We start from the raw sequence: 144,179 nt of genomic DNA on the forward strand, positions 1-144,179 counted from the left end.
GCTTTTTCCAAGTATAAGTTAACATTTATCCTTTGGTTCTCATGGCTTGAACCCTAACTTTAGAGATGGCCCAAATGTTAACTTTGAAGAGATCCAAATAGCCAGACAGGAGCAGTGCTTATGTGAGCACAGTGCCTTTTGGACACCCCTGCCTGTACAAGTCTCAGCCCTCTCTAGCCTTAATTTTAACCTGGAGGCCATTTTCATAGCCATAGATCATAAAGTTGTCACAGGTCGTGCTGCCTGATCCTGCTGGTTGATCCTTCTCTAGCCCTAGTCCCAATTTGGCCCAGCATCCTCTTGCACCACCTGTTGTGCATGTATACATCATATATATAGGTACAGGATTAAGTATATAAATTCACACGCATACTACATATGTCTGTATAGGTGTATACACATTGTATAAAAATACAAACCAGTATACACACAAAATATATTAATATATACATATATAAAAATATATATGATTAGTTATGCCAGTAACAAATACCACTGTTAAATTACGATCTTAAAAAAACAGGTGATACCTGCCTATGTCAATGTTAATTTCTGCTATATCCGTGGCTCAAACACATAAACCCCTCCTAACCCCACCACCCAAAATGGTCTCATAGTAGTCCTTCCTGGTATGATAATCTGTGCAGGTTTCTCCTGCACACTAGAATTCTGACAAGAGGAAAAAAATTATATGTGCAAGGGCTCCTGACAGGTTGGGTTAAGTTTTGTTTTTACAATCAGCAAATCTGATGTGATTTTGAAAGTAACTGAAATGTTCATTATGTATCAAGGACATAGAAAGGCTCTTTAACTGGTGCCCTGGATAGCTTGAAATTGTACTGGCGCCTTCCTGCCTGCTTCAGTATCTTAAAATAGGCATGAATCACAAGTAAATTGCCCAGTCTAATCAAATTCTACCTGAATATATGTTACATAGAGTTGCAGAAGATGTGCCATATCTTGAAAAATGGAAATATTTCAAGGTCTAATCAGATCACTATAAGTGGAAAAGCAGTGATCACTAATGCCAAATGAAATGATATTGTGGAAAGTACAGAATGGGTTATTAGATAAGGGTCTAGTGATCACTAGTATAAATTATTGATCACTACTTCGAAATTCCACTGTATGACTGACATCTCCCCTAGTGTTTCTAAGCATGGGTCAATTGTTATGTGACTAACATCCCCTAACCTTATACTTTCAAAGTACATGCCAAGTTTTCTAAGAAAGAATCAGTGTGATAGATAAAGCCTGATTCATCACTGTTTAACTCCAGTTTTGCTAATGTTATTGAGCTCAATGGCAAATAAGAAGGGTTAGTGCATAAAGCTATAATGACTATTAATATAAATGAGAGATAACTATCTTAAATTCCAGTATGACTGTTCCTAAGCTACAAGATCAAGCTGAGGGTGATGACTGCAGAAGAAGAAGATGGAGAAAGAGCAATGTGATTTCAAAGAACATCTGTAGTCAGAATCTGAGAGACCAGACTCCTTAAGGGAGTCTAAATCTTCTTTCACTGTCATAGGTACCCCGAGAGCTAAAACAGGAGGGTAAAAGGTGTGCATGTCTCTGTTGGTCTGTAGGGAAGACAGGGATAAGAAACGAGGATATTAGCAACAGGGCTGAGAAATCCCCTTGTTATAAAGTAGTACTTCCTTCCTATTTCTTGGAAGGCTTTCAGAGACAACCAAGAAAGATACAGTTTACCCAGAGCAGGGAAAAACCCAGAGCACCCAATTCCCAGATATTTGGAAATACAGAATCCAAGCCCAGAAGCCAGTGGAGGTTTACCAGTGCCACAGAAATAAGTACTGACAGCGCTGAGCAGATACATAAAAGGAAGAGAAAACCACAGACTGACTCACAACGTATGGATCACTGGACTGATTTGCCTTCAGAGAATCACTGAAAAGCTGTATGTTTCACTTACACTGCAATTTATACTTCATGCTGCCTACTCTTCTGAGCCAGGTGCACACTCCAGGTTTTTGGCTCACTTAACACTTTACTTTCCTGTGATTTTGAAAACTCTCCTCCTGACTAGTCTATCGTATTTCTCTGAAACATTAAAAAAGAATAAATCCAGATTTCTTATGCAGCAACTTTGGTCTCCCTCTGGGGTCTCTCTCTGGGGTCTCTCTTGACCATTTTTGTATGGAAACCAGAAAGGTAATGGAAAGGAATATGGGCAAAAAGAGAAGAAAAGCCAGTTGCTCTGAACAGCTTAGTTTCTGTCAAAACTAAGAAGGTCAAGTACCGTGAACAGCACAAAGGATGCCTTTTGGTTTTCATACAGAAGCGTACTCCTCAGATTTCCAGCTCAATTTTCAAACAAAAAAGCTTTCAATAGAACTGTAAGATTTGGAGTTGATTTTCTGCTGAACACCATGGAGTATATGTCATGCATATTATTTAGGTCAAAATTATAATTTTCAGTTGAGTCCTTCGTCTGAATGTTCATATCTGTTATATTTGATTTGGGATTTTTGGAGTGAAACAAAAATTGGTATTGAAAGAGGAGTTATTGCACACCAACAGCACACATTTTTCACAATATTTTTGGCAAAACAAGTTGCTCTATCAGTTGAAATCAACAACACTGGTCTAGGAACTTCCTAGCAATTCAGATTTGATAGGAAGGAAATCAATAGAGCTGTTGAAATTAATAGTGCCATTTTAAAGAATATGACCTCTTAACTAACCAACATTTAAATAATCACTCCTGGGCTCAATATAAAATTTCCATGGCTTTAAACAGTATTTTGAGCAAATCCTTATTCATTAGCAGGTCAGATTTGTTAGATACGGTTTATTGATTTCCAAATCAAGGAAGGATGGTTTTGAAAATGCAGCAGGGACTATTTATTAAAAGCTCTAGCTTAAATTCACAGAAGAGCTAACCGAAATAGCTAGAGATAAAACCTCTAGTATATAAAACATTCAGATCAGTAAGGAAGGGCAGCAGTTTTGCAAGTACATTATGCTTCTCTGCACCCAGCTGATCTTCCTACTACATGAGCAAGAGTCCTGCTATGTAGCAGGAAGTCAGAAGGAATATATGAGAACATATCTACAGATGCAGCCAAGAATGCTTTTAAAATTCTTTAAAATCAAGAGCAAAGAATTAAACCTGTGGCAATCTAATTGATCACATGAAAAGAAATAACAAGGTCAAGAAAAATACACAGTGAAGTGTATAATTCAGAACAGTTTATCACCACTCAAAAGTAAACAGATTTATATTTATTATTTTTCTCTTAAAATTCTTTTGCAATATCAGTTCTAGATCAATGCAAAGAGCCTTACTCCATTTTTAAATGAATTTCCTGTTGTGTTCACATTCTCAGCAATCCAGTTTTTCCGGCACAAATGTGGAAATGAATTTCAAGTAAGTATATACAGAAATGGGATTTTCAATTCATCCATGCAAATAGTCACCCTGGGAGAGTGTGTATGGTCATTCAATCCAGAAATAGAAATTGTATCATCATGTGAGTTTCCAACCAGCTACAACTAAGCAACACAATATAAACTTTGGCTGTTTGCATATCAACTACTCACAGAAAATGGTTTATGATTAATGCCTTCAGGCAATAAATATTGAAAAATGGCAAACAGAGTCCACTCAAAGAAACAAGGAAACCTGACCTGAACATAGCTATTTCAGAGAACACAAAAAACCATGCAGTTATATAAATTATTGACTTCAGATTATTTCTGTGGGGGAGACAATTTGTTTCCATTTCAGCTATGGTGATTCCAAGTGCAAAATTAATTCTTTCCAGTTATCCAAAAAATAAAACCAAGTAGCTTTGTCATTACTGACTGTTCGTTTACTTATTAAACCATACATGGGAATGTTTTGCAGTACTTAGCCACAGCATAAGAAACTATACAGAAGCAATGGAGCATAAATTTCCAGACATACATAAATGCTAAGTGATATATTGTCTTTAAGGTATATGTTGCCTGTTCTTTTGCATTTGATCTTCATTTCAAAAATTTTTTTCATGCGTATCTACTCTACTGTAACACAATAATATTATGCAATTTTTTCATGTGTTTCTTTAAATTTTACAGTAAGAATAAAACTACAGTCTATATTGACTCTAAGAAGACTGTCTGTACTGCCTTTCAGGAAGTCAGGCCATACAGACATATTATCAGCAGGTTATTTTCTGCTGTTTGAGGGTAGCAGCCACATTGTGGGATCTTTTTTTTCTTTTTATTCAGACATTTGGAATTGTTTGTTTCTTTTGGTAATGAGTCAGTGTTCCTAACTCATAAGTGCTTGAAATTTTCTTATTTCAGAAAAATGACAGAATAACATGAAAGATGCTGTCACTTACTGCATTTTTCTGCAACCTCTGTGACATATCTCAAGTAAAGTAAAGAAATAGAACATTTGTTTTTCCCCCATCACCGGGAAGAAGACTGCAGTGGATTCAAACAGTTTTAACTCTTTAGTATCTGACAGCAGAAGCGATGCAAACAGCTGAGTGCTAAGAAAAGAAGTGTGGGATGATGAGTCACGAAGGTGGAAAGAACAAGTCAGAGATCCACGACCCTCTCTGCAATGAAGGGGTAAGGGAGAGGGACTAACAACCTCCCAGACTTGAAAGAGATGTCCAGAGTGCTTGGGAAGGACGGACTGTTGGACCCAGCCCAAACTCTTGTGCTCTGTATGAACACAGCAGGACAGCTCTCTAAACTGATTAAACAGGATTTTCTTTTTAACAAATAAACTCCAGGAAAAAATGGCCCCTGTCTCAGCACTAACCTAAAGACATGTCTTTTAGTTCCTCTAAAAGCCCTAGCTACAGGATCACAGAGCTTCAGCTTAGTTGCTTATTACCACAAGCACTCCTTCAATGAATATAAAACTGGCTTAACAAGCTTCAAGTCAACAAAGCTGGGACTGCAATGGCTAATACCTACTGTCTCCTCTCAGAAGTGAGTGACACAATAGCAGTGATCGTTTGTGACTGACTGAGCATGAATGTTATTTTCCTCAATGTGGCCTAATCTACCCTGTCAGAGTCGCAGGGGGTAAGCTAACATCAGTGGGAACTCTTCAGTTAAATCCTTGTGAATCATTCTTTAAATATCCCCCAATATGTCATCTTTTAGAAAGGCAATTGCGCTGCATAACAACACCCTCTGAAGCTCTGGCGTCTCATTGCCAGAGGAGAAACACAGTTTCAAAATATCAGGGCATGTAGGAGTAATGCAGCCCATCCCTGTTAAGGAAATCCCTTCTAAGTGGAATGAGGTGCAGGCAGGAATTTCTAAAGATAAACAGGACATGTTAATAGCAAGAGATCCTACCTTGTCACTGGTGCCTTAGCTGCTGCTGAAGCTACTAATACTGATGTCTTTACTCAGAAAAAGTTTCCAGAATCATCCACAGTGTCTAGATTTGGCCCACAGACTGAGGAAGAAAACATTTGAGGATTTCAGGCCCAGGTCTATTCAGTCAGAGAGGCCTAGCAGACTTTCTGCTGCTCTGCTTTCATTCTTAGGATTTCTATTAGGAAAGCAAAGGAAACCTCAGCTGGCAAAAATTAAGATACATGTGGTCTGAGGTATGCTAAAACCTGATTTACCTTTCGATTTTTTAAAACTTTACCTTTGAATTTTTATGCCCTTTTTCCTTGCAAACTCACTGCATGACCCCACATGTGTCATGCCTAGTGCTCTAATTAGAGTTACAGCAATCACAACCACTCCCGGCTCTCATCCTTTCCCACAATTCACCTTGTGATATGAATTAAGAACAGAAGAGTTATGAAATCTTAGTCCAGATTTTATTTCTCTTCTTCGCGTGTAGCATATGTGTCCAACTATCCGCTTGCAGTAACATACTGCATTATTTTCTGTCCACTGTTGTATGCTCTACCCTCCAAGGTGAGTCCAGGCACTGCAAACCCTGATATAGATCTCTTTAGCTTTCTATGTTTGTCACTTCTTGGAGGATTTTTGTTAACCAGTATTATTCCCTTATTACTCTTTTGCCACAGAGAAAACTTTAAGTTCAAGAAGCTGCTAAGTAATTTCTTCTCCTTTCCAAAGCCTTATTATTCACACAAAAATTCGTTGCTACTTTCCTGTAAGTAGATTTGTATTCAAGAATACTTAATACCTCATTTTAAAGAGGACATATTATTTAAAGAGGACATTATAAAGAGGACATAGAAATAAATTATTCTTTCCCCATTACAACTGTTCTTTCCACACTCTTATTCTGTCTCTCTTTTTCTATGAAGTAAGGAAAACAACATTTTTTTTAACAAAATTTAATTTTACAGGAAGGATTAAGGATATATGAAGTAAATTAAGATTAGATAACTTTGCCTTTTTTCTCTACCTATTTGCCGCATCTTTTTCATCAGTTTTCCTGAAATTCCCATCAGCTTCTCCCATTCCAAGCTCTACACACTTTTTTTCTTTGTAAATATCCTGTGAATACAGACTTTAATTATTAGACAGTATTCCCTAAGGTTGGATTTTATCGAGGGCTCTCTCAGGCCCTCTGGAACTCTTCAGCTTTAAGTGAAGCTGAGTAATACTGGTGGAATGAAAACTAGGAGAGCAGATTTCTTGAAGTGTCTCTGACCCTGTTATATACTGCAGAAGAGCATACTCAGGTTAGTACCAAGTAGAGCAGCATGGAGATTATCTCCCCTCTTTTACGGCAGAGTCACCAGTATGGGTTTCACGAAGTTCAGCCTCTCTGGACAGCTTAGATGTGGAAAGGTAAAAATATTTTCACTTGAAAATGTGAAACATAGGATGTTGAAATTTGGATACAAGCATGCCCACTGTCATAAATAGAAAACATATAGAAAGGAAAGGACTTAAGACTCCTGTAGGGGACCATTCACTTGCCTGAAACTTTAGCTCACCATGCAATGTTTGCTCATGTTATAAACAACTATTCCCTAATAGACAATTTAGAGTTTCACTTCATTTGCTTTAGTATTCAGTACTGTTTTGTACTTTGTGTTTCACATATTATCTTTGCACTATATAGACCAAATACAATCATCTTCAGACTGAAAGAGAAAACATGACACCTTTAAGTAAAGGGCTGAGAAGCTTTTTGGTGAAAAACAGCTTGTGCGGTGCTCTGAGCGCAACAGAGCCTGGAAGGACATCGTTGAAACACCACCTCTGTTTCCCTTCCTCAGCTGAGAAGCCCATGCTTGAAGACTGACAACAGTGCAACCTTTTTCTGCATTGCCTTGCAATGCTTATTGCCTGGATGCCATCTGAGGAGCAAGGGTGAACAGCAGCTAAGAAATGAGGCAAAGCAGTCTCCAGAAATAACACAGGTAGTCAAACTGTTGTACTTTCCATTCATCAGCACTGCAAACATTTATCCTTTTTAATTCTACTTCTGTAGCACTGCATCCCTTCAGAAGGGAAACACTGCTTTTAGGTGGGGATAGCCTACCTTCTTCATACTTCCAAGGAAGTGTAATTATTTCACTCATCTTCCAGGCTGAAATCCACTCTTTCTTTTATTACCCCAAACACTTTCTGAGATCCCAAATAAGATATTTCTTCAGTGCAAACAACCTCTGCCCTCCAGGCCAGCACAGGATTTCTTAGATAAACAGCTCCATATATGCTAATAAAGATGCCTGCTTGGAAGTAGGGTTATAAAACTCAGGACCTCCCCTAGCCGCTTTTTTCCACCATAAAACAAAACAAAACAAAAAACAAAAACAAACAAACAAAAAAAACAGGTCAAAACATGCCCCTGGGGCTTCAAGAAAGGCTTATGTTACCAAAGAGAAACTCCATGACAGCACAAAACCCTTCATGTTATTGCACAGGGAAGGTTAAGCTGTGTGTCCTGGTTTGGCCTAAACCAGGCCAATTTTCCTTTCAGTGATTTTTAGTATATGTGCTGCCGAAGTGTGTTAAAAGTGATGGATGCAAAGTAAAGCCTAAAAGAGTGCAGAATCCATTTTGGCTTTTGCAGACACAGGTTGCTTTCAGGTGCAGCACAATGTAATTCCTCTTACTAATTGACTAATTTATGCATGACAGAAAACAGTCGATTATGCCTTACAGGAACTTTTGTCAAGCCCTTCTCCTGCTTTCCTCTCTCACATTATCAGGTGAGATCTTTCAGTGTGGCTGGACCCTTGTCGAAAAAGGAGAAAAGATGCCACAGTGGTGTCTCAGACTAACAGAGGGTGGGTTTAGTGTTAAGAATACTTCTATGACTCTGGAGCACCTAAGTTACACTTGTGCATTTTGGGGTCTTACCTCAATGTTCTTCTCACATGTGTTCATCATAATTGCCAGTATCAAGAAGGCAAGACAGAGCTGTAACACCCAAGATTTTTCCTTTATCTGAGATAGCCTTTTCTCTTTGAAATCCCTTTCTTTTCTCTTGGAGCACCAAAAAATGGTAGCTGGGGGGAGAGATACAAGGATCTAAGGCCCATCCATTTTTAGGGGTGCTCAGTTGGTTTGGATTGGAAGTCTATTTATAAGTGCCTATGCATTAAAGTTGTTAACACCTTGTACAGTGTTTCTTTAAAACAGACAAGAGCATCTTTTCCCTGCTACTACTCATGACTGCATAGTGTGGCAAACTAAATAGCAAATCTTCCAATACTATACTCTTAGTTACTCTGATTCTCAGCTGAAAAGTCAACCATCAGTTGAAAGAGCAGACACTCCCACTGAAAAGATGCAACAGTAAAGTATGTCGGGAAACAGGGAGGAAGGTGGGGGTGGGGCTGTTTATGGGACATATGTGAACCAAATGCCCAGACAAGCCTAGCCCACACAAAAAAAAAAAAAACACAACTGTTCGGGTTTTCTCCTAGCGACTAAGACATGAAGCTAACCAGGAAAAATTATCATCAGATTTTTCTCAGGACAGATGGATATAACACTATTAAAAATAAAAGAAAAAATAAATTAAAAAATAGGAATAGCTGGCTCATTATATGCCAGTTGGGATGTCTGGTTATATTACCCCACACTTAGTCTGTTATATACTTTTACAGTACTTACCATGAAAATGAAACCACAGGGTTTGATATTTTTTCTTTTCAGCATTTAAGAATGACATGGCAAAGGCATGAAAGAAATCTCATTCCAAATACAAACCCTCTGCAAATTCACTAGTTTGCCGGTCGTTTGCAGACTTCCCTTTGAGAGCAATAGATCCTTGGTAACCAGATCAGAAACCCTCCCACCCGGTCAGCTTAGCATTTGTTCCTGTTTAGGGGAGCGCCCAAGGAGTCTGTCTGGCAGGATGCCCTGGAGCCATGGTACTGCTTAGCACCAAGGTTTTAAAAGTAGTTTTGTGGACAGAAGATGAATCAGACAGAAACAGTGTCACAGAACAGCAGGTGAGTAACCTTGAATTGCATGCATTTAGCCCTCTAAGGATAGCTAAGCAAAGTACAAAAGAAGAGCTTATGTGCTCAAACATTTCTGCTTTTTCAACAGTATGAGTTGTTCTTACAGAAAACAGTGCCTCTTTCCACAAACCTGGCTGATGAACAGGAGAAGTCTGCTTCAACTGAATCAGCAAAAAGGAAGAAGGCAAAAGGAATGAAAAACAAAACCAAACCAAACCTCAGCAACCATACTGCAAAGGCTTTTGTTAGTTTAGTAGATTGCCTATTTTAGTTTTGGTTTTAATGTGCACAGGTAATTTTCTGGTTCATATTAAGAAGTAGGAAACAAGTTTCATTGTCAACAAACAGCCACCTCCAACCAGGATGTGACAGCATCTTGAAATTAGACTCGCTCTTGGTGCAAAATAAGTTTAGCAGAAGGAAGCAATTTTCTTGCATCTTTGTCATTATGGAGTTTTTTTGCAGTATATTGACAACAAAGTGACCATTTAGACTTATTCCACCCATCTGGAATTTAGATGATGCTTAAATGGTTATTTTTGCTTACACAAGCTCTTGAAATATTGTCTTTGGTGTTTGTGGGCCTGATTATCAAAAGAGCCAAGCAGATTTTGAAAATCTGGTCACCACATTTTACTTGGAGGCAGAAAGAGATTGATTGTGTGACTAAAAACATCTGTCACTTTTTTTTTTTAATTGATACCAAACAGTCATCATCACTAAGTACTGTACCTCAGACCTTTGGCATCAAGCCGCTGACCTCTCTAGCTTTTGAAATAAGCAATGAATCTGTTGTTTTCTAACATTATGTCAACAGCCTTCAGAAGGAGAACAGCTTGTAGGTATTGTCCACCTATATGGCATTTATGTCGACTGAAACTCCTAAAATTCTGATACATGCCCTTTGGACAATGAAAATTGAGAACCATGTGCACAAACAAGTGGGTCACAGCCAAGCCCCCTCTTTGAAAATATCCCTGGGTACCAAAATCCCATTGAGCCCTCAGGTAGGACTGCCTATGTCTGTTGGTAGCTGCACATGCTTTAGAAAATACTGGCCTCAGTGAGTATAGCCACTCCACTTTTCTTCGGCTTTCATGCACACATACGAAGGTATGAGCCTCACTAGAGACCTACATGTTTTCATTTTGCAACAGAACATACTCTCTCTCCACTTCACCAGAACAGTTCTTTCTCACAGCAGCTTTGCTCCCCAGTACAGGATAGAAGAAATCTGTTTTATCAACAGCAAACTTTCCCACCCCAAGAGTGAGCTACTCTCCTCAGGTACTGGTGAGGCCACTGGGCTGCATCATCAGGAAATAGCTGCCTCATGAGAGGACTGCTGAACAGTCTGGATCAACCTTGGGGTGGACCTGGAGGCAGCAGTGATATTAAGAAACAGAGAGGACAACAGTACCTGGAGACCATAGCATCATGTTGCAGTAACAAACTGTTCTTGCAAGCAATTAGCTTCCAGCCGAGACTAATGCTAGGACTGTGAGACAATAACTGAAATAATAGAGAATAAATATACATGTAAATATACATGTTCCCATGTGGTGAGAAGAAACCAGTTTGCCAAAGAGCACAGAATATCACTCAGCTCCAATGACTCCTGAGAGTTCAAAGTTCATCTGATATGAAACATTTGCGATTAAAAGCAGGATGAACTGAGCTCATCTTCAGGTACAAAGACTGCTAAGATAGGAAACATGGTTATACAGGGAAGCTATCTTTTATTGATTATACAAGGAAGCTTAGGGTCTGATTCCAGGTAAAATAAATTGGGATTAAGACCTCACAAATATTGTGCAAATAGTAAAAAAATATATACTGTTCAATAGGTAAACAAAGAATGCTTTTACAGTGAAACATCTTTATTACAATAGGTATATTAGAGTGGACTTGTGCTGAGATGCCTGTTGGGCATTACAGAAATGAGTAGGTAATGGCAATATTGATTACAGAGCAAGTGCATCTCCTCATAGCATAGATCCTTATGGCGTAAAACTAAAGTAGTAGATTAACAGTAGACCTTGTCTTCTATTTCATAGCCTTCACTATGATTGCAGCAGGAAACAGACACAGGTTGGCTCACCAGAGCACTAAAACTTGCTCTTGTTTTGTAAGAAAATATGCCACCACCCTGCTTCACAAAATGAACTTAATTCACTGCACCTTTGTATAGGACAGCATCAATGGGGTTTACCAGTCACAGGGAAACTGTTGGATAATAAAGAATTGTTATCATACTGATGTACTGCTTGTTTGCCCCTGCAGTAACAAAGGTGATTTTCACCATAAAGGCTGCTAGCTCTACTTTGTGTCAACTGCTGGGATCCTTGGGAGTCTCATCCAGTTGTAAATGCCTCTAACTATCAGTTCTTCTTGAGAAAGGTTTGCTGCTTAAGAACTATTTTTATTGAAAAAATATGGTGGATGACATGCACATTCATGGGAATACAATACAACCCCCTCCCCATCATAATTCATTAGGGTCAATTACCATTCTTGACATAAAACATGCATGTTATCATCACTACGATCTTGAAATGTATGCTAACCCATGGGACTACAGCAAATCATTTCTTAAAGAAATAATACAGCATAGTTTGTATGGTACAAACCTTTTAATAGAATTATAACCTAGTCCGTCTGTATTTTAGCACAGTGTTTATGTTACTCCGTAATCCTGGAGTGTGACTTTCTGTGTCATGTATTAAATATTTACTTTTGACTTATTGGGCTCTCAATCTAATTTAAAACACCTTTTGAGTCCACTTATCCTCTAATATAAAACAATATTATTTGCTAGGGAAAAGCATTCCATATTCCCAGGAGGATCTTAACAGCTGCCTGGCTTAAATCCAAAATCAAAATGAACAACAAATATAAAAATAATTTTTTCAGTGACCATTTTATTTCTGAGGGGGCTAGTGTCATAGGGGGCATTATCTAGCATAGCAAAAAATCTTCTTGTATTGAGTTACACACAAAATCTCAGCTGCATGTTCTTTACATTATGCAAGAGAGTGACTATATCCTTCATTCGACACCTAAGTCACTAATTTACCCAGACCTTCTCAGCATGAAGAAACTTTCATTCCAAAGTACTTCAAAGTTGTCAAGGAATAATCTGTCTCAAAAAGAGTATTTGAAAAGCATTTAAACAAATAATAGAGAAACCTTTATTAATTCAGGCAAACCTTTCCCTAATAATTTTTCCCACCTCTCAGACATGGCAGATGGGCTTGAACTGCATCTGCAGACATAGGGGAAGCAGAGCATATTTCTATGAATATTAGAGTGCTTATTTTAATATGACTATGGAACCAGCTGAGCACACTTACATACACATTAGGGAATGACTAACAGAATTGATTACTTGGTCCTGCCAAGCACTTAAAAAAACACGACTAATGATTTTGAACCTAGCATTTGAATGAACCTGCAACTTCAACAAACACTGAAGAGATGACAAAGGAAAGTTGTGGTGAACTGTCTTTTCCCAACTTTTTCATCCATGTCTTGCTCTGCCTTTCCGGCACAATGTTAATAGTCAAACAAAATTTATGAAAAGCTCACAAAGTAATTCTGACTTACAAGACAACTGTCATCAGAGACTTATTTCTTCATCGCTTGGCCTCAAGAAAGACGATAACCTGTTCTATAATTCATAAGAATAGAAGAGCAGTCTGCTAGGTGAAATGTCCATCCAGCTCAGTGTCTTCTGTTTGCAAATGGCCAAGTGATACGTCTGCTTTCTTGAACTTCCCATTCCTCCCCAATACCCTTACAAACACACTCCAGTTACCTCCTTTCCCCCGATAAGAGTCTTCAGCCATTTTATAGGAGCTGTTTCATGCCTTTGATAGCCTTAGCCTGAAACCTTCACATCTCATTTATTATTATACCTTTCTTGAGATGATGGGACCAGAACTATACAGCCTATGTGAGATGCTGTCACATCTTGAATTTTTACATAAGAGTGTCTTTGATTGATTGTGTTTTCCTTTTTTTCCTTTGTAATTTTTAACCTTTTCTTTTTCTGATACTGAGTAATGAGCTGAAGTTTGTGAGAATCTACCAGCCAAAAGTTTTTTGGCGTGATAAAGACTATTTTGATGCTTGTAATTCCCATTCACATAATTTGATATTTATTTAGATTTAAGTTTATTTGTTGATTTTTTTCATTTTTTCTTGTTCTTTTGTACATTTCATTTTTTTCTTTCGTCTTTCTGAAGGCCTTCTGCCCCATGTTTGCAGAAGTATTGAATATTATCAAATATCTGTCATTACAGTGTATGACCGGTCTTTCTGGATCTTTCATTAATCTGTGTGTAACTTCTCACACAGATCCCTGGGGCACACACCGGTGACTTGCAATGAGAAAACTGATTGTTATTTTGTTGTATATTTTTTTTTTGTTTCCAGTCTTTAACCAGATACTGATCTTTTTGAGGACCCTTCCTCTTACACCATGTCAGCTTGCTTCTTTAAGAACCTTTGGTGAGAAAGTACTTAAAGAACCTAGCTAAATTATATTAACCAGATATTCCTTCATCTTCATGCTTGGTGATTCCTGGGATATCAGCTAGGACAATCTTTTGTTCTCATCATTGTTAATTCCTTAAAAGAACTCTACTGGTTTTGTGAGGAATGGTCTCCATTCACACTAGCAATGTCAATTGTCCCTTGATAAAACTACATTTATCAATTTTCTAGCAATTCTGTTCTATAATACAGTCTTATCAGTCTGCCTAGTATGAACATCAGGCTCAAGACAATGTTCAAGACAGCATGTTAATTGTTCATTCATTTCATTCTTAAGCTGTTTTAGAACCCTTGGGTAAATAGCACCAGGTCCTGATGACATATGACAGTTTATTTTGTCCAGCTTGTTCTATAATATCTTCTGCTGACCCTTCATTTTAAGACAGATCACCGAGTGCTTCTCCCATAAAGATTATGGAATGGAAACCTTCCTAAGTTTAGTCATGGTGTACACAAAGACAAAAAATACTATTTGGTTTTCCTGATATAGTCTCATCTTCTCCGAGTGTTTCTTTATTCCAATAGATGAGGCCCTACAGATTCTCTGGCAGGTTTCCTGCTACTGATGTGTTTGAAAAAGGATTTATTGTTAGCTTGTGTGCATTTTCCAAGTGTTTTCTAAAAATGTTATCTATTTTGGACTGCCTTTTTGTCTTACATACAAGAGTTTGTGTTTTTTTCTGTTTTGTTCTTTTTCATTTGAGCACAGCTTGACCCTCTCAAGGTCATTCTCTTACTTCTGGTAGCCTGCCACCCCCTGCTATATAGCTTTCTTTAGCTTCTACCTGAAATCTTTTAACAGGCAGTGTCTTCTGCAAGCCACCAGTGTTATATCTTCAAAATTTCTCCATCATCTGCAAATATTTTCTCCTTGTAACTGCTCCTTTTAATTTACTTCCAGTAATATTCCTCATTTGCAAGCTTTTCTCCTTTTTATAACTAAGCATTACAGCAATTAATTTCTTGGCCTCATGTGTGCTGTATCTATGGACATACCATGTTATGTCATAGCTCTGACATGTCATGCAGCGTGTAGTCATTACATAGCCCTTTAGTCTTTATTTAATTATGTCCTGTTAGGCTTACTGTTTAGTGGAAAAAAGACTTTCCTACAAACAACCCACAGAAATAAAAACCTGTCTAAACAAAAATGGAAATCAGTATATTACTTTTCTGTGGTCACAAAGAATGTGAGCAGCTATGACCAGATCCTGACACAAAATAGTCTTCATCAAAGATCAGGCTGTCTCTACATACAATCTCAGTTGCCTAGTTATTAGGAGAAGAGATTTTGAAAGGTTGTGGATGGAAGAAGTCACTGAGCTCCCTTGCCATTATAACTGAGAAATGAGATCTGGGAAACAGCAGTTTTCTGAGAAGAGAAGGCAGGGAGGTGCAGAACTAGTGCAGCTCTCTGAAATATGAAAAAGAGAGAGGGTGGTGTAGAGAAATCAACAAGCTCTGAAAAGGAAATGCTGTATATGAAATTACCAAAATATATTTCTGGTAAAAAAAATAGGATTCATATCAGCATGGGGCAAGGAAGGTAACACAGTGGCAAACCTGAGAAGTGGGTACACATTGCAATGGGAAACCCCTGGGGCTTGGATGACTGAGGAGGAAAAGCAAAAGTAATACTGACTCTGCTTTGGGAGATCACGATAACTCCAGGACCTGCCCATGTGGAAAAGGCATGAGTGCTTCATACACACAGATAGTCCGACATATGTTTTTTATATATAACATATGGTATGTGTGTGGACTGTAATTAAAGGGAACTGCTCTTATGAGTCAATATATGATCTCACATAAGTTCAATATGTAAAACATATGCTATTTAGGTATATATAGCACTTGTATATAGTTTACATACATTTTTGTGATGCATCGTGGGCAAGCATAATAAAAGGCATTTGAATGACTGTGGATGCAAGAGGAAGGGATTTTTAAGCCAGGAGAAGACAATATCCTGATGGAATATACAATAGTGAGAATGACGGAAAAGGCAGAAAAATCAGTGAAATGGATTAAAGATAGCAAAACCACAGGGTGAGAGAAGGAGGAGGAGAAGAGATGCTCCTGTTTCCTAGCTTGGAGTACAAAAAGCGTATAGTGAGAAAAGGCATCTTATAGAAGAATTTGTTATGACAGATGGAAGAGAAGTATAAAGCAAATAGAAAAAAATACAGGCACAAGAAAATAAATTTTAAAAAATCAGTAACAGAAAACAAAAAAAAAAGAAAACAGTGAGAATTAAAGAAAAATAAATGTTAAAAACAGGGAAGTAAAAGAAAAAGAAATACTGAAAATAAAAACACAATAAGCAAGAAACAAGCAGTACAGAAAAAGAAACAAAAAGCCCTTGATTATTTTGTTGATAGCAATTAAAAACATTAATACAGCTTGAAAAATAAAGTATCATTTTCTGTGTATTAACAAAGTAATATTAGACATTTTTTCTAAGCCTTTGTCCCATCATGCCTCTGCCGGATGTTGAGATTATACATCATTAGGATCCATTCGAATGAAAGGCACTATGTAAATTTAAACTTATTAGCATAGTAATTGTGACATTTTCACAAATGCATCGTGATTCACTCTAATTTATTTGTTATTTGAAATGATTTGCCAACTAATTTCTATAATTCTTGGTCTGCAGCTCATTCATAGTTCATTGTGAAGAACTGAAATTCATAATCCAAGCTATTTTTGTTGAAGAAGTAATCACATGGTGATTTTTTTGTTTGCTGATTGGAGAGCTGTGACTCTTAGAATATGCATTTTTGTCCATATATCTTCTTGATTACCAATTTAAAATCTGTTTGTAGCTAACAGTCTATATTTTTCATATAAAACCCTGTGCTCTAGAAAACACTCTTGCCAGGAAACTTGTTTGTAGGAGTGGATATTGATGGAAAATGAGTAAAATAGTTATATCTACAAAGTCAATGAAATTCATTTAAAATTTCAAATGAATGTTCACAGTATGTTTCTTCTAGCATTTGCCAGCTCTGAAAATAATCATGGCCTAGGTTACACCCAGAAACATGTGTGTGCATCATATTTAAGCCAGATTTAAAATTCTCACTAATTTATGTGTGAAAAATTGAGTTGCTAACACTTCTAATGAGCTTGTTTTACAAAAGAGCAACATACTATTGTTCTTCTAAAGAGAATAAATTGATAGTCAATAGGCCCTAGAACATCAGCAGCAAATGTAGTTGGATCTGTGATTGTGAGTCTTTTTCTAAAATGTTGATTTGTTTGGATAAATTCAAGGTTTGATATGAAATGACTCATTAAACCTGAATTCTCAGTATTCCCCAAGCAATTTCTTTATTCTTAGAGAAATGTTGTGTCAAATACTGGCATGAAAAGATTGCTCCTAATTTCATCTCACTTAGAAATATTGTGTGCATTTAAACTTGTTTTGAAGAACTGTCTTTCGATCATACAGATCTTAATTTGAACCTATAATCAATCTCTAGTTCCTATAATGGCACTAGTTCGCATGGCACTCTGCCACATCAACTTACGTTTCACCTAGAGGGAGATGAATCACAGCATGGGTAGAGTAAAATGCATCCAGATGCAGACTTAGCTGGGATTTCTTAATTATGTTCGTGTCATGAATTACTGGTGCTGTACATCACATGTCAACTTTTTGGTCCCCATAGCCATGGTCTCATGTTCATTTGAAGATACAGGCTCTTTTAATACACTTTCTTAATACTTTCTGTCAATTAGTGCAGTTTTTGTTGGGCAGAGAGTTTTTGTATAGTCAAAGACCTGAGATATACACAGATTTTGCTGAGAATTTGAAATTAAACTGAAGCTACCAGCAACCATTAACAATTGTTTATTTAAGCAAACTATCCACACTACTTTTTGCAGTAGTGTCAATCTCTGTCCCCTCAAAACTATAGGATAAAGTGCCAGGCTTTCTGGAAGCAGAATCCTGTGCTTTCCAAAGGCGAGGCACAATAGGTTTAAGTTTGCTCCAAGAATAATGAAGACAGGATAATTTCTAATTCCATTATTTCATTTTATGTTAACTTAATGCTTGTAAAAAGTGATAGAACTACTGTCTATGGGAATTAGTTACTGTCTTCATCTGCTGTAAAGTTAGAGCAGCAGCAAGAGGAGTTTCTAACACTTTCCCTGAAAAATGCCTCAATCCTCATTTTGAAGATCAACAAGAAAAATCATTCGTTTACTCTTCTGGTTCTCTGTTAGATTCCTAACAAGTGGTATCTGTCACGATTTTATGTAGGTAACACATTGTGAGCTTGGATACACAGCCAGTCAATCCAGATGTGTAAGATGATGTTTAGATTAGTGAACAGATGTGCTAGACAGCCATACTATAGAAGTGCAGGATATTATTGTATTGCCTGTCTATTCTGTAGCACACATAAATGTTTTTCTATTGTTCCCTGCACATTAGGGAATTACATTCCACTGGAAAGATAATCAACTGACCAAGCAAGTAAAATCATGCAAAATACACTGTATACTGGATGTTCAAAACCAAAATTATTAAAATAAGAAAGGGTTAAAGCTGTGAATGTAATTATATTCTGTTTAAATTAGTGACATTAACTCTCTGTCCTGGTTTGGCCTAAACCAGGCCGATTTTCCTTTCAGTGATTTTTATTTTCAGCTAAGTCTCCTCTAAGTAACTGCACTTTCTGAAACTAACTGCATGTTTGCAGACAGTGTCTGCTTCCAGGACTGATAACGCTCGAAGTTTGTAGTTATCGCTGAGGCACCGGTAGGGATGTTGTGCAGTAAGGCTCTTGCTGTACTTATTCTTAGAGAAACCAAGGTCACTGCTAAATTCCTCACTGCTTATGAGTGAAGAGCTGAAGGGGGGTTGCAGCTGCAGTGGGGAGCAGACAGGGCAGGTGACCCAAAATTGACCAACGAGGGTATTCCATCCCACACACGTCATTCTCGGTATAAAGGGGGGGGATCACGAGGGTCTCGCTCCTTTCTGCTATGGCCGGTGTCCAAGGAGGACTCCGTCTGTTTTCCTGCTGCCCCCGATCCCGATCCGTGCGTCCCTGAATACAGCTCTCGACCGTCGCTAGGCCCAGCCTGGGCCTTCCCGGAGCATGCCCTGCAGTGCCGGTGGTGACGTGGCTGACTTCAGGGGAGCTCAATCTTGGTTTTGTATATATATTTGTATATATTTGATTATCTCTATTATTATTATTATATTCTTTTTCATTATTATAGTTTATTAAAACTGTTTTAACTTTCCAACCCGGAAGTCTCTCTCCCTTTTCCCTTTCCCTTTCCCTTTGGGGGGAGGGGGGGGATAACAGAGGGCATCTGCCACAGGTTTAATAGCTGGCCCAGCTTTAAAACCGTGACACTCTCACTGAAAATGGAAGTTGTAATGAGACATCTTAAACAACAACTACTTAATTTGTGATGAGAATAGGACTGAACTTGGAGGTGTATGAAAAATAACAATTTTTTTCTGCTAAAAGTGTTTTCAGTTTTTAGCTCTGATTATAGTCTTCTAGGAGTATAAATTGAGCAGTTTGAAATACTTAGGGGTTCTCCATAGAACATCAATAAACTTCAATAAACTTCAGCTAAATTTCAAGAAAATCAAACTGTGTTTTGAGCAAACTTGATTCAAGTTATGGAAACCATTAAAATCATATATCCTAAAACTATTCTAGTCATTAAACATTACAAAAATACTCTTGCCAGTTTGATTCCTTTTTAAGAATGGGGTACTCTTCAATTTTACATAGAAGTAAAACTCTGTAAGTGAAACAAAACCAGAAACAAAATTATTGACGTGAAGGCAATCTCTTGAATCTCATAAAGTCCTATCAGCATCTCTGAAATCAAACATGATATTCAGAGAGAAGAAGAAACAGCACAGTTGTAGTTTACTGCTACAAAAGCTTTTCTTATTGCTTTCCTTTCAAAGCTATCACTTGTTCTAAGATATTTAATTGGGTAGATATAAAAAATGTTGAACACTATCATAGAACTCAACATGGTACTTAAGCATATATATTTAGACCTTCACATCTGTTTCTAAACCCCCACACACTCTTAGATGCAAAGAGAATTTAAAATCCAGTAGAAAACCTTGAGTGTCAGCTCATGTGACTAATTCAAAACACATTCAAAATAGATAGAGTGGGCAGAGCTAAGTATCTAAATACACGCAAAAAAGTGTAAGGAAAAATATGTGGGCAACTTCCACTTGTGGTGGACAATACTATTTTCAAAGACTATGCTTGCTATACAGTAAACTACTTATTATATTACAAATTAAACTAATCAGGTTTTATGTAGAAGAAACTATCAAATACGACATTAAGAAAGTACCATCTTACAAAGGGAACACTGAAGTAAGGAACAGGGTTATTACTCCTGTTTCAAACAGGAGTATACTTCTTTGTGTGTAATGTGCATTTTATTAAATGACAATGTAAAATATTAAAATGTATTTATTAAAGAAATAGATTATAATATTTCCTCATGATAAGAAAATGACATCACATCACTGACAATCTGGTTGCACTGAGGGAAAAAAGTATCTTTGCAACTTAGATAATTCTCTATACAAGTGAGTAGTGAGCCGTTTCTTTTTTTTTACTCTATCACCTGAAACACTTTTCTTTGCCACTAAGGCAAGGAAAAGGCTTTTGAAAGATCAGTGTCACAGCATGTTCCTGTCCTTTTTCAACCACGGTGGTCCTGAGGCTCTCTGTTTAAAGATCTGCTGGGATCATTTGTATCATGAGATTTGGTAGCAATTCAGGTGAGTATCATCTCAGTCACACAATAATGGGCAGTCCAACAAATAATTCAGTATTTGTGCAAGGCACTCTAGGCACCAAATTACAGGACTGAGAGTATTAGACATTTGAATGAGCCGATTGGCTGAACGTTGCTAAGTGCTCTTTAATAAGTGCTCTCTTTATTCTTCTGGTGTGAAAGGCTGGGCTACAAAGCTGATGGGCTTTGTAGGTGGGAGCAGGCAATTAAAGTCTTTTTCACAAATGCAAACCCCTGTAAACTGAACATATTCTTCAGTGGGGTATTTTGTTTATTGAATTTTATTTTAGTTGCTTTGAACTTTAACTTTGGTGTTAAATTGTTTTCTTCTGCTTTTATTGGTGTAATTTGTATGCAGACCTCCCACACACATCTAATACAATATACTTCACGTTGCACTGTGCTTTTCTATTCTTTTAGGCAAAGTTTTCATTCAGACTTGTGGCTTTATCCAGGTTCCTCTCAATTTCAGTGCTCCTGAAATGTCAGCTAACAGCACTAAGGGGGAGCATCCTTCCACTTGGAGGCAGTAGGCATGCAGCATCATCTCATGGGCTCACCCCTGCATCTCCCTCACTAGTCTACCACATTTCCAGGTGGCACCTATTTCTTTGCAGAGCATCCCAAACATGGGCAATTTGGTCACTGCCTTTGATCCCACCAAGTATCTACCAGGGCTGAGAAAAGTTTGCAGACATATTTCAGCTGATCAACACTCAGCCCAGGTACAAAATTCTTCTACTCAAATGTAGGTAGCTGCCACGAAGATACCTGCACCTGAGCTAGTCATCCTGGATTCTCTTTATAACTAATAGAGAAGGTAAAGTAACTTTGAGGTTCATCAGATCTACCTGAAGTGTTCACATTAGGATAAGTTAAACTTTATGCTGGAAATGCCTAAGAGGCATAAAAGAGAAAGAAGTTTGAGAAGGATGGAAGAACCATTGAGAAAGTTTTCCTGGCAGAGGGAGACTTTTCAACTGTCAGCATGTGAGAAAGTGGAAATCTGGCAACAAAGGAAGGAAATGTGAGAGGAAAGAAGGATCCCCAGTACAGGCTGGGGATTGACCTGCTGGAAAGCAGCTCTGCGGAGAAAGACCTGGGAGTTCTGGTGGACAAGTAGTTCACCATGAGCCAACAATGTGCCCTTGTGGCCAAGAAGGCCAATGGTATCCTGGGGTGCATTAGGAAGAGTCTGCCCTGCAGGTTGAGGGAGGCTATCCTCCCCCTCTACACTGTGCTCATGAGGACACACCTTGAGTACTATGTCCAGTTCTGGGCCCCCCAGTTCAAGAAAGACAAGGAACTACTGGAGAGAGTCCAGCGGAGGGCTACAAAGATGATCAGAGGACTGGAGCATCTCTCTTACGAGGAGAGGCTGAGGGAGCTGGGTCTGTTTAGTCTGGAGAAGAGAAGACTGAGGGGGGATCTTATCAATGCTTACAAGTACCTTAGGGGCAGGTGTGAAGGGGATGGGGCCAGACTCTTCTCAGTGGTGCCCAGTGACAAGACAAGGGGCAACGGGCACAAACTGAAACATGGGAAATTCCATCTCAATAGGAGGAAAAACTTCTTTACTTTGAGGGTGACAGAGCACTGGAACAGGCTGCCCAGGGAGGTTGTGGAGTCTCCTCTGGAGATATTCAAAACCCGCCTGGATGTGACCCTGTGCAATATGCTCTAGGGGAATCTGGTTTGGCAGGGGTTGGACTAGATGATCTCCAGAGGTCCCTTCCAACACTAACCATTCTGTGATTCTGTGATTCTGTGAAATCTACTGTTCAAAGGAGGCTAGTGAAAATATATGAAGGTGTATAACACACTGAAATTCCTGGACTCCGGAATGACCCCAAATGTTCAAGTATATTAAGAAAACTGATGTGTTGCCCTGTTTTGTCTAGTTCTTTTTCTTTCTGGATTTTTCTTTTCACTAACTAAAATGCAGGTGGCTCTGCAAAGCTAGTAGGTCTGATGGTTTTCACCATCAAATGTCACAGAAGCAATGAGCTGCAAGCCAGAGCTGTGACAGGATGAACCTTCAGGGAAGTTTTCCTGGGAACTTCGAGATACCAGCTAGTCTTGGAGAGCTGAAGCCCTGAATTCCCATTTCTACAAGCTGGGAAAACAGTCTTTGTCTAGAAAGTGTGCAAAAGAGGCCATGAAAAACACTGATCTTGGAATTTCCTGGGAAGATAAAGGCATATGAACCCAGAAAAGAAGGTTCAAACCCAGTGCCTAAAACTACCAAGTATTTAGCTGAAGCGCTTGGCCAGAATTTACTTTGAACAGTGTTTGATCTTGTGCCAAAGTAACCCTCATTCTCCTACAAGCCCTCCTTCACAAATTTAAATTTGTAGAAGAGGATTTAGATTATGTCAGTAGAGCATTTAAAAAATAAACCAACATGATTTGATAAGTAAAACTAACATTTCACTAACAGTACCATTTCACTAACAGTACCATTGCATTCTTCTGCCTTGAAAAGTTTATTCTAAATCTAACAGGCCAGAGCTCAAACATAGTGACCCACCCAGCCAATAAGAGAGAATTTTGCTGAGTGGAACAAAGTATTTAGCTGTCTATGGGGAAAAAAAAATAGGTGAAGGAAAGGAAACTAAGAAATGTTTTTGCACCTCAAGGAAACAGTCTGCAATTGTAGGCATAATGAAAGTCTAGAATTACGTTTTCCTTAGGGAGTAAGAGAAATCTCATTATTTTAATAATCTGAATTGGGCAATACGCTCTAGGTAACAATCTCACCATTGCAGAAAAATGGACAAAATGACCTTATGCTGTTGTTAATATCTAATTTACATGACACTAAGAGCCAGACATTTGGTCAATGTGAATTTACATAGCTCCAGAGAACTCAATGGACCCTTGAAGATCCACAGGCAAAGAAGTTCCTTCCTATGTACAGCAATTGGAGACTTATTAATTATGGAACAAGTGTTTACATCCCCACTTCAATGGAATACCATCCTATTTCTTTTGCAGCTCTTGAGCTCTTCGTTGTGAAGGTATTTGAAGTTGGCCTTAGATCGATTCTGAAGTTCTAACAATTTTTTTCAGATACCATAATTCAGTTCTTGAATTCTCAGTCTATAATGAATCGGAATGCATGCTCTTGACACACTGGAACTACAGGATTATATATGTAAATAAGTATTCAGGATCTTAACTCCTGTGTCAAAATATACAAAATGCAAGTGCTAGATTAAGAGCATGTGTGAATACCATCACAGAAGATGATTACACATTTTCCTTCCAATACTTCTTTTTATCTGTATTTAACATTTAGCAATAGTAACATGCATTAAATGATTCTGAGCCTTTGCAGGTGCAATTAAATGAATAAACACAAAAAGAATGGAGAACATTTACATCTCTAGCAACAACATAAATATTTACCTTTCAGATATTGAGCAAATGTATATTTGTGTTGATCAGTACACTTAATGTTTTTTTCTAATGTTGCAAAGTTAGCAAGCAACCGCAAAAACAATCTTAGTCAAAATCTTAGCTAATGTGTAATTTTCACAAACTAAGACAAAAACAACAGCCTCAGAGGAATTTAGCAAAAGGATTCTGTGATTCTGTGATTTCTTAAAAAAAAAAACATAATTAAATTTTAGACAGGGGAAAAGAAAGAAAGTATGTGTGTGAAGGGAGATTTTTGTTCCAGGCAGATTCCTATAGCAAGTTTAAGGGCTTAAATTAGCCATGATATTATAGAAAGAGAAGTAGAGAGGTAGAATGTAAAAGTCCAGAGCTGCATTTAGCACCAAAGCAGAAGAATTGCTTAAAAGGCAAGGAAGTAACCCTCATACAATTCAATTAACCCTAATATTCCATTTAAAAAACAAAAAACTATTAGTTCTTAGCACTCCCTTATCTGAAAATATTAATTGCAACTGTAAATAGTTATCAGCTGATCATTAAGGCTGAAAGTTTGTTAATGATTTCTCCTAAGAATCAAAGGTTAGTCACGTTTCCCTCACGCCAGGCAGTACTGTCTTTTACTGGGGAAGAGCCTTTGGTTAGCAGCAGCTACTTCTAAGCCTCTGGCTTCAGGGAGTTCCCTGGCTCTGAGCTATCTGATCTTCCAAAACTTGCCCTGCTGAAAAGCCATGGTACCCTTCAAACCTTTCAAACAAGCACGTGCCAGCATGGTGCAAAGGCTGAGTTGATTAATGCTTGTAAGGGCTTACAAACATTGAATGTTTACATTTAGTAAAATACATAAAGAGCTATCTAGGGCCTCGAAGCCAAAAGACCCTCCGAGTCCCAGCTTGCTTAGACAGTTGTTATACTTCCAAGGCCCAATTTTGCAAGGCTGCCCATGCAAACTGGTGACACTTGTAAGCAGATTTTGCATGAATAAATGTTGCTCATCTTGGAAACAAGTAATTTATGTTTCCAGGAGAAGGGATGAGAGAGATGCAATATTTAAGTGGCTGTTGACGTCATCACATTCTAATTCTTTTAACTGTGCAATATATTTTCCTACATGATTTGCTTGATTGATTTGAGGTATTTTATTTCAAATTCTTTCAATACAATTATTTTTGACACTATGTTATCCTTGACTTTTAGCCACTCCAGAGCAAAGGACTTTTGAACAATTTTTTTTTTTTTGTGGCTTTGCCTAGAATATCACCAACTTTATGGGAAATGGACTATGACTTTCTGTAGCTAAATCCATCTCCATATGATCACGACTTGTGTCAAAAGCCTCTTAAAATGAAAAGCATTATAATGTGTTTTAATTTGACGCTGAAAAAGTCTCATCAGTTTCCTTCCTGAAGAAAAGATGTATTTCTTTGCCTTGTTTTCAGAAAAAAAAGACTTAAAACCACAGATATAAAATAATTATAAATGCATATATTTCAAATCTTACATCGATTTACCACAGCAGAAAAACTGCAGAGTATATCTGCATAAGATAGATTCAAGTCATGTTGCTCAAAGCACATCTAGAAAGTGTTTGTATAATATGATGGTGACAGCAGAACTTGGTTAAAGCAATGTCTGTAGGTGTGATTAATTAAACCCAAGTGTCAAATTGGTTCCACAATGATCGCCTGCCCGTGTGGCATTTGCCACATGGCTAGTGTGGGAAACGGGGAGCTTTGTACCAGGCCTGAACACCACATGACACAGATACTAATTGTCCAGAAACTAGTTCCCCCTTTTTATCCCTTTGCTCAAGTCAACCGCAACTAGAAGGCAGTTCTGACAATACATAAGGCTAAAAGGGGGACCCAGGGTCTGACAGATCCAGCCTTCAGTAACTGAACATCATTGCTGCTTGCACGATTTGGCCTCGTATTTGTTTGAAGCAATTGTTCCTCATATATAGACAGTCCTGCTGAATACAAAGGCCAGAGCTATACTGTGGGGTTTGGGAGTGCTCTGTTGTGAGTGAAAGGGGGTGAATATCAGCCCTTTCCTCTTTCTTATCACAAGTCCAGGTTTCCATGCAAGGAAACCTTAGTCCAAGCAGGAAGGAAGCTATGGTACACTTTAGTGCATCCATGTTGAGGTAACAGGGGGACCAAAATTTCAGCACTGCATAGGACATCTATTGCACAATATAAACACACCTGACCTATGACTTCACAAATGGGTGAAATTAATCTACTAAGTAGAATAAAGGACTCTTAAAGGAAGATGGCATGGAACCAGTATTGTGCTCTAAAATCTAAAATCCCACTTTTCAAAGTTGTTCCCTTGTGCATATACTTGCACTTTTCAACCGTTAAAACACAGCTTCATTAGTCATACTGGACAGGCACACAGCAGGTCATGCATGGAGATGAATGCAACTCAAGTTGTGCTGAAACAGACTGCTTGTGATCAAGGTGAAAAAAAGTGGGCTATCTTCTGTCCCCATTGCACGCAGCTTCTTGCTCAAACACATTAAAAAAGAGCTGACACTCTGAGCAAAGCATCCATGCTTTCCTATTTTAAACATCAGTGGAATATCTTGACTCAAAATAGGAGATGACCTGAAAAGTTCAGAATATTTCTCAGTCCTTCAAAGTTAAAATATCACATTTCAAGAACTTGACACAATTCCTTTAAAAAACAGAAGTTAGAAAACTTGAAAGCGGTTCCCCCACCCTAAGTGCTTACTTTCCAACTGAAGAAGTCTTTTTCTGGGAGATTCTTTGAGTTGGAGGTCTGTTTCTGAACTATATATAGAGATCACATCCCACTGCAATATTTGGAATCACATATAGATAACAGCTCTCATATTTTAAAGCCAGGCTATTAATATTTGTTAAGTACCCATTAGCATGTAGGCATTCATCCCTTTCACAAATCTATATCTTCAGAGCTTTATAATACAAGCAGAAATAAATATTCTATTAAATATCTTGACATGGAATATTATTTCCAAAGACCATATTCTGCACAACCTTAAGCATGCCTGCACAGGGAAATTGCCGATTACAATGACAGTAGAATAAGGTCTCCCTACAAGCTCTACTGGCACAGGTAGCCAGTGAATATTGCATTCCAGAACAAAAGTGATTTAATATCAAAATAATTATTCCACTGAGATTTATTTTGCCATTGGTAAGCTGAACAATTTCCTGTTTCTAATTTTCCTGTTTCAACAGGAATACCCACCTGGAAGTTTTGGTCATGTACTAAAAACAGAAAAAAAAAGTCAAATATTGTCTGTGTTGTCATTGCACTTCTGTTGAAATGAACTTTATTTATTTGTTCAAATATGGTCCAATTCATGTGATATTAATTATTTCTACAGTAACAGAGATCTTGCAATTTAGCAATCTGTTATTGCACATCTGTAACAAATATTGCAGACTAATTTGTTGGAAGGATTTTGTTCACAACACTGCTACATTTTCTGATAAAGTGGAACTACCTTTTAGTCTCTGTCTTCGATAAAATGACTTCCTATGTGTACATAAATAAAGGATTTTATTCAGAAAACTGGAAAGCCTGTAGGTTGCTCCATTCAGACATGATAATGTTTGTTTCACTTTAAAGGCTTTATTTGCTGAAGAGACTACATATTGGAATTCATTAAATGATTCTCTTCCACTTAAAAAACCTTTTTTATTAATTACTTTAAAGACCAAACAAATGTGACTAAATATTTCTTTTGCAGACTTACGCTAGAAGCACAGAAATTTGAAGGGAGTTCAAGATTTGTGTCATCTCATACTTTTGCTCTTACTTTTCCCTTTCCTTACCCTGGCCTTCTCACCCTCCTGTATGATAGGACAAGTTAAATGAGGACTGTTGACTTTCCATCGTATTTTCTACCTTTTTTCAGCTTCATACCAGACGCTTATCGTAATTCAAACATTTAGTATGGAACGTAATCATTTGAGTCACATAAATATCTATGATTGTGACTTTTAATATACCTATAACTTGAAGTAGTTTATGCAGCATAAGTTTAAACAACTGAAGAGCTTTTGTCTTCCACAGCTTCCTTTACAGCATCTATCAGACATGCTCACACAATGGGGATCAGACCCATGCTAAACTAATACTGGCCTTAAGTGGTAACTTGAGCCCAAATTGACAAAAGGAGAAGGAGAAGAGGAAGAAAAATTTCTGAGGAAAGTCTTGTCTCCATAAAGTTCATTTCTGAGCTCGTTTGAAATGTAAACCAAAGAGAGAGAGTTTGATTAGATGACATATGTACAGATCCTTCATGTGTAACATTGAATTGATCTCAACAAGCATAGTCATATCCTTACACCTGAACACCCTCAAAAAAGTCTGTTGCATTTAATCAACCTAAAGACTTTTTTAATTCACATTGAAAAGATTTGAGGGGAAAAACCCACCCCTAGAAAAGGGGTAGAGGTTTGGATAAGAAGGAGATTGAGCAATAGCAGCTTTATTTCAGAGAAAGCATATCAAAAGGTAGTATAAATACCATATGTGATCTAAAGAAGTCTTCCTATATTTGTGAAGTCTTCCTATATTTGTGGGCTCAAGCAGCACTCAAAAAGAGATATGGAAGCTCAGTCCTGAGCTACTGTGAAGTCCCAATCTCCTCTTGCAGGACATAGCCATTAGGCCTTTTTTAAACCTGGGAACCTGAGACTTCTCTTCAATAACTGAGGGAGTCAAGTAATGCCCAAACACAGCTGCCAGAGGATTACTGCTCACCCTGGAGGAGAGGCATGAGGTCCCAGCCTTCTTGTTTCTAGTGAAGCTTGAACCACATCTAAAATGATCTAATAGGAATCACTAAGCACCATGCTATCAGCCAGCACTTCCTGCAAACCGAGCAGAAGTACCAAGATCGGGCTTAAAGCTCAGGAAAGTAATCAGAATTGTGTTATCATCATGAGTCATAAAATCATCATATAGTCGTAAAACGAACATTTTTTTATATTGATGTTGTAGATACTCTAGCAAATTGTAGTGAATTTCTCTTCTTGAAGCTCAGTTTTTGTGTGTGTGTGTCTATGTAGGATCTAAATATTTATTTGACCACTGACATTGGAGAATGACTGCACCTTATGTTAGCACTCAGGCAGGAGTACAGAAACCCAGCTTCCAGGGTTTAAGCTAATGCTACCATATTTTAGTGAAACAGTTTCAGAGTGTAACTTTTGTAAGACGAAAAATCAGATGCCAGAAGTGTGATAAGAGAGAGCATTTCTTGTGTGAACTTTCACACGGAAAAGCAATGAAACAGGTATCTACTAACTCCTTGGTGCTAAAGTTTTGGAAGTTATTCTGATGCCTTTCAGCAGAAACTTGAGTATGTATGCAGTTTTAAGCACCTATGAAAAGGCAAGGGGGAGGAGGGTGGGTGTTGAATACCACTAGCATTTAAATGTCAACCCTGGCTGCCTGAAGAGGTATTTATGTGTCTAAACTCTCCTTGTGAATCTAGGTATTTAATGTTTAATGTGGATGTTACTGATTGCTAGAGTGAGATGAATAATTTACAATTAGCAATGTATTCATCCAGCCTAGCTTTTTTCTGCTTGCAGAAACTGCAAGAGTAAATCTAGATTACACTGAATTTATTTGCTTTATTCCTTTAGATGGATTGCAAACAGCTTCTGTCAGAGATATGTCCACCACAATAGAATTCTGAGCTTCATTAATTAAAGTGTAAGAGTTCAGATTATTCAGCATATTTTTCTGATCTCTGATCATGATTTCTAATAGGTTTTGAACCTCTTGGGGAGTTGCAGTAGGTAAAGATTATGGAATTTAGAAAACACTAATTCTTGTCATCTTTAGCCACATAGCTTTTCAGGGATTCATAGCCACCAAAATTAGCTTGCTATTGAATATATTTCCTGAAAACCAAGCTGAAGTTCATTTTTCTTTCACTGTGTTGTAAAATCTTCGCATATAAGACTCCTATGAACTTGAGGAGGGGGAAAAAAATCCAAAAAAAACACAGAAGCCTGGTGTATCACTTAGAGTTACCTGTGTTTTGTCCATTCTCTTGGGGTGCAAGCTTTCCTCATATCCACAGTGACACTGAAAAAATGTGAAGACACTGTTCATGGTCAATGGATGGCATTGCTACATCCTTGTCTGGAGAAGTCACCCATTTTCAGTGGGAAAGTTGGATGCAGATATTGTCCGTCTCTGGGAGTTACGTTCATCTCTGAAGCTGCTCTTGTATCTTGAGACATCAAACATGCACTGCAGTAGGCAGTGTAAATCCAGTTGGAGAAGTGACTGCAGTCTCTCAAGTGCTTACATTAAATCCCTAATAATGTAAAAGCTATATCTGAATCAGTTTTGCACTCAGGTGTGCTAATTCTGTGTTTCCTCACCTATTGTGTAAAATGGTGCAAATAAAGTCTGTTTCCTCAGGCCTTTGTGGAAAGCAAGTGCAAAAGGAATAGGGAATGGATGTAGAACTCAATCAAAAATGCACAAAAGATATTTTACAGTGTTTGTCTAACTCTTAATGATTAAACAACCAACATGTCAAGCAGTTGTCATGCAAAATACTTTCACTGTTTGTTTGGCAGTTTAAGTTACCTAAGGTACTCCAGTGCAAAATGTTGATCACAAAATCACAGAATGTTAGGGATTGGAAGGGACCTCGAAAGATCATCTAGTCCAATCCCCCTGTCGGAGCAGGATTACCTAGATCATATCACACAGGAACGCATCCAGGCGGGTTTTGAATGTCTCCAGAGAAGGAGACTCCACAACCTCTCTGGGCAGCCTGTTCCAGTGTTCGGTCACCCTCACCGTAAAGAAGTTTTTCCTCATATTTATGTGGAACCTCCTGTGTTCCAGCTTGCACCCATTGCCCCTTGTCCTGTCAATGGATGTCACTGAGAAGAGCCTGGCTCCATCCTCATGACACTTGCCCTTTCCATATTTACAAACATTAATGAGGTCACCCCTCAGTCTCTTCTTCTCTAAGCTAAAGAGACCCAGCTCCCTCAGCCTCTCCTCATAAGGGAGATGTTCCACTCCCTTAATCATCTTCGTGGCTCTGCACTGGACTCTCTCTAGCAGTTCCCTGTCCTTCTTGAACTGAGGGGCCCAGAACTGGACACAATACTCCAGATGCGGCCTCATCAGGGCAGAGTAGAGGGGGAGGAGAACCTCTCTTGACCTGCTAACTACACCCCTTCTAATACACCCCAGGATGCCGTTGGCCTTCTTGGCCACAAGGGCACATTGCTGGCTCATGATCATCCTGCTGTCCACTAGCACCCCCAGGTCCCTTTCCCCTATGCTGCTCTCCAACAGCTCTGCCCCCAACTTGTACTGGTACATGGGGTTGTTCTTGCCCAGATGCAGGACTCTACACTTGCCCTTGTTATATTTCATTAAATTTCTCCCCGCCCAACTCTCCAGCCTGTCTAGGTCCCTCTGAATGGCTGCGCAGCCTTCCGTTGTGACAGCCACTCCTCCCAGTTTTGTGTCATCAGCGAACTTGCTGACAGTGCACTCTATTCCCTCATCCAAGTCATTAACGAATATATTGAATAGAACTGGTCCCAGTACCGACCCTTGAGGGACTCCGCTAGACACAGAACTCCAACTGGACTCAGTCCCATTGACCACCACTCTCTGGCTTCTTTCCTTCAGCCACTTCACAATCCACCTCACTACCCGATCATCCAGACCACCCTTCCCCAGTTTAGCTGCGAGGATGCTGTGGGAGACCGTGTCAAACGCTTTACTGAAATCGAGATAGACCACATCCACAGCTTTACCATCATCTGTCCACCGGGTTATGTCCTCATAAAAGGCTATCAAGTTGGTTAAGCATGACTTCCCCTTGGTGAAGCCATGCTGAGTGCCCCTAATGATCCCCCTATCCTTGATGTGCCTAGAGACAGCACCAAGGACAAGTTGTTCCATCACCTTTCCGGGGATGGAGGTGAGGCTGACCGGTCTATAGTTACCCGGGTCCTCCTTCTTGCCCTTTTTGAAGACTGGAGTGACATTCGCTTTCCTCCAGTCCTCAGGCACCTCTCCCGTTGCCCATGACTTAGCAAAGATGATGGAGAGTGGCCTAGCAATGACTTCCGCCAGCTCCCTCAGCACCCGTGGGTGCATCCCATCAGGGCCCATGGATTTATGGACGTCCAGGTTGCTTAATTGGTCCCTGACCCAGCCCTCATCTACCAAGACAGATTCCTCCTCTATCCTGACTTCTTCTGTGGCCTCAGGGGTCCGGGGCTCCTCAGGACAGCCTCCAACAGTATAGACAGAGGCAAAGAAGGCATTCAGTAACTCCGCCTTCTTTTTATCCTCTGTCTCCAGGACCCCCACCTCATTCATCAGTGGGCCTACATTGCCTCTAGTGTTGGCTTTACCTGCAATGTATTTGAAGAAGCCCTTTCTGTTGTCCTTGACCTCTCTTGCAAGGTTTAATTCCAAGGAGGCCTTAGCTTTCCTAGTTGCCTCCCTACATCCTCTGACAACAGACTTATATTCCTCCCAAGTGGCCAGCCCCTCCTTCCACGATCTGTACACTCTCTTCTTCCACTTGAGTTTGCCCAGCAGTTCCCTGTTTAACCATGCAGGTTTTCTGGTACCCTTTCTTGACTTCCTACCTGCTGGGATGCTCTGATCTTGAGCTCGGAAGAAGCAGTCCTTGAATGCTAACCAACTATCTTGGGCCCCCTTACCTTCTAGTACCCTGTCCCATGGGATTTCCCCTAGCAATTGCTTGAAAAGGCCAAAGGTTTATGTTTTATTAACATATCAAACTTTTTTAATGTGTTGTTAATTAAACATTAAAAAAATTCTCCAGGATAAATGTTTTGATAAAACTTCAGTGTTTGCCACTGCTTTCCAAACATGTGCTTTATCCACTAAATCTCTACAGTACCAACTGCATCACTGTAGCAGTGGAAATACTCTAAATGTCCATCTTGGTTTTATAATAATAATTATTTTGCTTTAATTTCTTCTTTGAACAGTCTAATTAAGTTAATACCTTTTTCCTTTGGAAGTGGAGAGGTTCCTGTGGTTTCAAACAGGAAGCCTATTTACAATCAGAAATCAAGTGATTGCTTCTTTTAACACATCTTGTTGGCCTCACCTTCTGGGTTGATTCAGTGTGGACATGTCATGGTGGAAAGAGCAGAGTATCCTTTACAATTGTCTGTGCAAGGACTCTCTTCACTCCATGAAGTTTACAGAAACCCTGAAAATAATAGAGAATGTTTCTTATACACATATTTTGCCTTTATTATACAGTATATTTTGATGTTAAGTCACTGGGAAATAAGACAGAGGTCAGTATCATGCAGTAAGTGATCCAAAAGATATAGTAACTAAATTGCTGTCACAACAAGCTGGAACTAAATGGATGCTAAAATCTCTCTTGATGTTCAGTTTTTAATAGCAGTTACGTTTCACATATTCAGCTTGGATAATAATAATATCAGACCTACATTTCTGTTTCCTGTTAGCTTTAATTTCTTAAGTTTTCAAGTTTTCACATAATTCCTTATGTTCTAACATAGTACTTTAATACTAATAGTTTCCTACAATCTGAAGGAATGTTTAAAAGCCTCTAAAATATTTTCCTGTATTCTAAAAAAAAAAAAAAGAAAGAAAGAATATTCCTGTTTGCGGTTAATTCTGCAAAATTGAGTTGATGGTTAAAGAAAAGTTTAATTGATAGAGTTCTTTAACTTGAATCCTCTCATAACTTGAGCATAAGAGCAATACTCGTAAGACACAGGTGATACATAAACTTTCTGTGTGGATTTTGATTCAGGAGGAGAACCTAACTTACATTCTTGCTGGCAACATCATTGCACTGACAATGTATCTCAAAACAGAATCTGATAACAAAATCATCTGGCCTTTCTTTCATTGGCAAAAACTTCTTGAAATCCACACGTTCTTGAAAGTTTTTGCAAATCTTTTCATCAAAGAAGTTCTACTGTAGCTCCATAAAACATAACATCAGAAATTATTTCTCTAAGACTCAGAACCTTATCTTCCTGATGTCTTCTTAAAAGACAGGCTTCCATTTGTAATGTTCATTGCTGGTAGGTAATATGTGCCAATAGTTTTAGACTTCCTGCCAATAATATAACAAGTGATAGATCCCAGTGGTACATCTCTTAATTTTAAAAAAGCATGACAACCCTAGTAAATCAAGATGAAATTCCTACCCAGTTCAATTTACTCAGCAACCCCTGGGTGAATCTGGTGACCTCAGGATTTTCTCCTCTTTGGGCGGTTGAGATCAGGTGTGTTGCTATAATGATGAGCTTGTTTCCAAGGAAAAAAGGAAAAGAATCACTCTTTCTCAGCATCCTTCTCTAATCTTGGCCTGGAGATGGCATTAATGAGAATCAGACAAGCGTGCATTCCACTATGCTTGCTTTCCAATCAGCTTTCCTTATTTACTTAAGCCTCTTCTGATTGTAGTCTCTCACGAAACTTGAAGTCAGTAAACATTCTAGATATCTAAGTATGTACTTGTTTGTTTGCTTTTAATGTAGGAGTTCTGGGACAGGGGTAGCCCTGTATTCCAGGGTTGGATAGACAGAGCCTTTCTGCATGGCCTCAGCACTATGCATCTACACTGCAGATTCACATTCCTGTGCTCAGCATCAGAAAATAATTAAGTAGCCCCACCTCTCTCGCTATTTAGATATTTCCCATCTAGGTGTACTCATTTTAATGGTGTTTATGTACAGCTGGCACTGGTGAACAAACCTATGAGGGAACTCTGGACAAGCACTAAATTGAAAATTTAAGTTTCTAGGAGGCTGATCTGCTTAGGAACAGGGTCTCCAAGGTACTAGCTGAGGCAAAAAAAAACAGATGGCAATTAAGATCTGTAGATATGCAAGGTTGCTCTCTGAAATTTTACACCTCCAAAGGAAGGTCATGTGGGTACTTGAAAGTCTTCACTCTACAGATTACATTTAATATCTTTGCCTTGCTACTGAGCATCCTGGAGCCAGTCTTCTGAATATGTACTCTGACAAAAATAATTTCATTCCAGCATACCCACCAACTCTAGTAGCATCGCTTGTTTAAGCATTCAGCCCAAGAACAGGAAATTGCCAGATCAGTCCAAAATGGTGGCAGGAATAAAAAGTGCTTGTAACAAACAGAGGTAATTGGAACAGGGGGCATAAGAAGAGAATCTCTTCTTATTGCTTCGTAAGTAGCAACTTATGCTTTTAGGCATTGGAATATTTTCTAGGAAGATTGACATAAATGTCAAACTTTTTCTACTGTATTCTGCATAAGAAAAATACGCAGTTTCAAGCATCAGTTAGACTTTCTCTGCTATTTTAAAGGCTGTGTACTTCTGCAAAATAATCTGTGCTATAAAAGGAGGATAGTACATAACATACAAGTTAATTGCAGTTCATGAAGTCTATATATTATGATTATTAAATGTACTTCTTTTATTATAAATAAATATAGACAACTCGACAAGTTTAGGATAATCTGTTGTTTGTATTAAGTAGATTTATGTGGATTTTATTTGCATGGTTCTTCAGTATCCAGAAATCAATTAAATTAAACTCATATTCAAGATCTATTTTATAGAGAAATTATAGAATCAAAAAGGTTCCAATACTTTCACATATGTGGACAAAACTTGATCTATATGAGTACGACTTTTCCTGAAAAATGTTTTTTCTTCAGAAGAGTTAGCATTTGAACATTAATATTCCTAATTCTTATTGAAGATCAGGAGCTGTATATCAAGAAAGGATCGGATTGCTTATTGTTAGTGTTTTTTCCCATCTAAATAATCATCTCTTCATGTCAGTATTAATGTTAAGGGACTGAAAATAGATATGAATGGCCAATTTACCAAGAGGTTTCCAGGACTAGCTAAACTCGTCATAAGACCAGGGAATCACTGTAGAATTGTCTTTTTCCCAGGGGCTGATGAAGATAATGAAGACTATGTTTAATTACCGAGTAAATAGGATACCATGTCAAATTTCTCAGAATATGTTCTCACAGAAGATAAAGGTTATTTTTGTGTTAATTTCCAAAGTTCTTTGATACATAAATTATCATCAGATGGAATTAATTTGTCACTGTCTTTCAGGGGAAAAAATCTTCAAAGTAGCATGTAGAGCAGGTAGAGTTTATTCAGGCTGAAATGTAGAATTACTCCAATATTCTTCCTTGGAAATTACTCTGTGGCCAGTCCAGACTGCAGAAACATGGAGACGACCCTGGGGAAGGTGGAGATGGTGAATGAAGGGTAGGCAGGTACAGACTCAAAGTGCAGAAGGTGGGTTTTCTCCTTCCCACCCTCCCACCCCCCACTTTGAAAAAAAAGAAATTATAGGTTATGTGGCAGTAATGGAAGAAAATTAATGTCAACAGTCTCTCTGTGGAATGCACTGGAGACTCACAGGTGTGAAGGAGAGAATGCTTTGAAGACACAGCTCCTCAGCAGTTGGGCCTTTTGAAAGGCATTTGCAGGATTAAACCCAAAAGGCTTTGCATACTTGAAAAAATTGCCCTGGATAAAGTGTATTGAGTGGGGTATAAACTTTTTCACATTCATCTGAGGTTCCTATTGCCGCCATGAGCTAGCAGGCTACCAAGTGTAATTGTTTAGGCATATGAAAGACATGGAGTTATGCAGACGTTGAGCAATCACGATGAAGATCAGGTTAGCTTTAGAGGGAAAAATCCCAGTAGCCTAGCACAGTATCTCCATAACACAAGAGTAATTTTAACCTAGCAAGTTAAATATTTCCAGAGAAGACAAACAGTACAGAAACATGGAATGGGATCAGGAGATTAAAAAAACAATGTCAAACACAAGCGCTTGAAAGCTAGGACTTCAATAAAGGGCTTGTTTCCGATTTTTTTTATAGCACAAGCTTCAGAGTAACTACAAGTACCTCTGAGTTCAGTTTATCCTTTGGGATACTATATCCTGTTTACATTTATGTTCAGCTGAAATACAAGCAGTAATACCCACCATTTACCTCTCACACTATTTGTGGGAGACTCACTATTATGGGCACAAACAGCTATGCTCTCATATTCACCCTACTTGTCTCCCAGAGCTATAGGGTGAGCAGGCAGGCAGGCACACGCTGCTCATCTCTGGGACCTTGTGTCCGTTGAGGAAAAGCAGGGACATCATGTAGAAAGGCAGTCGAATAGAGAGCCAGCCTACTCACTTGGCCTGCATTGCTTCAGGTCAGGAGTCATGTGTTGTTCTGGCTTATTCAGGTGGAAAAGGTTAATAAAGAAAGGCCCTGTGCTGCCCAAATACACAGGAGGAAAAACAGAAGGATGCAGAGACAGGAGGCACCAGCTCAGCACTGACGGAGTACCAATACTTAAGCATATACAGGGTACAAAATGAGGCATCCAGTTGTGGATAGAAGATATTGCTGGAGGGGCTGCAGGTAATTAATAATGGGAATAGGAAGGTAAATCTGAAGTTTCATTCAGCCAAGAAACATGATTTCTGATATTCTGCTTCACACATCTTCAGTCTGTCCTGCACAGAAGGGAAAGCGCTGCAGGGGAATCCCTGTAATACTTCCTAGAGGCTCTGACAGACGGCAGTTTACTCTGCATTCTTCCCCCCTTATTAGTGTTGGGTTTTAATATACTGATGCATCAAGGATCGTTAATACTCAGAAGCACCTGGAAATGCACTATCATTGCTCAAAAGGGCTTACAACCCAGCAATATAATCTCTACAGTATGTTTGCATAGACCTGGACACTCTTTATTCCTTCAGCCTGACACTGTCAGTTTCCCTCCCTCAAACATTCATTTGTCCAAATCTACTTCCAAAATGGCTGATTGTTATGCAGCTGCCAATCAATTGTCATATTGCTACCAATTGTAACCAAGCAATCAGTCAGGTCCAAAAGAGAACTTCATCGTATCACCTTTACTGAGGTTGAAGAATAGGCTTCTGCCTTTGATGAATGAACAATGTCTCCACCTAGTCTGCTTTTTTCTCAAATCAAGATCTGTTTTACTGAAATTTATTTTAACTGTATTTCATTACTGAATATCATAAAAAGAAGTAATAAAAAGATAGGTGTTATTTTCCCCTGAAATGTGAAAACATATCTTATTGTATTTATAAGCTTTTTAGGCTATAACTTTATGATCAAACAGCTGTTGCAACAATGAATTTTATCTCCATAATCTCAGCTGGTGATTTCTCTTTAAAAAAATCGATATTATCTTTTGTAATACTAAATAATTTAATCTAAAAATAGCTACACAATATAGATATACTAATAAAACAAAAGAACAGTGCTGGCACAAGGACAAATGAATATAAACTGATTATGAATAAATTTAGGCTGGAAATCAGAAGAAGGTTTCTAACCATCTGGGGACTGTGGTTCAAAAATAGCCTTCCAAGAAAAAAAAAAAAAAAACACACAAAAAACCCCACACCTGTAATGGGGGTAAAGCAACATTTAATTTCTGGAAGAATTTGATTCCTTCTGTCTCAGAAAATGTTGCTTTTGAGGGCATATACTCTTCAGTGTTCTTGCTCAGTTTGAGAGGGTCTTTGAATCAACTTCTTTTTTGATTTTCCTCTGCAGTTACTCTGTCCTTGACACTGCAAGTCTACAAATAAGAACAGCCTCCTTTAATGTCTATTTTAACACTTTCAGAAAACTTTTGGGTTTTCAACATTTTGCCATGAAGAACTGGGGATCTCTTCCAAAACCCTGTGGCATGTTTTTGAGAAATCCATATGAGGGAAATAACATGTTCACGCCTGAGAGAGGTTTGTTCTCAGAGCTCTTGCTCTTTGCTACCTGTTCTAGGTCATTCCCAGCATTTTATATGTCTTTTCATATCAGTGAAAGCTCCTATATTTATGAGAGGGGATTTTGTTCCTGAGTAGAAGATTTAATTCATGTCTCTGACTTTTCTCATTCTCTCCTCTGTGTGGACTGAGATAGAACACAGTGGATTATTTCCATGTAATTTTGTTAGCTACTCTTTTAAATGAGCACCTTCCTTCTGCATGTAAGCAAGTCTTCCCTTCAGCCCATTGTTTCCCCTTGTCAGTCTATACTTGCAAAGCATTTGAATTTCTTACGTCTTCCTGTTCACCCTAATAAAAAAAAAAAGCCTATATTTATGCTACCTGTCACATCATTGACATTCCTCCTCATTTTGCTTGCTTTTTTAATTTTACCTTTTCTTTTCTGTATTTTTCCTTGTTTAGTTGTGCTCTATGTCTCCTTCAAGGACCACAACATGTTTTCCTGGTTGTTATTCAGCATAAGTGTTGGGTCTCTGAATACATTTCCTATTTACCTTCTATTGTTGCACCAAAAGATATTTAATTTTTAATGAGGAGGTCTTTGAATAAGACTTTTTATCATTATGAAAAATGACTGTACTGTTTTCTTTTCTTACTCTGTACCTTTTGGAATATATATTCCTAGAAAATTTATTAAGATTTTCTGATTGTAGGTCTGCCTGCCTGTTGCCTCTACTGCAGAGTCAGAAAGTCAAACAGCTCATGCATTCACAAGACATCTGATTGGTAGAGGCTATAACTTCCACTTTTAGGAGGCTACAGACCTACTGAAGATGCACTAATGCTCTTACTGGCCAAACGCTATGTTAAAGTTCCTTTGAAGCCACTCAGCTCAGTCTTCTCTGGGAAGCCTTGAAAATTGTAAGCATTTAGAGTTTGTACTTCCCCTTCACCTCTCCCTTTTTACAAGGCTTACCACAACCTCCTCCCATACAGGCACGCGTGCCTGCACATACAGGTTCTCATGCAAACTCTACTGGCATATATCTGTTACTGTAGCTCTGTCACCTTGCTCACTTTCAGCACAGTATTTCAGGAATAATGAGATACTGTGAACAAGAGTTTCATATATAGAACTGCAGATTTCTGGCGATGATATTAAGATATCGGCAAAGCCCACTTCTCTGATCTGCTACAGACTTTCTTGTGACCTTGGTCAAGCCAGCACTTCAGTTCTCCCAAGAAAAGGTCCTTCACAAAGGTATGAGAAGAATAAATTCACCAGTGATGATTGCTTGATGTTTGTGTGCTGTGCAGACAGAGAAGCACAAACCTACTGATATAGAGGCTTTCTCTCAAATAGAAATTCTGCTGATCATTTTCCTTGATATTATCTTTCCTAGATTGTGGTTAGACAATCAGCCGAGTTTTTTGGGTGCCCACTTCAAGTTATTTGAACATTTCTTTTTTCCTGTCTCAAATATACTTTGATTAAAATTATGGGGGAAAAAACAGCATTTTTTTAATTTCTTTTTCTATTTTTATTCTGAAAATTGGACTTTTAGAAGTGACAAAAAGCACATTGGAATTTGTCCCTAACTGTAGCTATTCTGAATGCAAACTTCCTATAGTTCATGGCATCCAAGGACAGTTATCTGATTACATCTGTTTGAATAAATTTTGCTATTATTTAGAGACAGAATGGCAGATTTTGCCCTTCCTTCAAACAAAAACAACTTCATTTGTAAATAGAAACATTTGTAGTTCTTTAGTACATAAAGATACTGGGGAGGACATCTTTGGGATTTTTCTGAAATAGCAAAAAGTTGAAGTTATTTATTTTATGAAAAAATTGCTCTTCACACATGCTAGAGAAGATGTTCTACTTCTACTTCAAAATAATACCACTGCATTCATTAGAAAGACATTGCAACATCAGTATTCAAAGGCTTTCTAGACTCTATGATACTGTGCCTAGTTCAGAATTATCAGAACACCACCAGATGTAATGCATAGTAATCTTATTATGCATTGACAGCTTACACCGTAACATCTCTGATGGAGTTGTTATGATGTATTGTGTCATATTCTAATAGGGATATAGTGCTAAAAACAGATGTATCTTGACAAGGTCCACACAAACGATGTCTGAAGGATCTGTGACTCTGCGTGCTGACAGTATATATAAGCCAAAAAAGTTTATATAAAATGAAAATTAAGTGCTCAGGAGAGGTCCACTTTAGTAATAATAATACTTCGCTCCTATCTAGACTCTTCTGTGTGAAGATCTTGAAATACTTTGATTAATTGAACCTTACCAATACCTCTGCAAGCTAGGAAATGTTTTAATATCCCCATCTCACACTGAGGCACAGAGATGTTCTGTGACTTGTCAAGGTCACCCTGCAAGTCTGTGACAGGGAATTCAGTGCTCCTTGCTTCAGCCCTAAGCCTTAGGCAGAGAGTTCATCTTCTGCTATTGTTTAAAAATATTAACAAACTTGAATTGCACCCAGTTATCATGTCATTCAAAGACCATTTAGTAATGCAAATTCATACTAATTCTAGTGCTAATTCTTCAGCACTAGTAGAGGATAAAACTGATGCCTTTGCCCTTGCCTTTCCTTGATTCCATTCATTAAACTTGGACTGGTGATATTATTTGCATATAATTTTTGGAATTTAATTTTGAGTCAGGATGAGAGCAAAAGAGATTTTGTATTCTCTTGCAGGCTGGTTCAGAGGTGTCACAAGACTGTGCTTTTACATAATTTAATGCAGTCAGTGTGACTGTAGAAAGAACTGCAGGACCATAAAATATAAAAATAGAGAGACAGTTCAGGTTCAGGGTAAAATGAGATTCTTGTACTGGCACAATCTTTTGCTTTTCCCATGGGGAACTGAAGTTTTGAGCCTTTAAGCTTAAAAAAAAAAAAAAAAAAAAGGCGCAATATTTTAGTACAAATGAATATTAAACCTGTGTGGAAGCTTCTGGCTGGAGACATTTAAGCCAAATAGGAAAGCGAATAGGAGATACACTGTACTTGCTGCTGTGCTGCTGCTGTCATACAGGAGCAGGGTACAAATAGGCAAAAGATTTTCAGTATAATTGGTGGAGAATGCAACTGAGATATCTGTGCAATAGGCTTAATTTCCTTCTCACCATACTACCTCTCATGCTATCTTTCAGCAAATGATTTGATGCACTAAATCAAATAATCAACATGCCAACATTCTTCAGAAGTGTGTCTGGACATGAAGTGTGCTCTTAATTTTCCCACTCAAAGCGCAAGCCACCAGATATTGTCTTCCACCAAGACAAGTCAGCCAGAGGAAAAAAGATTCCACATGGCTTACTTCAAGAGCCCAGGTAGGCAGTGTTTCTTTGTCCTTATTCATACATAGTTACGACAGAAAAAAGAGTGAAAGACAGATACCCGAGAGATGACTGAAAATATTTAAAAGACATTGGCAAACATTTAGAGCAAAGAACTAATAGCCTGTCATTTTCATGTCATTATATTAAAACATAATCGATACTGTAACTTGTATGTGGCTTATGAAGTCATGTAATATCAAAACTTAATGAGCAGTTTAATACATGTGCTCTAGAAGGTATAAATACAACAATTTCCAGATCACATCTACAAGAGTTGCTTAATGGTCAGTACAGTAGTAGGAAAAAAGCCACGGCCTAAGGGGATGAGAGACTTAATGTCAGTTAATAACATTTCATGCAGTTTATACGTGTACACTTCCCCAAGAGAATTGCAAGAGGATAAAAGGATGAAGAGATAATAGATATTCCAGTGGCTGTTTTATACTGGGTTCTCAATTTAATCTAGTCTGATTGTTAGAAAAGAGGAAATAATTCAGAAAATATGATTTATTCAACAAATTTCTTCTCTAATCCAAAGGAAAATTTTCTCTAATTTGTTTAGTATTCAAAATGATTTACAAAATGTTTTCTGCACACAATGCTCGGTCTGAAATTACTTCTGAGATTTGCTGTGTATATATTCAAACCATTTTGATTAGAGAGAGAGAGAGATCCGTGCTTCAGTGAATGTCAGCTGAAAAATCAGGTACCTGATTTAAATCTAGCAATCCATTCAGTCATGCCAAAGTTAATATTACTACATACTGATTATTCAAGAGTGTGAGATAACAAAGTAAATTTACCTGCATATTACTATTAATGCAGTGAGTACTTTGTCTCTATAAGCCTAATTATTGCTATGTGTTTTGTGAGAGCATTATTTTCTATCAAATATAAACAAATATATAATAGGTTTTCTAAAACTAATAACTTATTTTCTAGGAATGTTTTCCAGTGCTCCTTTAGGAGAATGCAGGACAGCACTTTAACATGTTCCTAATTTTATTTCTATTCCAAACAGCACAGAAGCACATGCCCACCTTTGAGAACATATATAAGATCCATTGAATTCATTGCATTATGTAATTGTCCTAAATAAAAATTATTTTCTCAGGAAAGATGAAATTCTATTTATCCATTTTTCCCCATAATTGCATTGTAAATCAGAATATTTGACTATTTTTAAATCTTCATGTAGAACCCCTTTCACAGGTTACCCAGCCGAGCACACTCATAGCCACTGAGTAATTTAGAAGTTATCATTATCAAAGGTATTTATTAAAGGTATTATTGGAATAATGCAACAGTCTCTAATTAAACAACCTGATCACATACCCACACCTAAATAACCCAAATTACCTGTAAGAACATTTCTCATTGGAACACCTTTACCTGGATTTCTCCAACCAAGACCTATTGGAAACCACTACTGTTGTGCAATTCTTGGATGGTTCAAAATCAATAGAGTCTCACTTTATCACTTGTTGCACTGTTTAGTTGATAAGATTTGTATTCTCCACTCACAGCAGCATCCACCTTAAAGATTTAAATCTTTCCCCCTTACAGCACAGGTTTCCTGTGCCTGGATATCTAAAAAATTCGCATGGTGCTTGATCCCTTGAAACTGTCCAAAATGAAGGAGATTACTATGCCTAGCAGGTAGAAGAAATTCAAACATACTCCTTCTGTTTGACACCTGTTCATTTTTTTTCCATGTAATCTCTTCGAAATAAGGAGTTTAAAGTTTGCTGTGCCCACGTATTAGTTCTCTAACTCAATTATATATGTGTTCCTTACCCTGGAAAGAAGCACTAACACATTTTGAAATATGTAACCCAGTGCCAAGGCACATAATCAGGTGGCTGTTGCTTTCAGAGGCCTGTGGCAACATAACTTGCTAGTTAGGTAAATGACATAAAATGTGACATTGAACTCCTTTTATTCCACTTCTATTTGCCTATGATTTTTATTCTTGTACACTCAGAAACCTATTGACTTGTTACTTTCTCCTTAGTTTGCTACACATGACTTGTCCATATGTTACTTATTTCACTGGCTGGGGAAACAAAATGGCATAAGAACCTTCCCTCTCCTTTCAGTCAAGAGATCACTGCCTTTGCCATTTGTTTGTACTCAATTCTTAGCATTGTCTAACCTTTTCAGGACTTATCATTTACTTGGTGATTTACCAGATTAAGCAGAACCTATACACTGTTTTGATTTCTGCATAGAATCTAATAACAATCCTGCCACAGTGGCTGAGACAACCTGGGTGCTGCAGGGATATATGCAGTCCTCATCCGTGAGGCCATAAAAACATCAATCATCTTGTTTAAAGAGCAGATTGGGCATTCACTGAAAGAAACCACATACAAAACTCTTTGGCCAAATAAAAGCAAGGATAAGTAAGAAATGCCCTCCAGGGGCAGGTCAATGCTCATCCAGCCCAGTATGATGCCTACAGTAACAGAGACACAAAGAGAGCACATAAGCTTGGCCACTTTCTGCAGTCCATTGTCCTCATACATGTCCTCAGTGTCCAGAATGGTTTTATTAATATTGTCAGTGGGTACATGCCTGTCCAGTATTAAATGGACTAAAGCGCACCTTTGTGAAAGTGTTATCCATGACTTTGTTTAACCCCTTTCCCAACCTGCCGGTAGTGGCTTCCTCCACCCTCTCCAGTGACCCTCAGTTCCAGGAGTCCACCGTGTAAAGTACATTCACCAGCTTTAAACAAAACCCCTACTGGTTTCAAGTTCCCACAGGTCTAATATTGTGGGATTTTGTGAGCAACTGTTGTGTATTCTGTTTATCTATTGCCTTCATGATTTCGTGAACCTCAGTCATATCTTCCCTCAGCCTTCTCTTACCCAAACCGAAGTGTCCCAGCCTTTTAGTCTCTATGCTCAAAGCAGCTGCTCCATCATCTTGAACATTTTACTTGTTTTTCTCCATACTTCTTTTGATTCTGCTACAGTCTTCCTGAGATGTGGAGACCAAACTGCACATGATGTTCAGGACATTGGCATGCCAATTTTTAGAGTGACACCCTATTATCCCCTCATCTCAGGTGCTCTCTGTTCCTAAGGATAATCTCACTGATTTTTCTAAACATGCCAAACATTTTGGTGGCTTTTTGTCTGCCACTCGACACTGAGCCATTGACTTCAGAGAAATGTCAGAGGTCCCTTTCTGTGTTTTACGTGCCAGTTCTGAGTTCAGCATCATGTCAGCATGGTTTATATTATTTTTTCCTAGATGCATTACTTCACATTGAACTTCACGTGCTGACTTTTGGTCTGCTCAATTTTATGATGTACTTTTGGAGATCCTTGCCATTTAAGGCATCAGAATTGAAGGCAAATAGCATTGATCGTGAACAGAGAATTTATTATTATCCACAGATTTGCAGATTTCACTGTTCATTGCCCTCTCCAGACCATAGATGAAGATGCTGACTAAAACTGGTCCCAGTAACAATCTCCGTTATGAAAGATTGCCATTATTAAGGCCTATCCATTGATTCTTCTCGTTTTAAAAAAGCTTTCCTCCAACCCCATGGTAACATAATTTCTTTAATAAGCCTTTAGTGTGGAACCTGATCAGAAACATTTTAAAAAACAAAGTGTATTATGTCCATTTGATCCCATTTATCCATATTATTACTAAAAACATCACCAAACTGCAGAAGCCACATGATTTCTTCCAAAAAGGTTGTGTTTATTCATACACATATACTCCATCTTAACAGAAACTGAAATCAGGCTCCTAGTTTGTCATCCTGTCCTAGTCCTCTAACTCAGTGCCCATTTGTAATGACATTGTACATCCCTTCTCCAGAAGTTTGGAAATTTCATATTCAGAACTCTTGGTTTTACGCCATCTGGTCCTGGTGACCTTCCTAACCTGCCTGGCTGGTCTAATACTTCCTGTGTATTTACTTCAAACTGATCTATATTGTCTAGACAATCTGCTACAGAAATGCACCAGGTGTGGGAGTCACAGCACTATATACCAATGCAAAGATTTCATTGAGTTTCTCTGCCATGTCTTCATCAACCCTGCATATCCTTTCTATCTCCTTGCCATGAAGCAGTAAAGTCATTGATAGTCCTGACTTCATGAATTATCCATCTTTGTCAAGCCCAGGTATGAAAATTGTTTGTCCTTAATGTTAAGTGAATAGAGCAAGTTTTAGATTTTGTGAAATTAATTCTAATATACAAGCACGATATGATCTTAGTCCTAAACACAAATATAATGTTCTAGGGTATGTCCATAGCTTGTTGTTAGTTAGTATTTTCACAATCTGCATAACTTGCAAGTATTGAAAGACTTTGACATCCTTCGGAAAATCATGGGGCATAGGCTGAGATCATACACTGCAAAACATGTGAAGTTCACTTACATAAAAGGTTTATCCAAGAGAATCAAAGGACAAAGGCATAACAGAATAATGCCATACCACTTCAACCAGGACTACAGCAGCTTCATCCCCTTCTTAAGGGCTTTGAAAATATTAAGTCCTTAGTTTTGGTAAGTAAGCTTTCCAAAAAGATCAACAACAGTCACTGTAACATCAAAGTTAGTGTGCTGCTATGTGTGTGCTGTTCCTATGAAGCAAAGACTTTTGTTTCTATACTTTATGCAGGCTAACTGTTAGGGGGAAAAAAAGAGAGATACAGAAGTGTAAATCAAAAGCACTCACTACCCAAAGGAGAGAGAGATTTTCAATTGCCTTTGGTAATTAAAGTGATAAAAGAAAAATCTATGTTATTGTACTAGAACTACTTAAGCTATAAAAAGAAGATTTAGCTCTTACACAATGCTCTTCAGTTTTAAAACATTTACAAACACAAAGCTGTAACAACCCTGAATGATACCTAACTCTGTACAGGGAACAGTATAAGGTTTATATGTGTTTTATTCTCTACTTCGCACTATATTTTGGAGACATAAGAGTGTTTTGGGAGTGGGAAGAGAGTCAGAAATTCTTTACCTCAAAGGGTGTTTGAATTAGAATTCGGGAGCCCTAACTCCCACAGCTGTGCTCTGATCATAACAACCTTTTATAAGTTTGGCTCAGAAGTCTGCAGGTCTGAGTTATTTTGTTCAGGGAAGAAAATTTTCTCTCTGAGAATGACCACTTTTTTGCATACTAAAAAGAAGCTATTATTGATTGATTTATTATGAAGGCACATCAGTCCTATTAAACATTAACCCAGTTAATTTTTAAAACAGAATTGCCACTGAAATGTTCAAACTTGGGATATATATCCAGGAAGAAACATCCATGACCTCATGACATCCAGTGAGAATGAGATCAACCCTCAGAATTATGTCATAAAAAGAAAACAGATGACTAGTGGCAGTCAGAAATCTTTCCTTCTGCAAAATATTTTTATATAACTTCAAGTAGAGAAATATGCGCTAGAAAATGCTTATAAGCAAATAATTAGATTTTTGTGACTTGATGTATGATATCACTTCTAGTAGCCTCAACATTTCCAGCCATTGGTCTTTCTGATACAGGCAGTTCTAACAGATTCAGACAATGCCTGAGAAAGACTAAGGACATCTCTGTTTCTCAAAGGGCGTAAAGTTCAAACCTTCCTAATATTTCTTAAGAAGTTTGTTCTTAAAAGATATGCAGAGATTTTTTTTATTAGTACACCGGTATTACTTAATGGTAGCACACTAAAAGAAACCTTGGCCATCATCACCCCTTAACTGAAAGGATAGAAATCACAGTACCTTTATAACGGCCCATTAATTCACATCTGCACAAATAACTGGCTGGGATGGAATACTGAGGTAATATTTTGTATAGCTCTATTAAACTGCCTTCTCAAAGTTTGGATTAACTCTTTCCTGGAGCAGAGAGCATTCTTGTATTTTCTGAGACATTAAACATAATTAAGGTTTGTGCAGCAACTTAAAACCTGAGATAAGGTACTAACTACCTTTCACACACCAAAGTGCAATTTCCCTCTGTACTCGGCACTGGTGAGGCCGCACCTTGAATACTGTGTCCAGTTCTGGGCCCCGCACTTCAAGAAAGATGTTGAGGTGTTGGAGCGAGTCCAGAGGAGGGCGACCAAGCTGGTGAAGGGTCTGGAGGGCATGACCTATGAGGAACGGCTGAGGGAGCTGGGGTTGTTTAGCCTGGAGAAGAGGAGGCTCCGAGGTGACCTTATTGCAGTCTACAACTACCTGAAAGGAGGTTGTAGTGGAGTGGGAGTCAGCCTCTTCTCCCAGGCAACTAGCGATAAGACAAGAGGACATAGCCTCAAGCTTTGCCAGGGGAGGTTCAGGTTGGACATTAGGAAGAATTTCTTCTCAGAAAGGGTTATTAGACATTGGAACGGGCTGCCCAGGGAGGTGGTGGAGTCACCATCTCTGGATGTGTTTAAGAAAAGACTGGACGTGGCACTTAGTGCCATGGTCTAGTTGACATGGTGGTGTCAGGTCAATGGTTGGACTCGATGATCCCAGAGGTGTCTTCCAACCTGATTGTGTGATTCTGTGATTCTATACTAAAAAGTTATAAAGCTGTCTACATAGTGCCTGGGATACTGACAGAAAACTTGAACAAAGATATTAAATATTAAATATACTGCTAATTCCTCCTCAGTTTTCACTTTGTTATACATATATTTCCATATGAGGTTTTTAGATAACACCTTCATTTTTAGTCTTTAGCAAACATATCAATACATTCATCTCTGAATTCTATTCAAAGACAATTTCACGTTCTTTGTAGCACACCTAGACTCTTTAAAGATTTGAGAAAACTGCAGTGTTGGTTCTTTCTGAAGAGTTAGATATGAACTCTGCAAACAAGATAAACTTGAGATCTTTGCCCCTAACAGTCTTTGAATACACAGGTCCCATCCCAGTAGATTAGAGATGGGGTTTTTAGCCAAACATGAATAGCATTGCCTTTATCCAAAGTGGTACAGACATAGTTTCAGCATATAAAATAGCCATCCCTGGAAGTCTCTGCGGCTATCATCATTTTTCCCCACTAGCCTATTTAAATAAATAAAAAAAAAAAAGACTATATAGAAGCTTACCTCTTTAACCTCTGGAAGTAGTTGAAGTTTCCCCCCACCATCTGCTGGTTAAGCCCATAAAATGTACTGAGAAAAGTTTCCCTGACAAAGAAAGTTGAAATAACATACAAAGCTGAGGAACAAGTGTGGAAGAACTCATTAATAGATGGGACTCAGCTCTTGTTCATGTCTTTCAGACATCCTTGACCTCAACTGCAGCATTTGAACTAGTCTCAACTTGAACTCTTACCATTTAATTTTGCAGGTTATGAGAACTATAATCTGAGTAATCTGTCAATATACTTCACATTAATTGAAACAATAAAAAAGGAGTTTGTACATGAAGTGAATTATATCATGTATCACACAAACCACAAATGGTGGAGGTAGGTTAAACAAAGATGAATCCCACTTGAATGGGAGGACTCTGGTACAATGTGTTGACACTACCAAGGAGAAATGAGTTTCATTTAACTTGTGTTTGTGAATGAGAAGGAAAGAAGTCATGTTTGGAGAATGGGAAATAGAGAAAAATAAAATCGGTTAATCTCAGGTTTAGGACAGAGTTATAGTAATTTAAGCAGAGTTCCCATTAAAACAAAGAGAGAACAGAGCAGGAGAACAGAACAGAAAGAAATGGAATTTGTTTTCTGCCTGAGAATAACGAGGAAAAGAGAAACTGATTTCACAGGGTACGAAGAGTATCTGTGGTTCAGAGGAGAAGTTAGAGGGACAGGGAAGATCCTGGAACAGACAATGGTCATTTTGGTACAAACAAAGCACCCATCCAACCCAGAACATTCTCAGAAACAATGACCATAGACAGATGCAAAGGGAAGTACAATAACATGAATTATACTTTCCCTGCTATTTTCAGCTCAGGGAATTTCTGACTCTGATGTGATTTGTCTATTTAATGACACTCAATACATCTCTCGTTCAATTACTTGTCCAGTCTCCTCTGTGACACATGTAAAATTTCAGTATCCCCTGCACCCTTTGGAAAGGAATTCCATAGTGCTGTTTGCTTTTGCTTGTTGTGATCATGTCCCTTAACGGCTTCATTTTATGGTCCTTTTTTCTTAAATTGGAAGGGATGGAGCTGTAGAAGGTTAGAGACCTTGAAATTTGATTCTCTTCTACTCTGTTTTTTTTCACCCACCTTAAAAAAAGCAGAATGCTTCTATAGAAAGTGCACAAGTTAACCACAGAACTGAAAAGTTTGCACAACATTAATATTTCTCTTACAGATGGGAAAAGAACAATGTCAGATTTGGACCCCAATGTGGTATAAGTTGTGTATGTCCTGTACAGCTCTAACAATGTGGCTATAAACCTAAGTTCTAGTATGTTTACATCACCAGTCAACAAAAAGGCAACCTAGAAAGCGGGCAGTACTTTTCACCACCACAACCACGAGTTAGAGGTCAACAAACAGTAATATGCAAAGGGGTATCAGGTGGTCATCGTCAACATTTTCAGTGACAGTGTGAAATTAATTTTTAAATTAATACTTTTTTAAAGTTAAAAGGTAGGAAGAAATTATCTGGGCCTGAAAGATAATGGTATTTGCTCAGAATAAATAGGGCAGGCAGAGAATGGAGAGATGATATTCACCATTATCACCATCATTGTTATTATTACTATACCATGCCACCCATAATTCAGTCTGAAAGTGTCCTTGATAAAGCAGCTGTGGCCTGAAGGATAAACAACAGTACAAGTAGTCACCATCAGGGAAAGAAGGAACTTAACAAACAAAGCCTCATGATTTGCTATCAAGGTTGTCTTGTTTTCAGATGACCTCCCTTTTTCTGAATTCCCCTTGGTAAAGGTTATTTGCAAATGCCTAGTAAACGCAGCTTCTTAACATTCTCTCTGTGCCTTGTCATTGTAACATGAAACAAATAAATAAACCTTCGAGCTGATTGTTTTATTTCATCTTTTTCCAGATTTCATGGTGAGATCACAAAATCTTGACACTCTTCTTGAACTCTTCACCTCAGAATTTGATGTGTGCTGTATTTCATATATCCCCTTGGGATTCATGTCCTCTAGTTAGTCTTTAGCATAAAAGAAAGCTAAATGGAAGGAGCCTTTTCAGCTAAGAAACCTGTCTGAAGAGAAAACATTACGGGTTTCTACCTTTCTTAGTTTATATACATTAACATTTCTTTTCTGTAGTTCATTCCAGTTATGATATTCATTACACTATTGGTCTGATCACTAATTTAGCATGCTTTACACAGTGTCCTACTTCAAGGTTCTTTACAAAAAAATCAATCCAATCACAAATATTTGGTAATAGTTGAAATTCAGCCATAAAAATGTGAGCAACATTGCTGTGAAAAATTATATAAATGGCATACAACAAAAAAAGTCAACAGGTGAGTAAACCTGAGAGACACTGCATGAAGTAACAGTCCCTGCTGGATAGAGATGGTCAAGACTGACCCTAACAGAACAGGGGAAAAAGCATGGGGTGTTCCTGGACAGAAAACTCCAGGTGGAATCAGCACAAGAATGCAGCAGCGTGTCTCTAAAAAGGGAAATAAACAATGGAAATTTCAAAAACCTGTTTAATACAACACCAGCAAATATTTTTGAGATGTATGTCCTGCTTCCTCTATATTCATCCTGCTTTTGTATTGCTATTCTTGCTAAAATAAAGGAAAACGGAGGCAAAAAAAGAGCTCTACATCTTAGATGTTCTATATGGACTATCACATTCACTGGACATTCTTCAAAAAGGTTTAAAGTAAGTTCAGTGCTAATAATTGCCTACATTTCCATTGTAAGATTTCTGCTGTACAAAACTTTCTCCCTGTTATGAATTGAATGCTTTCCTTGCATTCTTTGCACATTTGATCAACAAATGTAAGACTTTATTAAAACTTAAAGAGCTTAAGATAATACAGAAGGAGTTTATTTTTCTAGTCATGGTTTGCATTATAACTACCTGCAGTTCATTTTAGACCTGAGAGATTGATTTGCCAGGAAAAGAAAGGAATACACTTATCTTTAATATATGATCATTAAATAAACATCTTTCATGCAAGAGATTTGTTGTATTAGAGAGTATTAAAATTGTATCAGCCAGCTGTTTTATTTTGAAAGGCTTCATACAAGTGAGGAAATACAGTAATACTGATGTAGAAAGGTATAAATAATAAGAAAAGTTTCTCACTCCCTCTCCAAAGAAAAAACCCACTATTTTACATGCTATCCTGCCAGTCCTCTCTGAGAGATAAAGTTATTCCAATTCATAGCTGACTTAGGGTAAGATTTTTTCAGTTTCTACCATGGTTATGCAACTCCATCTAGTTTTCCATGAGACCTGAGTATCAACCTCTCTTTTCAATCCTAGATCAATCAGGGAGCCCCAAATGTCCAATTTTTCCAGTGATGCTCACATTGTTAATGAAGGGAGGAAATGTAACTGAGTTTAACTACTAGTAACAACAAGAAGTATGAACGAGATTTGTTGGCCAACAAATCTATGGTTCATTAAGTACTGTAAATTTTGCTTTGGGTCCAAAAATGCAAAGTATTTCTCTTGGACCTTCAGAACAAATCTTCCAGAAAAGTGTGTCAAATGGGTGATGCAGGTTTAGGACTACTAATTCAAAGCAAACCGAACACACTAACTAACTGTAGTCTCCATTTACCCTACACCATGCCCTGCCCTAACCGTGCCTGACCAGTCTAACTCTTCCCATTCAGAAATGGGAAAGTAATAATCACCTGGGATGATCTGTTATGTCAGTGAAGACAAGCAGGGAGGGACTTCTGTATAAAACTTTTCCCCCAAAATAGCAAGAAACTAAGACAACCACAGAAGCAACCTCAGAAAAGTAAGTAGTATTGTTAATAGCCCCACAGTGAAAGCATGAAAAGCAGCAGTCCAAGTCCCCCGCACCAGATCTGGCAACAGACTAGTATGCACAGGTTTTTTTAATCTTTTTATCTGTTTCTAAGGCTCTTGAACACTATTAATGGAGCATTTGTCCTACATCAATATTATCAGCAATTATTATTGAAAAAGTATTACACTAGGTCCAATGCTGGGAAATATCTGAAGAGCCAGAGTTCATCTGTGTTCAAAAGAATATGTTTAGGGTCATATGCTTTTCTGAAGCTCAGATAAGGTATTGCTTCTTGTCCTGGTTTGGCCTAAACCAGGCCGATTTTCCTTTCAGTGATTTTTGCTTTCAGCTAAGTCTCCTCTAAGTAACTGCACTTTCTGAAACTAACTGCATGTTTGCAGACAGTGTCTGCCTCCAAGACTGATAACGCCCGAAGTTTGTAGTTATCGCTGAGGCACCGGTAGGGATGTTGTGCAGTAAGGCTCTTGCTGTACTTATTCTTAGAGAAACCAAGGTCACTGCTAAATTCCTCACTGCTTACAAGTGAAGAGCTGAAGGGGGGTTGCAGCTGCAGTGGGGAGCAGACAGGACAGGTGACCCAAAATTGACCAACGAGGGTATTCCATCCCACACACGTCATTCTCGGTATAAAGGGGGGGGATCACGAGGGTCTTGCTCCTTTCTGCTATGGCCGGTGTCCAAGGAGGACTCCGTCTGTTTTCCTGCTGCCCCCGATCCCGATCCGTGCATCCCTGAATACAGCTCTTGACCGTTGCTAGGCCCAGCCTGGGCCTTCCCGGAGCCTGCCCTGCAGTGCCGGTGGTGACGTGGCTGACTTCAGGGGAGCTCAATCTTGGTTTTGTATATATATTTGTATATATTTGATTATTTCTATTATTATTATTATACTCTTTTTCATTATTATAGTTTATTAAAACTGTTTTAACTTTCCAACCCGGAAGTCTCTCTCCCTTTTCCCTTTCCCTTTGGGGGGAGGGGGGGGATAACAGAGGGCATCTGCCACAGGTTTAATAACTGGCCCAGCTTTAAACCGTGACAGATTTATTGGCGCCCAACGTGGGGCACGAAAGAAGCTCCGACAGGTTGCTCTGATAAGTCGAATCCCAGTTCCAGTGGGAGGAGACCCGGAGAGCTCAGCTGAGAGAGTATCAGATTTCTTCCTTTGAGATTTACAAGGGGTTGGAAATTAAAACAGATAGCGAAGATGGTAATGTCATTTTTGATCGCTGTGCTATCTCGTCTCTTTATTAAGCCTTTTACAGAGTTAAGTGTAATAATACCTTACTTGCCGTTGTTTGTTAGTGTTTATGTGCAGTTTATCATTGCTGGGTACTGGTCAACATGCATTGTTTTGTTATGGCGTTTCGTACGGATTTATGTCGTGATAAACTGGGTTGTTACTGCTCTGACCTCAGTAGCAGAGATTTTATCTGCGCACTCTGGGAGTCCTTTAGCTGATTCTGTTAATGATTATACTTCCAATTTTACTTTGGGAAATAGTACCTTCTCCTTTTCTGCCAAGGTGATTCCACTAGATTTTGCGAAATTAGGATGGTGCTGTCTAGGTGGCATGGTTTTATTTTCGTTTGTCCTGAATGTGTTTCTGGTGTGGTATGTGATTAGATGTCAGTGCAGCAACAGCGGGAGGTATCATGCTGCCCCTGTAACCAGGAGAAAACACCGAAAGAAATCAGCTAGTAAAGTGAAGGATGATGACTCAGAGCCTTCTAAGGCAGAGCCAGCACAGGACCCAGGTGAGGGCCCTTCTCAGGCAGAGTCAGGGCCTGACACAGAGGGGGGTTTCCTTGATCGTCTTTTTAAAGCAGACCCATTACACAAGAAGGACAAGAAAGGTCCTTCTAAAGCAGAACAATCACAGGAGGACTCGGACTCGGAAGTAGAAATAACCTACCACTCCTTATCCCTGAAAGAACTGCGAAATATAAGAAAAGATTTTAGTCGTTATGACGGTGAGCCAATTATTACCTGGTTGCTCCGATGCTGGGATAATGGGGCAGATAGCATAGAATTGGATGGTAGAGAAGCCAGACAGTTGGGATCCCTGTCCAGAGATGGTGGTATTGATAAGATGCTTCCAAGAAGGTCGAACAGTATCAGTCTCTGGAGGCGACTCTTGTCAGCTGTAAAGAGCAGGTATCCCTATAAAGATGATGTTATGAGCCACCTAAGCAAATGGACCACTATAGAAAAAGGTATTAACTACCTTAGAGAACTAGCTGTGCAAGAGATCATTTATAAACACCCTCAGGACATTGTAGATCCTGTAAATCCTGATGAAGTGGAATGCAACCGATCCATGTTCCGGAAGGTTGTGAAGAGTGCTCCACCAACACATACCCATACATTGTCAATATTAGTCTGGGGAGAAGATGCTATGGCACGACCTAGTGTGGGCGAAATGGCTAACTATATGCGAGAGTATGAAGATAGTATTTCTTCCCCGCTGCAGGCCCATGTCTCGGCTGTGGAAAAACTGACTAAGGAAAACAAGGACTCATTTAAACAACTGTCAGACAAACTGTCCAGGATCGAGAATAAACTTGACTCTCTACCTACACAGGCCCGTGTTGCAGCCTTTAGGAGGAAACGCCCTCCTACTGGACCGGCTCAAAGGAAACGGGACACGTCACGAGGTATCCTGTGGTTTATCCTGCGTGATTATGGGGAGGACATGAACAGATGGCATGGACAACCTACCAGTACCCTACAGGCACGAGTACGTGAGTTGCAAGCTAACAGAAATACCAGAGAGAATTTTCCTAGGAGGATGGCTGCTCCAGTTACCAATGATCAGGACCCCAGTCAGGGTAGATGGGCCTCAAATCCCTTTTTTCCAAGAGTGAATAGGGGAAATGAAGGTCCAGTCCCCGTGAGCAGCACGAATCCAGTCTTTAATTAGAGGGGCCCTGCCTCCAGCCAGGAGGAGGAGAGGGACAACCGAGTTTATTGGACTGTGTGGATTCGATGGCCTGGCACATTAGAACCACAAAAGTATCGAGCCCTGGTAGACACTGGTGCACAGTGCACCCTCATGTCATCGCATCATAAAGGGACAGAATCTGTCAGTATCTCGGGAATAACAGGGGGATCTCAAGTGTTATCTGTATTGGAGGCCGAAGTGAGCCTAACTGAAAACGAATGGAAAAAGCACCCCATTGTGACTGGCCCAGATGCTCCATGCATCCTTGGCATAGACTACCTTAAGAAAGGGTATTTTAAGGACCCAAAAGGATATAGATGGACTGAGAACATTAAACAGCTGTCTACCTTGCCTGGCCTCTCAGAGGATCCTTCTGTTGTGGGGTTGCTGAAAGTTGAAGAACAACAGGTGCCAATTGCTACTGCCACGGTGCACCGACGACAATATCGCACCAATCGAGACTCCCTGATCCCCATTCATAAACTGATTAGACAATTAGAAAATCAAGGAGTGATTAGCAAGACTCACTCACCCTTTAATAGTCCTATATGGCCAGTGCAAAAGTCTAATGGAGAATGGAGATTAACTGTGGACTATCGTGGCCTAAATGAAGTTACACCACCTCTGAGTGCTGCTGTGCCAGACATGCTAGAACTTCAATACGAACTGGAGTCAAAGGCAGCCAAGTGGTACGCCACTATAGACATTGCTAATGCATTTTTCTCTATTCCCTTGGCACCAAAGTGCAGGCCACAGTTTGCTTTTACCTGGAGAGGTATCCAGTACACCTGGAATCGACTGCCCCAGGGGTGGAAACACAGTCCTACTATTTGCCATGGACTGATCCAGACTGCACTAGAAGAGGGTGGAGCTCCAGAACATTTGCAATACATTGATGACATCATTGTGTGGGGTGATACAGCAGCAGAAGTTTCTGACAAAGGGGAGAAAATAATTCAAATTCTTCTGCAAGCTGGTTTTGCCGTAAAAAGAGGCAAGGTCAAGGGGCCTGCCCGGGAGATACAGTTTTTAGGGATTAAATGGCAAGATGGGCGTCGCCAGATCCTGATAGAGGTGATCAACAAAATAACAGCTATGTCCCCACCAACTAACAAAAAGGAAACACAAGCCTTCTTAGGCGTTGTGGGTTTCTGGAGAATGCATATTCCAGATTACAGCCAGATTGTACACCCTCTTTATCAGGTGACCAGAAAGAAAAATGATTTTCAGTGGGGCCCTGAACAACAACAGGCTTTTGAACAGATTAAACAAGAAATTGTGCATGCAGTAGCCCTTGGACCAGTCCGTATGGGACAAGATGTTAAAAATGTGCTTTACACCGCAGCTGGGGACAATGGTCCTACCTGGAGCCTCTGGCAGAAAGTACCAGGGGAGACTCGAGGTCGACCCCTAGGATTTTGGAGTCGAGGATACAAGGGTTCTGAGGCCAATTACACCCCAACTGAAAAAGAGATACTGGCAGCATATGAAGGAGTTAGAGCTGCCTCAGAGGTAATTGGTACTGAAGCACAACTTCTCCTGGCACCCCGATTACCAGTACTAGGCTGGATGTTCAAGGGTAAGGTTCCTACTACTCATCATGCAACTGATGCTACATGGAGTAAATGGATTGCATTAATTACACAGAGGGCTCGAATAGGAAACCCTAATCGCCCAGGAATCTTAGAAGTGATTATGGACTGGCCAGAAGGCAAAGACTTCGGAATGCCACCAGAAAAGGAGGTGACACGTGCTGAAGAAGCTCCACCATATAATGAACTACCAGAGGATGAGAAGCAGTATGCCCTGTTCACCGATGGATCCTGCCGTCTTGTAGGAAAGCATCGGAAGTGGAAAGCTGCTGTATGGAGTCCCATACGACGAGTCACAGAAGCCACAGAAGGACAAGGTGAATCAAGTCAATTCGCAGAGGTAAAAGCCATCCAGCTGGCTTTAGACATTGCTGAACGAGAAAAGTGGCCAAGGCTGTGTCTTTATACTGACTCATGGATGGTGGCAAATGCCTTGTGGGGGTGGTTAAAACAGTGGAAGCGAAGCAACTGGCAGCGTAAAGGTAAACCTATTTGGACTGTTGAACTGTGGCAAGATATTGCTGCTCGGCTAGAGAAACTAGTCGTGAAGGTACGTCATGTAGATGCTCACGTACCTAAAAGTCGGGCAACTGAGGAACATCAAAACAACCAACAAGCAGATCAGGCTGCTAAAGTGTTCCAAATAGATTTGGACTGGGAACATAAAGGTGAACTATTTTTAGCTCGGTGGGCTCATGACACTTCAGGTCATCAAGGGAGAGATGCAACATACAGATGGGCTCGTGACCGAGGGGTGGACTTAACCATGGACTCTTTTGCACAGGTTATCCATGATTGTGAAACATGCGCCGCAATTAAGCAAGCCAAACGGTTAAAACCTTTGTGGTATGGGGGACGGTGGTTGAAATATAAATATGGGGAGGCCTGGCAAATTGACTACATCACACTCCCTCAAACCCGCCAGGGTAAACGTTATGTGCTTACCATGGTGGAGGCGACCACCGGATGGTTGGAAACATACTCTGTGCCCCATGCCACTGCCCGGAACACTATTCTGGGCCTTGAAAAGCAAATCTTGTGGCGACATGGCACACCAGAGAGAATTGAGTCGGACAATGGTACTCATTTCAAAAACAGTCTCATAGATAACTGGGCCAAAGAGCATGGCATCGAATGGGTATATCACATCCCCTATCATGCACCAGCCTCTGGGAAAGTTGAACGGTATAATGGGCTGTTAAAAACTACCCTAAAAGCAATGGGAGGTGGAACCTTTAAAAACTGGGATAAGCATTTGTCACAAGCTACCTGGCTAGTCAACACCAGAGGATCTATCAACCGAGCTGGCCCTGCTCAGTCAGACCTTTTACATACAGTAGAAGGGGATAAAGTCCCTGTGGTGCATGAAAGGAATCTGTTGGGAAAAACTGTCTGGGTTCTTCCTGCTACGGGCAAAGGTAAACCCATTCATGGGATTGCTTTTGCTCAAGGACCTGGATGTACCTGGTGGGTGATGCTGCAGGATGGTGGAGTCCGATGTGTCCCTGAAAGTGATCTGATCTTGGGTGAGAATACTTAATTCTGAACTGCATGATGTTAATTGCTGCATAATACTAACAGTGTTCATAAGTGTCTTTCAGGTTGAAGCAGTGGTGATGAGACCGGAGCTAACTGCAAGTGGCGTCCAGTAACCTCCTCGAGACTGACATCTTTAACCTGCAACCCGTGGGCACGAACTGTGACAAAGCTCATACCATCTTTCCTACCCTGGGAGACTCCTAGCCAGATGGAAACCCACAATCCTGAACTAAATGAACTTGATGAACTTTTTTTTTCTGTATAGAGATGAATCATAAACTAATGTTGTCTGTATATATTTTAAAATGAAAAGTTAGTGGTGATCTGAGTATGACGTGAATGGTATGGAATAAGGGGTGGAATGTCCTGGTTTGGCCTAAACCAGGCCGATTTTCCTTTCAGTGATTTTTGCTTTCAGCTAAGTCTCCTCTAAGTAACTGCACTTTCTGAAACTAACTGCATGTTTGCAGACAGTGTCTGCCTCCAAGACTGATAACGCCCGAAGTTTGTAGTTATCGCTGAGGCACCGGTAGGGATGTTGTGCAGTAAGGCTCTTGCTGTACTTATTCTTAGAGAAACCAAGGTCACTGCTAAATTCCTCACTGCTTACAAGTGAAGAGCTGAAGGGGGGTTGCAGCTGCAGTGGGGAGCAGACAGGGCAGGTGACCCAAAATTGACCAATGAGGGTATTCCATCCCACACACGTCATTCTCGGTATAAAGGGGGGGGATCACGAGGGTCTCGCTCCTTTCTGCTATGGCCGGTGTCCAAGGAGGACTCCGTCTGTTTTCCTGCTGCCCCCGATCCCGATCCGTGCATCCCTGAATACAGCTCTTGACCGTTGCTAGGCCCAGCCTGGGCCTTCCCGGAGCCTGCCCTGCAGTGCCGGTGGTGACGTGGCTGACTTCAGGGGAGCTCAATCTTGGTTTTGTATATATATTTGTATATATTTGATTATTTCTATTATTATTATTATACTCTTTTTCATTATTATAGTTTATTAAAACTGTTTTAACTTTCCAACCCGGAAGTCTCTCTCCCTTTTCCCTTTCCCTTTGGGGGGAGGGGGGCTGATAACAGAGGGCATCTGCCACAGGTTTAATAACTGGCCCAGCTTTAAACCGTGACACTTCTCTTTGTTTGTTGGGTTTTTTTTTAAAGACTTCAGAAAAAGTGAAATCATGTGAGTTGTATGAAATCTGTTGTACACAATTCTCACAATTTTGTTAAATGAGAACAAGCAAGTTTTAGTTTATATCCTGTTAGTTTATATCCTGTTAGTTTATATCCTGAAATGTAAAATTCATTTTCACGTACAGTTTCTCCTTTTGCACCAGTTTTGTTCCATGGCACCCCTGGGCTCTACTGGTTTCAGTCGAGCAACTCTGGATTACCCAGATCAAGAAACAGGTTTTCCAACAGCTCTATAAATCTCAGATGCTCCCTTGAAACTGCTGCCAACAGGTGGTAAACTGCTACCATTCACTGCAAACAATTTTGCAGCATCGTCATCAAGATGCTACGGTAACGGATGGTGCAAAACAAATGGACTTGCGAAGTTCCTGGGACCACACACTAGATTCATTCAGGCCATGAAGCAGCCATCAGATGGCAACAATTTTGTCACTACTAGTACAGAACATAATGGAATATGTGTCCTGGAGCTGAAAAGCTCCATATCTCATTAACTATCCCCTGAGTCATGCCTGTCACCACTAGCTTTAAGTTTTAATTTCCTTGCTTTCACTGGTTGTCAGGGCTATTTGACTATATCTCTTTTGTGTTTAATCAGCAGTACCAATGCTTTTGATGAGATTATGTTGCTAACCTGGTGCTCCAGGAAGTCACAAACATAGAATTGTTTATACAGGAACAAATTAAATACAGCTCTACTTTGAGATAGAAAAATAACCAGTCTTATGAAACATAGCATCTTTAGCAAAAATGCTTTGGAGAGCTAGATTATCAAATGTAACAGTTCAGTGGTTCAATTCATACCTGACAGGCTTCAAAGAATATATATGCAAATTGATCTCCCAGCTGCAAGGGTAATTAACATGGCCTGCTGCAGGGGGCTGTTCTTCCACCCATTCTGTTTCATTATTATTTCAGTGACTTTACATTTTTCTCAACCCACTGTCTTTTGGTATGGAAATAAATTTAACTTCCTGCTTTATATAAACTTCATTACACCACAAACAGCAGGGAATCCAGCCTGCTGGAAGAGCTAACATTTTAAAACCAATACAGCCTGACGTAAAGCTTAGCACTGTACAAACACTTTTGTTGTTGATATTATGTGTATTTTCCTGGTTTTGCCCAATACACTTCTTGTACCATCTTGAGGGACTACAGTAAGCCTGATTCTTCCCTCATACTTAAACCAGTTTAACAACATTGAGACAGAGCTAGCAAAGGACCAGAGAAGACAAAGAATCTTGGAACACACGGTTTAATCCGTATTTGCTAGGGTATTCAAATCGTATTTGCACTCAAGCCAGTGGACATTTTTTTTCCAAAGCAGGGAGGATACAGCCCTAAGTGTATAACATTTCAGGCAGTATTGGACCCATCAGCCGTATACTGGGTCATGAACTGAAGTATGTGGTTCTGTTTCCACAGAGACATGTGCCCTGTGTATTACATATTATAAAATGGTCCCCATACGGTTACGAGGGAACACCAAAACTGTTTTCCCATTATAATGTAAGAGTGCAACTTACAGGGAAGCAATCACATTACACATGCCCAGGAAAACTATAGACATAAAAACATTACTGCATTTCAGTACCTTTCATAACCAGAAACTTCTGTATAAAGTCATTTCTACAAATTATAAAGCAAAATCATATGTTAAATCATTTTAATCAAATGTTTATGAGTAGATATAAAGTAACAGGTATATCTATAATTCATAACTGGCTAAACTTTCCTTTACAGAGAGTCACTGAAGTCAATTGATTTACTACAAAGCTAAACGTAATCCAGCCCACAGCATGTTTCCATGTTAAATATTTTTATACCAAAGTTTGATATTGCTTTTTTCTGCAAAAGCCTTTACAAGCTTCAAACAAAGTATAATACAGTGTATATGCAAATGTGTGCATGTGCATAACCACACATCCATGTTAAATAATGTTGGGAAAATCCTATCAGTGGTTGAACTATTTTGTTAAGCATTCAGGCAGTTTCCTCATCAAATCAGTGTCAGCTACAAACGCAGAAAAACTCCAGTCTGTATGTTACTAGATTTAGGCCAGTGCCCTGGAGGGTCAGGTCATGCCCTGTATTTATCCTCATCTGATGCTAGAGTGCTAAACAACCAGAGGAGCTCTTTTGCTGCCTACACACTATTGCATACCCAGTACTTAACTGAGGTTAATTGAATGTATGCTAAAAGGACTCTGGTGGGAGTGGGAACAGAGTTGGTACTGCATGGGTGGATAAGGCCAGTCTTGACCCTGAATATCAACCCCCATATCTTTCCAGAAAGTAAGTAAATGGACTATGAGAGGGAAAAAGAAAAATATGACACAGAGAGAACTAACTGTTTGAATCCATTTTACGTTTATGAAGATATATTATTTTAAGCATTAACAGATGGGATTTTTCAATGGTGTTTTATAGAATTAGGTGCCTATTTCCCTTGAATTTTATTGCTGATTGAGAGTTTATCTTTCTTAGCCTCAGAATAAACCAACTTCCATTTTGGTCTGAAAAGGAGACTTCATAAATTACATGTAGCCAGTATATCAAATTGCACCTTTATGAGGCAATTTCTGGCAGATTAGCTGATGTGCACCACCACAGCTTCACATTCAAGTGATTTGGATGTGGCCCATAATGAATAAGACATTCCCAGCAGCAGAACACTGATTTTGCATTATTATAAACCAGGGGTTGACAGCAGAATACCGATTTTGCATTATTATAAACTGGGGACTGAAAGTTACTGCTGTCTGGCAAGTGTTCAGCAATCATTTGTTGGCAGTCACAGCTGAAAGGCCAAGGACTAGGAGAGCAGGGAGCCTGAACAGATCTTTCTGTGAGAGTCTCTCTCAGGTCAGTGTTGAGAGAGACTTCAGTGCCCAGGGAAGGGGCTGAGAGTTAAGCTTGCCGTTGCCACTCATGCATCATGAAAGAACAAAGTTTGAACTTTCAGAGTGGACAAACCTCCACATTCCACACCCCATAAAACTCAGGCTTTAAAATAATTACAGAGAAAATGGCACACCTGTAACACGATCCCAAAATGCTGACAGGATAAGAGAACAGTCACAAACAGGGACTGATTTTTTCACCTCTTTCCAGTTTTGCTGTAGAGCTGAAAAGTATGTAGTGGCCAACAAAAATTCTTCTTCTGTAATTTTCCACTTCGTCTGCAAAATGGCTCTTTAAATGCCACTTGACCTTGAATGCAAAAATAATCTGTCCTTTGTCAGTCGTGTCTTTTCATAGCCTGACTTACAGCATTAAATTTACATCTTGCCTTACTTTGAAGTTTCTTGTGATAATGAGTTCAAACAAGTACCTGTGCTCCAGAAATGCATTCCTCTTCACTGTATAAGAAGAAGAGTGCAGATGCCTTTTGTCTGTCACTTGCCATTTGACTCTGACCTATGGGCACCACAACTACATATTAGCTTTGGCTCAGAATGCCCCCCTTCCACTCAAGGCCTATGCATTTTACAGGAATGCAGTGCTCAAGCTTTTGAAAACTAAAGACCTCAAGTGATTCTCATGTAATAACAAACATTTCTCCTTTGTTACCCTGCACATCTTTTTCTCCATCCCCTCTTTCTATTATTCTGTCTTACTAAACTTAGTGAGATTGCTCATGCGAACAAAAATACCCACCTGAATAAGAGCTGGCAAAGCCAAGCATTTAGATTATACAGCTGTGGATTCAGCTGAGTCCTCCCCTTCATTCTGCATATAGTGCTCTGTGCTAGTTCAGGTGATGGACGACAGCAAGACTGGGATATGTGGCAGGGGTGGCCTTCTTATGCAAGACTGCAAGGCAGGCAATGGAGTGGGATATGGCACACAGCTTTGACTCCTGCTTAGCACATAGGAGCAAGAGGCAAACGAGTAGAAGGAAAATTTAACTAGGGGGGAAGAAAAGCTCGCCTAGCCCTTCCCACCCACTCCATTCACATGGGAGTATGTGTTTTCCTGGGCAGAGGCAGTAGCTGTGTGCTTGAGAGTGGCTGGCATCAGACGGCCCTGTTTCTGATTCTTTTGGAGCATGCCCTAAAACAAACTGCAACAAGAGGTAAATCCAAGAAAGAGTAGGATAACATGGATAAAATGACATCTCTTCACAGGCTAATTAATTTATAGCTAAATTATGATGCATTCAGTTAAAAGGGCAAGTACAAGAACTTTACTCCCCTCGCTCTTTCCACTGAATTCAAGACACTGATTATACAGTCTGGAATAAAGATGTTTGTCTAACAAAAGCTAACTCAGGGATCTACAAGGTTCCTGATAGAACATTTTATCAAATTGGAGAAATTATAGGGGCTGTGGAAGAAAACACTGCGCTTCTACATACCCCCAACAGTAGTTTAAATGAAAATGCCCCAAGGAGGTTGAAGTCCTCTGTAATTCTTTTGCCCCTTTTCAAAAGGCCTTCCAAGCACCATGCAAGGTACATTGCCTCTCCCTGTTGAACACTGAGTGTGCAAAACTGATGGCAGGTATCCTATGCGCTCTCTGCAGCATATAATCTACAAGTAACACTGCTGCACAGCAGAAGATGCTGGGATTTTTCTGTGGAAGAATTCCTATTCTGAGATTCTTTTTGCCTAGCCATGAAGGCAGGAGGAAAAAATGTCCTTGACATCTACAAGAGGCCACCTAACTGCAGACATGAAGAAAAAGCTCTGTTTATACACCCTCCAGCTCATGCTGGATCAGTGTGCAGCAAGAGCAGCAAGCTGTGCTGTGCGCAGCATGTGCAGAATGGAGACAAATATATTGGAGAAATTGCAGCTTACTGAGGGAGAAAAAATGATGAACTCCAGTCTCTTATTTTCATTCACAGTCTCAGGAGCTGATAAAGATATCAAGGCATTAGAGCTACATCACTATTGTGCCTCTGAACTGTTTTCTGGAAGGAATCCTTCTGTAGTGAGGAGGTCACTGCCAGGGTTGTCCCAGTTAATATGGTTAATGCCTGGCTACGAGACTGGTGCTACAGGCAGGGCTTTGGGTTCTTTGATAATGGCTGGTTTTATAAGACAACAGGCCTGACAGTAATACATGGAAAAGGTTTATGTCGTAGGGGCAAAAGGGTTCTGGGACAGGAATTAGCAGGGCTCATTCGGAGAGCTTTAAACTAGATTCGAAGGGGGATGGGGTAGTAGCTGGGCTTGCACCACTGGGGCAACGCTCTAGTGTTGAGGTAGACCAGGAGGCCTCCCATCCCCCTGGGGTGAAATCGGTGTGCTCAGCTCGCTCCCTGAAATGCCTGTACACCAATGCGCGCAGCATGGGGAATAAACAGGAGGAGTTGGAAATCCGTGTTCGATCGGAGGGCTATGATTTAGTGGCAATTACAGAGACTTGGTGGGACGCCTCGCATGACTGGAATGTGGTCATGGATGACTATGTCCTGTTCAGGAAAGACAGGCCACTAAGGAGAGGTGGTGGAGTTGCTCTTTATGTGAGTGAGCAGCTAGAATGTATTGAGTTCTGTCCAGGGGCGGATCAGGAGCGACTTGAGAGTTTGTGGGTGCGAATTAAGGGGCAGGCTGGCAGGGGTGATACTGTTGTGGGTGTCTATTACAGGCCACTGGATCAGGATGAGGAGGGTGATGAGACCTTCTACAGGCAGCTGAGAGCAGTCTCGCAATTACAGGGCCTGGTTGTCATGGGGGATTTCAACTACCCTGATATTTGCTGGGAGGCCTACTCAGCCAGCCATCCTCAGTCCAGGAGGTTCCTCCAGTGCATTGATGATAACTTTCTGATGCAAATGGTGGATGAGCCAACTAGGAGAGGAGCACTGCTGGATCTTTTCCTTACTAACAAGGAGGGTCTGGCTGAAGAGGTGAAGGTTGAGGGCAGCCTTGGTTGTAGTGACCATGAGATGGTAGAGTTCAGGATCTCATGTGGCAGGAACAGAATAGCTAGCAGAATCGCAACCCTGAACTTCAGGAGGGTCAACTTTGGCCTTTTCAAGCAATTTCTAGGGGAAATCCCATGGGACAGGGTACTAGAAGGTAAGGGGGCCCAAGATAGTTGGTTAGCATTCAAGGACTGCTTCTTCCGAGCTCAAGATTAGAGCATCCCAACAGGTAGGAAGTCAAGGAAGGGTACCAGGAGACCTGCATGGTTGAACAGGGAACTGCTGGGCAAACTCAAGTGGAAGAAGAGGGTGTACAGATCATGGAAGGAGGGGCTGGCCACTTGGGAGGAATATAAGTCTGTTGTCAGAGGATGTAGGGAGGCAACTAGGAAAGCTAAGGCCTCCTTGGAATTAAACCTTGCAAGAGAGGTCAAGGACAACAGAAAGGGCTTCTTCAAATACATTGCAGGTAAAGCCAACACTAGAGGCAATGTAGGCCCACTGATGAATGAGGTGGGGGTCCTGGAGACAGAGGATAAAAAGAAGGCGGAGTTACTGAATGCCTTCTTTGCCTCTGTCTATACTGTTGGAGGCTGTCCTGAGGAGCCCCGGACCCCTGAGGCCACAGAAGAAGTCAGGATAGAGGAGGAATCTGCCTTGGTTGATGAGGGCTGGGTCAGGGACCAATTAAGCAACCTGGACGTCCATAAATCCATGGGCCCTGATGGGATGCACCTGCGGGTGCTGAGGGAGCTGGCGGAAGTCATTGCTAGGCCACTCTCCATCATCTTTGCTAAGTCGTGGGCAACGGGAGAGGTGCCTGAGGACTGGAGGAAAGCGAATGTCACTCCAGTCTTCAAAAAGGGCAAGAAGGAGGACCCGGGTAACTATAGACTGGTCAGCCTCACCTCCATCCCCGGAAAGGTGATGGAACAACTTGTCCTTGGTGCTGTCTCTAGGCACATCAAGGATAGGGGGATCATTAGGGGCACTCAGCATGGCTTCACCAAGGGGAAGTCATGCTTAACCAACTTGATAGCCTTTTATGAGGACATAGCCCGGTGGATAGATGATGGTAAAGCTGTGGATGTGGTCTATCTCGATTTCAGTAAAGCGTTTGACACGGTCTCCCACAGCATCCTCGCAGCTAAACTGAGGAAGGGTGGTCTGGATGATCGGGTAGTGAGGTGGATTGTGAAGTGGCTGAAGGAAAGAAGCCAGAGAGTGGTGGTCAATGGGACTGAGTCCAGTTGGAGTTCTGTGTCTAGCGGAGTCCCTCAAGGGTCGGTACTGGGACCAGTACTATTCAATATATTCATTAATGACTTGGATGAGGGAATAGAGTGCACTGTCAGCAAGTTCGCTGATGACACAAAACTGGGAGGAGTGGCTGTCACAACGGAAGGCTGCGCAGCCATTCAGAGGGACCTAGATGGGCTGGAGAGTTGGGCGGGGAGAAATTTAATGAAATATAACAAGGGCAAGTGTAGAGTCCTGCATCTGGGCAAGAACAACCCCATGTACCAGTACAAGTTGGGGGCAGAGCTGTTGGAGAGCAGCGTAGGGGAAAGGGGCCTGGGGGTCCTAGTGGACAGCAGGATGATCATGAGCCAGCAATGTGCCCTTGTGGCCAAGAAGGCCAATGGCATCCTGGGGTGTATTAGAAGGGGTGTAGTTAGTAGGTCAAGAGAGGTTCTCCTCCCCCTCTACTCTGCCCTGGTGAGGCCGCATCTGGAATATTGTGTCCAGTTCTGGGCCCCTCAGTTCAAGAAGGACAGGGAACTGCTAGAGAGAGTCCAGCGCAGAGCCACGAAGATGATTAAGGGAGTGGAAGATCTCCCTTATGAGGAGAGGCTGAGGGAGCTGGGTCTCTTTAGCTTAGAGAAGAGGAGACTGAGGGGTGACCTCATTAATGTTTGTAAATATGGAAAGGGCAAGTGTCATGAGGATGGAGCCAGGCTCTTCTCAGTGACATCCCTTGACAGGACAAGGGGCAATGGGTGCAAGCTGGAACACAGGAGGTTCCACTTAAATATGAGGAAAAACTTCTTTACAGTGAGGGTGACCGAACACTGGAACAGGCTGCCCAGAGAGGTTGTGGAGTCTCCTTCTCTGGAGACATTCAAAACCCGCCTGGACGCGTTCCTGTGTGATATGGTCTAGGCAATCCTGCTCCGGCAGGGGGCTTGGACTAGATGATCTTTCGAGGTCCCTTCCAATCCCTAACATTCTGTGGTTCTGTGATTCCGTGAATAACCGTTTCACTGCAGGCCAACCATTAAACTGCACATCCCCTTCTATAGAGGTTTCTGGTAAAGAGAAATGGACCTCCTCAGCAGGACTGAAAGCATCATTCTGCCTCCTTCCTGTCCCCAGTTTGGCCTCCTCTTCAAGCAGGAAGTTTATATGTCCCTTATCAAAGCCACATTTTTAAGCAGATATTTAACTTCATCTACTGTGCTGTGAAGTATATCTGGGCATGCTTGATTGCCCCAATGAACTGGAACCCTTAAGGCCAAAATAAAACTCAAGGGAATTTCTTATAATACCCTCGCTGACTTGGAAGGTAACAGGTGCAGGCTATTGTAGATAAGTATTTCACTGGCTCATTTCACATGTTTTGAATGAAAAAGTTCTCAGCAACACCCAGCACCTGGCCACTTACATGTTAGTCTGTTTATCTGCAAGGTAGGAATGTGTCTTAAGTAACACTATCAAGTTGTCAAGTGGAGAAAAAATCACAAGCATTTAAACTGCACATACTATCACTGTATTTTTTTTTTTAATTAAAAAGGAACATCTGCCTAACTCAGAAATGTGTTGGGCATTTAATTAGTTTCATCAAATAGATGAATCTTTCCCTGGAAAGTGATGCCGGATGATGCTTCTGAATGTGATTGGTCTAAACATGGAATAAAGTGTCAAGGAAACCTATTATTGCTCTTGTGGCTCAGTATTTCCTCCAGGCACCTCAAAAATTCCTGCAGTACTAGCAAGATGCTGTTGATCTTGCCCATCAGGCCAATGCCAGCAAAGGAGCCAAGCAGGGATGTCACAGATACGTGTCCTTCACGGGGGGAGTGCTGGTAATCCTACACAGAGCTGCCAAGCTTCAAAAGTCCTGGGGACTCTTCACCTAAAGGTTTGCAAGGGCTGATATAAAATGTGAAAGGATCTTGGTATCATTAAAAATGTTTTAGACCTTATAGCACATAGTCACATGTGCTGGGAGTAGTAAGTGAAGGCGTTTGCTGTTACCAGCAGTATGATGTCTGCAGGTTCAAAAATCTGGCAACGGTCTCATTAGAGTCCTCGCCCTCTCCAGTGAAGGTGCTCTTCACTGTCAAGCCTACACACAGAGCACAAGGTGGTATTATGGACAAGTATGGATTAGACAGACATATAAAAGCATTCTTCATCCCTGACACGTAGAGCAGCCAGTGAAACGTTAAAAAAAGCACACACCTTTGGCATTTCTCATATCACCTATCCACAGCTGTCACCATAGCAATAGCTGGGTATCACCTAGTGGTAGGCAGAAGAGCTGATGCTGTAACCCCGCAGAAGATGAGTTGGTTCAGTATTTTCTGGGCTCCCTGGTGAATTAGTGTGGTCACAGTTCCCAGGGTGACTACTGCAAGCTGTGTCACCTGCCTAGGATCAAAGTCTTGAAGAGTTTCAGTTTTTCCAAAACCACAGAGTTAGGGTTTCTTTGGGTATTAGCCTTCTCCCTGCAAAGTACAGCTGGGAAAGCTGAGCTGTGAATCTGCAGAAACAACAAGAACCAAGAAAAACAGCCAGGTGATAACGAGTGAAGGGCCTCCTGAACTGGTGAGGCCCTCTGACTACTTCCTGAACTGGTGAGGCCGTCTGACTACTACCCACTATTAGTATTCCAGGTGGGTAGGGATGAGATTGAAGAGAGAAGTCCCAGGGCTATCAAAAGGGACTTCAGGGCCCTGGGACGTTTGGTAAAGGGGGTAGGTGCGCAGGTTATATTCTCCTCAATTCCTTCGGTGTTTGGTGAAAATAGGGAAAAGACTATGAAAGTACAACAGATTAGTATGTGGCTAAGAGACTGGTGCCGTAGGTGGGATTTTGGGTTCGTTGACCACGGGGCGGCTTTCAAGGCACCGGGCCTGCTCATGCCAGATGGGGAAGAGCTGAATCAGAAGGGGAAAAGGGTTATGGCCCAGAAGTTGGCAGGGCTGGTTAAGAGGTCTTTAAACTAGGTTCGATGGGGGAGGGGAATAAGACCAGGACAACCGCAAATGAACATAGGGGCGACAGGCGTACGTTGGGGGCAAGACCATTAGCCCAGCTGAAGTGCATTTACACCAATGCACGCAGTATGGGCAACAAACAGGACGAGCTAGAAGCCACTGTACAGCAGGAAGGTTATGATGTGGTTGCCATCACAGAAACGTGGTGGGATGACTCTCATGACTGGAGTGTTGCTATGGATGGCTATAAGCTCTTTAAGAGGGACAGGCGAAGCAGGAGAGGCGGTGGGGTAGCGCTGTATGTTGGGGAGTGCTTGGACTGTGTCAAAATTGAGGAAGATGGTGAGGATGACAAGGTTGAATGTCTATGGGTAAAGATCAGGGGGAAGGTCGGCAGGGCGGACATTACGGTGGGAGTCTGTTATAGACCACCCAACCAGGATGAGCAGGCGGACAAGGCGTTTTACAAGCGGCTGTCAGAAGTCACCCAGTCGCCGGCCCTTGTACTCGTGGGTGACTTCAACTTGCCAGATGTCTGCTGGAAATACAACATGGCAGAGAGGAAGCAATCTAGGAGGTTCCTAGAATGTGTGGAGGACAACTTCCTCATGCAGGTGGTAAATGAGCCCACTAGAGGAGGGGCCCTGCTTGACCTGTTGTTTGTGAACAGACAAGGTTCACAAACCTTCACCTAGTCCTTACTAGTGGGAGATGTGAGGGTCGGTGGCCGTCTTGGGAGTAGCGACCATGAAATGTTAGAGTTTTCGATAGTGGGGGAAGTAAGGGGGGGCAAGAGCAGAACTTCTGCCTTAGATTTCTGTCGGGCAGACTTTAGCCTGTTTAAGAGGCTGGTGGACCGAGTCCTTTGGGAGTCGGTCCTGAAGGGCAAAGGAGTCCAGGAAGGCTGAACATGCTTCAAAAGGGAATTGCTAAATATTCAGGAGCAGGCTGTCCCAGTCTGTAGGAAGACAAGCCATTGGGGGAAAAGACCAGCCTGGTTAAACAGAGAACTTAGGCTAGAACTTAAGGAAAAAAAGAGAGCCTATTTGCTCTGGAAGAAGGGTCGGGTAACTTGGGAGGTCTATAGGGACGTGGCCAGGTCATGTAGGGAGAAGATTAGAAGGGCCAAAGCTCAATTAGAGCTCGATTTGGCTGCTACAGTCAAAGATAACAAAAAAAGCTTTTACAAATACATCAACAGCAAAAGGAGGGTCAAGGAGAGCCTCCACCACTTGCTGAATGAGGAGGGTAGTGTAGTGTCAGGGGATGAGAAAAAGGCAGAGGTGCTCAATGCCTTCTTTGCCTCGGTCTTTAATGTCAAGACAGGTTGTCCTCAGGAGACTCGGCCCCCAGAGCCTGAAGTTAGGGACGGGGGGCTGTGTGAACCTCCTGTAATCCAGGAGGAGACGGTTAGTGACCTGCTGTGCCAGTTGGACACCCACAAGGCTATGGGCCCGGATGGGATTCACCCCAGAGCAATGAAAGAACTGGCAAATGAACTTGCCAAACCACTCTCTATCATCTACCAGCAGTCCTGGTTAACTGGAGAAGTTCCAGCTGACTGGAAATTAGCAAATGTAACGCCCATCTACAAGAAGGGTCAGAAGGACGACCCAGGGAACTATAGGCCTGTCAGCCTGACCTCGGTGCCAGGCAAGGTGACGGAACAGATCATCCTGAGTGCCATTACACGGCACATGCAGGACAATCGGGGCATCGGGGCCAGCCAGCATGGATTCATGAAAGGCAGGTCCTGCTTGACCAACCTGGTCTCCTTCTATGACAAAGTGACCCGCTTAGTAGATGAGGGCAGGGCTGTGGATGTAGTCTATCTAGACTTCAGTAAGGCATTCGACACTGTCTCCCACAACATCCTCCTAGACAAACTAGCTGCCCGGGGCTTGGATGGGTGGACTCTTCGATGGGTTAAAAACTGGCTGGATGGCCGAGCCCAGAGAGTGGTGGTGAATGGAGCAAAGTCCAGCTGGCGGCCGGTCACTAGTGGTGTTCCCCAGGGCTCAGTTCTGGGGCTGGTGCTGTTCAATATCTTTATAGATGATCTAGACGTAGGGATTGAGTGCACCCTCAGCAAATTTGCAGATGACACCAAGCTGGGTGGCAGTGTCGATCTGCTGGAGGGTAGGAAGGCCCTACAGAGGGATTTGGACAGGTTAGATAGATGGGCCGAGACCAACGGCATGAGGTTCAACAAGAAAAGTGCCGGGTCTTACACTTCGGCCACAACAACCCCATGCAGCTCTACAGGCTGGGGGAAGAGTGGTTAGAAAGCGGCCCAGCGGAAAGAGAGCTGGGGGTGCTGATCGACAGCCAGCTAAACATGAGCCAGCAGTGTGCCCAGGTGGCCAAAAAGGCCAATGGCATCCTGGCCTCTATTAGGAATAGTGTAGCCAGCCGGTCTAGGGAAGTGATCATCCCTCTCTACTCGGCACTGGCGAGGCCGCATCTTGAATACTGTGTCCAGTTCTGGGCCCCGCACTTCAAGAAAGATGTTGAGGTGTTGGAGCGAGTCCAGAGGAGGGCGACCAAGCTGGTGAAGGGTCTGGAGGGCATGACCTACGAGGAACGGCTGAAGGAGCTGGGGTTGTTTAGCCTGGAGAAGAGGAGGCTCAGAGGTAACCTTATTGCAGTCTACAACTACCTGAAGGGAGGTTGTAGTGAAGTGGGAGTTGGCCTCTTCTCCCAGGCAACTAGCAATAGGACAAGAGGGCACAGCCTCAAGCTTCACCAGGGGAGGTTCAGGTTGGACATCAGGTAGAATTTCTTTACAGAAAGGGTTATTAGACATTGGAATGGGCTGCCCAGGGAGGTGGTGGAGTCACCATCTCTGGATGTGTTTAAGAAAAGACTGGACATGGCACTTAGTGCCATGGTCTAGTTGACATGGTGGTGACAGGGCAACGGTTGGACTCGATGATCCCTGAGGTCTCTTCCAACCTGATTGATTCTGTGAGTTCTGGATATCCCATAAAAAGAAAGACATTTGCAGGGCTGGGTCAAGAGAATAGCTTGGAAAAGCTCTGCAGAGAAGGAAAGGGAGACGGAGAAGGTGAAGGCAAGAGCGTGTTAGTAAACAGAGTAGGACAAGAAGTCCATTTATTTGCTTTAATTGGTATATCCCTGGATAGGAAGTTAGGAACATGAAGGTATAGCAGCTGTGACATCATTTTCAGGACAGTTCCTGGGAAGCCGACTGAAACACATATGGCCAAGCAGGGTTAGGGGACACAAAAGCATCCTCTTACAGGCAAAGACCTGATTGCTTGCAATCATTACACAGACCCTACATTTCTCTGGTAGGTTGGGGCTAATTCCACACTCCTGGCTGAAGCAATAAGAAGTCATTGCATTCTGCTTATCAGGTATTCCCTATCAAGTTCAAGTATGCACACTATTTCTTCCTTACTTCCCACATTTTGTCTGAAGGTGTCTGCAGTCCAGTGATGGGGCTTTGTAAAGCTCACTGATTCCAGGTACAGTTTTTAATCCCCAAGTTTTTGCATGAAGGATTAGATACACCAGGTCCTGTAAATATGCATACTGTGACATAGAAAAACACCATAGAAAAGTCTCTAAACTATGTGATCCTTTAAAACTTTGGATCGGTGCTTTTACTTTTCATTTTCAGTACTTGAACCCTTCAAAAGAAAGCCCATATTGACATCTTCTACAGTCTGACTTTCTTTTTTACCCTTATTTCTCTTTCCTGCACCAGGTTTTCTACCTTGACACTACATTTGTCTGTCTCTGCTTGCTCACTTAAAGAAATGTAGAGTCAGTAGTTTAAGCACAGTGTTCACACTAAGACCCAATTCCAGGTGAAATACAGCTATAGGGCCAAAGTCAGAAAGGCTGAGTTAGGTTAACAGCACTACTGGCAGCACCCCACTTCCCAAGTTAACCACCTCTAGTCTGCTGCTGGAGCTCATGCTTTTTTCTGCTTGAGACAAAATGACATGTGTTATTTTAGGCAGTATAAATACTGGTTCTTCAGTAACCTCATTCCTTTTGACTGAGGCAGCTGAATTCAACTGGCAGATCAATGGGTAGCCTCTTTTGCGAGAGGAAAGGGCTGGAGGTGATAACTTCTTGATCCAACACAACTAGACGAGGACATGGGCCATGAAATTATCACTGATAACTTTGGTGACAAAATCCAAAATTCAAATAACCAAAAATTTTCCCCTTTCCTAGAAAAACCTACTTTATCTAAGTGCCTGAACAGTAGCACATAGATCTTTGTATATTTGTAGAAATGGCTTTTTGAATCACAATATTATGAAAAATCAAAAGCAAAAGCATTATTATGTACATCTATGTTTTCTATATAACTCAATTATTCAGTTCAGTTTCTATTAGCATTTTAGAGCATCTGGCTTTGGGATTTTCACATTACATACATGCACACTCACACACATTTATTGGATGTTCTGGTTAATACGAGGGTTCTTTTCTCTTTCTGAAGAGGAAAATTTTTAAACACTTTTCTTTCAGGATTTTATTTTTTAAAAATTTTGGAAGGATTAAATTAGAAAACTCTTTTACCCAGAAATTTTCTGCAAAGTGTAACTAGCTTTTTCAAATTAGTTCCACCAGACAGACAGAATACTAGCCCTACCCTACTAGTTTTATTACTTATAAAAAATTGCAGGTACTTCTAGAACTCACAGGGAAGCATTAATAGCTTCTGTCATGGCTAAATTTTGTCACCAATCCACGCCATCAGCAGAAGCAGAAAGTAGTGGGCTTAACGTTAAAGATTCTCTGGTTTTCAAGAGCAGATATTTCTCCTTAAACCCTTTAAAAAAAACATTACATGAAGTTGTACCTTCCCATGCAGTGACAGAATGTCCTTCCAGACCCACAACAGTCTCCAGGAGATTCTTCCCATAGTTAATTTACTCCTGTAAATTCTGTGCTGGGAGGATCTTGTACACATCTCTGAGGGTCCTGTGCTAGCAAATGGTATCAGCTGAAGAACTAGTAGACGCACAGAGTGTTTGTAGACATGGAGCCTAGATCCTAAGACCCAAAATCTTGATTTAACTGGGGGATCTACGTTTAGAAATAACACCTGCTTACAATGGAGGCCCAGCAGCTACATGCATAAATGATATTTGACAGCATAATGGACTCATAGGTGAGAGAAGGAGTACTTTCAGGACCTGCAATTTAGCCAGCACCAATTCCTACTACTGTTTCCTAATTAGCCAAAAGAGGGGGCTAGTTCATTCCTTTTTTCATCTTTTTCAAAAACATGTTTCTATTTCCTGACCTTGGGTTATTGGAATATTCCTGATGAAAATGAGGTGGAATCTTCTCCAGCAGAGAAGATCTTACCTTATTACTAGCAGATTGACTCACAGTGAGGATATTTGCTTTCCATTTTGTTCACAACACTTCCATCTGCATGACTCTTTACTTCATACTAAAAGGCCCCCACCTAGCCACAGTACCCTACAACTTTGTTGGACCATTTCATGGTGTCAAATAACTGCAGCGAGCAAAGAAGACCTGTTGAACAGTGCATTTTCAGCGACTGGAACATGCATTAAACTGCTCTTTGCCTATAGCCCAGCAGAGAACCAGGAAAAGAAAAGTTATTAGGCAAGTTCCAGCATTAAGTATCTTTGAATTATTGCTGTGATTATACTAATTGCTCATCTTCCTAGTGGGAGGTTGCAGGAAGCTGTTTTGAAGTAATCAAGCTGAGATGTGGCCTTCTATTTATAAGAGGTCTAGAAATCTTACTCTCCCAAATAGAGTATCTAATTGAACCTCTAAAAAGCAGCAGATATGATTTCTTTTTCCTCCCTCAGAATCTCCCACAAGAGTTTATGATTCAGTTCTTCCTCACTGTGAATGTTTGTAATTTTAAAAAATGCTGCCCAAGAGTACTGCAGACAGCACTTGTTCTCCTGTTTGCCCAGGCTTTGAATGCACAGCAAAACCTCTGCAGCTCTGTATTAACTCCAGGATCACCTCACAGAGCTATATGATGCCATATGAACATACATATTACCCAACTCCTAGGCAGTTTAAATAGAAAAATAATAATGTTTCATATTTACATGAAGGATTTTGGCCCAAAGCAGTTTAATGTTGTGATAGATGCATACAGCACCAGTTAAAAACAGTAAGTCCTGGCTGCCATACAGTTGTAGCCCTAAGGAAACTCTCCACTTCACCTGATGGGAAAGGGTAATTTGAGTCAAGAACACTATGACCTATGCTGATCACAGAAGGACCACTGAACATTTTTTTCTCTATGCAAGACCTTTTAAAGTAAAAAAAAGGCCAAAAGTATTTACCTCAGACAAATGAAGGCAGAGCCCAGCACCAGCAGGATTTGAACCAATATTTCTAACTGATCTTTTGAGAGCCTTTGTGTGATAAAGCCAGGGTAGCCTTCCTCAGAGCAACAATATCATTCTGCTGAGATGAGGTTAACTTTCATCATACATCACTGGCAGAAGGTTGCTGTTGTGGATATTGTTGTTCTGTTTTTTCCTTAGTTTACTACTACAGTTTCTTGGTAAAACTGAGCACATATTCTTAATAAGTTGTTCCAGCAAAGCCAAAATGACTTGATAGCAAAGGTTATATTTTGCCCAATACTATCAACCAAAGAAAAAGAAAACTGGAAGTCTAAGTGAACTGTTCTGACATTTCTGAAGCACTTCATTTACAGGCACACGCAATAAAGACAAAGGAAATAAAGAGCTAAATCCACACTGGTACTGAAGGAAGCAGCAGAAGTGACTTTTTTCACAGTGGACTCACTACTAGCGATTTTATGGAGGCTGAACAAAACTCAGGTTAAAATCCCTCCTCAGTACAAGGGGATTTGAAGGCATGTGTTTCATCTCCCAAGGAAACGTCTTACCCACTGACTGTTCTGTAAGGTATCTTGGGGTAGAGGAGATGTAAGAAAGACAAGACTTTCCTTCAGGCTATGTTTGCCTTCAATATGAATTTATAGGAGTGGCTTTAAATATGAATTAAGCTGACTTAAGTACTTGGTCCTTTAAATTCTATCTAAGAGCATTCTTACCTGAACACTGGTATTTCTGGATGTAGCCCCAGCTCAACAAATGTCTCCCAAAAATTGTACAACAAAGTCAATAGAACTATGGAAAAAAACACAACCCAGACTAGCATGCATGTCAAGGCACTTTCCTGGCAGATGAGATATCATTTCAAATCACCTTTGGCAAAAGGATCTCAACTGAGGTCTCCTACACTGTGTGTGAATGCTCCACAGCTGAACATTTCAGTGAGAGGCGTTGATAGCTGTGTAAGGCCTATTTTTAGATAGCTTGCATCCACAGATACCGGATGCTGAGACACAAGAAAAGAGGGTTTTAGAGAGAACTTAGCATGGGAAACTGGAAGGATTAGGGAGTACCATATGATTGTTTTATTAGATAGACTTATAGGAGTCAGAGGCCAGGGAGAAAAGATCGCTCTTGAAATGGGATTTGAAGACAGGCAGAAGGTCACCAAAGCGAACAGCAGGGTATCTGTAGCGGAAGCTGAGATTCACAAGAGAAAGACTAGGAGAGAAAGGTCCAAAATTAAAAGTCCTCATCTCCCTCTACACATCTTCATAAATCAATACAAACCAAGTAATTCACAGAAAGAGGCAATTTCGTGTGTTTGTTTGCAAGTCCTGATGGATCTATTGGCTGGCATGCCTATTGTTCCTATCCTTGACGTGACACACACAGCACAGGTATCATGATGTATATAAGCCATGAAAAACTCCAGTGTGTTTCATTACCATGAGAAATGCAGGGGCTGGCTGCTTTTGACAGCCAGTGATGATATTAGCTAGCCTTTTGCGTTGGTGTCTGAAGAAAATTCAGTCAACATGTTTTAACCTTCTGAGCAATCCCAGCACATTGTGATCTTACCAAAGCAGCTGATAAGAACTGAAGTACAAGCTCTGCGTCAGACAAACAGCAGCTGGGGGAAGGGAGCTCTGGTCTCCTTCCTCCCCCACGCCAGCCCAGCTTGTAGATCAAGCTTGTCATTCCTTTCAAGGCAAAAGCCATTGACAACATCTTGCTTCCTCAAATAACAGAGAAAGAAGGGAGCTTACCAACGCACTGGAGTTTTTATAGAGTGACGAAAACACACGAAAGTATTCAACAGCTCTAGGAGAGCACAGGGAGGACATCCCAAACCTATCTGATGCTGGGACTCCAGCATAGATCTTGCATTATAAACTGAATTAGGCTCTGGTCCAAGACAATCGTGAACTCTGCTGACTTAATTTCAGCTCCTCTCTGCAGCCTTTCATTAGGAGTTGTAAAGGTTCCTTCTGAGATTTTTCAAAGTAAAGAAACTCAAGTGCTCTCCAATTTCAATTGTGCACTCTGATGAAAGTAGGCTGGCTGGGAGGAAAAGGGGGGTAAACTGGCCAGCCCTTTGAGTTCAGTCTGGGTCTCACATATGTAGGAGTGCAGGAATTCCTCAGCTTCACATTTGGAAGTGGGCCCGTGTCAGAAAGTAAAAATAGAAAAGCGTGTATGCGATTCTAAGATGCTCAGCTGCAAGGAAGGGGGAAAAAAGTTTCCTGTAGACCTTGATTCAAGCTTTTCGGAAGTTTCAAGGACAAAGATGAAGCAGCTCCAGGGCTCCATTTCATTTTGGAAGTCATAACTCATTATTCTGCACAGTGAAAAACTATTTCCAACAAAACGAAACTTTTTTTTTAATCTTGTTTTATATTTTGCTTAAAAAAAAACACTTGAGCAAAATATCCATATATAGTCTCCATGGTTATTTTATAGCAGGACCACATTTTAACCATTATTCTTTTAACACTAGTCAAGGAGAAAATACCTGGTAAATTGAGAGAATTAACGGTAAATAACACTGTTTCTTTAAGCTCCAGCCTTTGTAAAGAGCAGCTGTATCATTTCCCTCAGGGAATACAGTTCTGCTTCCTTGCTCAAATATCCCCAGAATGGGTGAAGCAGGTTTACATGAGCACGTGTATCAAAGAGAACTGAGCTTAAGGGTGGGATGCCCAAATAATCTGTACATATAAAGCTCATGCAAATTCCCTGTATAGTCCAGAGCACAAGCTACATACACCTTGAGAAGGTAAGTACAGAGCAAACCAAGGAGTAGTTAACATGGGACTAAAACATCCATCCCTTGATCCTGTCGTTGGGTGATGGGTTGCAGGGGTGTGTGTGTATGCAGCTAGAGCTGCACACAAAGGAGATAGATGCAGGTGGAGGCACAAAGGCCAGGGCACCACTGTCTTTTTTTTCCACAAAAATAGTCTGGCTGCTACAGCTGCTGCTAAAGGAAGAAGTGGGGAGAGGGAGGAAGTGGCAGCATGCCCCAGACGCAGCACTGCTTCTCCTTCCCTTCCCATTTCCCCATGGCTTTCTAAAGCTTTCCCTGCTGCTCATTCTCCCCTGCCTGTGCCCTTACTCCTCCCTTGACAGAGGGGACGTGGCCTGGCTCGCCCCTGCACACCATGCTGGGTGGCATAACTGAATTTTGCCTATGAAAAGCAGCCTCAAGGTAGCTCTGCAGTGAGGCCCCAGTGGTCCCTCCATGCCAGTATCCACAGGCCAGGCTGGTTTGCCCCTTTGGTTTCTGGGGACTCACATTACCCCACAGCCCCCAGGCTGGCACTGCATGGGCAGCATGGGACCAGCATGGGGACAGGACAGCTGTAGGTGAAATACATGGGGCTGCAGAGCCACAGCAGGTCCCTCTGCCAGGTTCCTTCGCATCAGTGGCAAGATGTACAGCATCCCTGGACAGTCAAGGAAAAGCTGGACTTTCCCCAGGACTTACTAGGCCAAATATAATCATCTTCTTGGGCCTTTTCTTTCTAACTGTATTTTTACATCAACACACAAAAGAGGAGGAGGCATAACTGCTGGCCCCCAGAAGAAAGATACATGTGTGGGTAAACACACACGCTTCCAATTTAAAAATATTAACAGCACTGTCAATCTCACTGGTGCCCATTTTGACCCAAGATAGCATTTTATTCCTACTTCACCGCAATCATTTTCTCTTTCTTTTTTTTTGGGCAACAGTAATAAAATAATTTTATCTGAAATAAGAACACTCAAAGCTTCAAATAGATCAGGCATGAAACAGCAGAAAAGTAAGAGCAGCTTTCAGCAATTCTACTTGCAGAATCAGAGCAGACTATAGCTTAAATGAATAATAAAATGGCTAGTAATTTTATTGAATTATATTGTTCAGTTTCAGTTGTGTCCCCCAATATAAACAGCCCGCTGACTGATGTGTTATTATGAATTTGTGGACTGTGTCTGTAACGAATGTCTGTAATGTCTGTAACATTGTCAGAGGAATGACCCTCTGAGAGTAGATCAATACTGGAAAGAAGACACCTCTGCTGATTTGGATTTCTGACTCTTCTAAATCAGTTTTCAAATGGTCAGGATTTCTATTAACAACAAAAATCACTCCAAAATATGAAGAATAGTGGCAGTTTTCACAGTACAAATCCTCTCAGCATCCTTGAATCTTCTTACAAGGTACCTCATGCCTTTCAGACTCCTGAGAAGGTAGGCAGATACAGGAAGGAATCAGCTACACATTTTCCAAAACAGTAGTTTCCAACCTGTGATCACCACAAACCCAGAGACTTAAATGGCCTACAAAGAGAATCTATGAAGAACAAGCTAGTCATGAATACCCTTGATTTGGGAAAGAGTCCACAGATCGAAACTGGTGAAACTCTCCTTTTTACAATAGTGCAACATAAACTCTGCAAAGTTCATCTTTCAGCATTCAATGAGCAGAAGGCTGAAGAAATGTGGTCCTTTCTGCTCACTTTCAGAATGGTCCACATAGCCAAGTCCTTTGATTTGAGGTTATGGCTGGATGGTAAATCTCTTTGTCTGGCATTTTACCCTTGAAAATTTCTCCATTTCAAGTGCCACTGAGGGTTGTGCTGCTAAAGTAATGCAGCTGCTGGAGGCATCCCTGAATGTCCCCATCACCACGTCTGTCCTAGGGCAGCAGCATGTCAATAAAGTCATGTCCTTGGCTGTCACATTGCTTATCAAATCCAAATAATAACCCAAAACTAGATCTCCTCAAATCTAGTGGAGAAATTGCTAGCTATGTAACCAAAGTTTCTAATCACTCTGTCTTTATTTTATTAACTTAGAAGTCTCAAACTGGCACTAATTCATTCACTTCATTCATTTGTGCTGCAACCAAAAAGATGGGTTTTGAATTTGCACCAGAATTTAGTGCTGCTGAGTCACAGTTACTGAGCTCCACTTTGGTTTTGCTGCTTTCAAAATTCTTTTCCTGTTTGTTATGAAATTGATATTGCTCTGCTCTGAGTTTAAACGGGACAGGGCAGCCTAAGTTTTGCTGATGAGTAACTTCAGTGTTTTGGGGGTAAAGAAGAACAAATTACTTCAGTTGCAAAAAATGAATATACATACTGTAAGGAGAAATTACTCAAATATGGGCAGGTGACAGTCAAAGTCACGAGTATCATTGCAAAAGAGCTGCTAAAGTGGAATAATATTTATGCACAGCAAACAGATTTGTGCTGCTGAGCAAATCTGACTCCTCTTGGGAGTAAACCTCAGAAATGTGTTCCTTTGCAGGCAACACAGTGGGCAAACAAACACTTTAGTGTCAAATACAATGAAATATAAAACAATATAGCAATTCTCAAATGGGAAAACAAGAGGTGAATATTCTATATTATCACTTCTCAGGCCTCTTGTTTGAGAAAGAGTGACTGGGAAGAATATTTACTACTATTTGTTACTGCTTGTTATAGCCTCAGTGTCCTAGAAGATGGAAAGTGGGGATACCAAACATAAAGAAGGTGGTAGGAGGAGAGCTTACAGTCACATTCATGTCCTCCTCTGACTGCTAGTCATCAGTACCCACTTCCAAAACCCTATCACTTTACTCTTTCCGGTACCAAACCTGCATTAATGGTAGTCTAACTGTGACAGAAGGCATCGGCATTCTGTGTGCAATGATGTGACAGCTCTCAATAGCAACACATTCAAGCGTGGATCAAAAACAAGGAACGGTTCAAAAAATAGTCCAGCTAATCCTGCGTTCCCTTCTAGGGAGAACATGGTACTCAGACACACAGGAAGACATAGGCATCACGTAAAATACACTAAAAACTGCACACATCTGGCTGTTTGTTATTTATTGAGTTCCAATGGTATGTTCAGCAACTTGCATGGGATTCTTCCAATGTAATTATTTAGGTCATTCCAAATTATAGCATCTCATTTTTACACCCCAATATTTACAGATTTAGATACCTTATGCAGGCTCCAGCTCTTACAGACTGTGGGGAAATTTTACCAGCAGGATGTATGGGATTTGGGATTGTTCATCTTTAGTATCCATAGCCAAGTGTCCACGACCTGCCCCATGGTTATACAGATTTCCCAGTCCTTTTGAGTTTGCAGGGCCAAATTGTTCTGTTTCAATATAGTTCAGAGACTCCCCTGCCTCCACTGGTCTTATTCCCAAGATCACTAGGAGGTGAAGGGGAAGAACAAACAGGACAAATGCATTCCTGATGTAAGCAGATGAAACCTTATAACCTCATTTTTCCTCTGCCCCCATTTTAGGACTTGTCAGTTGAGTAGCAGCTGTTTATACCAATTATGAATTTGGCCTAAAATATAGAAATAAAGCAGTGGATTATATTCCATGGAGAGTACATTAAAAATAAACAATACATGTATGTGTGTGGCAGAACTGAGTCTTGAGTCCTTAATTATAGGAAACAGGAAATACTTTTGTTGCCCTCCTTCCGAAGATCAAAATTAGTTAATAATTACACCACTTCTTAAAGGTTCCTTCTGCCTTTGGCTTTGCAGCCACTGGGGAGGGGGAGGGAAGAGCGGAGGAGGGGGGAGGAAACCAGGGATCACCATAACAATATGTAGGTGGAAAAAAAAGAGACATTACACGTTCTAAGAGCAAGGACAGCATTACAAGATAAAATCAGCCAGTCCTTCCCTTGTGCAGCACAGTAGGTCATTCAGGAGCATTCAAGAGAATTCTTTTGCTTCACATATTTTTTTTCAGAGCCATATTTAGGAAGCTGCAGAGCATTATCAAACGACATTCAGGAGCTGGGGTGGGGGGCAGTCTTAACAAAGGTTTCAACAGTCTTTAAACTGGCAATTTTCTGTTCAGAGATACAGCTGGAGGTGGAGATGAGGGGAAAGAAGTTTTTCTTAAATAAGAATAACCTGGCATTCTTCTCTACTTTAAGGCATTGTCTCCTCTGTGTTTGCATTTCTTTCTTTTTAAACTAAACAAATTTGAAATCAACAACTCTTTAGGTAATCTGAGCCAGATTCCCAAAAATGTTACATGAGACAACTCAGTGGCAGCATTTAGTCTGTTGCAAGCAGTCTGCACAGGCTCAAACCCGGTTAAAAGTCCTTTATTAACATTTTTTCAGACCAGTATAATGACACACTTTGTACAATAGCATAGGTAAAAAGTGAGAATCCAGGCCTGCAGCTTCATTGTAGAAAGAAAATACACATCTTGTCAATACTGTGCAAAAAAGGCTGCAAATGAAGATGTAAAATCAGGTTCATGTTTAAAACATCTAAACTAATATTGCTTTAGGAAAGAAAAAACACATTAAGAACAATGTGTGAATATCCACTGACAGCACTGAGTGCAGAATACTGTTTCAATAGTGCAGTTTGCTCATATACATAAAATAAGTAGTATTCAGTTGGTTAGTAATTTATCTGGTGACTTCTTAATCTTGAACCAAAAATATCCTTGAATGTTTCCAGAGAAGCTGATATCAGGCATCCACAGCAACTGTAAAATCTGCCCTTATTCTGTTTTATACTGGCTGACAGTTCATCATATTCTTGGCTTTGTAAAAGACATACATACATTCGTGATTAATTTAATGCACAGCAAGTAGTGCCATTAACATCATGTGCCTACGCCTTCCCAGACTCAAGGGCTTACATTTGCCCAGTGCCCTCTCAACACAGACAGACCTTTTGGGAGGGGCTTTGAGCAAATCTTATTTCAAAGAATAAAGGAGAGGAAAAAAAAGGATTTTTCTCCGTAAAGGAATATCTCTGCCAGCAGTACAAAGACGGGGCTGTCCACAGGGGTTTACAGGATCCCTTCTCTTGTCTGGCAGCAGCAGGGCACTACCCAGCCACAGTGGCCACCACCGGCTCTCCAATTGTTAGCCCTGAACACTCAGCTGCATTATCAAGAGGTTTGGAATCAACCAAATAAAAGATCCCCAAGCAATGTAAATGAATATACAGTTGTTTTTGCCACACTGGCAAAAGAAAGCTCTATGTTTGAACCTTTTGACCTTCCTCAAAGAGTCCTGGCCTTGTTTTCCTGAAATCCCTCACAGAAAGGCCCCAGGGCTGAGGCAGTGAGCATCCAAGTGCTGCCGCTGCTCTTCCAGCAGATACTATTAACCCTTCGGCTGCTAATTCCCCTCTGCTGAAAAATGGGTGTCTGCTCTTGGACCACTCAGCATTTATCTGCTATCCTGATGTCCTTGAAAGTTCAAGGTTCAACAGCAGCTGAGCACTTAAGCAAGCACTTACTGCAGTTTGGTGGTCAAATGGATAAGAGCGATTACCTCCGAGGGCTCCTTGAGTGATTTCAGCCCTGCTGCTGACTCACTGGCTATCCCCAAGCAGCTCCCTCCAACTTTGCTGCATAACATGCATTAATACTGAATCTGTGAGGCTTACTTAACCAACTAGTGTAAAAGGCTTTTTATCTCCAGAATAAGAGGAAGCAATGTGAGGAAAAACACATAATGTTATACTGGATTTTAAACTATAAACCCAATCAGCAGATTTGGGAGCACAGTTATGCTGAACACACAGATTCATCAGCAGGAAGCATTGATACTTCATCTCTCCAGTTGCACAACAAGAGTGAAAATTTCTTATACCAGTCTTGTGAAGAATGTTCTCCCCTGCTGCAACAAAACAAAGCAAAACATGTTCACGTAGCCTGGTAAAGCTCCCCTTAATCCATGTGCTTACAAATACAGTGGTCATAGGTATTTTGAAGTTAAATAGATTTGTAACACAGTGCAGTAAAAAATAATATCACTCTTGGTGTTACGCGGTAATTTCAGAATGTTGAGGAGAGGCTCTTAATGAGTTTACTGTTGGCTACCATGGAGAAGATGATAGGACTGGGAAGGTGAATCATTAAAAGCTTGGAATTATTATTCCTTTTAATATTGCAGTGGCCATAAGGCCAACTCAGTCTCTGCTACGAAGGATCTTACAACCAAGTCTTGATTTTTCCCAAAGTTTTTTTGTTGCTCTTGTTTTTCTAAGTTTGAGAACATCCAGCTGTATTTCTGCTCTCTCAGACTCCATAAAAAGCTTTCAAGACTATATTTGGTGAGAAGATATTGTCGATATTAAAGACACAGAATAGCCACCCACTGCATTGTATTATCTTCTGCTGCAAACTGCCACAAAAGTAATTACCATGCACTAGAAATCCACCTCGGTGTTACTGAATGGTTATCAGATTCATCTAGCATAATTCTCACAAACAAAAGAAATGGCTTATGGTAAAAGAAATAAATTGCCAGTGTACTCTGAAATATGCTCTCCCTCCCATTCCCATTACTCTGGAAGAACTCCTGAGTATTAAACATGGACACTAGAAAAGCTGCACAAAGCAGAATGAAGCCTGAATTTCTGTTTAATGATTTATCACATGCTCCCTTAGTAATTCTTTTATGCAAGAACTTCCTTAAAATGTGATCATTAGTAACATGCTATTCGGATGCCTCAGATGAGTCTCAGGTTTCCACTATAAACACACTTGTTTGTGATTACCCCTGGAATAACAGGATTTGAGTGTTAGAGCCCTGCTTATCCACGAACAGGTAACACTTAGGATTCAACCTCTGGCACGCTGTATTACAGCCTGACCTGCTTTGAACTAAGACTGCTAATGCGAGCACACTTCCAGTCTCACACAGACAACAGTGACTCCCTGGCAAACCGTCTCTGAAGTCTAGCAATGGTCTGAAATTTTTCGAGCCCAATTCTTTGGTTTCTGTAAACCTGTTTTCACTGCTTAGGAGGTAAAAAAAAGACATGGTTTTGACAGAAATTACACTCTCTGGAAGTGATCTAAAGGTTTGGGACATGGAACAGGGCTGTATGGAGGATGCTGTGACCCTGAGGTCCAAAAACCAGTATTCTCATCCTAAGAATTATATCTTTAGACTATGGTGTCCTCAGCATTATTGCTGCAGCCCTTCACAGTGTTTTAGACTGAAATAAAATTCCCTGCCTCTCATATTTTGTTTTAACATATCAGGAACACAAGAAATTTATACCAGCTTAGCTGGGCAAGCCACAAACAGTAAGGGGAAAACATCAGAAGAAGAAGAGGGTATTAAGTTGTTTTGGAATACTGTGGATTCTCTCAGAGAGAACAAACAGGCTTGGTTCCATTTGGTATGCAATATATTGACTCTTTAGTGATTTGTTAAAATAAATCATGCAACATTCTTCTGTATTATTTGGTTATTTCTGCTGCATTGTTGCCTAGTGCAAGCCTCATAAATTGTGAAATCAAAACAATGTAGCATAAAAATCTCCAGGCAGATACATCATCACATACACAGCTTTAATCTGTTTGCATCTCCTGGACACATCAGGTGTTGGTCATGACTTCAATTTCTGCTTTTTCCAACAATGACAAAACTGCTAGCTCCTGCATGAAATATAGGTCATTTGGAGAGATAGATAGATAACAGGTATAGAGATATACACTTACCTACATATATATTCAGGGAGGAAAAGAAGAGGATCATAATATATATATTCTTGTCTAGAAAATAAATGATGTTTGCATTTGTATGTAGGGCTCTTGATTCCCATGAGGCAGTTATTAGAAGTTTCCTTCTCATATTTAGTCATGTTTGGAATTGTTTTCAGGATGTTTAGACTCTTTTCTTCAAGTTGTCACCAGCTCATTACCACAGAATTACATTTTACAAACAAGTGCTGGCTAGAGCCAACTTGGCTTGGCTACTGCTGCCTGAGGGAATTTGAAAAAATGATAATTTCCCTGCCTTTGGAAATAGACCCAACTGCAGGCAATCTCACCTCTTTACTGCCTTTCTGAGCTGAAGCAAGCAGCTTTTGTTTTCTTGGAGGAGCTCTCCTGTTATTTGAAAAGAGAACATGTATATAGAATATTTTTGCCCCCAAAACACAGTATATCTGAGCAGACATGAATTTTCATCTTAATGACTCTGAAAATGCAGTGCTGCACAATAAGGTCCCCACTGCAACCCCCTAGAAAGAATTACTGAAGGTGGGTGGCAGAAAAGTTTCTTCCAATGCAGTGGTGAATCACACCATTGCAACCAGTGCTCAAAGTGGGACTCTACAGAAGGTTCAAAGCAACCCAACTCCTTGTCTTTTCCAAAAGAGGCAAAGTTGATGATGGCGCTGACTGCATCCAGAGCATTTTCCCTAAAGGCTCCCTGGGACTTAGACCTTGTAACATTTATGATTGGCCCATCTTCACCCACCACTAACTGTTACACACACACACATACCCCTGCACTGTGATAATGTCATAATCAGCAACTGACATTTTTGTCTAACAAAAATTGTCTTGCTGCTGCCTTTGATCCTTCTGAAAGTGTCCATCCTCAGCTTCAGCTTCATAAACCACCTTCAAAACTGCAGCCTTCACTTCCCTGTAATTCTCCTTTTTTCCAAAGGATTTGCAAAGATCTCTTCAGAGAAGGAATTGCTAGCTTTATAGAAAATTAGAGGCAAACTTTAAGGGATGGTCTGCCCCCATGATTGCTCAAAGGTCAAATGATGTGCTTTTTCTTATAATTATGGTTAGATAGTAACTGCTGGTTAGTGATAAATTAAGCCAGCACGTCTTAAGTTGACTTGGCATGAGAACAGGATATTAATCACCAAATAGACATCATTTACCTTCAGTTAAAGCATAAATTGCAATTGTGAACAGATCAAGCCGAATACAAGCTTATTCCAAAAGCAATCTATAGGAGATTCTCAGGCAGTGAGAGCTTCTGAAGTTTAATTAAATTCAGAGCTACATCAATTAACACTAGCTGAGATCTGAGTCCAAAGGACAATCTGTGGAGTAAATCGAACACAATTTCCCTTAATATCAGTAAGAATATTCACATTTTTTGTCCTGGTGGAATAGTAAAGCTGTCCTGAGTGCACAGGGCCATATTCTGATGCTTCTCCCAGGGGGAACTGCAAGCAGCTTTGCTGCAGTCTGCAGAATAATTCCTTCACGATCATGCTCTAAGTGTAAGTGGCTGCCTGTACTTGTTGGGAACATCAAGTTAATTTTGAATTAGTGGTTCTCATTGTTAAGAGCTCCTGCAAGAGAAAGTCAAATTATCCAAAAGGTAAGACTTCACTGAGATTGCATGAACAAAAACAATGCAGCCAGCAACTTCAAGTGTCCAGTTCTTCAAATGGTGGAACTACATTGCCTCACTGATAGCCCAAGTTTGTGAAAACCAAAAAAGAACAACTGTGCCCTTGAATAATCTTCAAAACACAATGCAAAATTCCATGTTTGGTGGAACTTCCTTGGAAAAGAGAGTAACAATTAAGAATAAAAGAGTATAAATGTTTTAGAAGCTTTCTAGTGAGGTATATTTGTTATTTCCTAGCTCATACTCATCCTTTTGGGAATTATTTCAGACAGCATAGAGCCTGCAAAAGCCAGAAATCCCACTTTTCAACTTTTGCTGTCATTTTCTTACAAGATTCTGGTCAGGAAATGACACTAACATTTTACAAAAATGCTTGCCACATTTCTGTCACTGTCTCAAAATGGATAAAAAAGTGTCAGAAAGTTTGACAAACATCAAGAATGTGCCTCTATGCTGTCAAGAGCATCCCCCTTCTTGATGAGCCAAGACTACTACTCCCACATTCACACTTCTGCCTAAAGCTCTGTAACTTTTCCCTGCGGGGAGTCCTAAACCTTGAGCTGGGAGATTTTCCTTCTGTTTACATTAGGTAGAGCACAGGCTTTTGCCACGTTAACAGAAATGCTACTTATCTTGGAAACAAGCTGACCATCTGAGCACTGCATCATCTGAGTACTTTTAGATGTTCAGCAGCTGAAGTGTCCTATTGTGGATCATTCCCTTGAAGAACAAATGTTGCTGTCTGAGACTGTTCCAAACATTTGTTTGGCACACGAGCATTCCCTCTCCTTTTGAAGCAGTATTAAAAGCACTGTCAGCTCATTAATGGATTTTTTTAACTTTTCTTTTGGCAGAAATGAAACTGTCACTGAAGGAAATATCTTGTAAACATTGAAACAACCACAACAGCATTCCATGCATGCACACTGGAAAACAAAAGCAAAATAAAAGCAGCCTTTTGCAATGAAATGTGTCTTTCCTGAATCAGCAAACACTCCCATGACCTTGCAGCCATTCTTTGGAATAGTCACTGAGAGCTGCATGGATCAAATAACAAAATAAAAGCACTATAGTGCAAAGGACAAATCTTCCAGGGTTAGAGGAGAACCACTGCTCTGAAAACACCAAGCACTGAAATCTTACCCATAGCTTGATTTGTGTACAAATGTCACCATGCCTACGTGAAAGGCCAGATTTCCCAGAGGACTCAGCTTCCCTTAGAGAAATTCAGTAAAGACTGAAGTTTTAAAGACCTCAGCATTCCAGATTTTCAGAAGACCTTATGCCAGAGGCTAGCGTTGATATTTAGATGAGACCTGCTTATCACTAGAAGTCTATACATGAAAGAGTTCTCCTTATAGATAGCATGATGAGCATTCTATGTAGAAAGGTAGGAATGTGCTTGTTACCCTTACTCTCCCTCCTCCTCTTCTTTTCCTCTTTTAATTTTTTTTTAATTTGAGAAACTAAAGACTTTTTATTTCAGCTTGATACACCCTAGGTATGAAAGGAAATAGGTTTTATCGAACTCTATAGCCTCTACATAGGCACTCTCTGTAAATAATTCTGTATCTTTCCTTCCATTACTAGTTATCTCTGACTGATTTTTTTTCCTAGGCATTTTTGATGAAAGATGTGTTACAAAAAACCAAGTGTTTTTCCAGAATGTTGATCTGGATGAAATATTAAAACATTTTAAAAAAACAACCAAACAAACAAAACACCAGGAAAAGGACTTTCTCAGACATGTTTCACTTTAAAGTGCCTGATCTTCACAAGACAAGGCAGAGGCAGTGGAAAGGTGAAGTTAGTCCTGCCTTTGAAAGATCAGTATGACTTGCTACATTATATCTGTGTCTTTTGGGTACTGCTAAAACCCAAATTACCCTATTTAGGTGACATTTAGAAGTATGTACAAGAGTAGGGGAATGGGACATGTTTCTCAATCTTAATCTCTGTGCTTTGGAAAACAATTTGTGAAGATCAATGTCTTGCTAATTCCAGAAAACTCCAAATCATTTCTCAGATCCATGCAAAATCAGACATTTGTCTTCAAAAGCATTCAACTTGAACAAAATATACTTTGTGTTCTTTTGATTCACTGTCTAGGGTTGGTCTACACTTCCAGGCTTGTAAGAAAGAAGAGATAAAAATTCTTTTAATGAGAAGTTAGGTGCTTCTTTAAAAGTGACAACTATAGCTTTGGGAGATTAGGTAGGTAGGTAGACAGACAGACAGACAGACACAGAGAGCTGCTAGGACTTGGAATGAAATTCCCTGAAATGCCCTAGCCTCAGGTGCTCTCAGTCTCATGACAGATTTGTGATATGGACTTTGTCATCAGCCAAGAATAAAACTGGATCTAGAACTGCCATGTAATGTATGGGACAGTTTCTCCTAAGGTGCAAGATTTATGTAAGATAACCATCTGTCTCACTCATGCTTATAACAGTTTGGGCAAAATAACTGTGGTCCTCTTCCTCTCTCATAGCTGTCAAAATCCACTGAGCAGTCAATGATTCAGACACCCTGCACAATTACTTAGAGCAGACCAAATTCTATGCATCTTTTTTACCAAAAATCACAGGAAAGCTGGAGCTTGTTCTCATATCCTTGCAAGAGGGCCTGCAACAACAAATGAGCTAGCAATGCATTTGTAAGAAATTATATCACTGAAAATAACGGGTATGAAAAGGAAAAAAGAATCAGATCATCATGGCATCAGTACTTCAAGTATTTTGCCTTAAAACATGATCTGTGATATAGAGGACTGCATAGAACATCTAGAAAAAAAAGCCTAGATGATCATTTCTGATTTCACATACCCATTTTGCTAAGTTTAGCCTGTCTTTTTGGACCCTATTTCTTTGTGACTTCGATATTGTATAAGGATATTCATTAACTCCTGGTGTAATTAGTCCACAAACAGGCAAAAAGGAATATGTCCCCTCCCTTGTATATTTAATGTAGCCGTTTAGCCATTCAGCCATTCTGTTGCCCAAATCTTGTATAGGTGCTTGAAGGCACCGTTGAAGTTTTCAATTTTACATTGCGAATTGGGCAGGCAACATACACCCCACTACATGCATAAAATATTCTTCGGAAAAAACATGACATCTCTTATGCAGGTCAATTACTAATGAGCTTGTCTCTGAATTCGTGTGTTTCAGTTGTAGAAGAACAGTGGCACAGTTCAGAATATCCTAGAGCACTTGAGTAACAGCGGCGGCAGCAGCGAAAGCGGCGGCAGCAACTTGAGGTTAGTGCGGGGGCGAGGGCGACATCGGACTTAACCGGGCGGTTTTTCGTACTCTGGGCCCCCCCTGAGCCCCCCGCGAGCATCAGCCCCGAGCTGCTTCCCCCTGACCCCGGACCCGGACCCGGACCCGGACCCGGACCCGGACCCGGAGGTTCCCGGCAACGAATCAGGAGAGGAGGGGGCGTAGCTGGAGGCACCGCGGGCGATTTAAGCGATTTAAACGCTCCACCCCCTGTTATCGGGTGATAAAAAGTCTCCTGGAGGACAGGGACTAGTCCCTGCCCAGAAGGGAGTGGGAGACTCAGCAGTGCCTGTGTGAGTCAGCAGTGACTGGGTGTGTCCCAGGGCAGGAGAGGCTCCTCCAGGGCAGGAGAGGCTGCAGTCGTTTGCAGCTCGTTGGGGAGGGCGCTGACTCCCTCCCAGTGCACAAGGCGAGGAAGGTGCCAAGGAGCTGTGAACCAGGGGTGTCACCAACAGGTATTTCCCAGTTCAGTGAAAGAACAATGGTATCTACCCGGTGGAAGAAGACCAAAATGGATGTGGGAACCCAGACAGAGCTCCCACGGAAGGAGGCGACGGTGCAGGTTGCAGGCTGCAGGGAATGCTACACCGTCTCTGTGGAGACAGGGGGCTGTGTGCGCTGTGAGCAAGTAGATGATCTGCTCGGCTGAGCGGCACAGCTGCAAAGCCAGGTTGAAAGGCTTCAAGCCGAAGTAGAAAGGCTTAGGAGCATTCGGGAGGCTGAAATGGAGATAGACTGGTGGAGCCAGGCTCTGCCCTCCCTGCAACAAAAATGGGAGCACCTGCCGGAGAGCTCCCAGGATGGAGGGACCCCTGTACTCTGCCCCTCTCAGGTGGAAAACAATAACCTAGAGGAGAGGAGTGAGTGGAGGCAAGTCTATGGCCGTGGCAAAAGGCAAGTGCCCTCCTTGCCTACCTTGCCTCCACAGGTGCCTCTGAGCAATAGATATGAAGCCCTAGTGGAATACAGCCGGTCCAATGGGGATGTGGTGGAGAGGCAACCTATATCAGAGGTCCCACCACAGTCAGAAAAACCTGACGGGCGTATAGCTACCTCCTCCACAAGGAAGAAGAGAAGAGTTTTAGTGGTTGGAGACTCCTTCCTAAAGGGATCTGAGGGCCCAATATGCAGAGCTGACCCCCATCACAGGGAGGTCTGCAGCCTGCCTGGAGCCTGAATCAGGGATATCACCAGGCAACTCCCCAACCTGGTGAAGGCCACAGACTACTACCCCCTGCTGATCTTCCAGACAGGTGGGGAAGAAGCTGCATCCCGTAGTCTGAGGGGGATGAAGAAAGACTACAAGGCCCTAGGACGGTTGGTGAAAGAGTCTGGGGCACAAGTTGTTTTCTCCTCCCTCCTTCCATTTTTGGGTGATGACGTGGGACGGAATAGTAGGCTTCTCTCTATTAACGCCTGGCTACGAGACTGGTGCTACAGGCAGGGCTTTGGGTTCTTTGATAATGCCTGGTTTTATAAGACAACAGGCGTGACCGTAATACATGGGAAAGGTTTATGTCATAGGGGCAAAAGGGTTCTGGGACAGGAATTAGCAGGGCTCATTCGGAGAACTTGAAACTAGATTTGAAGGTGGATGGGGTAGTAGCTGGGCTTGCACCACTGGGGCAACGCTCTAGTGTTGAGGTAGACCAGGAGGCCTCCCATCCCCCTGGGGTGAAATCGGTGTGCTCAGCTCGCTCCCTGAAATGCCTGTACACCAATGCATGCAGCATGGGGAATAAACAAGAGGAGTTGGAAATCCGTGTTCGGTCGGAGGGCTATGATTTAGTGGCAATTACAGAGACTTGGTGGGACGCCTCGCATGACTGGAATGTGGTCATGGATGGCTATGTCCTGTTCAGGAAAGACAGGCCACTAAGGAGAGGTGGTGGAGTTGCTCTTTATGTGAGTGAGCAGCTAGAATGTATTGAGTTCTGTCCAGGGGCGGATCAGGAGCGACTTGAGAGTTTGTGGGTGCGAATTAAGGGGCAGGCTGGCAGGGGTGATACTGTTGTGGGTGTCTATTACAGGCCACCGGATCAGGATGAGGAGGGTGATGAGACCTTCTACAGGCAGCTGAGAGCAGTCTCGCAATTACAGGGCCTGGTTGTCATGGGGGATTTCAACTACCCTGATATTTGCTGGGAGGCCTACTCAGCCAGCCATCCCCGGTCCAGGAGGTTCCTCCAGTGCGTTGATGACAAATTTCTGATGCAAATGGTGGATGAGCCAACTAGGAGAGGAGCGCTGCTGGATCTTATCCTCACTAACAAGGAGGGTCTGGTTGAAGAGGTGAAGGTTGAGGGCAGCCTTGGTTGTAGTGACCATGAGATGGTAGAGTTCAGGATCTCATGTGACAAGAACAGAATAGCTAGCAGAATCACAACCCTGAACTTCAGGAGGGTCAACTTTGGCCTTTTCAAGCAATTGCTAGGGGAAATCCCATGGGACAGGGTACTAGAAGGTAAGGGGGGCCAAGATAGTTGGTTAGCATTCAAGGACTGCTTCTTCCGAGCTCAAGATCAGAGCATCCCAACAAGTAGGAAGTCAAGGAAGGGTACCAGGAGACCTGCATGGTTGAACAGGGAACTGCTGGGCAAACTCAAGTGGAAGAAGAGGGTGTACAGATCATGGAAGGAGGGGCTGGCCACTTGGGAGGAATATAAGTCTGTTGTCAGAGGATGTAGGGAGGCAACTAGGAAAGCTAAGGCCTCCTTGGAATTAAACCTTGCAAGAGAGGTCAAGGACAACAGAAAGGGCTTCTTCAAATACATTGCAGGTAAAGCCAACACTAGAGGCAATGTAGGCCCACTGATGAATGAGGTGGGGGTCCTGGAGAGAGAGGATAAAAAGAAGGCGGAGTTACTGAATGCCTTCTTTGCCTCTGTCTATACTGTTGGAGGCTGTCCTGAGGAGCCCCGGACCCCTGAGGCCTCAGAAGAAGTCAGGATAGAGGAGGAATCTGTCTTGGTAGATGAGGGCTGGGTCAGGGACCAATTAAGCAACCTGGACGTCCATAAATCCATGGGCCCTGATGGGATGCACCCGCGGGTGCTGAGGGAGCTGGCGGAAGTCATTGCTAGGCCACTCTCCATCATCTTTGCTAAGTCGTGGGCAACGGGAGAGGTGCCTGAGGACTGGAGGAAAGCGAATGTCACTCCAGTCTTCAAAAAGGGCAAGAAGGAGGACCCGGGTAACTATAGACCGGTCAGCCTCACCTCCATCCCCGGAAAGGTGATGGAACAACTTGTTCTTGGTGCTGTCTCTAGGCACATCAAGGATAGAGGGATCATTAGGGGCACTCAGCATGGCTTCACCAAGGGGAAGTCATGCTCAACCAACTTGATAGCCTTTTATGAGGATGTAACCCGGTGGATAGATGATGGTAAAGCTGTGGATGTGGTCTATCTCGATTTCAGTAAAGCGTTTGACATGGTCTCCCACAGCATCCTCGCAACTAAACTGGGGAAGGGTGGTCTGGATGATCGGGTAGTGAGGTGGATTGTGAAGTGGCTGAAGGAAAGAAGCCAGAGAGTGGTGGTCAATGGGACAGAGTCCAGTTGGAGTTCTGTGTCTAGTGGAGTTCCGCAAGGGTCGGTTCTGGGACCAGTTCTATTCAATATATTCATTAATGACTTGGATGAGGGATTAGAGTGCACTGTCAGCAAGTTCGCTGATGACACAAAACTGGGAGGAGTGGCTGACGCACCGGAAGGCTGCGCAGCCATTCAGAGGGACCTGGACAGGCTGGAGAGTTGGGCGGGGAGAAATTTAATGAAATATAACAAGGGCAAGTGTAGAGTCCTGCATCTGGGCAAGAACAACCCCATGTACCAGTACAAGTTGGGGACGGACCTGTTGGAGACCAGCGCAGGGGAAACGGACCTAGGGGTCCTAGTGGACAGCAGGATGACCATGAGCCAGCAATGTGCCCTTGTGGCCAAGAAGGCCAATGGCATCCTGGGGTGTATTAGAAGGGGTGTGGTCAGCAGGTCAAGAGAGGTTCTCCTCCCCCTCTACTCTGCCCTGGTGAGGCCGCATCTGGAATATTGTGTCCAGTTCTGGGCCCCTCAGTTCAAGAAGGACAGGGAACTGCTAGAGAGAGTCCAGTGCAGAGCCACGAAGATGATTAAGGGAGTGGAAGATCTCCCTTATGAGGAGAGGCTGAGGGAGCTGGGTCTCTTTAGCTTAGAGAAGAGGAGACTGAGGGGTGACCTCATTAATGTTTATAAATATGTAAAGGGCAAGTGTCAAGAGGATGGAGCCAGGCTCTTCTCAGTGACATCCCTTGACAGGACAAGGGGCAATGGGTGCAAGCTGGAACACAGGAGGTTCCACATAAATATGAGGAAAAACTTCTTTACGGTGAGGGTGACTGAACACTGGAACAGGCTGCCCAGAGAGGTTGTGGAGTCTCCTTCTTTGGAGACATTCAAAACCCGCCTGGACGCGTTCCTGTGTGATATGGTCTAGGCAATCCTGCCCCGGCAGGGGGATTGGACTAGATGATCTTTCGAGGTCCCTTCCAATCGCTAACATTCTGTGATTCTGTGATTCTGTGTAACCAGTCAGAACAGGGAAACCATCAGTCACAGCCCACGTTACCTCCTAGACCTTAACATGACAAGGAAAAGATTGTGGTTAGTGAAGCCTTTCAACTATGGGAAGGGATAAAACTCCATGACATTACAAAAGTCTTACAAGGTTGTCTCACAGAAGACCTCAAAATAGGTCTGAAGATCTGATGATCCCTCTGTTCTTGCTACTTTCCCAAGATCTCTGCTGTCCCATGGTGTGATAGCTGTCTTAATTTTTTTGCCAGTCTCAGCAGGTTTCATTCTCCCAGTTCTGAAGGGAGCATTTTAGGATGTAAATTTGTTCAAGTTTGCTGCATTTCACAGTATTGCTGTGTCTCTCTGATCTAACACACCTAGGAATTTATATCATATCCACTGCTGTATTCATCTGAGTACTTTTCTGTTGTACTGGAAAAGGGTTCATTTCCACAGAAACTAGCTCTGGAAGGGAATTTTCCAGAATTTTACTGGGGAAGTTGTCACAGTTTAAGGCTGAGCTGGCTGGTGGCAGATGCTCTCTATTAACCTTCCTTCCCCCGTCCCAGAAGATGAAGGGAAAGAGAAAAGGGAGAGAGACTTATGAGTTGGAAAGTTAAAACCGTTTTAATGAAATATAATAATGAAAAAGAGTATAATAATAATAATAGAAATAATTAAATATATACAAACTTATACAAATCCGTACAAAACCAAGATCGAGCTCCCCCCATGTCGGTCATATCACCACCGGCCCAGACTGGGCCCAGCAACAGACAGGAACTGGATTCAGGGATGCACGGATCGAGATCGGGAGCAGCAGGAAAACGGACAGAGTCCTCTTTGGACACTGGCCATAGCAGAGGGGGGTGAGACCCTCGTGATCCCCCCACTTTATACTGAGAATGACGTGTATGGGATGGAATATCTCGTTGGTCAATTTTGGGTCACCTGTCCTCTCCGCTCCTCCTTGGAAGTGCGACCCTTCTGTGCCTCTTCACTTGTAAGCAGTGAGGAATTTAGCAGTGACCTTGGTTTCTCTAAGAATAAGCACAGCAAGAGCCTTTTTGCATAACATCCCTACCGGTGCCTCAGTGATAACTATAAACTTTGAGTGTTATCTGTCCTGGAAGCAGACACTGTCTGCAAAACATGCAGTTAGTTTCAGAAAGTGCAGTTACTTAGAAGAAGCTTGGCTGAAAATAAAAATCACTGAAAGGAAAATTGGTCTGTTTTAGGCCAAACCAGGACAGAAGGAAACTTAGAATATGTTTTTCTGTAATCTAAAAAGTGGATTTCAAAGAACTGACACTAGCTAATCTAGTGAACACTACAACCACTGACTCATCCCTCCTTCTGTCAGAATGACTTTCTACAACATTATCAGTACAGGTTATGTCCAGTTACAGAGCCTAAGTTTCTTCATTTGAAATCCTATAAGAAGTAACCATCTCATGACATTGGAAAATATGTTTTCCCTGGAGAAAAGACGACTGAATTTTCATGAAGTCAAAAGAGAACTAAAAGTTCCTCTCAACTTCACCTACATTTTTATTATACCTTAGGAGAGTTATTTTTGGCAAACATGGGTAGTTGAATTTGAAAAATTTGAGCCACTGGATAATGAGCAACACAAGAAAAAAGCATCTCTCATTTGAGTCTGAAATGGTACGTGCCAAATTGTAATGGAACAGGGATAGGAACAGACCTGTCCACTTTGTTTTCATGCAATTTAGTTAATTTGTGCTTTTCTTGGTTGGCTTATATAAATAAATACACAGTGACTGATACACAAGAAGGTTGTATGGTCGCATGTCAGCAACTTTTGAGGCTGGTGAAGGTCTCACATATCACTGGGATATCATCATAGATCTGGCAAAAGGAGCAAGGAATCCATATTCATCTGTTTCTTTCCTTTTCCAGGCCAAATACAATGAATCATCCCCATCCCTTTCTCTACCAACCTTTCCTCTGTCACTGTCTTGAAAGGACAGTGGGAGAACTGCAGCAGAAGAGACATTGTACTCAGCCACATCCTCATACGGGTAACTCAGGAAAACTGCTGACATCCCCCAGATTGACAGCTGCCTACACAGAGCATTACATCACGGCACCATGCGCTCATGAACCAGGTGCTGTCAGGAGCAAGAAGCTAAGAGAAAGAAAGGTATAAATCATGTTTACAAACCACATGTGCCATGTCTTTCAGTCCATTTGTGGTCTTTCAATAGCTCTATTTAGTATTCTGTACATCTGCTTGGGGTTTTGTTTTTTTTTTCCATAGCGTTTCCTATCATATCAGCTACAGAATTGCCTACATGGAGGTATCCATAAATTATACTGCAGCCTAGGACTTTCTAGTGTGTGAACAAAAGGCACAAATGCAAATGCAAGATGTTTAATTCACTGTTTATGTGTGATGTTACCCAGGTGCCAGTGACATCCTTCTGACCAGCGCAGAGGCACAAGGGACCAACCCAACATACATTTTTAATGTGATCAGCTGTGACAGCACATACACAGAGAAGACCTTGCGGCCTTAAAGCCATCCTTTTGGAACACTTCTAGGGGCCCAGAAGAAACGGTTTAATTAATCTTCTTTTTTTCAGGATTGCGGCTTTTTTTTTTTTAATATAAATTATGTACACTGAAAACCTGCCAATTACAGCAAATTAAGGGACTTGGCAAGTGCATCCCTTGGAGACAGATGGTAAATAACATTCAGATTCTGAGTTGAAATAGGGCTAGCGATTAACTGGTAGAAGATAGAAAAGCAGTCCAAATAAATGAAATAAAAGGTTTTTATACGAATGCAAGTACTGCAGGTTGCTTTTTTTTGTGTGTGTGATAATGATGGCACCAAAAATATTGATGATTCATAATTAATATGCTGCACCCTCTGAGTGGCAGCAGGATTCTAGATCTTTAGCACTATTTTAAAAACCAATGCCAGTTGTTTATTTTGCTTTCATGAGACTGCAAACAACTGTCATTTCATCCTCTCTGGAGGATCTGCCGGCTAAAAAGACAAGAGTACAGCCTCGCAACAAAAATAAAGTGCCCCTACGAGTAGGAGAGGACCACAGGCAAAAATTCAGAGGAAATGGAGCCTCCTGAGATGCAGACTGATATAATGCAAGAGTGGAAGCACCTGAGGAGAGTGCATTTGTTTCCAGCTTGAGCTGCAAATGAAACAGGAGTGATGACCTCAGCCTCATCTCCTACTGACCATTTCTCCATTTCAAAAATTCACTGCACCTACTGTTCAGAATAAACCTGCAGTCCGTGGCACAGCAGAGGTGGTGCTGAGCAGAAATGCACTGGCAGAGCTGCAAGCGGGTAGGAAGATCTCACAGCACCTGCGTGTGCTCTGTCTGGGAACAATGATTATTGCGAACCTGTCAGTCTCAGCAGCGCTAAAATACGCCAAATCTAATTTGGCTTAAAAATGCAAAAGCACAGAGAGATTTTTTTAAGAATCCAGCTAGAGATAAAAAAGATGACAAAGTCAAGAGTGTGTTAGTCATTTAATTCGTACTCTGCTTAGGATACTAAATTCAGGAAATGACTCAATCATGCACACAATTACACCTATTTTCAGACCATAAATGATGCAGTACGCCAATACTGATGCAAAAACATACCACAATTAGTTCCTGCAAATGCTGTTGCAATAAGGCATCATTTCCAAGGGAGCCTTCAACCTAATTATGGCAACTGAGTATGCCTCAGGGTCCACCTCTCTATATGATTTCATTATTCTTGTAGGGTGACCTGACAATAATGTCACCAGAGTGCTACTTCACCTTGCCTGCTCCCAAGCACATGATAAGGAAGTTAATTGCTTATGTTTAAAGGGTCCATTTTGCTTTAGATGTTAGAAGCATGCAGAGCAGTCCAGTTACCAGTCTTTCCAAAGTAATGTTTGTATCCAGGAAGAATTAACATTGAATAATGTTTACATGTGACTGAGAAATTGAAGACAGGCAGTAGCTGATGGAATATCTTCTAAGAATTGGATTATTGAGTCAAGAAAATTGGACATGTCATTTAGTGACTTTTCTCACAAACAAGAGGACAGAACTTTAAAGAAAAAATACAAACAATAAAACTACAAGAAAAATCTCTATTCCACTTGTTCAGGTTTAGGGAAAATCAAGATCCAGAAAAATTCAGAGTAAAGTTTAAGATTAAAATCTGGGCTCCAAGTAAGAGCCAGAACTCCTGCTAGATGCATTAGGACTAGCATGACAGGAAGAATCTGCATCTTTATCTTAGCTGCCGTGCTGAAATTATGTGTAACGACCTGCTAATAAGAAGAATCATTCATTCTTCATAAATCCCTTCAATACCCACTCAAATGCAGTAAGCTAGAGCAATAGGAGCCAGATCTTCAAATGAGGGACTCCAGTTTTCCCTCAAGAATTGTTTCATTCTTAGCCTCGAATATTTTTTCCTTCTCAGTTTTAAATCCAAGTTATAGTATGCCAGTGATATAAGATATTCCTTATGCTGGAAAACAAATTGTAGCTTAGACAGATTATATCATTATACAGCAATATCAGACTGATAGATATTTTTCATGCATTTACAAAAATTCTGGAAGTTTACATTGTATTGGTTAGACTTTTTTCTATTTTACAAGGTCTGTATTTCCAAAATTCTGATTAAAAGTGTGTACTCAAGGTCTTTCCAATTACAAAAGCCATCTTGCTAGCCAAGACTACTTCAGAGAAACTAGAAAGCACTGACTCAACTAAGAATTACAGCATTTGAGTCAGATTTGTGAATATTGTCATGCAATTTCAAGAAAAACTTGGAAAACCTCAAGTTTCTCTGATACTTCTCAATTACATGAAAAACCTGGTAATTGTAAGTTTCTGTTTCTGACATGCCATTATATCAACACATATGTGCAGCCTAGTTTTACTTAGTTCCACATATGTTAAAAGGAAAGGCCTAAATGTTTGTGCAATGTGAACAAGTCTATCCTGCAGAAATTCCCAGTCTCCAATACAAAATATTGTTCCCCTTCAAAATCTGTTCTGTTTTAACCCATTTGATCAAAGGATGTTTAAGAGAAAAGTAGGCTCTGCAATGTAGTTCACAAAGATCGGTGAAATGAGAAAAGCTAAAGCTAATCTGAATAAGAATAATATTACTCAAATTTCCACAGGGCAGAGTTAAGATCATTCTAAATATTGTACAGTCTTTCTTTTATACACAGGTAAGATCTTTGAGGAATCTTGTTAACTGTTTTTTTTTTGTTGGTTGTCTGGTCGGGATATTTTTCTTTTTCAAGGAAAATATTTTATGAGATCAAGAAAATAACACATGGGACCACTAATGGCAGGGCAGAGGGGGGACAGTGTTCTACCGAGGGAGAGAACAAGATCATATTTGCTGGTTAAAGGCCAGAATAGGAATTCTGGGATCATAAGAACAGCTTTGTTTACGCTGTTGTGTTTGGGGTGTTTATACATATATTTGTCTGGCTGTTTGGTCAAGAACTGGACAAACACTGAAGCAGCCATTCACAAACTTTTTTTTTAGTTCTGAAAAGTTGTTTCTTTTTACTGTGGTCATGCGCCTTTTCCATTATTTTACAGGAACTTTTTTTTTGTGTGTGTGTGTGTACACGACTGGCTGGAGAATGGCTGCTCTCCACATGAATGCCAGTGTTCTCATATGAACAAAAGGCTAAAAGGTATGGCTTATTCAATAAAGACCAGCAAGAATATTGCATGACTTAAGCAATCAGTCACAGATTAGAGAGATATAAGTAAATTGGGTAAAATACATTTGTATTAATTGCATGACAAACATTTTTTATTAAAACTTGTATTATTAGACATCTGACAATTGCTAAGGACATTTTCTTTTTATTTTTTTCCAGAAAGGGCAAAACTCAACAATTTAATCTACTCAAAACGTTCTTAGTCCAGTCCTAATTAATATTTAAAGATGTATAAACTGGAAAAGATAATGTGGCTAAACCTATGTTTTACTAGCTTTTTAGTTTGATTATTTGAGTCATGACAGTGCTACCCCCCATATCAGAGTTTCACCTCACTTGCTTCTCTCCTTGCTCACCACATAAAGATGGTCACTGCCCTGAATAACTGGTATTTCAACAGGAAGATAAAGGAAAACAGCTGGCTTCAAAAAGCAGATGGGTGGATCACATGCTAATAGTGAGAGCATAATTAACACAAGCATCATCAGTCACAGCACACCAGCTGCCAGCAAACCTGCACACATTGCTTTTGTGCTGTTTTGGCTTCTTCAGAAGAAAAAAACCTCTTTTAAAAAAGTTGAGATTCTCAAGAAGGATTTTTCTGCTTAACTCGGGACTCTTGCCGAGAACCTCTCCAGCTGTGTGAACCCTGGCCCTGTCACAGCATTATGTAAACTATTGATGAGCACTCTGAAAAGATACAAATCTCAGCCAGGTCTGATGATTCCCCTGAGCTGTGAGAATTAGATTAAAGCAGGAAGCCAAACACGCCAAAGGGGAAAAAATATAACACTATGATTCCTTTGAAAGAATAATGGAAGGAACTATATCACAGCAGTGCAGAAAACAATTTCACAAGGCGCAAATGAATGCAGAAAAGAAATCCTATAGCACTCCTTTTGTGCTTGGACATATGTGTTGCCTCTTGACCCAAATTTTAAGTGGTTCCCTTAAAAGTAATTTAAGAGTTTCATTAAGGATCTAGATGGTTCTTTTTATGAATATTGTAATCTAATGGTCAGGGACCTGGGAACGCTTCTCAGATGCACAAGTCCAAGCGAGACCTCCAGTCATATCTTGATCTCTGCTGGAATGAAACCTAATTATGCTGTATTCTGCTTCTTCACTGTATCACTGCTATTCTTGAGAATGAAACTTGAGTATGGCAGCCTTAAGAGCCTAACATGGTATGGTCCTGGCCACAAACCTAGATGGTGACAGGAACAGAACCCAACAGGACATGTTGCAGCACACACCACACAATTCCCCCATATCCATAATGTTCACTGTGATATATGTGGCTGGACTTCCACCAGGAAGAACAAATCATAACAACGTATTTTGCTGCAACATGTAAGCACATTGGTTTCTTACTATTGCGTTATTTCCCCTCCCCTCTTTCCATCTTACACAGCTGCATGTGTGTGCATATGTTGTATGACCTACTGTAGATAGATCAAAAAGTACTATGGTAGTACCAAGCCAATACTCATGCAGTATGAAATAATGCTATTGAACCAATTCCACTCCACTGAAGAACTAACCATAACCATTGATGAGAATAATAAACTAATTCCAAGCTTCTCAGATCTTTAAAAAAAATATTTTCTTCTGCTCTCTCTTTTTACACATATTTTTCTTATCTTACTGATTTAGCAGAGGGTTTTAAAGAAAGAGATGTGTCAAAATATCATAAGATAGTCTATTTTGGTATCAGTCAAAGTGGAAATGAGAACTTTCAGTTGCTTATCTTAACATACTATAATTAACACTCACATGTTTGTGAAGTTCACTTCTCACTTATCTGACAAACAGAACAACTGTGAAATAAATACTAATAAAATACTACTGAAACTAAAAATTGATTGAGAGTTTTTCCATAACATGCTTCCCTGTTAAAAACTGATTAGCTAAAGTCAAAGTTGTTCCCAGGAACAGGTCAGGTTTTGTAAATTTTTTACATGGAAAAACTGTTGAAAGTATTCTGAAATGTCAATATTTTTGTTCAATATCCACAAAAAGAAAATAACTCTTCAGTTACAATCTGCTTCTTACTTTGGAATGCTTGATTTTTATTTGTGAAAGTGATAAAAAATTAAACACTTCATGATTAGCTAACTGACATGCTTCAAGTTTTTTTAATGTTTTACTAAAACATGACAATTGTTTCCTTCTTAGGTTTAAATGAAATTTCCCAATACTGATAGAAGGCTGTTGCTAGTCATTGCTAAAGATATCTTACTTAAATAAAGAAAAGAAATAGATGATGAATTCAAAACCCAGTGAGCAAGGATATACTCTGGAACAAAAAGGAATTTTCACTTACTCGATTGATTTTCACTAGGAAGTAACCTATCCTATTCACTTCATTTGTGTTATAAATGGTTTAAGCCATGAGATTTTTAGAGCTAAACAAAATTACGCTCTAAAAAGTTTAAAATGAGGTGCGCAGCATTTCTGAAAAGCAGGTTTTCAATTGCTAGTATATAAGGAACAGGATAATTCCTACACTTCTGCCCAAAAGTATGTAACATTATGTTCTTGATTAATATGTTCTATGTATTGTTAGAGGGGATATTCTGACTGAAGATGGCGATACTGTTAATCAGTAGTCACTAATCCATGCTTTTATGACTCAAAACTTGAATGAATCAACACTTAGCCAAGAATTATTACTAATTTTTTTTTATTAGACATAGTGAAATGTGAAGAATTAAGTGTAGTGGTCACACACATAGAATCAGCAATAAAAGCAGTCCATCTTGAACAAGCAGTGGGTCAAATATGCCAAATAGTTGTACACTCCAGCAAAAGAAATCAACCATAACTGCTCAGAAGCTTTGAAATCATATATCCAGTCTTAGCTTAAATATAAATGCCAGTACTCCTGCTATACTTTAAATCAGTTTTTGTTCACTATTTTTCTCTACCAAAGAATTTCAGGGAAGTTCTGAACAATCAGCCATGAGGAACAAACTGTTACTGAAGGAAAAAGAACAAAATTTTCTTGTGGGGGTACTTTTCTATTTCTCCTTCCCCCATCCAGCTGATTGCAAACATAGCCATATTCTTGGCTTTAAAGTAAAGAGGCATTTACTTTTTCAAGCATATTAATTTACAAGTGCCCAATTTCATCTCCTTCTAGTATCACACAGACACCTTTGGGTGATACACTCTATAGTCCCTTTTGTAGATGAAATTCAGTCTGCATACTTTACACTTGCTTTCAAAAATATTTAGTTTGTGTTAGTCCTGAGCAGACTGAAAGACTACTTCTTGCTGCAGATTATATGGCATCTTTTCAGAAACACCTCTATCTGTGATAGAGAAAAGATCTTCCTGGGCTACAAGAACCACCAGACTGTGTAGGACACAATGTTTAATGGTATATTAGCTGCACTGTGTAGTTTACTACATCACCTTACAGAAGCATCATGCTATACCATACAGGTTGTGACAGATATCTTAAGTGTTTCAGCACCAGTTAAAATACCTCACAGTTTTTGCACAAACTGCCCTTCAGAAACACATACTCTGTTGCATCACTTGGGAAATATGAGACGGTACTAGAACATTAGTTTTCTTCTGTTAATGTAGCTAATACTGTAACTGTATGAAATCATGCTTAGAACCAGTTTTGGGGCAAACAACTTAGGCAGCTATCTGAATTCCTGGCTAAGGAGGAAAGACTTCTAGCCTAAGTTAAGAAGCATTAAAAGCCTTACACTGTTGAGTAAAAAGAAACAGGAGTCTGCAACAAGGTCTTTTCCAGGCATCCCATCTTAATTTTAATGCTTATAGTACTTATGACTAGCATGTCACTGGCAAACAGAAATGTTTGTTTCTTCATTACAACTTGTGCATATTACATATCTTCTGTAATATCATGTTATAGAAAGGCTTGCATTGAGTTCACTTGAAATATTTCACCTTTATTTAAATTGATTATATTAGGAATACTGGTTATATAGTAGCTTGGCAGCATTGTGTAATTTCAAAGGACTGGCTGTAAATCTTTCAAGAGGGAATAAGTATGTTCTTTCCCAGTATTTTTTTTTAATTCTCCATACTCTATTCAGTACAGTTCATTGTAACAACCAGAAATTACTTCTCTGCAACATTTTTAGTGAGACATAACAATAAACTCTTATTTCTGGTATAGCAGTGGAAACAGAGAAATTTGTCAAAGTAAGAAAACTGCAACCTCTTTCTCACCAGAGGCAGACTTTAAAAGAGCACTCCTAAGGCTTTGTAGATATTGCAGAGTTAAAAAAAAAAATATTCTAGATGCTGATACACAGTACTGCCCAAAAAGGTGGCCCAGTATTTATATATGGACCCTGATACTCCAGAGGTATATTTGGCTGTTGTTTCAATGATGGTATTAAATAATATCAAAAGAAAACATAATTCTAGCCCTGACTGGGATCTTAAAACACTAAGCAATCTGCAGGGCTGTATGAACTTGCATTTAGCAATGTTTTCAGTAGCACATTCTGAAAATAAGTGCAGTATATTCTAAGGGCAGGGTGAGGAATGCAGCTTAATTTTTTTCTTCAACTTCACAGCAAGCTAACAGGAAAACTTTTACTTTGGTTGAAGTTTCAAGTTAGTCCAAGGCATTTCCTTATTGTCTTTCACTCCCTATTTCCCCACATTAACATTCGGTATGTCACCGGCCTATTAATAGATCGTATAAGCATGCACTGCAGACATATTCACCAGCACAGTTGCACATATGGCTGTCACTCCATGTTCTGCACTGAAGGATGGAGCCTTGCAGAAAACATTTCTGCCCTCAGACTTCCACTATCCAATTTGACATCTTCCCCAGATCAGAGACCCTTGCTGGCACCTTCAGGGGCATGCTTGGGCCTACGTGCATGCTGGCTCCATGAATATTTAACAGAGAAATTGAGAAGAGACTTGCTAGTGATCCATCTGTTAAGCTGCTGGAACTATACCAGGGACCCATGAATTGGCTGCAGACTTCTGCCATAGTAATGCCAAGGTTCAACAGAGAATTTAAGGCATTCAGTTGATCCGTTGCCCAAAGCTGACTACTGGCAAGAAGGGTAGCCACAGTACATAGCTGGTGACAGCAGATTTACCATTGAATAAAGCCAAAGTTATCACTGAAATAATCAGCTGTGACTAATAATAAATATTAACCTTACACTATCATTTTTTTAGGATAAATTTAGGATGTTTCTGCCCTATTTAAAGTAGCTAAGGTATGCTTCCTCCCACTCGATTTTAGCAATTCCTTGTATTATGCTAGGATGCTAAATAATATCCCTTGGACTTTTTGGCTTCCAGGACTCACTTCCATACCCGATACTGCATAATAACAACTGTATTTTGGGAAGAGAGAATGGAATAAGAGGGAGAATAGCATGGCAGATCAGTCCCTTATGTCATCTCCTGCCACCTAATGAAAGACTTTTTTTTCTTGGGGAACATTGGGATTTCTAATAAATCATTGATGGCTCATAAAAAAGTTGAGTCAGTTTCCTGCAGGGCATATCACTCCTGTGTTAACATGGAAGCTGTGGGACAGCAGCTAAGTTTACTCTCTCCCTTTCATGAATTTTAGATTTTGTTTGTGCCCTTTAAAATTGAAATGATCTTGTGCTTTAAAAGTCAAGTAAGCCACATTATTACTTTTCAAACAACTTAAACTATTTTAAAAGAAAGGTTAGAAGAGAACAGTTGGCTGTTTTTCTCAGCATGAAGCAACAGTTTTGATTTTAGGTTGGATCTGCCCGCATTTTCCTTTTTCTCCTTGTCTCCTCCTCCCAACTCACTGCTCTCCATGGGAGTCATTCAAGGCTGGATAAAACCTCTAAAGGTTTGCTCCTTTATTTTAGCTTGTTTACATAAAATTCTTAACAAATGAAATGAGTTGACACCATGTGAACTAGATGTCAGCAAATACAGGGAGAAGCTGTGTTCAACATAATGGCCTCTAGTCATTCTTAAACTCTGCAAGACCAAAATATAACCCTGTCTTCTAGGTTACAGTGCTGAAAAAATGCTTCTATTTCTCCACACAGACTGCAATTGGCAGCATCACGAGAGCTAACTCAGTTGTTAAAACCATGTCTAAACACAATAAAATGCCCAACTGCAGTAAAGCCCTTAAGTACTATTAAAAAGACAGAGTAGTTAGTAAAACTAAGACTGTGGTTTGATGGCACCATAAATCTGTCTTGAGGTCTCCAGCTTAATGGTGTAGCAATGTGAAGCACAGCCCTGCTCTGCCTGAAATTCACAATCTGGCATAAAATTTGCCCATTTTTTTTTTTCTGACTACTTCCACACAAAGATGTTTGTTCATTAACATCTGGTCCATGCAACAGTTTCTCTGGATTTCCTCATTTGGTCTAGTCCTGCCATTCTTGCTCTGTATCTTCAGAGGACTCTGGATGTCAACAGCCTTCACTAAACATGATCTTAGAGATTCCATTTTGGCTGTCTTTCCATTTTTGTTTCTCACTGTGGTTGAACCTTTCCTGATCTTGGACTCCTGCTCCAGCTCTAAGAAGTTAGACCTTCGGCACTCAGCAGCTGGCACAAACAGTGCCTGAGTTCATCCATTTCATGGCTTTGCTTTTGTCTGTTTGGTGGCTTTGCTTTTCCTGAAGTTCTGTCTTTTGAGATCTGAACAGAAGCTGTTGACCCTACTGGAGTTCTGGCAATGCACATTAGGAAATGGTCTGCCATTCCCTTCTGCACAGATGCTTCAGTGTAGGCTCCAAAGTGATCTGGAACAAGACAGGCCAAGACTGCAAAAGACTGCAAACAAAGCCAAAGAACAGTCAATCTGGTGCTGCCAAATTAACATACCTCTAGTAGGAAGCACTCCAGAGCACCTGAGGATGCCCTTTAACACTAGTTCACCTCACCTAAGGAAGAGAGAAATCCCAGAAAACACAACAGGGCTATCCAGAGAATGGATCTTTGCCATTACCTATTACCAGGATGAAACAAATGATTGGCTTGTCACAGGCTAGAAAATGAAGCCTTCTTTCTGGTCATTTGGAGGGGAAGCTTTAATGTCATTTTCTGGGGATGCAGTTAGGCCCTGGATGCTTGGCCAAAAGACTGACTATTCTGTGCTGACTGTCACCCACGTGCACCAGTCCCACTCTATTTGTCTAAGGCTACCTCACACCAAGGGTTTTCAACAAAAGCATCCTACACTTTGGGTCTGGGACCACCCTAACTGGAGACACATCCACTCCACACACAGTCTTCTCACTTGATTAGGCTGGAACCAAAACAAAGTAATTTTTTAGAAAACTCTGAGGACATCTACACATGTACAAGGAATCTCAGTGACAGTTCATTACAGTCAGGAATGCATTTGGTGAAGTAAGGCCAGCCTGTATTCACATTTCCCCTCCTGAATAATTATTAATCACATGTTACATCTCAGAAATGTGGTATAAGACTGAACTGTAGTTCAAAACACTGATACAGCATCCACCAGATGGTCCCCAATACAGAAAGTCTCTTTCTTGATCCTGTGTGGGTTGCTTTTCCTGACAAAGAATTCAGCATTTGCCTCAGTCTCCACACACAGTAGCAGAATCATGCTGTATTTGGCCAGACTTCTATTGATCATGGAGAAAATAAGTTTCATCATTATGTCTCATCACAGCCATTTCACAGACACTAGCACAGTCCATGACAGAGAATATCACTGACACTTTCAGCTATTTTTACACTCATCATCTTCAGTTGGATTGATACTTTTTTCTCACTTCAGCTGGATTTGATAGAGGTAACCCATGCCAGGGCAGGTGCCTAAGATGCACAGAGTGAGTTAGATGCTGGAAGTATTAATGTCTTCTTCACTGACTGCAGGATATCGGACTATATGCCTAGGTTTTAGGTGGCTACAGTCAAAACAAGATGAATACCACCTATTGCATGCCTCTGGGTGTATTAAAGCCTCTAAACAAGACTGCAGGAGCAGAGAAAACTAGCAAATCCAGGCAAGAAGGAAAGCCAGCATATCTCTGCTGATATGACTCAGTGCTAATGGGTCTCCAGTCTTTTTTCACCACTGCCTGCCTGACAACTGGCTAGATGGTGTTCTGCTGATCCAAGTGACCCTCTGGATGCAGGTGTTGGCATACGTGATTAGCCTAGGAGTTCCAGCCCAGTTCACAGTGGATCTGCTATACACAAGCTGGCTTTGTGAAAATTCAGCCTGAGGCCCACAGTGTTCTACCATTGATCTTTAGTCACTGGCCCCTTCTCAAGACTGCCCAAGACCACCTGGAGTCACAGCTGCGTGATGGATTTACCCTCATCCCTAACTGCAGTCCCTCTACTAGCAATAATTCCAGTCACAGCTCAGAGCTCAGAAACTCCCCAAGGGACTTAACTGGAAGAGGTCCCTCATCTAACTAGCAAAGTCTGCAAGCTGCAAGAGGCCAATGGCAGTTTGAAGTGATTGCTAGAACCAGCCCACATCTTCACTGCCAATGTGCAACATGGACAAGAAGCTACACATGCCTCCAGAAACCAGGCACTGCATGCATCAGGCACAGTCTTGGCTACACCAGTTATGTATGTGTTGATTGTTCTGCAGCAATAATCAGGCCAGACCATGCTGGTTGACATCTTCTGGACATTCTAGGTTGCTGGTGTCATACACACGTGGTTAGACAGGGATTTCCAATGCTTACACTTCTGGGATGAGGTTGGGAGTCGAACCAATCCTCAGAGCTCTTCCTGCTCAGAGGCATTGTGTTCTGCCAGGAACATTTGTTCCTTACACAGAGCCTGAGATCACCAGATCAGCTGGTAGTCCTTCCAACCACTTCCAGGATAGTCCTCTTAACAGCCAAAGTGGTAGCCACAGAAATTTTACCTTCAGAGCTCTCCTACAAGACTATGGGAAAATGTTAGTCAATTACAGACACACCCCCCAGGATTTTGGAAGCAGGTCTTAGATTATATGAGCTCATTATATGAACAACTCACTTTCTGAGCAGCTCACAAAGGAGGAGACAACCACAGTAAATCTCTCATACTGTCTGATGGTCAAAACCTGCAATGAGGTTTGTCCCAACACTGTTGAGCAAAGCTAATTACCAGGCAAGCTCTGTAGACCCTTACAAGTTTGTCCATCCGAGAACCCAATCAGGCAAGCAAGACTTGCAAACCACTTGCAAATTTAATACTGGGAGACATCTGAAATCAGGGCTGAATTAATATTGACAGTACAGAGCTATTCCAGTCACCATTACATGAGGCTGTATAGCTTTGATCCCATGACAAAAGTCAGTGCTTATAACACTGAATTAGAGGAAAATTAGTTTTACCAAAAAAAAAAAAACAGAACCAAAAAAACAAAATAACTCTTGGGAAGAGATAATACTGTTTATATCCTTAGTTGAAAAGGAAGAGTTTATGTATCCACATACGAAATGTTTAACATTTCTGCTGAAAATGAAAACAAGCAGCACAGTTTTGACCTATACTGTAGAGGGGTGTGGTGGAATCTGATCACTGTAATCTAAATATACCCTGCAAGCACCATTCCTGTGGGAAGTCTGCATGCAACAGCAGCAACGATAAACAGGATGACGCACAACACGTGACTTGTTGCTTCTTTAAAAACGTGGTGTTCCTTTCATAATGAAACTTGAAGTCTGTGTGTCCCTAATTGTTTCTTTAAAACTTTCAGTCCCTTCCATTTCCCCAAAAGGTCATCTTTCACATACTGCTGTCCTCATTTCTCCTGCTGCACACAAAGCACTATGCAGCTTGTCTGGCTCAGAGCTGTGCTGCACTGATCAGCTAGTCAGTACACATACATTGACTGGCCATTTAGGTGCCCCCTCTCAGAATGGATAACAGACTGAATTCTAGCAGGGTTTCTCCCCAGAAGAACATTCATTATGGTTTCTACCTAGCCATTGCATGCTATCTATCCTGATTGATTTTTTTTCATCCTTCTGCTATCGACATTTCCTAAGTTGATGAATGAGTTTCACACGTACTGGGCATGAAAGGTGTGGGCTGTTGGGAGGAAGCTAAAAGGAAAGTGATAGACAGAACAGACAACATGATTTGATAAGCTAATTTCTTCAGGAAGCTATGCTAAATATGTAAGCCAGTACAAGATCATGTTTCTTTTTCCTGATGATGATCCTTTTTTAAGGACGTAGACACTTGAAGAAAGCAGATTCTTTATTATACTTTAAAGACATTCTTCAGAAGTTAATGTGGGTGTGCGCCTATACTGCCAAATGAAACAGGACCACTCACTGAGTCTAAGTGGCTTGACTTGACTGCGTCCACACTGCATAGCGATCAGCCCCGTGTCTTTTTTAGTTTGGATATATACTAACTTCTGCTAACCTCAGATTCCAATAGAAATGGCTAGTGTCAGACTGTCTGTCTAAGGACTCAGCTGTGACCCGGTAGACAAAGACTTTGGATAAAGTACTGCTGACAGTTTCACTAAAATTAGGATTCCTGGTGGACAGGTCAAGGTCTGTTTTACATGTGCTCTATAAGACAAAGATACACAGCGATGACAAATGTGTCAATCCAGCGATGGAAAAGTTTAAGAAATAGGAAATTTCTTTTTTTGCAGGAATAAGGAACTCACAAAGCTCCACTGTAAAAGACTTTCACTACTATCCCCATCACGAGCTCCCCACACACAGTCACACACAGAGAACACCTTCCCTCAAAATTCAGACTGCTGAAGTTACAGGGGATGTTTCCAGAGCGCTTCAGCAGAAGCATCCCTTAGGGAACAGAGTTCTGTTTTGTAGGATTGAACTGCTTTCCTTAGCCCCTGTCAGGCTTCCTTTGAACAGCTGGTGTCCAGCCCATCCTTTGCCTGGCCCCTCCCCATAGGCAAATCAGATATATGCTTATTCCCCTGAGTCTCTTGCTTGTAGTAAACTTCTCTGCAACATGTGACCCTATCACAATAATGTGGTATATATGTTACCACTAATTTATAATGGAGTTAAATTGATTCTCCATTTCCACCAGCATCTCCAATGGTTCTTGAAGTCATGAATAAACTTCTGTTTAAAACTGTTTAAAACTGTGTGGTCTCTCTCGATTTCAGTAAAACGTTTGACACAGTCTCCCACAGCATCCTCGCAGCTAAACTGAGGAAGGGTGGTCTGGTTGATCGGATAGTGAGGTGGATTGTGAACTGGCTGAAGGAAAGAAGCCAGAGAGTGGTGGTCAACGGGACAGAGTCCAGTTGGAGTTCTGTGTCTAGCGGAGTCCCTCAAGGGTCAGTACTGGGACCAGTACTATTCAATATATTCATTAATGACTTGGATGAGGGAATAGAGTGCACTGTCAGCAAGTTCGCTGATGACACAAAACTGGGAGGAGTGGCTGTCACAACGGAAGGCTGCGCAGCCATTCGGAGGGACCTAGACGGGCTGGAGAGTTGGGCGGGGAGAAATTTAATGAAATATAACAAGGGCAAGTGTAGAGTCCTGCATCTGGGCAAGAACAACCCCATGTATGAGTACAAGTTGGGGACAGACCTGTTGGAGACCAGCGTAGGGGAAACGGACCTGGGGGTCCTAGTGGACAGCAGGATGACCATGAGCCAGCAGTGTGCCCTTGTGGCCAAGAAGGCCAACGGCATCCTGGGGTGTATTAGAAGGAGTGTGGTTAGCAGGTCAAGAGAGGTTCTCCTCCCCCTCTACTCTGCCCTGGTGAGGCCGCATCTGGAATATTGTGTCCAGTTCTGGGCCCCTCAGTTCAAGAAGGACAGGGAACTGCTAGAGAGAGTCCAGCGCAGAGCCACGAAGATGATTAAGGGAGTGGAAGATCTCCCTTATGAGGAGAGGCTGAGGGAGCTGGGTCTCTTTAGCTTAGAGAAGAGGAGACTGAGGGGTGACCTCATTAATGTTTCTAAATATGGAAAGGGCAAGTGTCATGAGGATGGAGCCAGGCTCTTCTCAGTGACATCCCTTGACAGGACAAGGGACAATGGGTGCAAGCTGGAACACAGGAGGTTCCACATAAATATGAGGAAAAACTTCTTTACGGTGAGGGTGACCGAACACTGGAACAGGCTGCCCAGAGAGGTTGTGGAGTCTCCTTCTCTGGAGACATTCAAAACCCACATGGACGCGTTCCTGTGTGACATGATCTAGGTAATCCTACTCCGGCAGGGGGCTTGGACTAGATGATCTTTCGAGGTCCCTTCCAATCCCTAACATTCTGTGATTCTGTGATTCTGTGAACTGCTGCAATGAAAGATAAAACATTCTGATTTTTGCCCTTGCTGCTTATTTCCTCTTCCAAAACTTTATGAAGAAACATCAAAGTGATAACAAGGAAAATATTTACTCTTCTTGCTGCATTGAGCCGGGGGGGAGGAGGAGGGGGGGAAGAAGGGACTATAAGGAATGGAGGGACCTTTGTAAGGCAAAGCTGTAAGCCAGATGAAGATATGAGAGAATATTGCAGAAATTTATCAACTATGTTTGTTTGACAAATGTTTTCTATATCAAGTAATGTATTTGATGAACAGCCTAAAAAGCTGTTTGAATATCAGAATAAGTGATTTGTCACATTATTTTATGAAAGATGGTAATTTATTGACTAATGGTTGGCTTTTGTTAATCAGATCTCAAAGTCCTCAGTCAAGAAAAACTCCCCTGAGACCAGATCCTGAAATCTTTAATTTGAACCAGGGGTTGCTCCACACCAGAGTACACAGCTATTCACTGCTGCTAAGATGGTGCTATTAACCTAGTGGGAAATGCACAGGAGATGAATTTATGCACTTGAGATTCTGATTTTTTGGCCTGAAGAATGCATTTCAATGGCCATTATAAGTATACAATTTTTTTCTCCCAAATATCTGCAAAATTCTTTCTTTCCAACTGCATTTGTTTGTACAAAACGTATCTTTTAAACTAGTCGCCATTGTCAAACACTGGTCTTAAAAATATAGACTCCCCTGGCACACAGGAACAGTTTAGACCAGGAAAAAGACACAGGAGATAAGTACAGTCACACAGAACTATAACAGCTGTAGCTATAGTTATCATCAAAACAATTTATCATTTTACATATGCATTTATTCAACAACGTATTGCATTTATCACTGAAATAGACCAGGCTTTTAATGTTCCTGGCATTACTACTGACCTTTCCAGGCAATCACATATTAGTTCTGGTCAGCTTTCCATGGTGGTCATCTAAACTTTGCAGCACCAAAGAGAAATAATTCCTTCCTGTTGCTGATCTTCAATTGACATGGTCAAGGAGAAGGGTATGAAGAGAGCACATGCCCATATGAGTGCAGGAAGGTGGGAACTGGATGCTGGGAACTGAAATACCAACGTAACATTCCATGAACTTGTAGAGTAGATGACATTTCATTATTTATTTTAGCTTGTATTTTGCCACTACACCATCCCACTCCCCTCTCTATCCTCATTCCATTTTAATGAACAGTGCTAATTTTGGGCAGCCCTAAAGAAAATGTGTTGTATAAAAGCAGTAGGTGTTATCATGTGAAAATAAAACCAAATTAGAAATTATTCTGATAGCTGCCACTGCCTAATGATCAGAAGAAATCTTGCATTGATGTCTAAGCCAGAATTAATTTACTGTTTTACTGACTTACCTCTGTATCTAAACAGAATCATATGCTCTGAACGTATTTGCATATAGAGCTCAACTCTTCTTCCCTGAAATTACCGCAGAGAGACAAGATTTATCCTATTTGATTGCGTATGTACACTAGCACTCCAGATTACTTGCTTCTGTCAGGACTGCACTTCTCCTATGCATGAATGACTCAGTTCAGCTTTACTGTGTACTATTACTACAGAGTGATATACTGTTGCCAGAGAGACATGCAAGGACAATAGGCATCCTATGCAACTTGACATTCACTGGGGATTACACTTGAGTTATTTCTTATGTGTACTGCCTTTTCTCATTGCCTAAACTTTATAACCATTGCAGGAGGTCAGCTGAAGAAGCCAGAGTCAGAAAAGAGTTACTGATGCTAATTGCACTCAGGAAGAGCGTTCTACACAAAACAAGCTTTGCTATAAAAGAGAGCATCAGATAAAAGAAACATCTGATTGGATGGAAAAAAGGCAACAAGAGCAAGAGAAGTGTCTAGTTGAAGATATTTTGATTATTTGATGGAATCTGGAAGCAGGTACCCCTAGCTTCAACACTGTGCCTAAAATGACCAGAATTAATGTAAATTCTACATGAGCTATGTTGTTAAATGCAGGACCAAGTGAGACTTCAATGCTTAGGCTAGGATACCCTCTTTTCTCACATTTCCTGTCCTTTCCTCATTCTTTTCTTCTTTCTCTAGTTCTGCCTTTAAACTCTCCATAGCTTAGTAGAAGCATTCCACTAACATCTGTAACCCAGGAAAAACCCAGGACGACTCACATAATACTTGCTCACAGGGACCGATCACCCCAGAGTCGGTACCTTCCCTGGTTCAGCCAGCCTACAGCCCTCCACAATGAGACTTAACATAGCAAGGGCACTGAAGGGGCTATCTCCCATCCAGACCTGTATCTGAACACCCACCTAACCCCTGTCTTCCTGAATCCCTGGCTCCGTGGTGCCTTCCTCTTTTCACAGGATGGGCCACAGGAGGCAGAGGCTCCACCATATATTGTTTGTAAGCAGGGAAGAAAGAAGAGCTGGCAATCTGTGTGTCTCTCTGTGCTTGTGCACTGGTTGGTGTCTGTACTACCTGAGATAAGCTGAGATAAGCACCAGGAATTGCAAGAAACTTCTAGCTCTCATTTCTCATATTAGTCTTCCCACTCAGAAGGGCACGTAATGCACACACCTGCATTGTGATTGATGTAATTTTTACATGAAAAAAAAAAACGTTGAGATGAAAATCAGTTATAAGCCAGATTCACTGTAGGTGGTTACGTAGTAAAATGAATATGTAAGGAAGACAGGTTATATATAGGTATAGATACAGATATAGATTTTTTAAAAAATAAATAACAGAAATCACCTTCATGCTCAGCTTTGCTCACTTGCACAAATGTCCAAAGAAAGGTACCTCTCATACAGTAAAGGAAACTACCAGAACTTTTCTGATAGCTAAAAATGTCCGATATATGCCCTGCATTCTCTGGGGCTTCTGTGTAAATGCTGTGCCATTCAGACCGTGGACTGAATTTCACTATGTATGTATTTGTGTTGTGTTTTCTTATTTTTATTGAGTTTGAATTAATCCTATACCAGAAAAACTATGACATACTTTGACAGTGAAAGCAGAGTAGATGAAAGAAAAAGAAAAAATATGAATATCAGGAAATAAGACCAATTAAAAAGCACAAATTTTTAATCTTGACCAAAATTTTTCCTGAAAATGAAGTCATGTTACTAATATGATTCCTCATGTCACTACAAAAGGAATCTTGCAATAGGACAATTCAGGTAAAGAAGCTAACTTCAGCACTCTTCAGGAGAAATAAAGCTGTGAAAACACAACTGCAGTGTAGAGTCTGTTTATAAGCATTAAATTTTTCCAGGTTTCAGAATGATTCCAAGAGGAAAAAGAAAAAGTAAAAACATTAGTCCACAAAACTGTGGACATTAGAAACTTTGAATATTATCAAATCTAAAAGTATCTGTTTCCTTATGCTAAATATAGGCTAAAATGTTCATGAGAAACTGTTGGCATTACCAATGTTTTTTCCATTTCAATAAATTCTTGAGTAATATATTTTAATCATGAAGGAGAGATTAAAATCTTTATGTGGGTTGTCTTGTTTACCAATACTTTGGAAATGAAAATATTGTAACTAGTACATCTTACACTAGAATGCTAATTAAAAATATCATAAGTATGTGTTGCCAAGAAAATTTTGAAAGAAAATTTGAGCTCTTTTCCATGGGTTCATGGGAACATCTTTGAAATTTTCAAAGATTTTGCTGAATTATTTTATTTTTCTGTTAATAACAACAAATTCGTGGGGGGAAAAAGTACTAAGAATGCATTATTCTCTGGACTCATTCTGTTGTAATGAACCATCACATTCTAAGTATTTTTTGCTGTGTAGCATAGCAGCCTGCAATATGAGTGTTTTAAAATAAGTACTTGGATACTATGTAAGATATGTCCTAATGGACACATCATTTTATTACTTTATATTGGAGCATTACCACACACTGGGCTGCCTCAGGAAGAACCTGATCATTGCTCACAAAGTCTCAGAGGAGTCAGCAGAACTTTTATACTTCTTAACATGCAACTTGTGTGCACCTTATCCAGCACATGGCAAGAACAGACTATGATCACCTCACGTTGGCCACCATCATTGTTTCCTCAGTGATGGTCAGATAGTGACATCTGCTTGATAAATGACTGGATGGCGGACAGTGATGCTGAGCTCCTGCTTCATTTCTCTGCCCATTACCTTGGGCCCAAAGAAAAATCCTGATCCTCTCCCATGTTCAGAATGAGACTAACACTCAACTTCTCATAACTGTTGCTTTGTATAATCGAGGAGGAAGTAGCTCCTGACCATTTGCCCTTTCACACTGGCAAGCCCTTCCTAGTCTGTCTGCTCTTTGCAAGTTTGTACTCACTGATCCTGCACCAGCCCTCCACAGAACATGATTTTCAGAGCACTGTGTGCTTTGGGTGACATTTTCAGAAGCACAAGAGGAGCTTTTGTGTTGGGCTGTGTACATATCTGGAGGTCAACACCGAACACAGCAAAGCCCAAGCCCTGTTCTCAAATAAAGAGATCTTGGCTCTGAAGTGCCTAAGTCACTTTTGAAAAAATACGATTAAGTGCTTTTGTAAAACGTAACTTGTTTGACTGCTTGGCTCCTGAAAGAGGTCAGCTGCCTCACATACACAGAAACTTTGACAGACTCAGTAGCATGAGGAAAGTTCACTTTTAGCCAGCTGTCTCCTTCCTTCTGTACTTAAAGTACAATTTCCAGCAGCAGAGGAGAAATATTAGAAGTCTGTATCTCACTTCATCTACCCTCAGACACAGAAATACAAGGCGATATTTTGAGAAGCAGCATGAAAAAATCCATCACAAAAGATAAAAGACTATCGTTTCAAAAACTGCCTGTTTCCTCAGAGAGAGGGGCTTTGTGATGGAAGCTCTCTGTTGTTGAGGAGAAAGCACACACATATACATAAACATATCCCACATAGTCTGTTATGCACTGCTTTCCTTCTAAACATAGAGCGTGTTATCAGCACCGCCATATATAGCAGCAGCTGAGTGGCTGCTCAACACCATGTTTATCTAGTAGACCATAATAGACAGAGTGACCGAGCACAATAAACAGTGAGATGTGTAAGTATGTTCTGATCTAGTACAAGTCCTTTTTTCTCTTCTCCAAACGGAGAAAGGAGGGGGTGAGGGCATTACACAAGACAGATCACACGGCTGTCCAGCAGCCACTGAACCATAGCATAAAGGCCTTGTTTAGATAAATAATGACTCCTTTACTTTATTCTTAGAAGTGAAAGTCTCTAGAGCTGAAACATAAGGTCCTACAACTGCTTCTGGCATCTGTTTTTCAGGGAGAGGATTGGGCCATTTATAAGGGGATCCATTTTCACAAAGGTCTGCTCTGTTGTACAGAGAATTCATCTCTTCCCATCAATAGATCCCATACACTTACAAAGGGCAGCAAGGCAATGAGCTAAGAGTTTCAACACAGTGTTTTGGAAATGAACTAGGCAATCAAATCATGTGTCTTCCTCAGGCCTCTTCTGAGCATCCTAAAAAGTGTCCCAGGAAGAGTATACTAAGCAAAGGAAAGTGATGCTGATGCCCCAAAAACCCCACTTGGGACCCCAAAAACCTAACTTTGGCCCCCAAAAACCCAACATTGATCCTCAAAACCCCAACTTTGCCCCTCAAAACCCCCATTTTGGCCCCAAAAAATACTATTTTCTTCTTAAAAACTCCAACTTTGCCCCCAAAAAGCCAACTTTGCTCCTCAAAAACCCAACTCTGCCCCCCAAAAACCCAACTTTGCCCCTCAAAAACACAGTTGAAAAATATGGATTGTAAGATATTTCCTTCTCCATTTTTTTTTAACTTTATAATTGAGATCTCTTTTAGAAATTAACCTCATAGTTTGCTGAGTTCTGGAAATTAGAATAATGAAGCTGACATACTTCCTACATACATGCAAAAGCTTAAGCTTTCCATATAAACTGAGTATCTGAAGGCATATGATTCACAGAAGACCTCACTACTCATAAGACAACCACAGCAGTCTGACAGGAGATATTTTCTCTCATCTCAGGAAGTGAATACGTAAAGGAAAGAGTAAAGTAAATAACAGTAGTTTACTTCAGAATCCTATCTCAGTTTCTGTGGACAAACTGCTTTGGAGAAGCACGTGCACTGTGAATAGTTTATTCATCAAATTATTCTTTTTTCCCTAGTTGTGACTTATTAGCAAATGGCTCACGAACTCTGTTAACCTATTATATATTTGACATTCATTGTTGCTCAAAAAGCACCTTAGTCTGCAGTTAGTTCATGGCCTGATCATGATAGGTTTTACTAGTCATTTCAGAAGAGCATGCAAGAGTTGAGTCCAACATGGAAACACCTAACTTTAGCTTCACAACCAAGTGAAGCTCACTTCATTGTTTGACAAATACAAGGTCTCTCCACTGGCAAGGAGGGAGTGGGACCTACTCACACACACCTGCATCAGATGCCAGGCAGGAAGAGGGAGCGAAAGGGGATGGAGAGGCAGGGAGAGCCTCCTTGTGAGGTTACAGCCAAGTGACAACTTACTGTCTGGAAGATTCTTTTGGGAGGAGGAGAAAAAGCCCAAAGAGCATGACTGAAAGCCTGGATATGTGGCAATATGTCCAAACGAAGAGACAAGGGTCAGGTAAGAATGATCTATTTTTAGTGTCTGGCTGTATTGCACTTCTGGGAACTTTATTACTGCAGGAAGGATGGAGACAAAGAGTGCTTTAATTGACAGGCTAACACTGACGGGCTGCAATATTCAGGAGAGACCTCTGCCTGGGAGAGGGAGCAAATCTTTAAACTGACTGCACGAGTTCTTCTGAATTTTTTGCTTTGCTTTTCATCTTTATAATGCTGTAAATTTTAGAATGAACTTTAAAGGGTAACCAGTAGGTTACTTGATATACCTGCTTCACAGATAGTTTAACTAAGGTTCAGGAAAGTAAAGAGGTTTACTCCTTTTGTGAGAGGAAAGATTGGAAAGAGCATCTGTCACTGTTTAAAGCTGGGCCAGCTATTAAACCTGTGGCAGATGCCCTCTGTTATCCCCCCCCCTCCCCCCAAAGGGAAAGGGAAAGGGAAAAGGGAGAGAGACTTCCGGGTTGGAAAGTTAAAACAGTTTTAATAAACTATAATAATGAAAAAGAGTATAATAATAATAATAGAAATAATCAAATATATACAAATATATATACAAAACCAAGATTGAGCTCCCCCGATGTCGGCCGCGTCACCACCGGCACTGCAGGGCAGGCTCTGGGAAGGCCCAGGCTGGGCCTAGCGATGGTCGAGAGCTGGATTCAGGGATGCACGGATCGGGATCGGGGGCAGCAGGAAAACAGACGGAGTCCTCCTTGGACACCGGCCATAGCAGAAAGAGAGCGAGACCCTCGTGATCCCCCCCCCTTTATACCGAGAATGACGTGTGTGGGATGGAATACCCTCGTTGGTCAATTTTGGGTCACCTGTCCTGTCTGCTCCCCGCTGCAGCTGCAACCCCCCTTCGGCTCTTCACTTGTAAGCAGTGAGGAATTCAGCAGTGACCTTGGTTTCTCTAAGAATAAGTACAGCAAGAGCCTTACTGCACAACATCCCTACCGGTGCCTCAGCGATAACTACAAACTTCGGGCGTTATCAGTCTTGGAGGCAGACACTGTCTGCAAACATGTAGTTAGTTTCAGAAAGTGCAGTTACTTAGAGGAGACTTAGCTGAAAACAAAAATCACTGAAAGGAAAATCGGCCTGGTTTAGGCCAAACCAGGACAGCATAATAAAGTGAAGGGCATTTGGGAATGCTATTTCAAGTATTCTAGAAGCAAAACCACATAGTGACACCAAGCCATTCAGGAAGCTATAATTATCTACTCTGTTTTGGAGAATACTTGTGACAAACCAGCCAGTGTTGCAAGTGGTGGCCTCAGATAAGAAAAGGAGTCTGTAAAATTCAAGCTTCAGCAGAAAACTAAGGATGAGTCACAACCAGGGTTAAAACTGAAACAAAAGTCCACATTGCATTAAGATCCTTCATGAAGATAAACACCCAAGATACACTCACTCTCTCTCTCTCTCTCTCTCTCCCCGCGCCCCCCCCCCCCCCCCCCCCCCCCCCCCCCCCCCCCCCTCCCCGTTGCCTCCTACCAGGAACAGTTCAGTCTTTTTCTGATGATTTTATATACCCACCCTCTGGGGATACAGCTGACTGCTAGCAATTACCCTTGATACACCAGCAGGTATTTCCTGAGGGGAAATGACAATCCTAATAGCTAGTGGCTGGTAAGCCTCCAGCTGACTGAGGCAGTTTTAACTCCTGACAAACTAGGGCCTGTCCATTCACTTTATCACAAGTATTTCAATGCCTTGTTTGGAGAGGACTCAATGCTCCTAGAAAAATTTTAGAGGGGTTTTATGGGTGCAGATCTTTGCATTTCTCATTTCCTTCTGCTTCCAATTGCCAGGCAGTACAGCAGAAATCTGGAACAGGTCACAGCATGGCTCAAGCTCCCCACCTGGTCTGCACTACTGAGCGAACAGGAGGGTGTGAAGGTCTATAGGATGTGGCATCACAACCGGTGAGGGGGAAGACTTTCCATGAGGGAGCGAGTAACAGAATCCACAAACCTTCCCAGGGCTGCATTTTCAAAGGCAGGTAAGACTGTGCCTGTGCCACCCTCAGGTGCTTGCAGCTTCTCTGCTGCCAGCTTTGCCATGTCCTTGTGGCATGCCCCCCTCAGCACATGCTCTGCACCTCAGCACCCCGCCATGCCCAGGAGCCACCAGGTAAGCTAAGGCTGGCCATCCTGTGTAACTTCTCTCCCTAGTCCTGGCAGCAAGGGTTTGCTGGCAATCTGAACTGGGGTTCCCAGTGAAATCCAAGTTCAGCCCCTCACCCAGGAATTTAAATGACACTATTGGTGCTCTGTGAGCTAAGTATCCCCACTTGCAAATTTGAATCAATGTCAACAACAATATTTTACTAAAGGAAGAAGGGACAATTCCTAACCAAGTAAAACAACTGGCTAATATGCACTGCCTAAGCCATAAAGTACAACAGTCTCACAGCCACATTTGGCAAAGCTACGCCAGCCAGTTGCTTCATCCTTCCTGTGGTATCATCTCCTTCCCATTTTTGAGACTGTCAAGTTTTCCCACATAAAAAGGTCACTTCAAGCTACTTCTACTCTTCTATATTCCTCTTTCCCACTGGCCTCCCTGCTAGCTGTTTCAGTTAACTGCTGCAGTTTCTGTTATTTCACCTCTTAATAAAAATACGTGTAGCGCTAAAAGAACTATCAGTCTTCTTGCATACATGAGACTCTTAAACAGGTTCTCCTCTTTCACATCTTAGCAGGAGCCACTTTAATAACCTTTTCACCTATAACTTTCACATACTTATGCAAGAAGCCGTTGCCTTACTTCTACATTGTTACTCACCCTAGGAATATCAAACCATAACTGGCTAATACACGCTTTCTGACACTATTCCTAAAACAAACTGTTTTCCAATTCATGACATGCCTTTCCTTTTCTCAGAAGTGGCTCTCAGGCACAACAAATGACATATATAAAGCAGCCATTTCTCAGGCAAGCCCACTGGATCCTATCCATTTTCCTTGGCAGTCGCTGACAGGAAGCCCCTCTTCCAGGGGCAGATTCCTGGTGGGAGGGAGATACTGGAGTGCATTACTTCAAGTTTAGACTTTCGGTTCCAGTTTTTCACAGAGATTGTGAAACAGTCGGGTATAAGAGACCTCTCATCTAGTACATATGGATAAATCCCATTGAGTTCAATAAGACTCTTGCTTCTCAGGCACTTTGGTACTTTTGGAAACTCCACAGCCAAACCTCTCAGGGTGAACATGAATCTAAAGAGGAACCTCTCATAAGCTCAAAACCTGGATGGCTTTGGCAACAGTCTGTATCAGCTCTGGGGTTTATAAAAATTAAATCCAACTAGTGAAGATTTTAGAAAAAAAGACCAAACCTCTTCTATTTGGTCCTCCACTAATGAGATAAACAAAACCGTAAGTCTCCTACTTAAATATTTTCCCTCTCAGTAATGTACATACATACATACATGCATATATAATATGTTTATATATAGGAAGCATGAATAAAACAAACCAAATCTATATCACCTAAAGATTTTGAAAATTCAAATCCAGATAAATATAGTATGCAAACCTAAAGCATTGTATACATGGCTTTTGGCACCCATTATTAGTTAGCAATAGTAGAATAAAATATTTAACAATAACCAGGAATTAACAACATTTTGTTGGCTTTTGCTTTTTACTGTAAATCAACTTTAGTCTGCTGCTAGCTGGCTTTGTTTTCTTAAAAATATTTCTGAATGCTTTGTTAGAGACAAGCATTCTAATGCTATTGCCAAATTTTTACCAGATTGAAAATGTGCATAGTTTATTTTCCTTTTAAGACTCCACAAGAACAGTCTCTTTCAGGCCTCAGTTTGCAACTCCTGCAAGTTCTTGCTGATTATTTTTTAAAGGACAGTAGTGCCTACATGGCCAAAGCACAGATCATGACCCTACTGAGCAAAATTTCACTTGTTTGCACAACTTCCTCAATACATGGTTCTGAATAAACTGTACTGTGTCACTGCCTCCAACACACAGTTTAGAATTGCAGCTCTAATAAAGACATAGGCACATACCAGAGTTTCCAAATATTTGCTCAAAATGGAGCCAGAGAAGCAAAGACTGCAGCTAGAAAGTGCAATGCATTATACAATTATGCATCCTTTTTTGGGAAAAGGCTACCAATTACTGTTAGTGTTTGTGTGTCAGTGTTAGAAGTACAGTCGGGCTCTCAGAATCTCACAAGCTAGAGCATAGAGGTGACCTAAGGGAGCACATGACAGAAAAGGAAACCAGAGAAGTGGCTGAGGCCAGTAGGCAAAGCTGTCACAGCTTCTTGGTTTGCTTCTTTTTTAAGTGGAGGAATATAGATAGGGAAAAGCATTTGACTTTGGAGAGAGTGAGATGAAAACCGAAGTACACTAGCTATCATCAGCCAACAAAAAGAGAGACATTATTTTTGTGCATTGAGTAAATGCGAGCTGTTGCCCTTCCCTACCACTCCTTTCCATGTGCTTCCTTCCCAGATCAGCAACCCATGCTGGTCACTCTCTTTGGGCCATTTCTTACTGAAGAGGAGATTCCTGTGTCTAGGCAGGATTTTGCAGAGGATGATTTCAGTTTCCAAATGATATCTCCACACTCCCTGACCTGGCTTGAAAGCAGTGCAGAACAGTTCCTCAGACACCTAGGGAGAGTTTGCCTCCATGCTTCCAGGCAATCGTTTTTTTGCTCCCTTCTTGCAACCTCAACCCAGTATTGCGCTGGCAAGCACAGAGCCTGTCTAATGTTTTTTTTAGAGATCTGTGCAAAGGCTGTGGGATGCACACCAGGCTTAACAGATTGATAGATGTCAATCTGTAGTGCTCGTGTGGTTTGTGTTACTCAGCCTTTTACATGAAGCTGAGCAGAAATAAGGGGATACTTCTACAATGGGGAGGATTTGCACTCTTGGGAAAAAGCAGCTGATTTCAGACCATGGTAATTTAAATATCATTCTGGTGTTTTGGGCAACTGTCTATCAAAACACAACTAATATATACCATAATTAGAAATAAGGCAATGAGATAGAGAAGGTAATACTTAATGAAAAAAAAAAAAGATATAATGAAGATTTGTCTCTGGAGAGAGAAGCAAGGGGTTTTGTGTACACAGAAAACAAAAGAATTAAAAATACAATTAATGGGTGAAGAAAGGACAGCAGAAAGAGTAAATACCTAAATGTCTGTAACAAACAGGCATGGTCAGAAGGGGGAGAGTGGCTAATGTCCACATGTAGTTGGCATTTAGCAATGAGTGCCAGTGATACACATCTAGTATAATAGGCAACCAAAAGAGTATAACTTGTAGAGGAAGAGAGGATATAAAAAGAAAAAGAAGAAATTTGGTCTGCTTTTGCTGTAAACCATGGTATTAGGTAAATTATGGAAAGGGAGGAGAAATTCTTAAGAGACTGAGAGTAAGGATTTGAGAGAAAGTTCAGCAACATGAATCAAAAGTAAAAATAGACACAAATCTAAAATTAAGTCTGCACAGTTATTCCTTGAAGAGAAAGGGACTACCATCACCAGAATTCCACAACTACTTTCAACTTTATCCCTCTCTGTGGAGTTAGAGTTATTAAGCTGCAGTGCATTTCTTAATGACTGGATCATATTTTAAAGTTCAGAATTACAACATAGCACAGGAAATATTTATTTCTCCAATAGCCTCTTAGTGAAGACTTTCTGTGTCAAATGACACCTTTCAAATCTCCTTCTTAATGAAATGCAGAAAAAGCAAAAGGGAAACAAAAGACAAAGTACTTTTTTCTCTGACTTATTCAGAAATTGCTCATCTTTTGTGTTCAAGTTTTAAATAATTTTAAAAAATCATACTGGGGTAGAAATTACACCAGTATAATTCAAGACTCATTTCAGAAAGTTATAAACACCTTATAATAGTGGGGAGGCAATAATAACAAGAACTAAAATTTTAACTAGTGTAAAGTGCTCTGCCTGAAATAATAAAGATTTGAATTTCCTAAATACAGACTGAACTGCACACAGAGATAGTAGCTGCTTCTGAACATGGCAAAAGATAATAACCTCCCCGATACACATGGGAAAAGAGAGACCAATAGAGAAACCATGCTGAATTTAACCTTGATTTGAACAGAGCCTGGCTTTGACAAGGGAGATTGTTAAGACAAAAGCTCTGCTACCACCTGCCCCCCAGGGTGGGAAATCTCATTTGTTTCTGCCCAAGCATAAGTCAGGACAAGGATTCCCAACAAGTTCACAGTTAAAGGCTTTGGGCTGCCTCTGAGAAGTGGTTCCAGATTGGTTCCTTCTTCCCCGCCCCTACCCCCGCGAGGATGCTCATGTGATGAGGTAACTTCATCCTTCACTTGTTTTCTTCATTGCAGGGAAAAACATCAGTTGCTCAGACAGAAAATGTTGTCTCCCTCCTTTTTTTTCTTTCTCTCTTTTTCCTTCCCCCCTGCCTTTTTTTCTTATTCTCTTTTGTTGTTGTTGTTTCCTTTTGCTGACTGACATTAAACAAACTTCATTCCCATGATCCACGACACATACAAAACTGCAGGGAATATCCAAATTATTTCCACAACATAAAAATAATTTATTTTCGTAGGATCTACCATCAAGGAAAAAAAGACTAAAAAATCTAGAAGTGGCAATGGGGACCCTAGGGAGAGGCAGAGCTGTTGGCTCAAAGAGAAGAGAATGGTCCATAGATCACATACTTGTAGCCAGGCTTTGTTTCTTCCCAGCAGTCATTGTAGCTACAATCACCGGAGAATTTCAAGAGCCCATTCCACAGCACCCCATTCTACAAAGCCTCTAGGGTCTGGAATGCGTTCAGGAATGAAGATGTGGAATAATTCAAGGGGAAAAATGTGTTACTCTTCCTCTGCACCAGAACAGGAGAGGTGATTAATTACAGAGGAGAGCACAAAGCCATATCCAGCAACTCCATCTTTCCTTGCGAGAAATAGTTGAATGATCTTCCAAACATTTTTCAAGTCATCACATACCTTTTTCCATCATTGTCTTCTACTAATATCTTTATCTTTGGGTTTGTTGTTCTTTTTCCATTCATTTTTCAAATGCTCTTTCCTTCTCTTTTTTTAATATGTAACCTTCCTTCCTGAAAAATCTATATTCATCCCTTAGCAACCTGAAGCTCTGAGGAAATAGTTTAAACAGTATTTCCTTTTTCCAGAAGCAAAAGGTTGAGAACTCAATGATACTGTGGTAGACAAATCATTTCAAATAAAAATAACAGTGCACCCAGAGCTTTTTGTGATGCTTAACTGAACCAGAACCAAGCTTTCACTGTTGAAACTGTGCAGGGAGTGATTTCTCCTTTATATGTGTTCACATTTCCTCTTAACATGCTTAGTGAAACAAGTCCCAAAATAGGGACATCTAGAGTCGGGGGCTGGGCCTTTCCAAGAAACAGATGTCAAATATAGCAGAATTCTCATGAAATACTCCCTTCTCAGGAAATTTGTAGCTTCCTATCTGAAGACCCAATATTTGGATACGTTTCGGTTGTAAACCCAAAGCTTTGATTAGGTAATTTGGTACACCAAATTGGTTTAAGTCCACCCACAACCAAACTGGAATTCTCCTTATTCTCCTTGATTTGTAAATCTTGCCAGTTGTTAAGGATGACACATTGATATGTGCTTCACAAAGCACATCAGAAATTTTACACCTGAGATGTATAGAGCAGCTGGAATGTTATCACAGCTACATCTGAGGATTAAGACCCACATGCAAGATGTTTAGAAAAAAAAAAAAGACCTCTGGGATAAAAGCAGTGATAGAACTAATGCATGAAATCACATACAACTTTTTATCCTGTTTATTTAAGGAAATTTGAACTAAGTAAATTTGGTACACCAAGAAAATAAATCAGTCACAGTGCCCACTGTTTCTTTAATTTACTTAATCAATAGGCAATATAAAAGGAAAAGTGCAAGTGCAATTATGTACACAGATAGCGTACCTGGCACAATGTGTACTATATAATTATATGTTAATATAGTAAAAAAGCCAGAATATAATGAATATGTTGTATTAAGTGTCCTGATCCACCATGTTTCCTGTTCCCTCTGCTTAGTAAGTATATGCTCTGACTGCTGAGATTTCAAATAAATACTCTCGAAAAACAATGGAAGCACATGCTGTTATTTCAGTTGCAAGGGTGAATTTTAGAGCAAGGAAATTCATAGAAATGGAAAGACTCATAGTTCAAATAATCAATAAGGATCTGGGCAATTCAGATTCACAGTGTAAATATGATGATATTGGAATGTGGCTAATTTTTTTGTGGAGAGGCCATCTCATTTAATTCAATCTTGCAGTCCTTGGGCAGCTTTTCTCCGTTTAAAAAGGAGCACTCAGTGTTGGTATTTTCTACAGTTTAGAAAATCACCCTGCTTTGAATACAATGCAGGCATTTCCACCAGGAATCTCCCAGATTCCTGGGCAAAATTGAAAACCAGAGCACTCGCATTTTAAAGCTAGCAAAGGAAGCAAAAGGCATGGTTTCTCCTCTTATGTACTGAAGTGAACACGCAGAGCTAGATGGGGAGCGTGTGCCTACGTATGTGTATCTGTCACTGATACATTTCAATCAAGGAAGCAGTAAACTTGTCCCATATGTTTTCTCTGTTAATTGGTTTCTTCTATCGTTCAGATTCCAGAGGATGCTGGAAGTCCCCAGTAAAGACATGGTATGTTGGAAGACTTACCAAAACAAGCTTTTTTTTTAAATGCTTCTTTCAGCAACTTGTGAAATTCCTCACCTTCATATTTCATTCCCCAGCGAGCAGGCTCTGAGGAAGTGGACGGTACCAACTAACCAGCTGCTTTGAAATTACAGACCATTTGACTGAGAAAACTTGAAAAACGTAATCTATTTTTCTACTGACCTTGCGGTTCCTCCATATGAGCCTACCACCATCGTATCTGCAGTTATGGATTTTGGCTGCCACTTCCTCCTATATTTTCAACAGATGGGTTCATTCGTTAGTATGCTTTTTCTCATGCCTGCATTTAATTTTCCTCTTCCCCCATCCTCAAAGCACTAACTTCAAATACAACGTTTCCTCTCTCGGAGACATGTCACCCTCCCCAGCCCCATGGAGGCCGAGGAGCCTGAGACCTCGCTCTGTCACCATGAGGAGTGCACCACGTGTTGGCTGCTCCACTCTGGGAAAGAACTTTCTGTGAAATACAGAAAAACCTTTCTGGGCAAAGTGGTAATAAGTACCCAAAATTTTAGTTTTATATTCCCAAAAGTATTGGTTGTTATTTAGCATTTAAATTTCTTGCCAATTGATGGACAAATTAAATGCACCTCACTGAATAGGAGGTCCACCTTAACATTAAAAGTACAGGATTTTACTTGCAGGTGGAAAAAAACAAGTATTTAGGGTAATAAAACCTTCATTAACTAAGGACTTTCAGGAGAATCACGGAAGTAAAACTTAGGCAGCTATTAGCAATCTGACAAGATGTTGTTTATTTAGGTCAAGTCTTCGGAGTGTCTGCTACCCTTTAATGATTTGTTAATATCTGTAATTTCCTTAAGGCTAAACAAATGAGGGAGCCATCTTGTTTTCCACATCATTGGACCTAGCATGCTCCAGCAGATTACCATGGCAACCAGAGCGACTGTGCCCGGTGTGAAGACAACGGTGCAGGCCTCATTTCCTAAAAGCATGTTCCTACTGAGGTTGAATCACCAATTAAAAGATTTTTCTGTCCTCCAGGGTTTCGGAGATGCAAATAGAGTTGTGAAGCCTGACTGGTCAGCTGTTTTACCTGAGCTAGTCACTTTTACTGATTGTCTAAATATAGAAAAAAATCCAGCAAACAGGGAAAAAGGTGCTTCTGGAATGTCAAGGACTGGATTAATCCTCCAAAAAAAACAAAAACCAAGGTTGCATTGAACAGTGGACTGAGATAATTCTTGTTGTGATTTTTGATTACTGAGTAAACAGCTTGAACAAGGGGGTGTTCTCCAAGCTGTAGAAGACGCTCACAGTGTATCTTCTACAGCATCAACAATAACATGTTTTGTCATCAGCCCTCTGTCAGTGTGTCTGAGACACACATTTGGTATAAGTGAGGATTAATTATAGATCTAATAAATTTTTTAAAAAAAGATGTGAGACTGTGGGATGACTGTTCCAACATAGCTTTTAGGCATCATTCATCTTCTTATAAATGCCTTTATTGTGGCATATTTATGTTTAAAAAAAAAATTAGCTGCTCACAAGTTGCCTTTACAGAAACAGAACTAAATTTTATAAAGAAAGGTAACCTTCGTAGTACCAACAATTAAATAATTATCTCACCAAGATATGAGTTTGCTTAGCACAAAATTGTGGGTACAGCTGATTCAAACAAAAATTATCTGTAATAATTTTTCCTATTTTTTTATACTTAAACCAGTTTACAGAAGATGCTAGAGGAAATTGACAAATATGATAGGACTGCAAATACTAACAATAAAGTAACATTTCGCTCAAAGTAAAATAATTGATTTAGTAGGTGGTCATTGTCAAAATACAGATCAAGCACTGAACAAAACAGAAAGAGATGCTGCAAGTTGGACTCAATGTCTTCACTCGTTTAGAGTCATTCACATTCATATAAATGTCACTTATTGGAGGACATCCATCACAAAACTCCAAAAGCCTTCAAACTCTTCAGAGCTGTGGCTAGAAGAGCCATCAGAGCCAGAAGACTAAGAAAAAAAAAAATCTATATATAATGCTAATCCTGTTTGGATAATCACTGATCACATAGTGTTTTTCAGTCATGAGTTCCTGAACAGCAGTAGATCCTAAAGCACCCTTGTATTATTCTGTTCCCACACAGCAAAGCAGAATCTATCATTTAGTTTATTTAGTATATGCAGGGCATGCCCTTATATGTGGGATCAGCATAAGACATAGGGTGAATTAGGCTTAAAATACAGACCTACCTTTTGTACTATACTCCAAATGAAGGACATGCAGGAGCAAGGCTGATCTGTGTAGAGCATGAAATCCATGTCTATTCATTTTAAGATGCAGATACGTCCCTGTTAAAATTTTCCAAACCTATCTTCTCTTGATTTCCATGAGAATCTCAGGTGCTTTTGAGTCGTATTTAAATACCTAAATACTTTACTGACTTCCTTCCATATCACAGTAAATATACTCAGAACTCTAATTCAGAAAAATAACTGCTTCTAAACTAAGAACATTAACACCTACTTGATTACTCTCCCTAGACCATCACTCAAAATATAATTCTGTCTTCTCCATTGAGTGAATGTGATTCCCTGTTATTGAATCTAGCTAGCTAACTACATTCTGTTAAAGAGTTATCTTGTAGATAAACTCAATAACTGCCTGCCTTGGACAATCAACAGCAAATTGTGGCTATGGTTTTGGCTCACTAACTAATCAGCATTTCCTCTAACAGTTTCCTAGAACACAGTGCTGTCCAATTTGACAGAGCTCATTAGTTTCCAACTCTTGAGAAAAACAAAGTGTTGCTATAAAAAATTTGTTGAAAGGGCTAAATAAAAATTCAATTTGCATGTATGTTTGCATGCTGGAACTGCTAAGACTTCTTACCTTAAAGAAAAATGCCAAATTTTAAGAATGACCTTAAAAGACTACATTTTAAATTGGATAGAAACAATATAGGAAATATATAGCACCATATAAAAATGATCAATTCTCACTTGTAATACTGAGCTCAGTTGTGGTTGACTCACTCTCAAGAAAGATAAAGCAAAGATTGATGAAGTCCAGAGCAGAGGTAGAGGTAAGATGGGTTTTATATTGGATGAGAGATTAACCCAGACAGGACAAGAGTAACAGGAAACTTGATGGAGGTGTACAAAATTGCTACTGGTATAGTAATAAACTGATCAATCCCTCCTTTTATTAAACTTGTCCCATCATATAACAACATAGGACTGCCAATTAAAAGGCAATAAATTCCAATTAAAAAGAGAAGTATTTACTTACGAGAGACATAGTACTGCACAAGGTAATTAAGTGAAATACTACAGATACAGTTTAAAAAGAAGACTAATGTTACAACTATTAATACGTTCTGTAGACATGAAAGTCATCATAAATTAATATTAAATCTTATGTCATGGGGTATACAGAAAATACAATTTCTCCTTGTATAGTTCTACTCACCTACTGGCTTGGTTCACTACAAGGTTTTTACCTCCCTCTATAGCATCTTCTGTCAGCTGCTGCCAGCTTATTCTTTATAGGTTTTAATTTTGTTTCACTGCCCACTGGTTGTAATTATCTCAGATGCACGAAAATAACATTTTACCAATTGATTTTTATCCTTTTCCATTTGGCAAACATCGGTTTCTTGTGTGTGTTTTGAGCCAAGCTGAAATCAACACATCTGTTTCAGTTTAATGTCTTCAGTTTATATAACAAAACCTATGCAGTAATATGATATCTTTACAGTGGTGTTTCCTAACCAGTGAAATCAGGCCAAAACACCTATGGCACTTTAGAATTTTATTGAGTATAGGTAATCAAGGCCTTGATTATATATTTCTGCTAAAAGACATCTTTAGTCATTCCAAACCACCATTTTTTTTTTTGCCAGCACTATTGATTGTTCAGGAAATAGTGCGCTTAGTTAATTATTACTTTGGAGTCAGCAGATGGGGGACATATAATCTCAGTTCAAGAGCTGGAGAAGTAATGGGCATTGTTTTGTTTTACACATTCCCAGTGTCGCCGTATGCAACTTAAATAACAAGGATTGGGTAGTGCTTTTGGCATCCTGTGATACCATGAATAGCTGCCACTGAAACCAAGAATCCTTGAAGTGACATCCATCTGCAAACCTGCCTGAAGACACAAGGGTCGAATTTGCTTTGAAGAGATGCAACAAAGCACAAGATTCCAGTCTGTTTCCAGATAACTAGCCCTTAGTGTTAAGGGTCTTTGGATCCAAATACAAATTGTCATCAGTTTTCAGATGTTTGATCTGTAGCTTGAAGTCAAATCCATACTACAGCAAATAATTAAAAAGCAAAACCAGTAAGATTTAGACTCATGACAGCTTTTGCTCAGATGATAGTATCCTTATGTCAGGACCCCAAGGGAGTCCATAGGTGTTGCCCTAATGGAGCCTGCCACTATCACCAACCTGGTCCTGTTCAGACCTTGTGGGATGGCGCCTAGCTAATGAGCACCCTGCCTATGTGGAGGTCACCTTTGGCTTCTGTCTTGTCCTTCCTCATGGACCAAACCTGCTCTTGCTGCTCCCTGATACCTTAGGTATGTATTTCTAAAAAGTTCAACATGGAGTTTATTACAACAGTGATTTTCAACCCAGTAGATGATTTCTCTAACCTTCAGCTCTGTGTATTTATTCCAAGTCCAAACACCCATCTGGGGTCTTCCAGCATGTTTTTTTCCCACTGATAACAATTCTATGCACCTGTTTGTGCTATTCTGAGTAGTTGTATCCACCAACAGAAAGCATTTCTGATGGTGTTAAGGAGTTCAAAAATAGCCCCACAGTTAACTTCCAAATAGAATTCATAAGTACAGCAGTTTTCCACAACCATCCCCAAGTGACTGTTTCTGTAAATCATTTTCAGTTGACTCCTGGGACTGTGATGGGCAGCACACACAACAAAGTGAGAGCCCGTTCGCTTACAATAGCTTCTTTGCTCAAACTCTGTATTTGGTCCTCTCTGCAGCTCCAGAGGAGTTTAAATTACTTGGTCATAGAGCTATTGACTGGATAAAAATATAACTTCTACTCTTCCTGCTGAACCTGTTTCACTGTCAAGAAAACTTCAAAACTCATTGGCTGGAGAGAAAATACAGAAGAGAAAGCATTTATTCTACAGCTTAACAACAGGAGATTTCAATCAAGAAGTCCTGGCTTTTAGAGCATTCTTCAGGAATAGTTTATGAATTCTATCACATAACTGTTTAATGCAAAATATACAAACAATATTTGAAAATAGGACCAGTTTCCTCCTCTATTTCCTACAACTCAGACTGAAAAAGCTCTTCTAATGATACATATGCTGGATCACAGCCCAGCTAATTTGTTTAGCTGCTGTGGCTCTGCTGGATTTCTCTGTCAGAGAAGTATTAATCTTTCATTGTGTTCACACCACAAAGATGGTTCAGCTATGACTTAGGGGGATTCATAGCAATGCTAAGTTATCTACATTTATTTCAAGATAATTATAATCTTGGAGCCTGCTCAGAGGCAAAAGGCCATCTCACTGTAACTAAAGGTCCTTAAATTCATCAGCCTCAGGTCAACCTCTCAGTTGTCCACGGAAGTGATCATGCGTGCAATGACTAAAGAGAAAACTTAAGACTACTATTTTTCTAAATTCCTTGAGTTGGCTTGCTAGACTTACTTGTAACTCAGACATCATTCTTCACTCAGATGTTATGAGCTGTATTCAGTCCGCATAACTTCACTTGTACCTTTTTCAGTCCTGTCTTAAGAGCTTTAAGTTCAAAGGATCCTGAGTCAACAGGATGTAGCCTTCTATTTCTCCAGAACACTTTGGAAAATCTTATCCTTTCATACTCAATAGAAAGATAGCATTTTTCCACAGTCCTCTTCCAAAGTAATGGATTTCCAGAGTTAATGCTTTGAACTATAGCAAATTCAGGACCTAATCAATACTCTCTCTTTAGCGAAACCTACATTTCCCCCTTTTACCATGTTTCTCATTCTCTACCAAAGCATCAAGTACTGTTCTCATGTTTAGAATTTTAGTGAGAAGTAAAATTGGGCAATAAATCCTTACATGCTGATATCTTATGTTTTATCAGAGGAACAATTTATACTGAATAATAAGTAAAACAATTTTCAGTTGGATGACTGACAAAAGAAATCATTGTTCATTCTTGCACAATGAACCAGGATAACCAAGTCAAGGTAAGAATGAACATACAGTTGGTACTTTCACACTGCAGGCAAAGGACTGGGCATTTAGAAACTAGCTGAGCTCATTGTCTCTAGGTTTCATTGAAACTCAAGAGGTTGCACTCATGGAGAGGTTATCGGTCCATTTTTTCTTGTTTTCAGTCCACATGGTTTCAACTTTACCCTTTTCAGTCTCACTGGGATCTTCAGATCCAGGTGATTTCAAAACCTCAGAGCAAACTTCAACTGAAATCATTCTTCTCATGAAACTCACCTAGAATTAAGAGTTTTTTCAACCCAGAATTATGAACTAGTCCTAGTTAGCATGAAAGCTGATTTTTAATGATACAGTACATTCAAAAAGGAGGCATGTCTTAATGATCAAAGATCAGTCTGAGTTTTATTTCTACAGGAGATGATAAATGTGGGGATTGGACAACTAACAAGATGTCTTGTGTATTTCATATAGTTAGTACTTCTGACAAAGCAATTCTCATTTAACACAGGATGTGATTTAGAAGCTCTTACACACCTGCATGATGCCACCCAAGTCCTTCAGGTTACTCATGAGAAGGATGAACGTAAGATCAATACTGTCTGAGGTGTGTCACAGTTTAAAGCTGGGCCAGCTATTAACCAGGTGGCAGATGCTCTCTGTTAACCCTCCCCCCACCCCCCACCCGAGGGGAAAGGGAAAAGAGAGAGAGACTTATGGGTTGGAAAGTTAAAACAGTTTTAATAAACTATAATAATGAAAAAGAATATAATAACAATAATAATAGAAATAACCAAATATATACAAATATGTACAAAACCAAGATCAAGAGCTTGGAAATCCTCCTCAGGCAGAGTTGCTCCCCCCAGTACAGGCAGAGGGGAAAAGGCAGTACCTCCCCCCAGCACAGGCAGAGGGGAAAATGCAGTAGCTCCACCCAGCACGGGCAGAGGGCAAAATGCAATAGCTCCACTGCCATCACACCTGCAGGCTTTTAACTGGAGATTTGGCAAAGCTGGTACCAATCAGTGGGAGACAGGAGGGCCCCTCCCTCCTGGGCCCCACCTCCAGGAGGCAGTGGGTTAGTGATAAATAGGAAAGTGAGAATGACATGTATGGGATGGAATATCTCGTTGGTCAATTCTGGGCCACCTGCCCCATCTGCTCCTCCCTGCAGGTGCGACCCCCTTCGGCTCTTCACTCGTAAGCAGTGAGGAATTTAGCAGTGACCTTGGTTTCTCTAAGACTAATTGGCCTGGTTTGGGCCAAACCAGGACATTCCACCCCTTATTCCATACCATTCACGTCATACTCAGATCACCACTACCTTTTCATTTTCAAATATATATACACATATCACTAGTTCATGATTCATCTCTATACAAAAAGTTCATTAAGTTCATTTGGTTCAGGATTGTGGGTTTCCATCTGGCTAGCAGTCTCTCAGCAGTCTCTCTGGCTAGCAGTCTCTCTTTTGTCATGGTTCGTGCCCACGGGTTGCAGGTTAAAGATGTCAGACTCGAGGAGGTTACTGGACGCCACTTGATGAAGCTAGCTCCGGTCTCATCACCACTGTCTTAACCTGAAAGACACTTATGCAGCAACAACATACAGTTCAGAATTAAGTAGTCTCACCCAGAATCAGATCACCTTCAGGGACACATCGGACTTCACCATCTTGCAACATCACCCACCAAGTACATCCAGGTCCCTGAGCAAAAGCAATCCCACGAATGGGTTTACCTTTGCCCGTTACAGGAAGAATCCAGACAGTTTTTCCCAATAGATTCCTTTCATGCACCACCGGGACTTTATCTCCTTCTACTGTATGTAGAAGGTCTGACTGAGCAGGGCCAGCTCGATTGATAGATCCCCTGGTGTTAACTAACCAGGTAGCTTGTGCCAGATGTTTATCCCAGTTTTTAAAGGTTCCACCCCCCATTGCTTTCAGGGTAGTTTTTAACAGCCCATTATACCGTTCAATTTTCCCAGAGGCTGGTGCATGATAGGGGATGTGATATACCCATTCGATGCCATGCTCTTTGGCCCAGTTGTCTATGAGACTGTTTTTGAAATGAGTCCCATTGTCCGACTCAATTCTCTCTGGCGTGCCGTGTCGCCACAAGATTTGCTTTTCGAGGCCCAGAATAGCGTTCCGGGCAGTGGCATGGGGCACAGAGTATGTTTCCAACCATCCGGTGGTCGCCTCCACCATGGTAGTAAGCACATAGCGTTTACCCTGGCGGGTTTGAGGGAGTGTGATGTAGTCAATTTGCCAGGCCTCCCCATATTTATATTTCAACCACCGCCCCCCATACCACAAAGGTTTTAACCGTTTGGCTTGCTTAATTGCGGCGCATGTTTCACAATCATGGATAACCTGTGCAATAGAGTCCATGGTTAAGTCCACCCCTCGGTCACGAGCCCATCTGTATGTTGCATCTCTCCCTTGATGACCTGAAGTGTCATGAGCCCACCGAGCTAAAAATAGTTCACCTTTATGTTCCCAGTCCAAATCTATTTGGAACACTTTAGCAGCTTGATCCGCTTGTTGGTTGTTTCGATGTTCCTCAGTTGCCCGACTTTTAGGTACGTGAGCATCTACATGACGTACCTTCACGACTAGTTCCTCTAGCTGAGCAGCAATATCTTGCCACAATTCAGCAGCCCAAATAGGTTTACCTTTGCACTGCCAGTTGCTTCGCTTCCACTGCTTTAACCACCCCCACAAGGCATTTGCTACCATCCATGAGTCAGTATAAAGATACAGCCTTGGCCACTTTTCTCGTTTAGCAATGTCTAAAGCCAGCTGGATGGCTTTTACTTCTGCGAATTGACTTGATTCACCTTGTCCTTCTGTGGCTTCTGTGATTCGTCGTATGGGACTCCATACAGCAGCTTTCCACTTCCGATGCTTTCCTACAAGACGGCAGGATCCATCGGTGAACAGGGCATACTGCTTCTCATCCTCTGGTAGTTCATTATATGGTGGAGCTTCTTCAGCACGTGTCACCTCCTTTTCTGGTGGCATTCCGAAGTCTTTGCCGTCTGGCCAGTCCATGATCACTTCTAAGATTCCTGGGCGATTAGGGTTTCCTGTTCGAGCCCTCTGTGTAATTAATGCAATCCATTTACTCCACGTCGCATCAGTTGCATGATGGGTAGTGGGAACCTTACCCTTGAACATCCAGCCTAGTACTGGTAATCGAGGTGCCAGGAGAAGTTGTGCTTCAGTACCAATTACCTCTGAAGCAGCTCTAACTCCTTCATATGCTGCCAGTATCTCTTTTTCAGTTGGAGTGTAATTGGCCTCGGAGCCCTTGTATCCTCGACTCCAAAATCCTAGGGGTCGACCTCGAGTCTCCCCTGGTACTTTCTGCCAGAGGCTCCAGGTAGGACCATTGTCCCCAGCTGAGGTGTAGAGCACATTTTTAACATCTTGTCCCATACGGACTGGTCCAAGGGCTACTGCATGCACAGTCTCTTGTTTAATCTGTTCAAAAGCCTGTCGTTGTTCAGGGCCCCACTGAAAATCATTCTTCTTTCTGGTCACTTGATAAAGAGGGCGTACAATCTGGCTGTAATCTGGAATATGCATTCTCCAGAAACCCACAACACCTAAGAAGGCTTGTGTTTCCTTTTTGTTAGTTGGTGGGGACATAGCTGTTATTTTGTTGATCACCTCTATCGGGATCTGGCGACGCCCATCTTGCCATTTAATCCCTAAAAACTGGATCTCCCGGGCAGGTCCCTTGACCTTGCCTCTTTTTATGGCAAAACCAGCTTGCAGAAGAATTTGAATTATTTTCTCTCCTTTGTCAAAAACTTCTGCTGCTGTATCACCCCACACAATGATGTCATCAATGTATTGCAAATGTTCTGGAGCTCCACCCTTTTCTCGTGCAGTCTGGATCAGTCCATGGCAAATAGTAGGACTGTGTTTCCACCCCTGGGGCAGTCGATTCCAGGTGTACTGGATACCTCTCCAGGTAAAAGCAAACTGTGGCCTGCACTTTGGTGCCAAGGGAATAGGGAAAAATGCATTAGCAATGTCTATGGTGGCATACCACTTGGCTGCCTTTGACTCCAGTTCGTATTGAAGTTCTAGCATGTCTGGCACAGCAGCACTCAGCGGTGGCGTCACTTCATTTAGGCCACGATAGTCCACAGTTAATCTCCATTCTCCATCAGACTTTCGCACTGGCCATATAGGACTATTAAAGGGTGAGCGAGTCTTGCCAATCACTCCTTGATTTTCTAATTGTCTAATCAGTTTATGAATGGGGATCAGGGAGTCTCGATTGGTGCGATATTGTCGTCGGTGCACCGTGGCAGTAGCAATTGGCACCTGTTGTTCTTCAACCTTCAGCAACCCCACAACAGAAGGATCTTCTGAGAGGCCAGGCAAGGTAGACAGCTGTTTAATGTCCTCAGTCTCTACAGCTGCTATACCAAAGGCCCATCTATACCCTTTAGGGTCCTTGAAATACCCTCTCTTGAGGTAGTCTATGCCAAGGATGCACGGAGCATCTGGGCCAGTCACAATGGGGTGCTTTTTCCATTCATTTTTAGTTAGGCTCACTTCGGCCTCCAATACAGATAACACTTGAGATCCTCCTGTTACTCCTGAAATACTGATAGGTTCTGCCCCTTTATGATCCGATGGCATTAGGGTACACTGTGCACCAGTGTCTACCAGGGCTCGATACCTTTGTGGTTTTAATGTGCCAGACCATCGAATCCACACAGTCCAATAAACTCGGTTGTCCCTCTCCTCCACCTGGCTGGAGGCAGGGCCCCCCTAATTAAGAAATGGATTCGTGCTGCTCACAGGGACTGGACCTTCATTTCTCCTATTCACACTTGGGAAAAAGTGATTTGAGGCCCATCTCCCCTGACTGGGGTCCTGCTCACTGGTAACTGGAGCAGCCATCCTCCTAGAAAAATTCTCTCTGGTATTTCTTTTAGCTTGCAACTCACGTACTCGTGCCTGTAGGGTACTGGTAGGTTGTCCATGCCATCTGCTCATGTCCTCCCCATAACCACGCAGGGCAAACCACAGGATACCTCGTGATGTGTTCTGTTTCCTTTGAGCTGGTCCTGTAGGAGAGCGTTTTCTCCTAACGGCTGCAACGCGCGCCTGTGTAGGTAGAGAGTCAAGTTTATTCTCGATCATGGACAGTTTGTCTGACAGTTGTTTAAATGAGTCCTTGTTCTCCTTAGTCAGTTTTTCCACAGCCGAGATGCGTGCCTGCAGTGGGGAAGAAATACTATCTTCATACTCTCGCATACAGTTAGCAATTTCGCCCACAGTAGAATGTGCCATATCATCTTCTCCCCATACTAATATTGACAATGTATGGGTATATGTCGGTGGAGCATTCTTCACAACCTTCCGGAACATGGATCGGTTGCATTCCACTTCATCAGGATCTACAGGATCTACAATGTCCCGTGGGTGTCTATAAATGATCTCTTGCACAGCCAGTTCTCTAAGGTAGTTAATACCTTTTTCTATAGTGGTCCATTTGCTTAGGTGACTCATAACATCATCTTTATAGGGATACCTGCTCTTTACAGCTGACAAGAGTCGCCTCCAGAGACTGATAGTGTTTGACTTTCTTGCGAGCGCCTTATCAATACCACCATCTCTGGACAGGGATCCCAACTGTCTGGCTTCTCTGCCATCTAATTGCATGCTATCTGCCCCATTATCCCAGCATCGGAGCAGCCAGGTAATAATAGGTTCACTGTCATAACGGCTGAAGTCTTTCCTTATATTTCTCAGGTCCTTCAGGGATAAGGAGTGGTAGGTTATCTCTACGTCCGAGTCCTCCTCTTGTGATAGTTCTGCTTTAGAAGGACCTTTCTTCTGTGATGGGTCTGCTTTAAAAGGACGATCGAGGAAACCCCCATCTGTGTCAGGCCCTAACTCTGCCTGAGAAGGGCCCTCACCTGGGTCATATGATGGCTCTGCCTTAGAAGGCTCTGAGTCATCATCCTTCACTTCACGAGCTGATTTCTTTTGGTATTTCTTCCTGGTTACAGGAGCAATTGGTAGAGATTCGATAGATGCTGGAGTCTGAGTAGATGCAGTGGCTGTCTTGGGAGTGCTGAGAGTCTGAGTAGCTACAGTGGCCATCTTGGGGGGTGTAGCAGCTGTGGTACAGGCTGCCGAGGTTTCAGTGGGTTTAGTGGCTGTAGCGGCAGTACACACTGTAGGATCTGAGGTGGCTGCATAACACCTACAACTGTCCCTGCACCGATATTTAATCTTATCCCACATCAGAAACACATTCAGGACAACCAAAAATAAAAACATGCCACCTAGACAGCACCATCCTAATTTTGCAAAATCTAGTGGAATCAGCTTGGCAGAAAAGGAGAAGGTACTATTTCCCAAAGTAAAACTGGAAGTGTAATCATTAACAGAATCTGCTAAAGGACGCCTGGAGCGCGCAGATGAAGTTGCTGCTACTGATTCGCGATTAAAGCTGCCCATCATTGTGTCATAGAGATAAGAGATCGGAATAGGAACTGCCCAGTTTATCACAGCATAAATCAGTATCAAACCCCATACCAAAACAATACATTTCGACCAGCGCCCACTGCTAAACTGCATGTAAACATTCATAAGAAGCAAGCAATAACACAGTGCCCATGGCAGGTAGGGCATCATTGCAATACTCAATTGTGAAAGAAACTCCATAAAAAGATGAGATAACACAGCATTCAAAAATGACATCACCATCTTCACTATCTGTTTTAACTTTCCAGCCCCTCGTAAATCTCAAAGGAAGAAATCTGATATTCTCTCAGCTGAGCTCTCCGGGTCTCCTCCCACCAGAGCCAGGATTCAACTTATCAGAGCAACCTGTTGGAGCTTCTCTCGAGCCCCACGTTGGGCGCCAATTAAATCTGTCACAGTTTAAAGCTGGGCCAGCTATTAACCAGGTGGCAGATGCTCTCTGTTAACCCTCCCCCCACCCCCCACCCGAGGGGAAAGGGAAAAGAGAGAGAGACTTATGGGTTGGAAAGTTAAAACAGTTTTAATAAACTATAATAATGAAAAAGAATATAATAACAATAATAATAGAAATAACCAAATATATACAAATATGTACAAAACCAAGATCAAGAGCTCGGAAATCCTCCTCAGGCAGAGTTGCTCCCCCCAGTACAGGCAGAGGGGAAAAGGCAGTACCTCCCCCCAGCACAGGCAGAGGGGAAAATGCAGTAGCTCCACCCAGCACGGGCAGAGGGCAAAATGCAATAGCTCCACTGCCATCACACCTGCAGGCTTTTAACTGGAGATTTGGCAAAGCTGGTACCAATCAGTGGGAGACAGGAGGGCCCCTCCCTCCTGGGCCCCACCTCCAGGAGGCAGTGGGTTAGTGATAAATAGGAAAGTGAGAATGACATGTATGGGATGGAATATCTCGTTGGTCAATTCTGGGCCACCTGCCCCATCTGCTCCTCCCTGCAGGTGCGACCCCCTTCGGCTCTTCACTCGTAAGCAGTGAGGAATTTAGCAGTGACTTTGGTTTCTCTAAGACTAATTGGCCTGGTTTGGGCCAAACCAG

Source organism: Nyctibius grandis, chromosome 1, assembly GCF_013368605.1.
Source record: "Nyctibius grandis isolate bNycGra1 chromosome 1, bNycGra1.pri, whole genome shotgun sequence".
Taxonomy (NCBI): domain Eukaryota; kingdom Metazoa; phylum Chordata; class Aves; order Nyctibiiformes; family Nyctibiidae; genus Nyctibius; species Nyctibius grandis.